Source organism: Schistocerca americana, chromosome 2 (assembly GCF_021461395.2).
Source record: "Schistocerca americana isolate TAMUIC-IGC-003095 chromosome 2, iqSchAmer2.1, whole genome shotgun sequence".
NCBI classification, from domain to species: Eukaryota; Metazoa; Arthropoda; class Insecta; order Orthoptera; family Acrididae; genus Schistocerca; species Schistocerca americana.
In genome coordinates this window covers 101,853,032-101,997,210 of record NC_060120.1, presented here as the reverse complement: position 1 = coordinate 101,997,210, position 144,179 = coordinate 101,853,032, and the positions used below count along the sequence as shown (strand labels likewise).

The 144,179-nt window shown below is 42.8% G+C and overlaps 1 protein-coding gene across 1 annotated transcript; it reads right to left on the bottom strand.

Moving 5' to 3' along the window:
* Window positions 1-52,654: 52,654 nt before the first annotated feature.
* LOC124593810 (transmembrane protease serine 9-like) lies at window positions 52,655-132,673 on the bottom strand. The gene is made up of 4 exons (XM_047132158.1): window positions 132,389-132,673; window positions 108,478-108,701; window positions 68,865-69,030; window positions 52,655-52,831 (listed from the first exon to the last, which is right to left on the bottom strand). The coding sequence occupies exons 1-4, from the start codon at window positions 132,671-132,673 to the stop codon at window positions 52,655-52,657; spliced, it is 852 nt and encodes a 283-aa protein (XP_046988114.1).
* Between the last annotated feature and the right edge of the window lie 11,506 nt (window positions 132,674-144,179).

The following is a 144,179-nucleotide window of genomic DNA, read 5'->3' as shown; positions in this document are numbered from 1 at the left end:
TAATTCCTGGCTGCTGCTCGCTACGACAACCAAGAAGCTAGTAACACGTGCTTCGTATCTGAGGAATACGCGCGACCCTTCATGCAAGTTTTTAACTTTTTATTTTCCAAGATATATTGTTAAATTTTTAATGCTTATTAGTAATTTTAAGTAGCATACATAGTGAAGTTACATGTGTCTTGAATCGACAATGAAATTAAGAAAAATTGCTTGTGTCAGATACGCGTGAGCTCCAGTGCTTGCATCTTGTTATTTATTCAGTTTCGTTTCATATTTATTTCTTAGGTGTTATGAGGGACAAGGAGATGTGTACTTTAACCAATCCTTTGGATGTTGAAGCTGGGATAAATGGAATACTGCGTGATATCGGCGATGAGAATGGTCAGGACAACAGTTTTATGTTGTTGTGATCTTCAGTCCTGAGACTGGTTTGACGCAGCTCTCCATGCTACTCTATCCTGTGCAAGCTCCTTCTTCTCTCAGTACCTACTGCAGCCTACATCCTTCCGAATCTGCTTAGTGTATTCATCTCTTGGTCTCCCTCTACGATTTTTACCCTCCACGCTGCCCTCCAATACTAAATTGGTGATCCCTTGATGCCTCAGAACGTGTCCTACCAACCGATCACTTCTTCTAGTCAAGTTGTGCCACAAACGTCTCTTCTCGCCAATCCTATTCAATACCTCCTGATTAGTTATGTGATGTACCCATCTAATCTTCAGCATTTTTCTGTAGCACCACATTTCGAAATCTTCTATTCTCTTCTTTTCCAAACTATTTATCGTCCACGTTTCACTTCCACACATGGCTACACTCCGTACAAGTGCTTTCAGAAACGCCTTCCTAATACTTAAATCTATATTCGACGTTAACAACTTTCTCTTCTTCAGTAACGCTTTCCTTGCTATTGCCAGTCTGCATTTTATATCCTCTCTACTTTGATCATCATCAGTTATTTTGCTCCCCAAATAGCAAAACTGCTTTACTACTTTAAGTATCTCATTTCCTAATCTAATTCCCTCAGCGTTACCCGACTTAATTCGACAACATTCAATTAACCTCGTTTTGCTTTTGTTGATGTTCATCTTATACCCTCCTTTCAAGACACTGTCCATTCCGTCCGTTCAAATGCTTTTCCAAGTCCTTTGCTGCTTCCGACAGAATTACAATGTCATCAGCGAACCTCAAAGTTTTTATTTCTTCTCCACGAATTTTAATACCTACTCCGAACTTTTTTTTTCTTTCCTTTGCTGTTTGCTCAATATACAGATTGAATAACTTCGGGGAGAGGCTACAACGCTGTCTCACTCCCTTCCCAACCACTGCTTCCCTTTCATGTCCCTCGACTCTTATAACTTTCGTCTGCTTTCTGTACAAATTGTAAACAGTCTTTCGTTCCCTGTATTTTACCCCTACAACCTTTAGAACTTGAAAGAGAGTATTCCAGTCAACATTGTCAAAAGCTTTCTCTAAGTCTACAAATGCTAGAAACGTAGGTTTGCCTTTCCTTAATCTTTCTTCTAAGAATATCGTTAGGCCAGTATTGCCTCACGTGTTCCAATATTTCTACGGAATCCAAACTGATCTTCCCAGAGGTCGGCTTCTACCAGTTTTTCCATTCGTCTGTAAAGAATTCGTGTTAGTATTTTGCAGCTGTGACTTATTAAACTGATAGTTCGGTAATTTTCACATCTGTCAACACCTGGTTTCTTTGGGATTGGAATTATTATATTCTTCTTGAAGTCTGAGGGTATTTCGCCTGTCTCATACATCTTGCTCAGCAGATGGTAGAGTTTTGTCAGGACTGGCTCTCTAGACGACAGTAATGCTGTTGGAGAAGAGCACGCATCGGAAAGAGATGGAGTGCCCGATGCGGGAAACGGGACTGAGTGCTCAGGCCAGCTCAGAAGACGATGAAGATGAGAGCACCCGATCGAAATCTAGAACACCTCCAAGGAAAAATAAAAACATAATCAAGGTTTGGCCGTGACAAAATAAACCGAGGAAGAGGCAAAGGTGAGCGAAATTAAATATTTTTCATTATCTGTCCAGTGTAATCGGGCCAGCGAAAAACGTACTAATTTTCTTGATTCATGGAAATACCTCATCTTTGACACAATGATTCGGCGTGTTGTAGAAAAAGAAGACAAATTTATTCTAACAATACAATATAACTATTATCGTCAAGGGACGCTCAACAGACAGATACAGTGGAAATGAAAGCGTTATTCGGGCTACTTTATCTGGCTGGGGTGTACCACGCGAATCGTCTGATTCTCGACGGCTTATGGAGGGTGGATGACTTTCGAATGTCATGAGTATAAAACGATTTCAATTTTTGGTGCAATCTGTTCATTTTGATGTTAAGGAAACAAGAGGAGAAGGAAGAGAAACAGATCGCCTGGCTGCTATAAGAATTTTGTTTGACGAATTTCTTGGAAATTGCCAAAAATGTTATTCACTTGGTGAAAATGTCTGAAGCGATGAAAAACTCGAGGTTTGCAGAGGGAGATGCGATTTCATACAATATATTCCAAAAAGACCAAGCAATGTGGTAGAAAAATTTACGACTCTTCGCTATATTAAACAAATAATAAGGAAATGTACTCCGGAACCCAACTAGATGCACCATTTGATGCAAGCAATGAACCATCCGACGTTGTAGAAAGGTAGCAGCTCCCATTATCTACAGTTGGAAAAATATCGATTTGTAAAGGAATTGGCGTAAAAAGAAAATTCGGACGTTGGCGCTTTACGTAAAAATAAGCCTCGGAGTCCTTGTAAATTCACAGCGACCAGAAAGCGAGACTCCCGCTTAAGTCTCTTTGGTTTTCGCAAAGAAGCAACACTTGTTTCATACGTGCCAAAAAAGTACAAGAGTGATTTTTTGATATCCAGCCTCCATAACGATGCAAAAATCGATGAAGAAACATTTGATCTCAAAAGACCAAAAATTATAATACGAGGGTTATTCGGAAAGTAAGGAACGACAGGTCCCGAAACGGAACCACAGTGAAAATCAAAACTGTTTTATTTGCAACAGTTAGCTACAACTTCCAGCTACTTATCTCCATAGTCGCCGATCCGACTTAGACGTTTGTCGTAGCGTTGTACCAACTTTCCAATACAATCGTTATAGAAGGCAGCTGTCAGTGCTTCCCACCAATTCTGTACGCTGGCCTACAGCTCGTTGTCTGTGCCAAAATGTTGTCTTCATAGTCATCGGTTCATGTGAGCAGAGATGAAACTCAGAGGGAGACAATTACGAGCTGTATTGTGGGTAATGAAACATTTCCAATTGAAAACGATGCAGGAGCATCTTCATTGCCCCTGCAGAATGCGGCTGAGAATTGTCTTGAAGGAGAAAACGCACGACGGTTATGTAATGTTGGCTGAATAGCTTCAGGCGAAATTTCTCACCAGGGCCTCGTACGTGGCGGGGGGCACTATTGTTCTAGGTATCTTTGTGTGCTCCCTCTGTGCCCAGAACTAATAAGGACGACATAATTCGATCGACGGGCATACTAGAGACACTGCCCAACACACCTGTGTTAAACTTCATCGGATTTTCGCTGTTGTTTTCATTTCGCGACCGATCGTTCCTTACTTTCCGGATAACCCTCGTATTTTACAACCACAGAAACGTTGCTGGAAACGAGAAGCGATTGGCTCTGGTGGTGTCTTTTTCGTTGTTGAACGTTCCTGCAATAAATTCATACATAATCTCTAGAAGAGAAAATATCTCAGAAATCTTTCGAACGAATTGTGCAGCATCATGTAAAAAGGAGAAGTACTAAAGTAGCAGGAGAACTCCGTACGAAAATTTTATATGTGTCGCTCACAGATGACGAGCATCAACAGCTACAAGGAAGAGAAGTAGAAGATTAACGTCAGGAGCCCACGAAGAAAAGATGTACGCCTTGTTTAGTCGGTGAGAAAACGAGAATCATCCGCTTCAGATGTAAAATATGTAGACAGGTTATTTGTTTACAACTTTCAAGAAATGTGTGCAATGGTTGTATTTTAATCTCTAAACAATCACCTGTTTCAAATGTGAGATATACAAATGGTCTTTTTGTTTACATCATTCAAGAAATGTTGCTTTGATTGTATTTCAAATTCTAAATAACTCTAGGGTATTGAAAAACCAACATTTCAAGCTTAATCTTGTATAAATTTGTCATTCGTATGCGGGAAGTATGTATCAGTACGTCGAGAATCTATGGGCAGGAAATATACGTTACGAAACACAATTTTACTTTTAAATAAATTGTTTACTTTGCTCTCGTTTGTATAACCCTTGAATAATACCTAACATTTACTTTTATGATACAATGTAACGTTTAAAAGGACGTAAAGTTTCTTAACAACATGTGGTATCTGCGACATGCGTGCGCGCCCGCATCTCGTGGTCGTGCGGTAGCGTTCTCGCTTCCCACGCCCGGGTTCCCGGGTTCGATTCCCGGCGGGGTCAGGGATTTTCTCTGCCTCGTGATGGCTGGGTGTTGTGTGCTGTCCTTAGGTTAGTTAGGTTTAAGTAGTTCTAAGTTCTAGGGGACTTATGACCACAGCAGTTGAGTCCCATAGTGCTCAGAGCCATTTGAACCATTTTTGACATGCGTGCGACGTACCTTGTCCGACTAGAAGGCGCCCCTATCGGAAGGGTAATAACCTCCACATCATCCACATACTGCATCCTGCGGCTGCACCCTACATTGGGCCAAACAGATCGAAGTCGGAAAGTGTGATATCTAGCCTGTAGGTTAGATGAGGGAGAACAGTCCAATGAAGTTTTGTGAGCTCCTGTCGGGTGCACGGACTTGTGTAAGGCATTGCGTTTTCAAGGAGAAGGAAAAGTTCATTTGCGTTTTTGTGGCGACGAACACACTCAAATCGTTTCTTCGACTTTCTGAGGGTACACTTCAGAGTTGACCGTTGCGCCACGAGGAAGGACGTCAAACAGAACAACCCCTTCAGTGTCGCAGAAGACGGTCGGCATTACCTTACCGGATGAGGCTGCGTCTTTGAACCTTTTGTTCGGATGGGAATTACAATTACGAACAACTTAAATTGGAAGGAACACGTAGAAAATGTTGAGGGGAAGGCTAACCAAAGACTGCGTTTTATTGGCAGGACACTTAGAAAATGTAACAGACCTACTAAGGAGACTGCCTACACTACGCTTGTTCGTCCTCCTTTGGAATACTGCTGCGCGGTGTGGGATCCTTACCAGATAAGACTGACGGAGTACATCGAAAAAGTTCAAAGAAAGGCAGCACGTTTTGTATTAGCGCGAAATATGGGAGAGAGTGTCATAGAAATGATACAGGATTTGGGCTGGACATCATTAAAAGAAAGGTGTTTTTCGTTGCGACGCAATCTTCTGACGAAACTACGATCAGCAACTTTCTCCTCCGAATTCGAAAATATTTTGTTCAGACCGACCTACATAGGGAGGAACGATCACCACGATAAAATAAGGGAAATCAGAGCTGGTACGGAAAGATATAGGTGTTCATTCTTTCCGCGCGCTATACGAGATTGGAATAATAGAGAATTGTGAAGGTGGTTCGATGAACCCTCTGCCAGGCACTTAAATGTGATTTGCAGAGTGTCCATGTAGATGTAGATGAGATGGACTGGCACCTCTTCATGGGATTCCGTTTCGTTTCCAGTTAGAAGTGGGGAACCCATGTTTCATCGCCTGTGACGATGTTCGATAAAAAATTGTCACGATCAACCTCGTAACGCACAAGCAGTCTCGCACAGGCGGTCCTTCGTTGCTCCTTACGGTGTGTTCTGTTAGACGGCGATGAACCCAGCGGTCACACACCTTTGAACACCCCACCTTGCAGACGAGTATGTCTGCACTATCAGCAGAGACTTTCAGTTGAGCAGTGAGGTGTTTGTGATTCGTCGATTACCTCGAATCAAAGTGTCCGCACGCTCCAACAATGCAGGAGTTAAAGCTGTGTGCGGCCAGTTGGCACGCGGGAAGTTGGACACGTTTGCGCGACGTTCTTGCAAAGATGGCAGATGCTCACCGTGCTTATGTTCACTACTGAGTCTCCGTAAACCTTCTGCAAGCGCCTTTGAATATCTGCGATGCTCTGGTTTTCCGCCAAAAGAAACTCAAATAAGAGCGCTCTACTTGAAACACACCTCCGTTGCAGACGCTATTTTGAAGACTGCATATAGCGCCACCACCAATCGGAAGTTTATGAAACTGTAGAAGCTGAAGCATAAATTCTCCACAGTGTCCCATTACAAGTCGCTCGTTTCTTCAACCGAAACTGGCCGAGGAAACAAATATGTGGCATTACTTATTGGATGACACTCGTACAATATCAGCTAGATAAAATCAAAATTCTGTCGAATCATAATTCTCAACGCGAGACCTCTACGTACAAGTCTATTCATAGAACGAGTTTCACAAAAATTTAATTTGTCTAAATATACGTCACAGATGTGATAATAAATGTATATTTTCCATAATTTCGCACTCCTCTAAAGCAGCCCAGCGATTCGAGGAGTTTCTGTATTCGCGCCTGCAGATTTGCTTCCTCTCGGGCTGTTACCGTGATTGTCGTCCCATTTTGAAGACTCGAGTTGTCCCTCGGCATGGTTCTTCACTTGCAAATAAAGTCACAATTCCACATGAAATTTGTGTTACCCTCAAAGATAACTTGTTTAATGGTTTTCTTTCGCAAGTACACTACTGGCCATTAAAATTGCTACACCAAGAAGAAATGCAGATGATAAACGGGCATTGATTGGACAAATATATTATACTAGAACTGACATGTGATTCTATTTTCACGCAATTTGGGTACATAGATCTTGAGAAATCAGTGCCCAGCACAACCACCTCTGGCCGTAATAACGGCCTATATACGCCTGCGCATTGAGTCAAACAGAGCTTGGATGGCGCGTACAGGTGCAGCTGCCCATGCAGCTTCAACACGATACCACAGTTGATCAAGAGTAGTGACTGGCGTATTGTGACGAGCCAGCTGCTCGGCCACCATTGACCAGACGTTTTCAATTGGTGAGAGATCTGGAGAATGTGCTGGCCAGGGCAGCAGTCGAACATTTTCTGTATCCAGAAAAGCCCGTACAGGACCTGCAGCATGCGGTCGTGCATTATCCTGCTGAAATGTACGGTTTCGCAGGGATCGAATGGAGGGTAGAGCCACAGGTCGTAACACACCTGAAATGTAATGTCCACTGTACAAAGTGCCGTCAGTGTGAACAAGAGGTGGCCGAGATGTGTAACCAATGGCACCCCATACCATCACGCCAGGTGATACGCTGGTATGGCGATGACGAATACACGCTTCCAATGTGCGTTCACTGCGATGTCGCCAAACACGGATGCGACCATCATTATGCTGTAAACCGAACCTGGATTCATCCGAAGAAACGATGTTTTGCCATTCGTGCACCCAGGTTCGTCGTTGTGTACACCATCGCAGGCGCTCCTGTCTGTGATGCAGCGTCAAGGGTAACCGCAGACATGGACTCCAAGCTGATTGTCCATGCTGCTGCAAACGTCATCGAACTGTTCGTGCAGATGATTGTTGTCTTGCAAACGTCCCCATCTGTTGACTGAGGGATCGAGACGTGGCTGCAAGATCCGTTACAGCCATGCGGATAAGATGCCTGTCATCTCAACTGCTAGTGATACGAGGCCGTTGGCATCCAGAACGGTGTTCCACATCATCCTCCTCAACCCACCGATTCCATATTCTGCTAACAGTCATTGGATCCCGACCAAGGCGAGCAGCAATGTCGCGATACGATAAACCGCAATCGCGATAGGCTTCAATCCGACCCATCTCAAAGTCCTTACGCGAGGCATCACAACAACGTTTCACCAGGCAACGCCGGTCAACTGCTGTTTGTGTATGTGAAATCGGTTGGAAACTTTCCTCATGTCAGCACGTTGTAGGTGTCGGCACCGGCGCCAACCTTGTGTGAATGCTCTAGAAAGCTAATCATTTGCATTTGACAGCATCTTCTTCCTGTCGGTTAAATTTCGCGTCTGTAGCACGTCATCTTCGTTGTGTAGCAATTTTAATGGCGAGCAGTGTATTATTCATCGGGAAGAAAGTGCTATGTAACACTTAGATGTTAAAAAAAAAAAGGTATCTGGTTCAAGATGTCGATGTAAAGTAGTTGACCGACGACACAAGTTCGCACGTAACATACATTTCGTGGTGTTTCCCATAGGCTGTGCAAGAAGAGTATCGATGTGGACAAAGTATCGGTACTTCAGAAAGTGAAGTTGCCTATCCTCCCCACCGATGAGTGCACGAAGAAGTACCCGTGGGCGAAAAACTGGCTGAAGGAGGAGGAGCACATCTGCACCTTGTCTGGAGAGGGGAAGGACGCCTGCAACGGCGATTCTGGGGGTCCGCTACTGTGCAACGGGGCCATGGTGAGTTCCTCTCATTCCTACGGAATGGACTTCTGTGTACTCGAAATATTTCATACGATGCTGTTATCGATTGGTAAGTTCCAGTAGCCCGATTAAAATTATTTGATAGCTGACACCTCACGCGCTGTACTCGGTCTGCTCCAGTCAGAGTGCTTCACGTCACGCCTGAACCTTTCGCCGTTGCCAACTGCCACAGTAATTAGTTCAATTCCAATCCTTCGTCCGGCTTTCTTTCTTGATGCTTTTGGATCCCGAGTCCTGGGTCTAATCCTTTTGAACATGATAGCGACACCGAAAAAAAGCCACACACTTACACACACACACACACACACACACACACACAACGATGATAATGAAATACACACGCTCCATACACAGCACTAACCAAACACTACTAGATCCTTCCACTCAAGATGCGATTTAGCATCATTTATAAAAAATGGTTCAATGGCTCTGACCACTACGGGACTTAACATATGAGGTCATCAGTCCCCTAGAACTTAGAACTACTTAAACGTAACTAACCCGAGGACATCAAACACATCCATGCCCGAGGCAGGATTCGAAACTGCGACCGTAGCGGTCGCGCGGTTCCAGACTAAAGCGCCTAGAACCGCTCGGCCACAACGGCCAGCGCGTCTTTTTTACAGTTATTATAATCACAAATATCGGCTTGCATCTGAGAAGCTTCGCACGACGTTGAGCCTAATTTTTTAAGACTGTCAATTAATCCTTGCGAATGTTGCGACTGAGATAGCAGAGTGATAAATTCAACATTCCTTTTGCAGCGTAACGGCATAGCCTAGCCGTAAATAAAAAGGAAAAGAAAAAAAATAAGAAAGTTAGTGAACAAACCCGACTTGTAAATAACACAAGGTTCGAATCTCGTCAAATACGGACTTTTTTACTGTTCTTAATTTAATCGAAAGACTTTGATTATTATTTTTATTCAATTGATTGGTATAAATGTAATTTTTTTTATTTCTGTATCTTCGGTTTATCATTTTCATCATCATACTGACATCATTTGCTTTTATTTTTCTTTCTGTCATTCTTTTTTGTTTCGAATCTTCTTGTGTCACCTATAAAATGCAACCAGTGGCCAACCAGGACTGCTCATCGTTGTTAATGCGGCATCCCGTGTAGCCAGTGTGAAGATATATCCAGGTGACCAATGACAGCAAGAAATTACAGTTTATTTTACCGCTAAAACCAAAATTTTCCCAGGAAGATTGCTATGCAAGCAAACTTATTAAGAAATTTTTCTGTTTTGCGTTCGCCCGTATCTGTTAGCGTTAAACGCCATGAACAAACCGATCGCCATTGTAGTTCTGGCCAGCCGGTGTGGCCGAGGGGTTCTAGGCGCTTCAGTCTGGAACCGAACGACCACTACGGTCGCAGGTTCGAATCCTGCCTCGGGCATGGATGTGTGTGATGTCCTTAGGTTACATAGGTTTAAGTAGTTCTAAGTTCTAGGGGACTGATGACCTCAGATGTTAAATCACGTAGTGCTCTGAACCATCTGAACCATTTGTAGTTCTGCTGCAGAGTGCTGGTCGCCGTTTTCTCGTGTACAATGTACATCACGAGGTTGTAGTTGGCGTAGGATATGGGTCTAAAGTCATGGCTACTAAACCAGTAGTCTACCGCAGTTCAGCCATTGGTCGCTTCAAATTAGCTGTCGACAGCTGTCTTCTCCAATACCTCCCTGCGGTTGTATCCAATATTGTTCTGCGATGCACAGTAACAGCATTTCTCAAGTGAAAGTATGAATATAGCAGCAGTGGATAGTAGGAAGATACGAGAATTGTGTTAAATGCTGGTACATAAGATTAGGAAATACTCTAGAATTACACTTATAGCTTTATCTCCCAGTGAATCACGAGACCTTACTGGTCACAAAAAGGAATATACCAAATCAAAAACTGTATGAGGCCCGTATATGTCTCGGAATGTTGAATATGTAACAGAAACCTTACAAAATACCTGAGTGTCTATGTTCAGCGAGACAGCCCGGATTCCAGGTCACGTACTCTATCGGCCTGAAGAACTAAGCACCACCACCGTAGTTGTAATCTCTTCCAGTGCGTCATGATGTGCCTACATTGGTTCATAGTGAAGAACCAGGCATGAAGACATTACTCATTAAGTCTAGGACATGTCGACAGATTTAGATTTCTTCCTCCCTTAAACTATGTCGTCCTTTTCCTTCACATGTTAACACACCTGCAATGCCTAGCTGCTTCATTTAACTAATTTCAGAAAATTCGATTGGCTACAGATTAGCTTTTAATATCACTGATGGAAAGTTCTCTGTGCGATAATTGCCAGTCAAAAACACTGTGCAGTTTTGCATGTTGACTGTTGCCGACACGCTTCCAAAACTGTTAACTGCCAAAGTGCAACGGCTAAAGATCACTATGTACTCGCAAAAGATTCTCACATTAATTAATTTAGCGCGCCGTAACGACAATGATAAAGTTGCCGCTATCTTAGAGATGGTGAAAGGATGCGAACGATAATGAGAGGATGAAAGGTGAAACATACTCTTTCAAAGAATATAAGCAAAAATGTTGACGAAGAAAGATGCTGTCATGATAACAGAGATTTTTTATTTAACTTCTATTTTTCTCTCTTTCACCTCGAATAATCTGACTTACCCTACTTATTTGGTCATTGTACTCAAGATAACTGATTTTATGACACCTGAAAGGCTGCGATGAAGCTTGCCCTATGGGATGGGTCGCAGGCTCTGCCGCCGTTAAACAAACTTTTAAGATCTCAGTCTGTTGCCATTCCGAAACAATGACAATACATAAGAAATGTAACAGACTTCGCGGCCCATGATGCAAAGTCCTAGTAGAGAAGCTGATCAAGCTAGAGCACACTATTTTGTTCTGTTCTCACTGCGTTAGCATTAATGACAGCTGCACATTTAACGACTTTCTCAATTCCTGAAACGCTTTCAATGTTTGTTGTCTGTGATCTCTTCCAACATAGCGACTCTGCAAAAAAATCTATTGTTGTAACATTCTCGTGATTGATAACACTTTTCAAAATTGCCATTTGGTTACGTTTACCCCAGTAGTGTTACTTGCCGAATCACAAAGAGTAATCTCGTGTTTACTGTTTTGGAGTAATTGTTCTTATAGGAAAGTTATTTACTAATCAAAGAGAATGCAAACGGCTGATTTTCAGATTCTGCTGTCACTTACTAATTCCTAATATGTACAAATAATTATAGATAAACTATAGTGTAGCTAAAAGAAATGACGACGGTAGTCATTGTTTGAAAACCGAGTGGACTGCTCATTTCCTCGCAGGCTATTGTTAGGCTTGTAATTTCGATTTTTGGGTAATTGAAAGGAGCACTTTAACACTGAAATATTCAGTTTGTCTTCTAGATTTTATCAACAGTTTTGGAAATGAGAGGGAAAGGGAATAAAAGTTATTATGCTTCGTCTGATGGATGGGTCATCTCAGTCTGATCACATGCGCTTTCTGCGGAAAAGAAGGATATTTAAACTTAGGCGGTCTTAATTATCAGGGAGGCTATATCACTACATCTCAGTCCGTGGTAGAGGAACAAGCAGTAGAGAGGGGCGTCGGGTAATGACACTCCTTACATATAAACAATCTACAGTTTCGTAGGAGTACGCTAGCTGTCTAGCACATCTAAATTCCTGTGGTCATGTAGGGAATTATCAATTGTGATGCCTTCATATTGTTAGTCTCTCTGCATTTTAGTGCTACAAAGCAGTATTCCGAGAGTTTCCATCTCAGAAGTCACAATATGAATGTTTCAAAAATCTGTAATGCCAATCCTTAAACTACCGGTAAGGGTAGCCACATTATGTTACTAACTCGCACTACCTCAGTTTGGCAGATCTCTTCCATATTTGTTCTAGATTCTTAGAAATGAACTACTGATAAAGCTAATAGGGAGTCTTAACAACTACTGTGAAAGCTATTACTGAGACAAAGTCTATGAGAAAGGCTTCAAAGACAAACTTTTTTCTGAGTCGTCCGTCTTCTGACTGATTTGATGCGGCCCGCCACGAATTTCTCTCCCGTGCCAGCCTTTCATCTCAGAATAGCAATTGCAACCTACAATCTCAATTATTTCCTACATGTATTCCAATTACTGTCTTCCTCTACAGTTTTAACCCTCTGCAGTTTTCACCCTTTACAGCTCCCTCTAGTACCGTGGCAGTTATTCCCTGATGTCTTAACAGATATACTCTCATCCTGTCCCTTCTTCTTGTTAGTCCTTTCCGTATATTCTTTCCTCGCCGATTGTGCAGAAAGCCTTCTCATTCCCTAGCATATTAGTCCATCTAATTTTTAACATTGTTCGGTAGCACCGCATCTCAAATGCTCCGGTATTCTTCACTTTCGGTTTTTCCTCAGTCCATGTTTCACTACCACACAATGTTGTGCTCCAAACGTACATTCTCAGAAATGTTTTCCTCATATTAAGACTAATGTTTAATGCCAGTTGACTTCTCTTGGGCAAGAATGCCCTTTTTGTCGGTGATAGTCTGCTTTTTATGTTCTCCTTGATCTGTCCTAGGTAGAAAAATCCCTTAACTCCGCTTACTTCGTCATCACCAGTTAAGACGTTAAATTGCTCGCTGTTCTCATTTCTGCTGCTTCTCATTCCTCTCGTCTTTCTTTCATTTATTCTCAGTCCATATTTCACACTCATTCGACTGTTCATTCCATTCAACTGATACTATCTTTCGTCTTCACTTTCACTGAGGATAGCAATCCCATCAGCGAAACTTGTCACTGATATCCTTTCGTCTTGAATTTTAATCTCCCTCTTGAACTTACTTTTTTTGGGCAATTGTTTCTTCGATGTATAGACTGAACAGTAAAGGTGAAAGACTACATCTCTGGCTTACACCTTTTTAATCCGAGCACTTCGTTCTTGGTCTTCAACTCTTGTTATTCCCTCTTGGCTGGATATCGCAAAGACTGTAACTTTTCTTAAAATCTTAAAACCTCTTAAAATTGTTCACTACGATGGAGCTAAGATTTTTTCTACATTTCGCCAACATTTATAAAAGTACCGTACCAGGAGTTTGAAATAATTCGGTACCACTCCTTCAACCCACAGAAATTCACAAATGGTGACTTTTTAGTCACAAATGGCGACTTTTTAGCCTTCGAAAGTCTACTTAGTTTTCAATCAACACTTATGATTCTATTAACACCTCATCTACCCTCGTAATGCAACACTGGTTACTGATTACAAATGCTGGCAGTATCCCCTCATCTAGTTTGTATTCTCAATTAGTGTGTGAACAAAATAACGCAGTTGTTAGTAGATGCTTTGCAGCACCAATAGAAATACTTCAACGAATACTTAGCTGCAGCGCATGGTCCGATAAAGGTAAATTTCAAAGCGCCAAGACCAAAACAACACTCAGAAATGTTCCGACCGACGTCAGTGAGGAAAACAACAACAGAAAAAAGAAGGAGCAAATAGAAAAAAAAAATGTAGGTGAGTCAAAGAAGCCATTGGTGTAACGGTCTAAACCAATACCAAAATTAATCAGGAAGATAAACAAAATTCGAAGAAACCGTTGGACTCAGTTTCTGTTGATTCCAAGGGAGGAGAATGGTATTATCAATATCCAATCAGTGATGGCTAGATGGAGTCTGAAAAAATTACACACATCTCGCTCTGCTCCGCAAACAAATATTTGTCCTAGTGTGTCAACCTTCCCGCATTTGTGGCCGGCTGCTCTTTGCACTGAGGTGGACTCTGTGCAGTTTGTCGCTCGTAGGGATTTTGTCATTCACAATCAGATACCACCGTGAGCGAATCCGTGAACGTCTAGAGCATATTTCGCCACAGTACTGTCCACCTGTAGTTCCCTTCCTCAGTGATGTTTCCAGGTGAGGTCTTTCTCAGGGTTTTTTATTGTCAATAAACTAAATTCAATACAGTATTTCTGAAAGTGTTGGTATTCTGAAGGAATCGTCGTGAGGTGAATCTGTGGCGCTAGACTCGTTGACTCATTCTGATAAAGAGACTGCGAAGAAGGCATGCGCGCAGACGCTGTATCTCTTTCCCCATTCGCTTTATGCGCAGCCTCGAGAGCCCAAGGCCGTCCCACGAGGGAGGCAGGCCGAGTTCAGTGAACTGTACTTCAAAGACGGCACCACGGAGAATAACCCAGCTGAATACTCGCTGAATATTCGCCGCCAGAGCTTTAGGAAGCGGAAGTACTTGGGCCATGAAGCAAATTTTGCTTGCGAAGAATAGATGAATTGTTTGCACCTTTGGCAGGAGGTTCAGGTGTCAATCTGAGTGCAAATTCAATGTGGCCCTATGCGGTTTAGGAGGTCGGCCCAGTTCTTAGTTATCATGCGGCCAGAAGTGGCCTCTCAATAGATGCCCGGTGGACGGTGCGAGTTCTGTTGCTTTGACGTCACTTCTGGTGTTTCGCCATGACCTACTGAGGGAATAATAGTGGATTTTCTGCTGCTAACCTGAGTTCCAGACGCCTTCATATTCTGTTTTCGGTGTCGGTTAAGCTGTCATGCATATTGAGCGGTCGACTTTCCTGCTTTGCTAACACAAAAATGGTTCTGAGCACTATGGGACTTAACTTCTGAGGTCATCAGTCCCCTAGACTTAGAACTACTTAAACCTAACTAACCTAAGGACATCACACACATTCATGCCCGTGGCAGGATTCAAACCTGCGACCGTAGCGGTCGTGCGGTTCCAGACTGAAGCGCCTAGAACCGCTCGGCCACCCCAGCCGGCCGCAAACGTAATAATTGTGAAACCTGCGTTAAGCTATGCGACAGGCCCGAGGTTGTATACTTTCCAGCCAGTATTCGGGAGTACTATCCCTTCTTTCAGAACGTCAGGCACGCGGCGCCTCGTTACACATGTTATCAACATCTTGAAGAGGGCCTCTCAGAATGTTTCAAGGGCGCTGGTGGAATACTGCTCCGACGCTGTCACTTAATGAAAGGCTGCTTCTTCAGACTCGTCGACCGTGAATTGGAATTCGAGAATGGCTCTGTCCGAATCTTGCAGGTGCCCCTGGATATTGGTGAGTACAGTGTGACAAACCTCATCGCCGATGTTCCGTACGTAATACAGTGAACGGTTATATCGCCACCTGTATATCTACTCACTGGCCGGAGTCGTTCACAACTTCAGTGATTATTTGAGCTTTTCTTCGGTGCGGGGGGTGCAATACATCTTACACAGCAATATCCGTGCTCCGTCTGCTACGCCTTTTTGTCGATATTGAACAAAGCCTCCACAGCGCTGCTATCTCCAGTTGTTAGCAGTTTTAACTTTAAAGTATTTGAGCATAGCGTATGCTACAGCATCTAGGACCTATCTATGGTACAAGTCACCGACGCGTTGATTCTAAAACTCTATGCTCCTTTTTTGCCAGAATAGTTCCCGACTGGCGTACTGTTCCACTATTGACTGAAGCCAGTGCTTTGCGTAGCTAATCCACTACGCCAGAGCGTGAAGTTCATTGCGCCTACGAAAATAATTTACTTCCATTTGTGGCTTATTTAACTTTTAGGATTTGACTCCAGCAGAGGTTCAAATGGCTTTGAGCACTGTGGGACTTAACATCTGTGGTCATTAGTCCCCTAGAACTTAGAACTACTTAAACCTAACTAACCTAAGGACATCACACCCATCCATACCCGAGGCAGGATTCGAACCTGCGACCGTAGCAGTCGCGCGGTTCCGGACTGAACCCCTAGAACCGCGAGACCACCGCGGCCTTGCCGGTTTACTATTAACCTTCCAGAAGCCGAAACCAAGAGAGCCCTGTTGACACTGAAGAATTACAAAACAGGCGAAGGCAGAGCGGGAGAGACGTACAGGATGTCCCAGAATGAACTGTTGGTATTGCTCCTGACACATCCTGTATGTCTGTCCCGCTGTGCAACCTCATGTGACGAGCTATGAGCACGTTTGAGTAGAAGAGATGTGTTTCACTGTAGCGACTGTAAGCAAATGCTCGTAGCTCTTAATGTAGGAATTTTGGAGCCCATGTTTACTCGTTTTTTTTCTTGTTTTGGTAAATACTACCTCCTTCGAAAATATGGGAAGCAAAGAGCTTGCAGTAGAAGGCATTTGGTTCACAGTATCGAAGATGAAGTGCTCGTAGTTCGTAAGGTATGCTTTTTATAGTCCACGTTTACTAGACGTCTTTGCTTCCAATGATCGTTCCTGTCGTATCCCAGGATATTGACAATTCCTCGTGGGACACCCTGTATATGAAGGGCTTATTTCAATAGTGGTACAAGTCCATTACCTCCACTTTTCTGTCTATAATGCATCTGAAACTAATGATCCAAACACACAGTAAAGAAAGGTTCATCTCTAGCAAAAAGCCATATGCTTGAATATTTCTGGTATCTCAACTGCAGATTACTCAGCGCTCATTTAACTTTAGGACTTTGTATCTCTATATAGACAAAAATGGACTTGTACCACTATTGAAATAAGCCCTTCATTTCCCCTCGGGTCTACTCGCTTCAGTAAATGCAATGCGGGGGCCGTGCAGCTGTTCCCAAGTGTCAGCGAGGTTCCAGTCCGTGACACTTATTGGAGTCTGATCCTCAGCATGGAGGACGCAGTGAAAGTCTCCAGCAATGATTAGCTGGTGCCGATGTGACTGGGTAGCTTTTCTTTAAAAGCCAGGGAACCCTCGTGTCGTTTCTTTGAGCCTTATGGGGGATAGAGGTTCATTGTCTTTTCTCCATTGATGGTATAGGAGGTGCCTCGACCGTTAAGGAAACGCTGGACATCACTGAAGAGAATGCCATCACGCACCAGGACTGCGGTACCAGCAGAAACTTCACCACTCACTATAAGAGTGGCAGTGTAACTCGTTACAACAGTATCAGTAGTTATTACTTCCTGAAGAAGAGCAGCATCAGCGACGGTCCCGTACACGAAGTCTGCAAGAGCACGTATTTTACAACCATAAGCAAACCGGTTAATATTGAGTGTGGTGACACTGCACCGGCGGTTTGTAACTGAACTGCAGCGGAAGACTGCGTTCCCGTCTCGACTTCTGTCCACCCGGGGGAAGTTTCGGGCATTGTGGGTCGATATTCTTCTGTGGTTGCAGCGCCAGCAGTGACGTCAGCTGTAAATTTCGAAGTGGATGCAGCACCCTTAGCGGATATGACCGTCTCTTGTAACACAGGCTTTCGTAACTGAGCTTTCCTCTGCTCCTCGGAATGCACGTTTATTTTTTTTTTTTTGTTCATGACGAGTCCCAGATTTTTTAATTTTTATTTATTTATTTTTCATAATTGCAACCGATTATCTGGAAAGCGAAAACGGACCATGCAAGTCACATTTTATTGGACAGTAATAAATTTGTGTATGAACTATTTACTTCTGATAGTTAATTATTTAAGTACTGCAACAAATACTATTACAAAGCTACAATAAAACCCTTAACCACTTACCCACCTGCAAATACAACTGTAAGAACTTCAGAATCTGTCCTGTGTTTGTTTATTTATGAGTATGGTTCAAATGGCTCTGAGCACTATGCGACTTAACTTCTGAGGTCATCAGTCGCCTAGAACTTAGAACTAATTACACCAAACTAACCTAAGGACATCACACACATCCATGCCCGAGGCAGGATTCGAACCTGCGACCGTTGCGGTCGCGCGGTTCCAGACTGTAGCGCCCAGAACCGCTCGGCCACTCCGGCCGGCATTTATGAGTACTTTGTTTCATTTAACCTGCAGATGGTTGTGTCCGCTACTGGATACAGACTCACGGTCAACAGCCATTGTCTACTGGATTCCTTGGGCGACGGGCGCCACGTCAGCAACGTTTCCACCATAACAAGCAATTCCGCCAATCACTCTTACGTCTTAAAGTTCACAGTTCCATGATCACACGCACTAGTGCAATGTAGATTATTGCGAAGCTATTCCATTCGGTGGTCGCCAACCTCATTTGTCTTCTCTCCATCTGCAGACAATGTTGTCAAGCCCGAATGGAAGCATGCTGACGTGTAGCTGAATGATTCGCGAAGTCTTCCTGGGCCTTCGTGGATACTGCGGCTGCAGTGTCGTCCAAGGTGCACCAGGTCGACTCGCTCCTCAGTGCTGATTTTGGATCCAACATCCTTAATGCCTGACGGCCATTACCCGCCGCGCCTTAAGAGAGCCCGGAGTCCCGCAGTGTGTGTTGCAGTGTGCCGGCACGGCCGCAGGCGCAGCTGTTATTCATGTGTCTGTTGATTTTGTGTAGATATGTAACGTACTGGCCTTCGCCAGTCAGATAATTAGTCAATCAACTCTACGAATTCAGAACTCTCATATATAATCCCTCCATGATGTTAGGGAGAAATTCGTATGATCTCCTGACTGTGTCTGAAGTGTCCCATTCATTTTACCACAGTTTTAATATGCGATCTATTATTAACATTTTCGAATTGCCATCAGTCCCAAACATCCATCGTACTTAGATTTGATTGCCTTTCTTTAATCAGTGAAAGACGTCCTTATTTCCGAGTGCAGTGTGCATATTCCTAGAATTACTAACAAACTATCATTCGGTGTAGAACAACAGACGCCCATTAATATTAACTGCATTCCTTGTTGAACTCTTGTTACTTATGGGGTTGGCTTCAGAAGCTGCAACCTAAGAGCCTAAACGCTCGGACCATATACAACAACTAATGCTGATATACACTGAAGAGCCAAAGAAATTGGTGCACATGACTAACATCGTGTAAGGCCTCCGCACAGAAGTGCCACAACACGACGTGGCATGGACTCAAGTAATCTCCGAAGCAGTACTGGAGGGGAATGACACCGTGAATCCTGCAGCGCTGTCCAGAAATTCGTAACTGTACGAAAGGGTGGATATCTCTTCTGAACTTGACCTACACCTGGAGTTATGGTCAGGAGCGTGTTTCCGTATGGTAGCAGGATCATCCTCGTGGTTATACCACGCAACATGACTGCAAATTTCCCTGTCACTCTGGTGATTCGACCTGTTGTGCTGCCATTCGTGAACAGTGTTGGAGGGGGTGTTTTCCAATAGGATAACGCTCGCCCACATACCTCTGTTGTAGCTCAACATGCTCTACAGAAAGTCGACATGTTGCCTTGGCCGGCTCAATCACTAGGTCCGTCTACAGTCGAGCACACATGGGACGTCATCGGACGACAACTGCACTATCATCCACAACCAGCAGCAACCCTCCCTGTATTGGCCGAACAAGTGCCACAGGCATGGAACGCCATGCCATAAACTGACATCTGGCACTTGTACAACACAATGCATGGACGTTTGCGTGCTTGCATTCAACATTCTGGCGATTACACCAGTTATTAATGTAACAGCATTTCGCATTTGCAGTGGTTTATCTCGCGCTTACATTAACCTGAGATCTTGGAATTTTAATCGTCAAATATTTTTCGTAGACAAATTTACTTTCGGAATTTCATTACCCTAGATCAATTATTTTTTGGTGACCCTACATTAATTATTTTTTGGTGATGTTATTTTTTTTCTTCAGTGATCAGAGATCATCCAACTGGGAGCCAGTTACACGTGGTGTCACACAGGGAACCAGCTAGGAGACCTTATGTTTTCTTGTACACATCAGTGACCTTTCATAAGTAAGGTCCGAAGTTTATTTTGTTTACAGATGATACTAACATTGCAACAAATAAAAATAAAATATAGCCTCAGGAGTATTAGTTAGTGAAATTTTCGTGAAATTAGATAAACGGTCTCTACCCGACACTTTTTTTTGGCTACTAAACTGAAAGAACACACGACATGCAGTTTAGAACATCAATAAGTTTCAGCCAGTACATGCCTTCAGTGCGACGTCAAACAGGCAGAACAAGTTGGAAGCGGTAAATTCTAGAAATTACAGCTGGATAACAAATTCAATGGGAATGAACGTATCGCAAAACAGCTGACTAGCCCTCAAAGTCGTATGGGATTATTTTTTTCCGTAACTTGTCAAGCCAAGCTAATGTTTTCCGAGTCAGAAACGTATAATAAGAACTATTTGTTTTGTGAACTCAAGAAGGTCATGCCGAGGCCTGTTAAAAAAATAAAGATACTAACTACTACTACCCAGTATATTAATTCCTGAATGAAATTTGCCATTAAAATATATCTGTCTTTCTAAGCTACACCTCTCTTCATTGGATCAATACTAGAAATAAGAATAAACTTTCACAAAGATGTAAAGTCACTTACCTTAGTCGAGAAAGGTGTCCATTATTCAGGAACACACAACTTCCAACAATTTGCCTGCAGTCATAACAGTTTAAGTATGGTACCATTGAAGTTTGGCGTAACAGAAGACCAAAGGATTCACAGGAGGCGAACTCCTTCTACTCCACTTACGAATTTCATAGCAGCCCCGATTGGTGTGTGTACTGTACTAATAATATCAAATTATGAGAGCATTATGTACAATCAGAATTCTATACAACTTACGTGTAGTAATGCGTTCACTGTGAACGAGTGCTGTAAAATTATTTTTGTATTTCATAATGCATGACTGCATCGTATCGTATGCATACAAATTTTGTAAAACGTTATTTATTACCATTTCAATGGAAATACGTTTAGGAATTTTGACTTATTCCTTAACCATGAGGACCATTTCACTTGGGTTCTGCGGAAAGTACATACATATTTATTATTCTTTGTAAATATTTATTGTGTATGTTTGTCTTTTGCTTTGTTCTACACCCTGAAGGATCTACTCCCTATAAATATACTGGAACGAAAAACGTAAGTTATCAAATGTTGTTTTATTGAAAGTGTAATAGACAAACTTCATAGGACAGAATTTGGCACGAAATGACAATGTCAAAAGCGACCATGAAGATTTTTGATTGCCTCGATCGTAAAAAAAAAATTAGAATGAAATTACCGGTTTCGGCAATGCTTTGTTATAATAACTATCATTTGTATTTAATGTCTTAACGTAGTACCTTGTAATTTTATTCTTTGACTTTTATTGTAGATTCTGAAGATGGCTATTGCTTAGCCGAAATCGTAAATTTCATTCAAAACATTTGGCGATCAAGACAATCAAATAAAAATCACACACTTTGTACGTTTAACGCACTATACGATTTTCGAGTGTTCTTTATTATTAACGATATTTGAGAAGAATCCCAGCAGAAACAGTAGTAGCAAACGATTGTTTTTGCAAGCTTATGTCAGCTTGATTTTTCACATAAACATTCTGTTATTTGCTAATATTCTGATGCTAATGACTATTATGTGTGCTCTGCATGCCAAAAGCAATGTGAAAATACCGGCATGTCCTTCTGTTGTACAGGTGGCCTTGGTGTCGTGGGGACTGGGTTGCGCGAATCTGACAAACCCAACCGTGTACACGCGCATTGACCATCATTTGAAATTGATCTTGGACACAACTACTTCACGGATGACAAACGAAGCGTCACGTCTACAAACTGACACCATGGTCATCATTCTGGCGCGCTTTGCCATGGCTCTCACAAGCATCTGCCATGCGTGATAGATTGTGTGGGACTTCCATAGGTGAACTGTGCAGTGTAAGTCTCAGTACTGTAATACAGTAGGTGAAATTAAAATTGTGATTAAAATTTGACGCTGTCTTTCATTGTATTCGTTGTAGGAGCCAAACAAAACAATTTATGCTAAATACGCCTCATCAGAAAACACAAGGAATGCACTACACACGACACACAACTAGGGTGTTTCACTGTACGGTAGCACATCTCACTCATTGGAACAGTAATCCGCTGACGCAGCGACCATTTGGAATAGTTGACTCAGACAATGCGACGGACAAAAAGAACGGTAGGAAGATCGTAGCAAGTGTGGGATCAGATGTTACGCTGAAAGCACTAACCACAGTAATTCCAGAAAGACGTGCGATTGCTTAGCAAAACAAGTACATTCGATGATATGATTTAGTCTTAATGTGTTACTAGTGTAGACAAAAAAAAAAAAATGTACACGTACAGTGCTTTGTAAGGGGCAATAAAGGTTTCAGCACAGTGTGCTAGTGCGGTCCACAGATAGGTCAGGGCAGTGTATAGCAAGGTGTCTGTACGTGCTTTGCCCAAAAATAGGGCAAATAATTTCGCCAAACAATGCCGTTGCTATGGCACATTTTGGAAATCTAATGTGGATGCAGATCCAATGGTTCACACATTACACTTGTTGTTGCCGTGTTCAGCGATAATAATACACAACAGGCAGTTTGCAAATTCCACTCAGAATATACGAGTAATGTCCAACCTCTTCCTGCCCAAACACAGATTTCTGAAATTATTAGCGTCTGTTAAACTCGTGCATCACATTCCTTAACTGATGGTAATATGCTTTATCTCATACTGCAGCCTTACTTCCATATAAAATCTGGACTCTTACGACACCACGAACCCTTGTTAACACATTGTTTCATGCAAATTGCGTCGAGCCAATGTGGTCTGCTACGATAAATACCTTTGGCCCACTCTTAGTATTCTGATTGACTATACATATGAGAAATATTTTAATCCAAAACTTTTTTAACTAAGTTAACGAAATAAGCGATTTCTCACCGAAATGGTATGTAGTTCGTAATTTTACGATTGTCGCTGTTGTGTAATACTCTGAATAGTAAATGTACTAAACTACAGGAAATCATCATAACACAGAAAGGGGTTCGATTATGATAAAAAACAATGTGACAATTAATATACTCGATTTCAAGTGTCGATTTCACTCATGCAGTTCATTTTGGCATAATTTGCACACTTTTGGAATTACGGTAATTCTTTAAGCAAAAAAATCGAAGTGGCGCAAAATGCAATCAGGCTATCGTAGGAGCGCGAATATTTCAACACTTCACTCCAATACGGTTGTAGTCTTAATAAGTGCTTTGTTAATATGTTACAGCTGAAACTTTTTGCCAATTTATTGGGTCAACTTGAGCCGGCGATACCGCCATTCGGCTTTGAACCGTGACGTAGTACTGTTGTGATGCTTTCAGTCAGTGATTAAATATTATAGTTGGTAGTGCTAGTAACGAGTGATTATAATTTACATAAACTTGCAATTATTTATGAATAGATATTTCTTCGTAAAATAAAATAGTCACCTGGCGTGCTACTTGCTTTGAGTGATTCAGGTACACGAATATACCAATTATAGATCTTTTGCTTTACTTCGGTACCATGCTTCGTAGAGTGCTGCGATTTTTGACTACGTATATTGATATCACCTTTTGGATTTTTGTTTATATTGGCATTTTAAGGTGAGAAATATTGGTCAAGTGAGGTTTCCGATACCTACTCAAGTTGGCTCACGCTGATCTTTGCTCTTATTGTGATTTTGCGATTGTTATTTTAGTTTGGCGCAGGCCCAAAGCCCAAATTCCCACATCTGTTCCGTTAACTTCAATATTTAGTAACAAGAATTTTTACGATTCCGTATGGATGTTTATACGGCTCGCCATTTCGAAATCTTGTTTGTCTTATTATTTGGATCTTGTTATGACGTCGTTAGTCAACGTCAAGAGATGGCATGGAGGCCTCAGGTTTATCCAAATTTTTCTTAATAAATAAGAGTAAGCCATGGGCTTGTGGAGACTGTGTGTAAGGGTTTTGCAGTGATAAATGGCATTCTACGAGGTACTTCTGCTATCGTTCTTGTCATTTAAAGTCGTTAAGATAGTACCTGCAGATTTTATTTAATTGCAATCTTTCATTTATAAATTTATATGTTACGTTCATAATTCGCAATTGCTGAGTGACAGGAACCTTCGACCATTCGAGTCATGTGTGTATTCATATTGTGTACTAGACTCAGCAGTATTGGGCTTATAATGCGGCAACGACGTATCCCAGCCCCTACACAGCGAAACCAGCCAAGATTTTTAATATTTCATCTTTGAGTCAGAGAATACGTAGTTGAGGGCCACCACACCACATCATTATATTTGAAAGCCCGCAAACATCAAATCTCCGACATAGCTGCGGCCGGAAAAAATTGTGCAAGAAAGGGACCAACGATGACTGAAGAGAATGGTTCAACGTGACAGAAGTGCAACTCTTCCGCAAATTGTTGCAGACTTCAGGGCTGGGCAATCAACAAGTGACAATGTGCGAACGATTCAGCGGCACATCATCCATTTGGGCTTTTGGTGCCGAAGGCCCACTCGTATATACCGAGCAAAGTGGCCAGTGGTTAGCACCCTGAACTCTCATTCAGGAGGACGACGATTCAATCCCGCGTCCGGCCATCCTGATTTAGGTTCTCCGTGATTTCCCAAAATCGCTCCAGGCAAATGCAGGGATGGTTCCTTTGAAAGGGCGCTGCCGACCTCCTTCCCCATCCTTCCGTAATCCAATGAGAACGACGTCCTCGCTGTCTGGTCTCCTCCACCCAAAGCAACCAACAACAACCCTCTCGTATACCATTGATGACTGCACGACACAAAGTTTTACTCCTCGCCTGTGCGCATCAACACCAACGTGGGACTGTTGATGACTCGAAACATGTTGCCTGGTCGGATGAGTCCAATTTCAAATTGTATCGAGCGGATGGACGTGTAAGGCTATGGAGACAGCCTCATAAATCCATGGACCCTACATGTCAGCAGGGGACTGTTCAAGGTGGTGGAGGCTCTGTAGTGGTGTGGGGCGTGTGCAGTTGATGTGATAAGGGACCCTGATACGTCTAGATACGACTCTTGACAGTTGACATGTACGTAATCACCCTATCTGATCACCTGTAGCCATTCAAGTTCACTGGGCATTCCGACGGACTTGGCCAATTCCAGAAGGACATCGCGACACCCCATATTTGCAGAATTGCTACAGAGTGGCTCCAGGAACACTCCTCTGAGCTTAAACACTTCCACTGGCCACCGGACTCCCCAGACACGAAGATTATTGAGCATACGTGGAATGCCTTGCAAAGTGCTGTTCAGAAGAGATTTCCAGCCCCTCGTACTCTTACGGATTTATGGACAGCCCTGCAGGATTCACCGTGTCAGTTCTCTCCATCACTATTTCAGACATTAGTTCACTCCATGTCACATCGCGTTGTGGCACTTCTGCGTGCTCACAGGGGCCCTACACCATATTAGGCAGGTGTACCAAGTTTCTTTGGCTCTTTGTGTCACGAAATGAAACATGTGATAGTGGACCCACAACCGATTATATTGAGTCAGGGAGTGAATGGCCGAAAATGCTGATTTATTGTGTTGTGGACACAGACATCGTACAATGCATAACAATGATGTGGATCGGAGTAAATGTTCAAAGTGACTTCCGCTCGCCTCAATCATGCATGGCGACGGCGCATGAATTTCTGCCATACTCTGAAAGTTCCCTGGCATCTGTTATACCAATGGCCGGCAGCCTGGACCCCAGCAAACACATGTTCATCCATTTCTACGAGAGTTTCATACACCAAAGTCTTGTCGTAATCCCAGAGGATATAGTTCAGTTACTCTGCCTGTGGGACAGGACCTCCCCTTCCAATCCAACAAAGATGTACATTTTGTAACATGGAAGTGGTTTGGTGCAAGATAGTGCTGAAACCATGTCCTTTCGAGGACTACAAGGGGTACAGTCTCAAATAAATGTGGCAGCACATCTCACAGGAAGATCAGGTGACAGGGACCAATTGAATGGGGAGGCAGCAAATAAGATTCCGTTAGGTGATCTTGGACACTGTGCGCCCATGCACGTATAGAGAATCGTGTGAGTTAGCGAGCATTTCGCTCTCATTTAAGTATATGGCCGAAAGAGACAGCCTTCAGGAATTGTGAAACGAACCCTGTAGCCCAGGACCATGTGCCACAAAGAGTGCAGATTGGCCACAAGATGGGGAAATTCACAGGCGTCTATTGTGCTGAATGCCGCTAGGCTGAATGAGGTCTAAGAGCTGTGGTGTGCGAGTGAGACTGACGAGAACTTACATCATAGGGAAACCCCGTAGAAGCCGATTGTGGCCAGGGGGACGTAGCAATGTTAAATATGATTGGCCATACAGGGAAACATTTACGAAAACTATTTAATTCTGTAGTAATTCAGGGAATGAAGCCACAACAACTTTAATCTACCACCCTTCATAAATTTTCATGGTGATCCCAATAAAACTTGAATATTGATCATATCTATAATAGTTTAGGATTTACTGTTTAAGTGAAATTAACAAGTTTTGTAACAAAGACCTGAATGATAAAATCTGAACGCTTTGGTCGATCTTAACGATCAACATTTCATGTAGAAGCGCATCATTAGAATGACATATGTAAATATCAACTCTGTAACTTCATTTGTTTAAAATATATAGTAAATTTAAATTATCAGTAATTTCAGTTAAGCACCAGAACATCAATTTCTCCACACAAAACACATTGAACGATGACAACATGACACTTTATTGAATCATTAGGTAACAGAATATTTGTTGTAAAGTTTAGTGCATAATAGTTACTTTTGTTCTCTATTTATCTATCAGAAAGCGCATTGGTGCAAGGCTACTGGCCATGGCATTCAAATCTAAGAAGGAAATTTTACTGGTTTTATGTAAAAGAATTTAACGTTTATTACGTAATGTATATTACTGTTACTTTATTTAGAACGTGAAAGTGGTCAAGCTTTGATTATTTAAATATGTTAAAATGTAAAATAATGTAGAATAAGCTGTTGCCAATCAGACGGACGGCTTCAGGGAAGGGAACTGAACTAGTCAGTTGAGCCACGATGTTCGGCATGCGGGGGCGCTGCCGGAGACGGGCAGAGGGACAGTGTTGGTGGAGACGCGAAAGCGGCCAGTCTGTCTTTTAAGGTAGCTGGGAGGTGAAACAACTTAGAAAATTTCACGTTGTGTCGTATCGCAGAACTTGGTCTCTGAGCGGTGAGCAGCCACGCGCGTGATGTGAACTCTTAACTTTTCGGGAAGATAACGAGGTTGAGTATTGGACTCGTATTTCGCGATGAGATTGTGATTGATCGAACGGTGTCAAATGGATATGCGCTCGAGCGTAACAGTAACTCTAAATACGACCACTTTCGCTATTAGTTTGCTTTCTGAATAAACATTGTTCTAACAAAATCGCAACTGTGTGGCTTACACCATTTATGGAACGTTAATTTAGTTCCCGATATTATTATTACCTGTTGTTATATGTTATATTAACTTTGTATTTTGCAAACTTGCCATCAGCCAGACAATTTAACCAAAGAGTCACAAGTTTCTAATTTAGGGCGTGTAATGCGACATGTGCAGTTCAACCCCTATACGAGTTTGAGCCAAGGCATTTCAACGAAGAGGAACCGCATGTGAGCCCGAACATCTCTGGGATGTTAGCTCGCAATCGTTGCTGGTGGCCACCGATTTGCGTGGCTTGGGTGTTGTCCTCGCTGCAGAAATGGCTGTTTTGGTTGTTGACATCAACATCAGGGGTAAATAGGCCTCTTCCGTGAACAGTACAAACTGTACAAATATCGACACTTCAGCACTGTTGTGGATAACCGATTGACAGAAATGAACGCGGTGCTCTGAATCCGTTGGTCCCAGTGGTTGCACACACGTTCTTTATGATAGGGGTGTAATTCCTGCTCCAGCAGTAAACTGTACGCTCTATCCTTCGAACTGTGCGTTTCAGGGCAAGCTGAGTTATGCTTATTGCTGGATGGTCGACCTCACGATAGTTTCAACACCATTTCCTCGAAGTCTAATGTTCGGACACGTCTTTGGCGGGATCCTTGGCCGGTGCTCTAAGGCATGAAAGGCTCCGTTTCTAGTAAGTTAGAATTCATGGAGAAAAACATCTTACAGTTGGAATAATGAGTGTTGGGAAGGCGTTCGCTGTACATTCGGCCTGTTTTACAAGCGCTACATTCAGTCACACCGTATTTAAATGCTTGTCTGCCAACTCTCGTGACGAGTACCGTTCCATATTTGACTATGCACTGTACAAAACTGTCTGATGCAATGGACAACTGACAACAGGCACAGGTTAATGCGCGCGTGCTATGATCTGCCTTGTGTACAGTATGTCTGTTTGGTGGTCAGTGGTTTACGCTGTTTCCCACCCGTTGCCTATTCCAGTGTCCAAGGGGCACACTGGATATTGGCGGGAGTGTGGGAGAACTGTATGCATTCAGACGGCGGTCGTCTCTTTGAACAGTCATTATGAACTACGTTGTTATGCGGCGTGTGCTGTGTGTGCGTCGATAACACAATAAATATGAATATTCCACCTCTGGTGCTCTATCTCAATATAATCGGTTGTGGACCCACTGTCACCTCCTTCAATTTGTCCCAAAAGGTTTGAGATGCACTGTATATTATTACAAGCAATTTTATTGTCTTCAGAATAGTTTCTTATCTATTCACAGAGTTTCAAATGACATTAGTCGCGAGTGGGTGGTGTAATTTCTTAACTCGCTATATTACGTGAAGAATCATTTGTAAACAGAGTATGGTACGAAGATAAAGACATTAGGCTCTTTATAAAGTATATATCAACTCGTTTCCACAGTGTAGTGTGAATTTCGTACTTCAGTGCCTAGACCGCTTCACCAATACAAGACGAGCAAGACCTAGTTCAGAAAGCGAAATACATTTGACAGTACTCACCGAGCTACCATGTTCCATGTTGCGAAGATGGCTGAGTGAAATCGATGTCGGTATGGTTATCCAAGAGGAACGGTCTCGTGTCATGAGCTGTCACACGATTGTCAAAGAAACAGCAAAAAATATATGCGCCAGGCAGAAAGCGTAACAATCTAATGACGCTCTGCCTCACATTGACGAGATATGAATTAGGCCGGTATTACACCATCAGAGATGTGATCAAATATTCGTCAAATTTATTTGACGAAGATCTTTGACGTGGCGGTAAAAAGTCGTATTACACTGTCATCATATTTTTCGCCAAAGTTCAAGATGGCTGACAACAACAACAACTTGTTATTAACCGCAGCAGTTGCATGTACCACAATTGCACTATGTGAAGATGCGGAAGAGAAGCTGGGGGAAAAAAAGGAATCGTACCTGGGAGAAGCCATGGGTTTTACGACAACACGATAAAAGCATTCAACAAAACTTGTTAAGTGAGGTTATAGTGGAGGACGTCAAGTCGTACATCAATTACTTAAGAGTGAATGAGCATACATTTCTGTATGTGCTCAGTGAAGTGTATTCTCATATCACAGAGCACAATACTCACTTAAGAACTGCTATAACTGCAGAAGACAGTTTCACTGTAACACTCCGATTCCTTGCTACAGGAGAGAGTTAGGTTAAGTTAGGTTAAGTCTCCAATCTTAATGTATTTTTGTATTCAGGGTGCCTCATGTTGTAAAGCTCCTCATCAGCTTCATACATCTCTTAATTTTGTAGTTGTCGGTACACACCAATTATATTTACCAGCAATGTTTATAAAAACACAACAGATGACAGAACGCTGCAGCAATGCTAGCGCTCCACGTGGTAACATGTCACATTACAGTGAACTGAAGACAAGCGACTTATTTGATCAAATCTACAGCGAGGCCCTAGATTTGATCAAATATTTGACGATATTTGACAAAGTTCCTTGTTACACCATCAGATTTCTTTGCCAAAGATATTTGACGAAGATATTGGGCAAAGAAATTTGATAGTGTAATACCGGCCTTACGTGCACTGCCAGCGCCGTGTGGACGCGCTGGTGCAGGCACGATAGAATTGAATGTAAATAATAGATGGCGTTGCTGCAATAACTGTGGCATACCATATTCTGAAGTAAAAAGAACAGAGAGAGCGGTGACAAAGTGGCATTTTGACGTGAATCAGGGCCACGTCTTGAGTGACAGTAGTGCGCTAAAGACGAAGTAAACAGAAAGGCTTTCAGCGAAGTTCTCTCCTCTCTTCTCAATATGGGGAAAATTTAACAGCACTGATTAGAATGTATATATGAATTATAATATTATTATTCTTTTCTTTTTCACACTTTGTCTTTTACGAAAACATGTACTAAAGGTAAACCTCCAAAAAAACCAGTATAAGTCTAATCTTGGTTGCACGATCTTGTGTGTCTCATGCATGGGATATTTGTGAGCGACTGGCCAGATTTTGGGCCACTATTTCACTACCCACCTCTCAGCTGACGAATATGAGTTTGTTGTTGATGCTCGATTGCCTGGGCAGCTCCCTACCTCTGAAAACATATGCAGGAATAAGAGATAAGCATCTAGAGACCAAATCCGACGTCCAGTCCACAGTTTTGCTGTTTTTTTGTGGACCATGGACAGATCTCAGGACGCGAACGAATCCAGCATCAACATCATCTTAGGGCACCCATCCGCTATGCGTGGCCTGAGAATATCAGAATGTAATCGCCAAGTCACGTGAGAAAAAGTTAAAAAAAAGTAAAAGCAATATTATATTCTTTTTATCTGAATGATGCGATGGTATCTTAGTACACAGACCAAAAGTGAGTAGGATTGTTGTATCAAAGCACGACAGTAATCGAATAGTCCTGTTATACGCAGCGTATGCGTAGCATATGCTACAAGTACGATATTGCAGTGCCTGTGTTGTTCTGTGATGTACCGGGTATCGAATCCGGATTTCCCTCTCATCGCGAGCGGTCGTCTTACCAGTTGGCTATCCGTGCACAACCAACAGCCAGACCAAAAACTTCCATACGTTGTCAACCGGTGCGGCACAAATTTTCATTGTCGGCATTCCATTCTACAGCTGATGGTAGTCATTATTCGCAATTGCGAATTCATCTACAATTATGTTGTAATAGGATGAACGTCAGTGAATATCGTCTCATTTATATATTCTGCTATCTATAGTATAATGCACACACTTGCTACATCATTATTAGTTTACTGTGTAAAGCGATAGATTTGAGTATAGGACAAATGATATCAATCAACACAAATATCAAGTATAAATTTGATTAGACTTTAGGTAATAATTCTTCTTACGCTCTCTCAAATACTATGTTAGTTCCAAACAGTGAAGAACTCAAAAAGTTTGTTTACAATTCTTGTCAATGTTGCTATGAATATCTAGAAACTGTAGACTTGTTTCTGTGTTAAAAATATGAAATGAACTATTTAATGACTCCTTCGATAACAATTTGTATGACTCATAATTATTAGGGACAGCCTAGTGTACAATACCAAAATTTTATGAAGTGACCCGACGTAGGATTTGCTCATTAATTAGAGGCAGACAGTTCAAAGTCAATATTGTAAAAATTTTATCACTGATGCTACCTCATTGACTAGCATTTGTTTTCTCTGGTGAAAGAGAGATACCAGCTTCTATATAACGTTTATTACCAATTGCAAGGTGGCAATTAATCCATATTTTATGTAATTTTGCAGTTTTACATTTCTGTGGTTTTATCAAGTTCCGTAGAGCGTCTTTCGTCTGCTTGCATTTTTTCATATTTTCACATGTGACTTATGGAGATATAGCGTCCCCAGTGAAATAATATGAAAAGACTTAAAAAACAGTATTTATAAAGAAGAGACATTTAAAAATTGAATAACATACATTTTTCTCATGTACCCTTAAAATAATAATTTCTCTGTGTAAGTTTCGAGGGCAGAGAAATATAACAAAATGATCTAAAGAGACGACAAGATACGCTCTTTTGTTAGATTTTTAGTCGACTTCACTTCTTCTCTTGTCTTGGTTGCATATAGACGGACAACTTGCGAGTGCTGGCAAATGTAAGCATATTTGTACTAATTAAGCAGATAATGTATTGATTTAATATTATTGTGCACTTTAAATTGTAAGAGGTGATTCCGATTTCATGTCCGCCTTCCTTTGAATTAACCTATATTCGAGTAATTTACAGTGCAACAACCGCAGCGGTCGATGCAGCCAACGACGCCATTACGTGGCGACCTTAACTTATAAAAAATTGGAGGAAGTGGAAAAACTCGCCCGCTATTAACATAATATTAATTTTTCTCCACAGCCGCCCGACGCAGCAGAAAAAACGTAGCTTTAAGATTCTTATTTTCAGTACCACAGTCGAGAGCCAGAGCCAGGACTCCGACTACAATGCAATGGTTAACGGAGGTAAGAAGAAATACTCTCGCGCGTGTGTCGGCCGCAATTTTAATTAATAATTAAAGATTTGTTGCTTTAAAGTGAACTGACTAGCCGAGGAAATTAATATGAAAAGTTTATTCCATTGTTCAACTTATATACTCATGTTTTAAGATTCAGCGAGTCTAATTCCACTGAAGATCAATATTGTTAAAAAAAAGAGAACTTCACAAAAGCATTTAATTGTAAAGCAAAATTAAAATGAAGTATCATTTTGATTAAGGCCCACCACATAAGTCGGCAACAATAAACATTACCAATAAATAATAAATTAAATTACGACGACCGACGGACGCGAGAGAGATCACACAGGGAATCGATGTTGAAGTGTTTTATTTTAATTTTTGTTACATTAACATTCAGCACACTATGCAGTTATAGCCGCCTTTCCTAAAAAGGGATAATGCTGGATTGAGTGAATGTGGATGTAATTGCAAACACATGCAACTGGATGAATTCAGGTGGATTTTTCTTGGTTTATCTATGCGGCAGGGTGCCTGTGTACGGCTTGGGGCGCCGCTTAGGCAGATAACCGGAATATTATTTGTATGTTTTTTTGTAACGACAGGCATTGCGATTGGCTTTTTCAGAACCCCAAACGATTACGCTTTCGTTCAAATCCTAGACGTTGAACAAATGGAAAATAATTGAAAATGAGAAGACAGTCATCGTCTCCCGAGTCTTCTCACTGGAGGAGGTGACTGATACCACTAAAGAATTCGTACTGATGAGTAATCAGATATTTACTCCCTCCAATTTCCTTCGGTGTTTATATCAGAGGCGTCGCTGATTAGGTCACAGGACGGACTGGAGGAGCCGAATAGTACTCCCTCCAATTTCCTTCGGTTTCTGTAATAAGAGGCGTCGCTGATTAGGTCACAGGACGGACTGGAGGAGCCGAATAGTGGACGAGTCACTACGCTAATGTCTATGATTTACCCCTTCCGTGCGCACGTAGTGTAGTGTTCCTAAGTAATGTAATATTATTGTAGTGTTCTTGCTGCGAGTACCAGCGATGATGCGCTAGCGTAACCGAGACGACAACGTTATTTGCTGTGAAAAAAAAAGCATCTAGCCTTTTTCAGTTGTTGTATAATTTTAATTAATTTTGTTTATACTGGTTGCTGGTGAGGAGGAAATTTAGTTATTAGTATTTTATTAATGATCTCATTCATAAGCAGGCATATCACAGTCATCATAGTCGCTCAAGAAAGTTATAGTTAAGCTTTACTTGTTTAATCAGAATCGGACGATGACTCTCCTTGTCCGCCGTCTCGATGGTTCGAAGCGATCATCAATCCTGTGTAAATAAAATGTCTTGGTTTTCTTGCGTTGCGTAGTCAGTCGGGAAACATCAGATCAAGCGGAAAGTTTGCTTTGATAGAGTTTAATTATACGATGAAATAATGGAGCTCTTGGATCTAATAATTACTGGTTCGTTTCCAATTCATCGGTAGTTCCTTTCTGATTACCAGCGAAACGACACCTCCGTGCAAATTTCCAAATGGAGAATACATATGTAATTAAATTCCTTTACAGAACTTTTATGTAAATGCTCAATATATATTCTCTTGATTAGCATACAATATATTTCCAATCTCTTTCTTCCATTAATCTCGATAGCAAAATCACAATTATTCAATGCGGCTATTCGGCACGGAGAAAATCGTAGAAGTCGTGTCAACACACACCAGAGAGAATATTACAAAGAGTAATTAAGCTCATGGAATAGCAGTAGTACTGTACTACTTTACGCATCGATTATGCGAGTATATAGATGGTCAAGTAGGAAACGTAATTCACTCATAGAATCGTGCAGGGATAATTAACAGAATATAAAGAGATATTACAGTTGGAGATAAGAAATGGCTACTGGAGATTTTTTTTAAGGTCAGATCATTTTGCATACAGACGTAATTTGGTGTGCAGAGGAGACACAACTTGTAATCGTAATTATCAAGAATAAAAAATTTCTCTTGTGAAAAAGAAGATAAACATCATCTACGAACTTTTATTCGATGTTGGATCCCTTGACCTTCATAAAACTATTAGTGTATTTAGCAATAGAGTGCATAGTGATTTCTTCGCAAATTAACAATACTGGGCGAATCTGCTGCTATCACGGTCCGAACCATGCGCAATATTTCTCCGTCAGCTTGTGTGCCAGAGACGTTCCCTAAGCGACCAGTTTGTCAGTCAGAAGATATCATGCTGCCACTGTTGTTCAACCTTCTCATTCTGAAAGTCTTTCCAGAAAATCTTACGGCGACTGAGAGTACTTTAGCTGCTACGAGAGACGGAGTCTTCATCGCGAGTTGTAGCACTTTTCTCCGACTTTGCCTGGCGTTCTCTGAGATCCGGAGAAACGGAAACCTCCGACCGTCAATTCATCCTGTACCTAACCCGTTCTCTCCATACAACAGCCATGAGGACAACATAATCATCTATAGTCAAATTTTTTTCACAGATTTTTATCTCAGACAGGTAAAAAATTTTAAAATAAACGCATCTAGGCAAAAAAATCAAAAAGAATCTGAGTGCAGTACCTGTCTTATCTTTGTCAAAGCCAAAGGTCAAGTTAGTTAATTAATTAATAAATATTTTTTACGACGCAGCAGTTCATTTTATTGCGCAATGATTTTGGATGGGGATTAAGTTAGGATTTTTCGAGTTGGGAATTTTCTGTAAGTGTAAAATAGTTTGTCAGAAGATTTTGCGGTTTCTCATCAGTTTTGTTATCGGTTAACTAAATTTAGAAGGGACAGAAAGTGTCCTTTACCCAATAACGATTCACTTAACGCATTGAGAATCTGAATACATCTCAGGTTTTCTTTCAGCTACGGGACACAAACTAGTTATGGCAACTCAATTTTGTCTACAAAATAGTGGTTGGTAATTGTCTTCGGTAATTCTGTGAATCTCTGAGACTGCGTGTCAGCCTAAGTGCTTCCGTTTGTGCCCCTGAGCAGCCTAATCGTCGCTGAACCACAGTGATTAACACAGGAATACAAAAGCATTTTCCACAATCGCACGTCACCATGAGGAAATGCGGGGAGGTGGGGTTGGCGCACTTCATCACCACATTAAGAAAACTAACAAATCTGTTAACTGTTGTTGACTTACATACACAAAAACTTTTTTGCAGAGGTGCTGATGTTTGAATAGGGTCCAGAACCAGAAAATACTTAAGCAAATTTAATTAAGTGGTGTTGACTTTTACTCACCAAATACTATTTAGAGAGATACTAATATACAAGTAACGTCCTGAAACTGAAAATAAAGAGTATAACATCCACTGATGAACGTGACATGTTACTAAAGCTAAAATTTTTGGATTAAGTTTAACTGAAAAATTCAATATATTTACAGAATTTGGTAGAAGATTTCACTGAAAGCAAAAAGTATAATTATGAAAATTTTACAATGTAAAGAAACCGACAAGATTTGCTTAATGCAATTAAAGAGTGCACCCCATTTTGTGAATAAATGTCCTTTATCGGTTCATTTAGTTAAACAGTTGTCGACCATGGATACCAGTACGTCTTCCCTCCTCTTGTAATCATCTGTCTCATGTGCCCCGTAATAGAAAGTCACTAGGAAGCATTTAATGAAGGTCAGTCCCTGATCAGTTGATCTGAAGTCCCGTAGCCAGATCTTTGTGGTGTGGTACGAAGAGTGAGGTCCCAGATTACAGCTGGTACTCCACAACAGCGCGACAAGCTAAAGGAGGTGGCTCCCTGATGCAGCCACTAGCCACGTATGAGTGTCGTCGGCGACGATGCTCTGTCAAGAGGACCCATACGCCGCCGCTGCTGGAAGACTGCATACGTCAGAGCGCAGCGCCGCTCGCTCCAGTTTGTGGTCATCGGTTAAGCGAGCGGAATCAACATAGCACTTTCGGCAGAGCTAGTATTGTTAGCCAGAATTGTGTTCTAAATTTTAAAGTGAAAGATACCTTGTGACGTGACTATACTTCCAATTATTTCAAGTTATAAATGGTATTCTTGTATTCGGCGACAGTAATAAATATATATTGTTATACAAATGGAATGCGTTTAAGTGTACCACATTAAAAAGTTTGTAATGCGCCTAACCATATTCAGCCCGAAAAAAGCGCATCAACTCCACTTATTATCGATTTTTATGAGCTAAAAGAATGGAGAGATTAAGTTCTGTATATAGTTTTCTTAAATATTTGTGCTCAAATGATTCAGATATCTGTCACTTGAGGGCCGAGAAAAGGTGTGTTCTGTCAAGCCAGCGAGTCTGCAACGCCCAGCCAACTGCTGAATCGCGACGTGCGGCAGAGATAAAAACTACGATGCAGCTGGCCACTGCGAACGTTTGCCGGCGACTGCAAAGAATAAATACTTATTGTTAAAGAGAGAATTAGCGTGATATGTTTGTCCGCAGAGAATGGTTCTTGGCTTGTCCTTTTAGAATTTCAGGAGTAGTGAGCCTCGAGAGAGATTATTTCGAGTGTGATGAGATCGGCTCACACGTACGATATATCGACTAGCCTGCAATGTAGTGTATATTAAAGGGAACGGACGTCCTTCGAAATAGTTATTTACTGAGAAACAATCAGAAGTTTATTGAGAATGTGATGGCTTTTCCCCTTGTCCCTAAACGAAAGATCACGAACCATTTCAAAGAGGACACGCTCATTCTCTCTGAAAAAGATAATCGAGTGCTTTGTTTTGAAGTTTAAATATTAGTGGGGCGCGGAAGTCAACGCCTGAAGTGGTTAACGTTTGTCTGATTATTTGAGTTCATATAGCTGAAAAGTGACGGTGACATTCAGATTTTTTGTAAAGTAAGAGATTGGAAAATTGGTAAAAAGCAAAGTTCACAGAAATGAAGAAAAAGAATTGTATTATTCAGTGAACGACTTGTAATGAAAAGAAAGATAATTAATCTTTAGACAGGGAAAGCAAGTTTGCATGTTATGAAAAAGTGAATAATAACAAATGAAAAGTTAGTCCACCTAACTCTGCAAGACTGAGATTAACGATATAGTTTCTTATGATACAAATTTCACGAGTCAAGGATGTTGTTGTAGCAAGGTGCTACTTATAAAGCTTATCGTTGATTGACAAAGAGACAAACAGTATAAAATTATATCTTTGCCTTATGAACGTATTCTTCAATATGGGTTGCTGTTGTTAGTAAAGTAAATACATCATTCCTATCCCCCCTAGACTCTCACATGAAATATTTTTCTGGTGACTGATACTAGCTTTGGTGGTAGTTTATCTTTCGAACCTAGCGAAACCTGACATTCAGATGACTAGACAAGATCTAGTCAGGACTAATAATTGTAATATTATGAGAGTTAGCTACACTCGTCGACATTGCTTTTCACCAACGTATTGCAGTACTATTGGAGCCAGTTCATACAGTATACCTCCCACGATTGAAACATAGTACAAAGTTGGCGTAGGTGGTATCTAAAAGGTGGCGCAGTGCAAGTTATAGTAAAGCGAACTAGTATTTACGTTTGTTGTAGTAACCGCTCTACCTCATTCTGAAGGAAATCGAGACTTGCTAAGATACTCAGAAATTTCAGTTGCGCGTTTTCTTTGTGATAAGGCATTTCGGCACTCAGATAAAGACTGTTGAGCTTTGTTTTGTGTTCAATAGGAAACACGCAGATGCGAAACTCCCCTGTTACAGTACAGAAGATCGTCCCTCAAAGAATTAACTATCATTTTCCGACGCTTTCGACAGCCAAAAAACAGAAGGTTTCATTTCACAATAACCATATAAATTACATTAATTAATATTATTTATTATTTAATTCATAAATTAATTTTTCACAAGGCGCTGCACAGAGCGGAACATAGGAGTGGTGATCGTATTAAGATATTTCGGTAGGAATGATGCTGTTTACGCTGATGTAACAGTTTTATGTCGCCTGACGATGCATGACTCCTTGGATCTGGTACCAAATAACCGTTTTTTCTATCAGGGGCTCTTTGTATAATACTGACTCCACATCAACATTTACGAGCTGTGCGGCACCTGATGCGTAACATATATTGAGTACGTATGTTTGCTTCTCGAAGGCTGATTTAATGGGGTATATCTCGAGGACTAATTCATAATAAAAAAACCAACGGGGAAAAAGTGTTTTCGCTACTGCATAGACAGTTGCTTATAAACACAGGAAGCAACATTGAGAGAAATGTGAAGGTATTACCCGACAATGCGAACTGAAGACATGGGCTCGGTGGAAGCTCCGTCGTAACTGCTCTCGAGATACGGAGAAGGGGGCATGGAAATCGTGCGCAATTCAGTATCCTTGCAAGTGGAACGTTGTTAACACACTACACATATGTAAGCCAAAGCCCTGTAAAGCAGTGCTTTTGTTGGTCTGCAGTCTTAGCACAATATGAATCCACGTTTCGTCTGAAGAATGAACAGTACGCATTAATTCTTGCGCTTAATTTTCACTTTAAAACGAGATGTTTTTTTGCAACATTTATCTGCACGTTACACCTACTTCTCTACATAGTTGCCACTCTGACAAGGGAACCTCCCCATCGCACCCCCCTCAGATGTAGTTATAAGTTGGCACAGTGGATAGGCCTTGAAAAACTGAACACAGATCAATCGAGAAAACAGGAAGAAGTTGTGTGGAAGTATGAAAAAAATAAGCAAAATGTACAAACTGAGTAGTCTATGCACATGATATACCACATCAAGGACTGCTTGAGCGCACGAGCGCCGTGGTCCCGTGGTTAGCGTGAGCAGCTGCAGTACGAAAGGTCCTTGGTTCAAGTCTTCCCTCGACTGAAAATTTTAATTTTTTATATTCAGACATGGTTCAAGTCTTCCCTCAACTGAAAATTTTAATTTTTTATTTTCAGACAATTATTATCTGTCCGTCCGTCCGTCTGATGCGATCACTTTTTTGGGAGTGATTATCACATCCACAAGAAAACCTAAATCGTGCAAGGTAGAAGAATCTTTTTACCCATTCGCCAAGTGTACAAGTTAGGCGGGTCGACAACATATGCCGTCACCAGTGTCATATAGAATATATCAGACGTGTTTTCCTGTGGAGGACTCGGTTGACCTATGACCTTGCGATCAAACTTTTTCGGTTCTCATTGGATAGGCACGTCCTTTCGTCTACTAATCGCACGGTTTAGCGGTGCGGTCGCAAAACACAGGCACTAAACTTATTACAGTGAACAGAGACGTCAATGAACGAACGGACAGATAATAATTGTCTGAAAATAAAAAATTAAAATTTTCACTCGATGGTAGACTTGATCCAACAACCTCTTGCTCTGGAGTTGCTCAAGCTAATCACGGGACCACGGCGCTCATGAGCTCAGAACCTCCAAGATGTATGCATAAAGCATTCAGTTTGTGTATTTTGCTTATTTTTTTCGTACTTCCACACAACTTCTTCCTGTTTTCTCGATTGATCTGCGTTCAGTTTTTCAAGACCTATCTACTGTGCTAACTTATAACTACATCTGAGGGGAGTGCGATGGGGAGGTTCCCTTGGGAGTGACATATTTTGCACATTTCCATGTCTAAGAAAATATGTTTCTGGGGTAACTCAACACTTAGAAAGAAAGTACTGATTGCACAAAAGCGAGCAGTAAGACTAATATTCTGTGTTCACACAGGGACGTCGTGTAGGTCCCTCTTCAAGGAGCTAACCATTTTAACTGCGCCGTCACGTTACGTATGCACGCTTATGGAATTCATCATAAGTAATCACAATCTGAGAAGAACAGAGTTGTTCATACCTACAGCACGAGAGGAAAAAATTACCTTTATCACCCCTTATCAAATCTGACTGTGGTTCAAGAAGAGTTTCAGTACGCATTAAGAAATATTTTTGATCTTTTGCCCAATAACAAATGTCTGACGGGTAGCAAAGCAAGTTTTAAATATGAGTTAGAAGCATTTTTCGTGGACGACGTCTATACTATTTTTGAATTTGTACTTAAGGAATGGTAGCCACTAAGAAGGACTTGTTTTTAAGTGTAGTTACAGGAGTGGGACTGAAATAATAATGAGTTCACTAATGTTAACATCGATCATATGTACATTTCCTATAAACTGACTCGCTTCATTTCGGTAAAACAATAGTTCAGACGATCTATGAAACATTAAACCAGGTAGTTGAATAACTTAGACATTTTTGAAGCGTGGTACGAACTTTCCAGTACCTTCGTCGTAGAAGGCAGCTACATGTTGTAGTCACACTTTGACGAGCTTAAGCAGTAGTTTTAATAAAAAATAAATGTTAATTAGTTTAATTGAAAGTCTGAAGTATTACTTATAAAAGTAAAAGACAATACAATCCTAAGAGAGTAAAAGAGTACATTGGAATTCGTTTACTTGTATTAACCTATAAGTAATGGAGAGAATAGTGTGTCGTTCTCACTTTGTTCAGATTATTCTGTTGGCTCATTTTGGTTCGATCACCTTCCTTGCTCATTGACTGTTCATTTTGATTCACTGTTGCTAGTGTGAGTGATATGTATCTTGAGTTGTGAAAATATATGAGATCAGAAGGATCACCAAACTTTATTCTCTGAAAAAAATACTGTACTTACGTTTGGAAGATGTAATATGAGGAAAAAGTTAATTAAGAAAGAGTTTCAGCTTTATTTGAAATGCAGCTCAAGACACGTTTTGTGAAAAATCAGTTTACTTAACCTTGAATGATCCATTTTGAAACTGCATTGAGGAAAGATAACTGTTAAACCGCTTCGTAGTGCAGCGCATAGGGTAGGACAGTGCCAAATATAACATTCTTCTTGGCTTTCCTGGAAGTGTCCTGCGTAGAATCGCTGAACAATATCATCGGTTGTCACATGCTAAACTCCCTATATCATTAACGCCTGTACGTCCTACTTCAAAGTTCCCGCAGCATTGCCACAATTTGCTGTCACTCTTGGCAGTTCGTGATGTGGTCTGCATGAAATCAGGCGGAATTGCCGCCATCTCCCCCCTCCCCCCTTATCCCCCCTCTCCCCTCAACAACAAGAAATCGAATGACAGAGTGCACTTCGCACTTTGTGGGAGACACTACTGTTGTAGGCTTATGTTAAGTGCTCACTGTGCACCCAGAAGTGAAAAGTACGACACAACACTATCTACAGGCTTACTAGATTCGCTGCTCAACACAGCTGCGCAAAGCTTCATAAGATTTTCATTGTGGTCTTTAATTTGGGTCCGATCTGCCCTTGAAAAAATAACAGCCCTTGTATAATGTAGAATGCCTACTCTGAGACCTTATCATGTCACTCAGACCTATCAATACTTTGACATGTACTAGAAGCAAATTACATAGACAAAATAATTTTCTCATAATATCATCTGCTAACAGTGAAGTCCAGTTCTGTGCGATAAAAACTGTAAAATTTTTAGATAGTTTGCATTTTTTTTGAATTGTTCATAACATTACAGAAATAAATTCCTAATAACTTACTTATCTGTATAGTTAGTTGGATATTTACTGTGAACTTAGTCCTTCTTTTCCTTTAGGACAGATATTTTGATCCAGCTACGTCCAACGTCATATTCATCCTGCTATAATCTTGATGATGTTGAGCACCTGTAACGTCTCTTAGCAAAAGATATATTATGTAATAAAGAGAAAGCATTATGCACCATGTTTTGTTCTTGTATAGAATTATGTACTGTTTTTTTTAGTTAGATAATATCTGTGTCGGCGAGTACTGAAACCGCCACAGACGATGCTTATTAAATATCAAACAAAGATGAGAATATGTGATTACTATAAATAGTACAGAACGAACATTAATTTCTCTATCGTCTTCTTGGAGTTACGTGAATAGGAAGAGCCTGTGACGTTATATTGTACGCTTGCGTAGCATTCTTTTGTCAAGATTGTGAGAGGGACGCCATTAGACATAGCTTGGGAAAGGTGTGTAATGATTTGTTTAAATGTTTTGAATAGAGTTACTTAGTGAAACCTTGCATTATGATTTGTAATAAGCGTGCCTGGTATTTTATCCCATCCATTTAAGAAATTTTCAGTTACTTAAATATTATTCGTGGTGCAGAGCTGCGCTACGAACGAACGAGCCGCTGACGCGGCGAATTCAAACTGCATTAAATGAAATCAATCATGCCGCAAGGAAGCGGGCAGGTAATAGTGAAGTAAAATTATTTCTTTCAGCTTTCGGAATTGCAGAGCAGAGCAGCAGATTTTATGATGTGTTTTACAGGTTGACACAGGCTGCTGATAATATATTATTGACAGTGCAAAAAGATAATTTACGTTCATAACATAAAAGAAATCTTGCTGTGCGTAGTTCTGGTCTGGCCAACCTTATAGTAAAAACGTCTTTTTCTATTACGATAGTCTCATGTTCTCGTGTTAGTCGTGGTACTCATTGGTGTTTTACTGTTAGCAAAAATCCACTGCAAAATTTTGATGTTGAACAATCATTGCGTACTGTAACATCGGTATTGATAACGAAGTAATTTTCATTAACCTTTTCGATAACTACAAAGTAAGGAAGATATGTTGAACTTTATGGTGAGTTACAGTAACGAAAAAATATTCATTTAATAGAAAGCCAGATCCAGATTAATAAGAACATGATATATTTTGTTTTGTTGAAAATTAATGATCCAAAGAAAGTCACAGCACAGCATCACTAAAAGGTATTTCGGGGCTCTTTTCGTAGCAACATATTTTATCTCATATATTAGTTGTTACGCGAGTAATAGTAAAACAAAGCAAATAATAATAGAGCCAACGAAACACCGCAGCGGATACTATCTTTAATATGTTAAGAAAGGAGAAATTCCAATCTATACCGCATTCGGGCAATGAAGCAATTCACTGACGACAAACGATAGTTTATACTAAGGCCTGGATTCAAACCCAGGTCTCCTGCGTAATGGGCGGATGCGTTAACCATCTACGCCATTTGGCATAGTGTTACACACAACTGCTCTGATTACCCACGCGTGCCTACTCCAATCCAAATTCCCCTTTGGCGCACACTGCTAAAGTTGTGACTGCTAGCCCCTTTTTTGTCTGTTTGCTTGTCGCATTATGCGAAGCCCCGCACGAGATAGAGCGAAGAGTGCTCTGTGGCTGGATTGAAGAGTTTTTAGCAAACAGAACACAGCATGTTGTTGTCAATGGAGAGACGTCTACAGACGTTAAAGTAACCTCTGGCGTGCCACAGGGGAGTGTTATGGGACCATTGCTTTTCACAATATATATAAATGACCTAGTAGATAGTGTCGGAAGTCCCATGCGGCTTTTCGCGGATGATGCTGTAGTATACAGAGAAGTTGCAGCATTAGAAAATTGTAGCGAAATGCAGGAAGATCTGCAGCGGATAGGCACTTGGTGCAGGGAGTGGCAACTGACCCTTAACGTAGACAAATATAATGTATTGCCAATACATAGAAAGAAGGATCCTTTATTGTATGATTATATGATAGTGGAACAAACACTGGTAGCAGTAACTTCTGTAAAATATCTGGGAGTATGCGTGCGGAACGATTTGAAGTGGAATGATCATATAAAATTAATTGTTGGTAAGGCGGGTACCAGGTTGAGATTAATTGGGAGAGTCCTTAGAAAATGTAGTCCATCAACAAAGGAGGTGGTTTACAAAACACTCGTTCGACCTATACTTGAGTATTGCACATCAGTGTGGGATCCGTACCAGATGGGGTTGACGGAGGAGATAGAGAAGATCCAAAGAAGAACGGCGCGTTTCGTCACAGGGTTATTTGGTAACCGTGACAGCGTTACGGAGGTGTTTAACAAACTCAAGTGGCAGACTCTGCAAGAGAGGCGCTCTGCATCGCGGTGTAGCTTGCTCGCCAGGTTTCGAGAGGGTGCGTTTCTGGATGAGGTATCGAATATATTGCTTCCCCCTACTTATACCTCCCGAGGAGATCACGAATGTAAAATTAGAGAGATTAGAGCGCGCACTGAGGCGTTCTTCCCGCGAACCATACGCGACTGGAACAGGAAAGGGAGGTAATGACAATGGCACGTAAAGTGCCCTCCGCCACACACCGTTGGGTGGCTTGCGGAGAATAAATGTAGATGTAGATGTACTGAATGATCATATTAGACTGCCCGTGGCACATCTATCTACATAAGTGATGCCTGTTCTTTTAGATACTAAGTTTACTGAATACCACCTCAACTGTATTGTAGCAAATATATTGTGTTACGACCGGTTTCGCTCTTTTAACATCTACAGGTTGCCTGTTGTTAAATAAAACAAGAAATAATCCTAAAGCAGTGGCATTGTGGCTGCAGCAAACTGCCCAAATATGGCCGTTTCATGTGAGAGGTAAACATGTAAACACAGTACTTGGCTCTGTAGAGCGCGATAATCGTTTATGTAATCTCAGTCCTACAAGAAATGACAAAACCTTAAGTACAGAAGCCACACTAAAGAATAAATACGACTACACAATGAACTAAAACAGTTTAAAAGTAGATAGGATTAAAGGTCAACAAAACAGTTACGCACAATACCAAGGCAACAGGTGACAATGTACGACATGTCAAAAAATTTGAAAGTATTTGGCGTCCAGGTAATTTTGGCTCCTTAACTTGTTGATTCAGAGTTTCCTCGCACTATCTGTCACCTTTTTCGTCAGGGATGTCACATTTTCTTCATCATCAGAAAGACGTTAAGAGCGAGCCCACACAGCTGCTGGCGAAAGCACCTTACGCTGTCGCCTCCCATGCCTACAGGGCAAGCAGCAACGAGTGTTCCTCGGCACTGGAACGCAGCTGGACCTCTAGGTATGCTAGGGTGTACGTTTATGCTGCCACATCGCTGCTCGCTGCCTGCCGGCATATCATGACGATCATAAATCACATCAACTCGGTCCAGCCGGTCCATTTACCCTTCTTCACCGTTGTTTGCAACGCTGGTCGCTACAATCTTCGCCAGAGGAGATGATTTCAAACTGGTTTCTGTTCTGCAATACGACCGTCGCCATATATCCTGAAACTTGATTGTGATTGGCTGCATCAAGGTCACCCCAGCAGTGCCGTGTTTTACTGCTGTTCGCTGCGTTTGGTTTCTCGGGGCCTCCACGCAGACAGTTTTATTTGTTGCGAGTTGTGGAGCTAATTCGGTAAGGATAACTATGATTGACGATATTAAACAGACTCTTGTTTCAACCAATTTTACTGTCAGGACAAAAAACGCAGTTCCAGTTAGAACTGGTTCGTCACTTTAATCTTCTAAAGAAATACTGTTCATAAGAGCTATGCACGGTTCTTCACAAGTCGATGCAGGGTCGCTTTAGAGCATATAATTATTTACATCATTTGATTGTACATTTCCGAGAACTACAAAAGCGTATTAGTCAAACTTAGACATTGAAATATCTATAAAAGTAATTTTATTTTTTAGTATCTTTCGTTTTTCATCTAGAACTGGAAAGGGATTAAGAACAATGTTGCAAGCTTTTATTGTACTCCGTCCACAAAATAGTCTCATTTTAGAATAATTTATTCTTCTAGTCCAAAATACGAAATGCACTTTCTACCAGTTGCAGGATGTGGCCATCAAATAATTTTTTGCCTTTTCAATGTAAAGTGTGACCCATTGTAAAAACATAGCACATGGCTGTCCAGTCTAACTGAACGTTGCCGAGGTATAAATTAGTATTTATTTGGATTTCCTAGATGTGGGTCTTTAAAATAAGACGAGGGACCGACAATAGACTGGAATTTACCACTAGTAATCCGTTTTTTTCTATCCTTCAGTGCTTGACACTGCGCTAAATCAAGCTAAATCCAGCAGCGTGGCTGCAGCATAGACGTATTCTTAAGCCCGTCTCACACCGAGTTAAGTTCTCCGCAGGTTTGAAAGATGGCACGCATGGCTCCAGGCAAGCAGGTAGGGGTAATGGCCACCTCGCACGGTGAACCTCTCACATAGTATATGATTCGAGGGGGAAGGTAGCTGACTGGCTACACCCCGTGAATAGCAAGGCACGTGAACCGGCCGAACTGCAGTTTTTCTCAAACGATTGTAAAGACACTATTCAGTAAAGAAATCGATTCTCGCACATCTTATAGCTTCATGGTGAACTGTCTATCATTTCGTTAATCGTCATATTTATTGTGATATTTTAGGATTAAGTAAACTACTGCAAGAATTTCGGGAAGTTTGCAGTGAAAAATAGAGGTTGCTATGGATTTACATTTGGTGCATGTTAACTCATATGTTGCTGTGTATCAAATATAGCGAACGAGAATTAATGTGGTCTTGGAACAATATATGTAACAAGACACACTTCATTTTGATACTGATAATGGGCATTTTCATAAACTATTGACATGTCTTTCCATCAGTTTCTGCTTTAAGATTCAGTCACAATTTCAACTGCATTAGAATATAAGTGACACGAATGTTTACAATAGCTGCTATGTTTTAGCGAGAGAAGCAGATTTAAAAATGGTAACAAGGGAACTCAACGTATTACAGATCGCCACTCGTAAAGTCCCTCTGGAGAAAATTAAAGGTAATAAGAAATCTGGCGAAAATAAATCTAGACATCTGCAGAAATTGTGATGGAATCCTCTACGCCAAAATGTGTTTAATAACGACTGACACTGCCCAAAAAATTTCATTTCTGTATCTCAATGATCTGAGAAGTATGAAAACATTTAAATTTGCAAGATCCACTCAACTGCCTATCAAGGTCTAAATAGATTACCAATGTCTCTGACAAACTGAAAGGTGTCTGAGGTGAAAAGTACAATCTCTCATTCCATGTAGGGACAAAAAATAAAAAAAATGACATGCTGCGTACTGTTGTTTTCATATTTCTTAAATTATTGAGATACAGAAATAAAATCCGTTTCCCAGTTTCAAACCGTATCATTCGCTGTTAAAAATACACTGGGAAATAAGATTTCGCTGAAATTTCAAGAGAAGTTACGATTTCTTTTCCCAGACTTATGATCACCTTTATTCTTCTTAGAGAAACATTATAAGTGGCATGTTGTGAGTAATACGTCACATTCCCTTGTTACCGTGTCAAATCTGCTTCTTTCACCAAAACACAGCATATGTTGTAAATATCCCTGCCACTAATATCCTAATGCAGTTGAGATTGCGACAGAATCATAAAACAGCTACTGATGGGTAAACGTATCAACAGTTTATGAAAATATCCATTATCGGTACGAAAATAAAGTGAAATGTCCTCACATATATTGTTACAAACCCACAGAAATTCTCGTTTCAACAGTTGTTGATGGCGCTAAAATATTAAATCATTTAATTGAAAAAGCTGTAGTCACTTGAATATCGCTATAAATATGGAAGTCTCGCATATCAATTATATGACGAAATACTCTTTTCTTCGCGTACTAACAAATCCTGTATTCTTCGTCATTGTATTATACATATGCAAACCACCACCTCACATGATCAGTGGGTCCTAGGGTGTTACAATATCGTTATTGTTAGCTGATAATTACAGTAATTACGAGTGAGCTACAGTACAGTACTAACATTTGCCAAAATTTTGTTTCTGTGTCTGAAACCTTTTACGAGACACAAGGAATGTCGTAAACATTTTATTCTGGCTGTTTCGCTGGTGCGCGAGTTCGAGACGAAGCGCTTTGTATACGATCCATTTTCTGTAGGCTGTTAATAGATAGCAATAACTTTCAAAGTAGAAAAAAAAAAAATTCAGTATGTTATCTACGAGGGCTATTCGGAAAGTAAGGAACGATCGGTCGCGAAATGAAAACCACAGCAAAAATCCGATAAAGTTTTGCACAGGTGTGTTTGGCAGGGTCTCTAGTATTCCCGTCGATCGAATTACGTGATTCCTTTTAGTTCTGAGCATACAGGGAGCACATAAAGTTATCTAGAACAATAGTGTCTCCCATCAAGTAGGAGGGCCTCGTGAGAAATTTCGCCTGAAGCTATTCAGCCAACATTACATAACTGTCATGCGTTTTCTTCTTCAAGACAATTCTCAGCCGCATTCTGCAGAGGCAATGATGATGCCACTGCATTGTTTGCAATTGGAAATGTTTGATAACCCACTATACAGCCCGTAAATGTTTCCTTCCGAGTTTCATCTCTGCTCACATGAACCGCTGTCTATGAGGACAACATTTTGGCACAGACAACGAGCTGTAGGCTAGCGCAGAGCATTGGCGGAAAGCACGGACGGCTACCTCCTACAACGAGGGTACTGGGAAGTTGATGCAAGGCTACTACAAACATCTAAGTCGGATCGGCGACTATGGAGAAAAGTAGCTGGAAGTGGTAGCTAACTGTTGCAAATAAAACAGTTTTGATTTTCATTGTTGTTTCCATTTCGCGACCTATCGTTCCTTACTTTCCGAATAGCCCTCGTACATTTGATACGCTGCAACATATGAGCTAACATGAACCAAACACAAATTCGTAGCAATGTCTATTTTTCACTGCGAAGTTTCTGATATCCGTGCAGTAGTTTACTTAATACTAAAAGATGACAATAAACATGACGATTAACAAATTGATAGGCAGTTCATCATGAAGCTAATGATTGAAGCTATAAGATGGACGAGTATCAAATATTTTTACGTAATAGTTTCTCTCCAGTCGTTTGAGAAAGTTCGCAGGTCGGACGGCGTGAGCGTGACGGTCTGCTGGGTCTCGAGGGTTAACTGGCGCTTTGTCAAAGTTTCCACCCTGTAGTACGTTTCTAAACCTGTTAACTCGCAGATGGGCGTGTAAGTACTAACGCAAATTGCATCTTCCACTGGAATCTGCTATTATGACGTCTTACTGTTTAACAGTAGTATAGCAAAATTTAATTTAAGATCAATACTCGATATAAATGGTATAACGGCTTGTTTATAGCATTTAGTATCTTCTGCTTAACAGTACTCATTACATGCTGTAAGTGGTGCCTTATGAAACTGATAATCATTTTAGCATGATTTTATTTTATTTTACGCCATTACAGCCGTAACAAATTATAAGTAGGCCCATGGACTTCCCATCATCTACATCTACATCCATACTTCGCAAGCCACCTGACGGTGTGTGGCGGAGGGTACCTTGAGTACCTCTATCGGTTCTCCTTACTATTCCAGTCTCGTATTGTTCGTGGAAAGTAGGATTGTCGGTATGCCTCTCTGTGGGCTCTAATCTCTCTGATTTTATCCTCATGGTCTCTTCGCGAGATATACGTAGGAGGGAGCAATATACTGCTTGACTCCTCGGTGAAGGTATGTTCTCGAAACTTCAACAAAAGCCCGTACCGAGCTACTGAGCGTCTCTCCTGCAGAGTCTTCCACTGGAGTTTATCTATCATCTCCGTAACGCTTTCTCGATTACTAAATGATTCTGTAACGAAGCGCGCTGCTCTCCGTTGGATCTTTCTATCTCTTCTATCAGCCCTATCTGGTACGGATCCCACACTGCTGAGCAGTATTCAAGCAGTGGGCGAACAAGCGTACTGTAACCTACTTCCTCTGTTTTCGGATTGCATTTCCTTAGGATTCTTCCAATGAATCTCAGTCTGGCATCTGCTTTACCGACGATCAACTTTATATGAGCATTCAATTTTAAATCACTCCTAATGCGTAATCCCAGATAATTTATGGAATTAACTGCTCCCAGTTGCTGACCTGCTATATTGTAGCTAAATGATAAGGGATCTTTCTTTCTATGTATTCGCAGCACATTACACTTGTCTACACTGAGATTCAATTGCCATTCCCTGCACCATGCGTTAATTCGCTGCAGATCCTCCTGCATTTCAGTACAATTTTCCATTGTTACAACCTCTCGATATACCACAGCATCATCCGCAAAAAGCCTGAGTGAACTTCTGATGTCATCATTGTAGGACTAATAACAGTAAGACAGCATAATAGCGGATTCCGGTAGATGATCCAGTTTTCGTTTGTACGGACACGCCTCGATACGAGTTAACAGGTGTAGCAACGTAGTTTGTCTGCTGATTTGAGCGAGCTCTGGACTACCTTCGTGACTTACGCGCCGCGGCCTGTCTTTCTCGTGGGCCTCGCCCTGTAGGCTGTGAGTTCAGTCGCCCAATAGGACTCCTGATTAGCCAGCACAGGTAGCATGCAGATTATCCGACTAAGTCTCTCAAGAAAAACAGCACCGGACCTAACAAAAGAAACATGCACAGGCTTCCTGCAGCAGCCGGTCAGCAGACAACAGAACCAGCAAGGGAGCCGTCACATTAGCCTAGAAGTAAGATGGCAGCAGATCTTACTCCGTGTCAGACAGACTGAAGTGTGCCATTGTTAAACCACTGCAGAAAAAAGGGGATACGTCTGATGTTCACAACTACCGCCCAATATCCCCCTTCTGACTGCCTTATCCAAAATTCTTGAAAAAGTAATGTATTGTAGAGTAAATTGACACCTTTGTAAAAATAAAGTTTTAACAAAATGTCAGTTTGGTTTCCAGAAGGGTTTTTCAGCGGAAAATGCTATATATACTTTCACTAATGAAATATTAAATGCTCTGAGTAACCCATTGGGATTTGGTGATCTATCAAAGGCTTTTGATTGTGTAAATCATGGAATACTTCTAGATAAACTCAAGTACTGTGGTATGAATGGGACAGTGCTTAAATGGTTTTAATCATACCTAACTGGAAGAGTGCAGAAAGTTGAAATAAACAGTTCACATAATACCCAAAATACTGGTGATTTCTTGAACTGGGGAACAATCAAGAATGGGGTGCAGCAAGGTTCGGTCTTGGGTCCTCTGCTGTTCCTAATATACATTAATGACTTGCCATTCTATATTGACGAAGATGCAAGGCTGGTACTTTTTGCCGATGATACATGTATAGCTATCACACCAAACAGACAAGAATTAACTGGTGAAATTGTAAACGATGTTTTTCAGAAAATCATTAAATGGCTCTCTGCAAATGGCCTCACATTAAACTTTGACAAAACATAGTATATACAGTCCCACACAGTAAATAGAATGACACCATTAATAAATATAGACTTCGATCAAAAATCGGTAGCTAAGGTAGAATATTCAAAATTTCTAGGTGATGAGGGGTTGAACTGGAAAAAACACACTGAGGATCTGCTGAAACGATTAAGTTCAGCTACTTATGCTATTAGGGTCATTGCAAATTTTGGAGATATACATCTGAGTAAATTAGCTTACCACGCCTATTTTCTTTCTCTGCTTTCGTATGGCAGCATATTCTGGGGTAACTCATCATTGAGTAAAAGAGTATTCATTGCACAAAAGCGTGTAATCAGAATAATTGCTGCAATTCATCCAAGATCATCCTGCACACACTTATTTAAAGAGCTAGAGATCTTCACTGTAGCCTCACGATATATACATATTCACTTATGAAATTTGTTACCAACAATCCGAACGAATTCAAAAGTAATAGCAATGTACATGGCTACAAAACTATGAGAAAGGATGATCTTCACAACTCAAGGTTAAATCTAACTTTGGCTCAGAAGGGAGTAAATTATGCTGCCACAAAAGTCTTTGGTCACTTACCTAATAGCATAAAAAATCTGACAGATAGCCATACAGCATTTAAAAGGAAATTAAAAGAATTTCTGAATGGCAACTCCTTCTACTCATTAGATGAATTTTTGGATATAGTAAGTGGGTAATTTTCCCAAACCCACAAAGAAAATTAAAAATATTAAATGTCATGTAATATTTTGTGTAATGTAATATCTTGTAGAGACACCTTTTATTAACCTGACGCGTTCCACATCATTACGAAGTGTCGTATCCATGATCTATGGAACAAGTACTGATCTAATCTAATATAATCTCTGTGTGACGGCCTCTAGTCAGGTTAGTATCTAGTCACGTTATTTCTCGCAATGGGCAGCTCTACTGTCGAGTAATAAAGAGGCAGCAGCTATATATTTTTTGTCGAAACGCGCAGCGCAGAATCAGTTTAATAGATGTGAAAGTAGAGACTGTACACGTTTCCAAAATCACGATCGTTCAGGCACCAGCGTGACCCTAAAGGACGATGCGCGGCGGTGGTCGTCGGCGTGGTGCCGGCAAGCGCCGTCACCGCCAGGAGAGGGCGGCCGCCGCCAGCGTCCAGGCGCCGCAGAGCGCGGCCGCCGGCAGCACCGGAGGCGCCCCGGAGATGACCTGCAGCAGCCACGCCAGCTGCGTGTCGACGCGCGCGTACACGCCCGGCCTGCGGTCGGCGCACATCATGCACCACGACGCCACGCCCACCTGTCGCAGCGGACGGGCACAACCGTAACGTCTCAAAAAATGGTTCAAATGGCTCTGAGCACTATGGGACTTAACATCTATGGTCATCGGTCCCCTAGAACTTAGGACTACTTAAACCTAACTAGCCTAAGGACATTACACAACACCCAGTCATCACGAGGCAGGGAAAATCCCTGACCCCGCCGGGAATCGAACCCGGGAACCCGGGCGCGGGAAGCGAGAACGCTACCGCGCGACCACGAGCTGCGGACCATAACGTCTCACTACGACTGCATCAGCTGAGGCGCAGTTTACACTTCACTTTGTAGGGCATCCACCATCGAATCTTCTAGATGTGAATTGGAAGCCACGTTTTACAACACACGAGACGGCAACCAGAAGTTACCGAAATTGGAGTATTACTAATGGTTTATACGGAGGTGACAAAAGTAATGAGATACTAATATGCACTTTAAAATAATTGAAAAGCTACGTTCGCTTCAATCGTCTATTAGATGACCGGTTTCAGCGCTCTGAAGGTGCCATCATCCGATCTGAAACGTGGATTAACATTTATAAAACCATATGGACATCATGGCATATGAGGCAGACCATCTGATAAAATCATTGTCACAACCAATAAAAATAATAAAAAACTGCTCTCGTGGTCGTTCTTTCCATAAAATATAAAATTGAAGTCACCAGATAAAACTACCACTGCTCGCCTAACACCGGTCGGAATCAAGCATGATTTATTTATCAACGCCTGTAAGCAGCTAATGCTATAGATTTCATTGTAATTTCATGATTGTGTGTTGTTTCAAGTAAGAGATGTCAAAGAGCACCTGGTGGCGTATACATCAAGGCAAATTAACTCAGCAGAGAATAATTACTCCACGATAGAAAAAGAAATGTTAAGCCTAATCTATGGGATCACCTACTTCTAGTGTTGTCTTTATAGAAAAAAGTCTCGAGTGATACGGATCAGGCAGGATTGCAGTGGTTTCTATGGTTTGCTGGTACCATCTAGTAGGTTGACATGATGTGCGGTAGAAGTGAACGAGTTTGAATTTAAGGTCGTACACAAATCAGGTAAAAAAACGTTGAATGCAGACAGATGAAGTAGAAAAAAACACTATTACAAATCAAAGGTGACGAATAGCAGACGGCACAGTAGGCAGATAGTGAATGTAAGCAGTTTAGTAAACAGTAACAGTTTTGTATACAGGATGGGTTTCTGTGGAGAGAAACTAAGTTGGTACCAAAGGTGGTGGTGCTTGCAAAGTCGAGAAACAGAGTGTTTGCAGTAAAAGGATGATCATGTGTTATCATGTGATGGGAATGTAGTTCCATTAACAGGAGAATAGCAGAGAGATAATGGTGAAGATTAGGAAGTCGAACGTGGACCAATATGTATGGAGTAACAAACAGTGGGCACAAAGAGGTGGTATGTGTCGGACAAGAGCACCACTGCAGAGGTTCTCTGAACCATTACCACCGTTTCAGTCGCTCAGTATTAATGTTTTAGGTCCTTTCAACAAAACAACTGCAGGGTATAAAAATGTACTCACGATTAAGTGTTGCAAGTGCTAGCAAACAGTTTGACACAGAAGTTCATGCCGCCTGAGACGATATTGACAGAACTGGGAACCAACTTTATGACGAATTTGTTCAAGCGTTTGCGTAAGCACTTGCTGTGAAAAAACTGAGGACAAGTCCTTTACACCCTCAAGATAATGGAAGAACAAAATAGTGCACAGAACTAGGGGGCAAATGTTATGATGCTATGGGGACTCACAACGTTCCGATTAGGATGTTTATTTAAGGTATATCGTCTCAGTGTACAACGCAAAGCAGCACAGGAGTGCAGTATTGTCACCTTTTGAGGTTTTATGTGGTCATAAGATACCATCGCCATTCTACATGCTAAAAAACAAGTAAGAGTAAAACAGGAGAACCTGTTAAACACTTCATGAGAGTAATAAGGGAAATATGGAACAGGGTGATCAACACTAATACCAGGGTGCTAGAAATGCAAGAAGAAACAGTGAGTCATACAGCAAGAATGCCGCAGTACAGGGATGGTCAATGGGTAATGTGATCGACTTCTTATACGCCAAAGGGGAAGACGAAAAAACGTTCCCGAAAGTATCAAGGGCATTATCTAATTGTGGAAACTATGTCATCTCTGAACATCACGATTTAGCTGCTGATGTGGACGACAGTTGCACATATGGGACGTATGAAAGCATTTTGAGAGAGTCCGCAAGAAATTGCTCGATTTATGGATTTGTATTATAAGGGAAAAGTGAAGATGGAGTATAGGAGAGCGAGCGAGAATAACGATTTATGGATTTGTAATATAAGGTAAAAGTGAAGATGGAGTATAGGAGAGCGATCGATAATTATTGGACGAACCAGTGAGAATCAGCCCATACGTGTTGAGGCGTAGGAGATAAGAGTAGCTCTACGTTTTGTGTTTGTTACGTACAAGGATAGCATGAGGTATAGGGTATGCGTTATGAGCTGCTGCGGGGCAACATCGGCCTTTGGGGGGGGGGGGCGGAGGGGGGAGGAAGGGGTAGCGGGTCTCCCTGTCCTCAGGTTAAGTACCTCAGAAGACAAAATGACGCAGGAAGCAGCCGGGCTGCTGATCGTCATTGGAGTAGAATTATGGACCGATGGAGCAAAGGATTATATTTCATTGGATGAGGAATTCCGCCTTATGAGAGACAGCTTTGAAATTTGTTTTACCCAGAGAGGTTTTGGCACTTTTCTTTTTCGCTATCTTCCGTGGGTTACTTCATATCCTTTCTGAAAAACTGTTCTTATATATTAAAGTTTACAGAAGACATTTGGTACAAAATATTTACCTTTGTGAATGAAGTGATTGCTGTCTAATAGTATACATATTTTGTTTGTAGTTCACTGATGAGATATGTATTACTGGGCTTATGCACTGTATACCGTTTATTACAGTATGTCTAAATTTCTTGTTTTATAGCTTACTGGGAAAAAGTGGTGGATCTATGCTTTAATTTACATACCTTACATGAAGCTACTGAATGTTTATGTTGATGACTGTGGGTCTGCAGATAGCAATATATATATATATATATTTACAATCGTATTGACCAACTAGGATCACGTTAACAACTTCAGTTCCTCTTCTTCCTTTGTTGTTGTTTCCTATTTTTCCAGTATTCCCTCATTTTCTTCCCATGAAGTCTTCCTTTCTTCTGTCCATGTTGTTCCCGAATTTTTATTTCTTCTGCTTTGAAAGCCTTCCAAATTTAGTATTTTGTTTTTAAAACGGTTTCTTTCTGCTATTTCTGATTCTTTGATGTTGTTTCTTTCAAGATCTTTTCTTACTTCTGTAATCCATGCTATTGTCGATTTCTTCTTCCAGAAATATAGGAGTATTTGTTTTGTTAGTCTATTTCCATCCATTCGGTAGAGATGTCCAAAAAAGGTTAATCTTCGATTGGCCATTACTTTAGATATCTTCTCTATATTTTTGTGGATCTCCTCATTACTTCTTATTTTCCAACCATCTGCAGTTTTCATTGCACCCATTATTTTTCTAGTAATCCTTCTTTCCAGTACGTCTAGTTTGTCCATCTTATAGTTCATCGCTAGGCATTCAGATCCATATAAACATTCTGGTCGTACCATTGTGGTGTAGTGTTTTAGTTTTGTTTTTATAGATATACATTTCTTGTTGTAAATATTTTTGGTCAAACCATATGGTCTTTCCATTTTGTTAATTCTTACATCTATTGCCGATTTTTCTAGTCCATTCTGTTGCATAGTTTCTCCAAGATATTTAAATTTATTTACTCGCTCTATTTTACCTATTTGCGTTCCTATGTATTTTGGTGCATTTTTTATATCTCTCATGAATTTTGTTTTTTCGGCTGAAATTTTGAGACCAGTTCTGTTTGCTAATTTTTCCAGAGTGTTTATTAGAGTAACTGCTGCTGTCAGGTTTTCTGAAAGTATTGCGAAATAATCCGCAAAAGCCAAGCAGTTTACCTTAATTCCATTTCTTTCCCTTCCCAGAGTTGGTAGACTCTGTTGCTAGTGCTAGCCTTAAGAATCTTTAAGACAGTTTCAGTGTTTCTTGGGTTGTAATAGTACACAATGACAGCCCAACAAACGTTGAAACTGACTTAAAGTTTCTTAAAACTAGTAACAGTCTGTACCAAAAATTATCTGCATCAGCACAAGATGATTATAGGAGTATAATTCATTTTTCTTTCCAGTAGCAGGGAAACAGTCATGGTACCAATGTTGCTGCGTCCACAATATCCCATTAAGTAGTAGACGTTGAGGGGTCGCCAGGGTAAATGTGTAACGGTTCAAAGGACAAGAGCAGGTATGCTGAAATTGAAGGAGCAGAAGGAGCAGCAGAAGTGTTACAGAGATGAGGTTACTGTTAATTCAAACAGTGAGAGAAAGTCAGAACTTCTGCGCAGTGAAGCTGTTGGGTCAGAAAAGAGAGAAGACAGTGATAAGGTTTGAGCCAGATGGAAGTGGATTATTGATAACCGGGACATTGTTTGTGTTAGTAGGGCCAACCTTCCGTCCACCTGCAACAACTTTGGGAGCAACCTATCTGAACATTTGATAGCCTCTGTTATGTTGGCCAGAGGAACATATGGAGGCATTACCAGGAGCGAATCCAGCTATGTTGAATCAGACTTTAGCAAATGGTTCAAATGGCTCTGAGCACTATGGGACTTAACATCAGAGGTCATCAGCCCCCTAGAACTTAGAACTACTTAAACCTAACTAACCTAAGGACATCACACACATCCATGCCCGAGGCACGATTCGAACCTGCGACCGTAGCGGTCGTGCGGTTCCAGACTGAAGTGCCTAGAACCGCTCGGCCACTGAGGCCGGCTAGACTTCAGCACCTAGTTAATTCAGTCTGTAGACTAACTCATTAACGAGCAAGATGGACGATTCTCCATGGAGACATTGATGCAGCATACGGATAAACACAGGGAGAAGCAGTACCAAAGAGAAACCACATTGAGCAAAATTACACCAGGTACTGTGGTGACATTTATTACGTAAAACTTAGCCCTTATTTACACTAAAAAGCAGCAAACCACGAGACAAAGTTCGGACCAAGCATTGTTCAAATCTCAGTGGTCTGGATTCCCAGACCCTAGAAGGCAGTAGAGGAAACTGCAACAGCAAGATAAGCTAGAAGAAAGTGACGGGGCTTAGACGACGTACTGTGTAAGAGAAAGTAATGATGAAAATAATTTTGGGTAAAAGTGGACCAGAGCTAACTGGGGCAGTCGCCAGAGAATTTATCATTGTCGTTTGCGTAAAGGTAATCTAGTTTAAGGTGACCAACGGTACTGGGTCTTGTCACAGATGAGGGCAATATAGCACACCTACCACATCTGTTCATAAACACACAGAGTAAGAAGTAGGTTGTAGCAGCACCAGCCACAGGCAAGCGCAAATGTTACGCCTTACAAAATACAATAAAGTCCATTGCAACGTTGCAAGGCGAGCTTACTTGGTGATGTGGGGAAACACCTGACACAGCAGTAACTGAACAGAAGATGGCGGCAGCTTTTCCACAGTGGATGCCTTGGATATGATTAGCGTACTTGCCAGAAGGCACCCAAGTAAGCACTGCCTGAAAAGTATGAATACCTTGCCATTTTGTGTTAAACTCTCTTGTGTTAGTATCGCAGCTGTACAATCACAGAACCCTCTCTTGCCTGGATGCATGCACTCATACTGTTGTGATGGTGTCATAAAGCCATTATATCCTCTCCCAAGGAAAGCCGAACCATAAGTGTTCTGACAGGTCCTTGAAATCCTGTACGCGGGGGGGGGGGGGGGGGGGGGGGACCCAAAAGAACCCGGACTCCGATGGCGCTGCCACTCGTAGACGTAGTGCAGGGTTCTCACGCTAGATGGTGTTAGTAGAGATCTTCATGAAACAGCTGTGCTGACGGCGTCAGTGTAGAGCTGAACGTGCAAGTGTGGTATTGTGTTTCTCTGACTGTTGGCGGGTTACCTCTGCGAAGTCGTTATGGGAACTTTTAAAGAACAAAGAGTGTGTGTGGAATTTTGTTTCCTGCTTAAAAAAACTGCAACGGAGACACGCCAAATGCTTCAGGGAGCTCTCCAGGAGGACGCTATCAGCCGCACACAGGTTTTCGTGCGGTTTGGGCGCTTTAAAGGTGGTGAAATGTGTGTTGAAGACCAAGCTCGTTCTGGATGCCCTTCAACATCGCGAAATGAGGAGGACATTGAAAAGGTCCATCAAAAGATCAAGGAGGATCGTCGCCAAACGATCGACCAAATTTCAGCAGAGACAGGAATCAGTTGGAGCTCGTGCCAGCGGATTTTGAGTGAGGATTTGCACATGAGACGTGTTGCTGCTAAATTTGTTCCGCGCCTTCTCATACAGGGGCAAAAAACCATCCGCATGAATGTGTGTCATGACTTGAAAACAGAGATTGCACGTGATCCAAACTTCTTGAACAAAGTCATTACAGGGGATGGGAGTTGGTGTTACGGATATGACCCAGAAACCCAGGAAGCGTCAAACCAGTGGAGGACTCCCAACTCTCCCAGACCAAAAAAAAGCAAGGCAAGTGAGGTCAAATGTGAAGACGATGATTATTGTCTTTTTTTATGTTCGTGGAATTGTGCATCGGGAATTCGTACCCCCTGGCAAGACTGTTAACCAGCACTTTTACTTTGATGTTTTAAGGCGTCTGCGAGAGGATGTGAGGAGGAAACGCCCGGAACTTTGGCGATCAGGTGACTGGTTTCTGCATCACGACAACGCTCCAGCACACACGCCCTTACGAGTGACCCTCTATTTGGCATCTCAGAGGTGGTCTGTCGTTCCCCACGCTCCATATTCGCCGGACCTAGCTCCGTGCGACTGTTTCCTATTTCCACGAATGAAAAAAACGTTAAAGGGGGAGCGTTATGACGATGTGGAGGCGGTAAAAACAGCTTCGCAAAGGGCACTGGACAATATCAAACTTGAAGAGTTCCAAACATGCTTCCAACAGTGGGAAAAGACACTTGACAAGTGCATCGCATGTAATGGAGAGTATTTTGAAGGTGACTGAAGTAATTTTGTAAAAAGGTTCATCATTAAGTTTTTTATGACAACAGTCCGGTTCCTTTTGGGACCCCCCTCGTATTCATAATTGGACAGAGTTGACGTCCAAGGTGGCTCCATACTTGTTCAACTTTGTCAGAACTGGAGATTCTGTTGTCCACGGAAGTACCTGTACGCAACATCACTTTGTCGTAGAGACACGTGCCACGAACAGACGAGCACTGTCCCGCACCACGATACTGTCAGCTGAGAGGTAATATATGATGATTCAGGATTACTGTCTCACACCAGTGTGCCGTCAATTACCTCAATCACTACCAGTCATAACCTGAAGTCTTACCCTATCGCTCCCCACACCATGACATCAGGACTAACACCACTGCTCCTCTTCAAAACAGTAGAAGAACGGTATTTCTCCAGAGGTCGCCGCTATACTCTCTGATAATGGTCATCCGGGGTAGTGCAGAACCACGATTCATCATCACTGAACACAATGCGACGCCATACATCGTCAGTTTACTATTCTCAATCATGGCACCACTCCAAAAGTAGCCGTCGTGTTAAGGTGTCAACGGCGGACTCTTGCAGGGAATTGTATTACACTAGTCTGTCTGTGGCTGGCCTCCGACCAATGTTGCAGAATGATGCACAATGTTGCAGGGAGAGTATTACTTGCTCTCAGTTAGGCCTTGAGAACAAGTAGGCCTACATTCACGTTTCAATTATCAGACCACTGTCACATCGGAATGCAGCACAGATGTGGATCTTCCACGATTTGACTTGCGGTGTGAATGAACACCCACAATGAAGTCCCTTTTTAACTCGCTCAAGTGACGCTAATGCCGTCTCACACGAGTATCCGGTATCCTTGTATCGCTCACAGTGATCGCTCAACATCTTACGCTCTTCGCGTCCATTATACGTTGAGATGCCAAATTTCATGTGACGACTGTGCAGCGGAGACGGATGCTAGTGATTTTTGAGCGGACAAAGCCCTGTATACTTGGCCTACCACGGAGAGAAGTCGTCGAATAGACAGCGGAGGCTCGCCAGCCTCTTTATATTTATTTATTTATTTAACCTGATCAGATTAGGCCCATCAGGCCCTCTCTCACATCCGACCAGTGTTTCACACATGCAGCATTTCACACATCAGAGTTACATCATAAGAATATTTTAAATAAGAAAATTAGATTACTCTAGTGACAATATGAATAAAGAGTAATGACTAAGACCTAATAAAGTAAATGCGGCAGTATTTTTACAACAGGTGCTATACATACAAATTATGATAAAAGCAATAATAACAGTAAAAAAATCAAATAATAATGATAAACACGAGAAAAATTGGCAATAGTAAGGAAGACTTGTGCAGATGTACATTAATATCTTGGTGTGTGAAGTAGGTGTTTACTAGTATAGCGAGTTTTGGGGAAGGGAGATTTAAGGAGGGGGAAAGAGGCAAGTAATAAAGTGAAGTGCATTCATGTACAGAGGAAGGCATTAGTGTTGCTTAAGTAGATACGTCATTACCTGTTTTTTGAAGCCGGACCTGTTTTTAAGTTCTCTAACATAACGAGAAGGTGACAGCGATGCAGTGGAACAGAGAGGATTTTATTATGATGAGAAAGTGTGTTTCTGTCATGTTGTTCCGACATAAGCGGTAAGGACGGGAGAGATATGAGGGACAGTGTACATTTATAAGGCAGTAGATAAGACAGTGTGTATGGAAATCTCTGCGTTTGTCTGCACGCAGCCAGGACAATTTTGCATATGCTGGTGAAATGTGATCAAAAAGTCGAACGTCACAGATATATCGGACGCAGGCATTCATGACCAGTTCCAGACGTCGCGAATTTTCCTGAGAGAGGCCTTGTAGGATAATATCGCTGTAGTCAATGATTGGGAGTATAAGCGTTTGTACTAATTTCTTTTTCAGATTGAAAGGGAAGAGTCTTTTTATATTTTTGTAGTACACGAAGAGATGCTGATGCTTTTTTGCACACTGCAGTTACGTGCTCTGTCCAATTTAGATTTTCATCTATTATTACTCCCAAACTCTTTGCTGAGGGAGAGAAGTTAATATTTGTTCCATTTAGGATAAGAGATGGTACCGATTCCCGATGTTTTGGGCTAATGGGCTTAGAGTGACCAACAAGTACCGCTTGGGTTTTAAATGGGTTTAGTTTTAGTCCTATGTCTTGTGCCCATTTTGATAGTCCATCGAGGTCACTATTGAAATTTTCAACAGCTTTCTTAAGATTGTTTGGTTTCGCTCTTAGATACAACTGAAGGTCAACAACATACGTATGATATTTGCAATAGGTCAGAACCGATGACACATCATTGACATACAGAGAGAAGGCTAGCAACTGGACTCGTGCGATAATCCCCAGCTGACAGCCTCACACCTGCATCCAGCGTTATGAGGAACGAAGGCCTCGCTGATCCATAAACCTGACACCTCTATGAAAGCCCGAGTAGCACAAACGCCTTGTAAAGTTGAAGCAGGCGTGCTCTGCGGCTCCCCAAGACCTATGACTGACTCATTTAAGGACGTTAAAAACTTTGAAACGTCTCAGTTTTAGTTTCTTAAGGTGTGACAGTCACATTAGCTTCTCATCAAAAGTGAAGCCCAGATAATCCATGTTTTCCTTACGAATGAGAACAGCACACCTCCGTTAAAAACGGAGCAGGAGCTATTTAAATCGAGGCAAACAGTTTTCTTTTGGAAAGATCATTTAAAATCTGTGTTGTTAGATCATTGCTCCACCCGCTTCATCGTCAAATGTAATTGCCGAGTAATCGTTGCAGGGTTGGAGGACGCACAGAAAAACAAGAAGTCGTCCACAGAGAATAAAAAATGACAGTATACAGGGACGGAGGAAAAATTTCAACACCGAAAAGTAATGAATGTAGAATAACGAAATTTCGGGAATACATTAGTCTATGTAACATATTTAAGTGACTAACATTTCCAAAATCACAGGTTAATGTAAGTACGAGATAAGCCATTTGCAAATGTGAAATGTTGGCACATAAATAACGGGTGTAACCACCAGAATGTTTGAGTACAAGCACGCAAAGTGCGTGCACTGTGTTGTACAAGTACTGGATGCCAGTTCCACGCCTGTTGCACTTTCTCGATCAATACAGGGACAGCTAATGTTGTTTGTGATTACGCTGGAGTTCTCGTCCGATGATGCCCCATTTGTATTGGATTGGTGACAGATCTGGAGATCGAGCAGCCTAAGGCAACATGTCGACATTCTGCAGAGCATGTTGGGCTACACCAGCGGTATGTGGGAGAGCTTTATCCTGTTGGAAACACCTCCTGATATGCTTCTCAAGAATGGTAGCAGAACAGGTCGCTTCACCAGACTGACGTATAAATTTGAAGTCAGGTTGTGTGATAGACAAGAGAGTGCTTCTGTTGTGATACAAAGTCATATCCCAGACCATACAGCTCCAGGTGTAGGTCAAATGTGTGTATCACGCAAACAGGTTGGTTGCAGGACCCTAACTGGCCTCCTTCTAACCAACATACGGCCACCAATGTCGCCGAGACAGAACCCGCTTTCGTCAGAAATCACAACAGACCTCCACCCTGTCCTCCAATGAGCTCTCGCTTGACAACTCTGCAGTCGCTAGTGGCGGTGGTGTGAGGTCAATGGAAAACACGATACACGGATTCTGGCTCGGAACTGATTTGAAGTAACCGATTTGTAAAGTTAGTTTTACACTGTGGTGCCAATTGCCACTCAGGTTGCTGCTGCAGATGCATTACGATGCGCCAGAGTGATAAGCCCAACACAATGATCATCCCAATTTTTCTTCTCGGTAACGCCACTTGGCCGTCCGAAACCCGGTCTTTTGCGACTGTACATACTCTCCGTTCAGTGCAATGGCATTACGGCACGTTACTGAGAGGGGCTGTACGCCCGAGTCGTACGATTCTACTGGTCGACGTCGGAGTCAACGCTTTGCTTCATCAAGAACCTCATCATTGTGCACGTACTGTTTCCTGCAGAATTGTTACTTTGTGCCAGGAAGCGTCCAGGCATCTCGGAGTGAGCCAAAGCAATGTTGTTTGAACATGGAGGAGATACAGAGAGACAGGAACTGTTGATGACATGCCTCGCTCAGGTCGCCCAAGGCCGCCCAAGGGCAGTGGATGATCGCTACCTACAGATTATGGTTCGGAGGAACCCTGACAGCAATGGGTTAATCAGACGAGGTCGGAAGGTGCGAGATCCGGGATGTAGGAGGGCAATCCCAAATGTAAGGTACCTTATTTTTTTATAAGTACATAGACCTTTTTATTTCTACAATGGCTTGCATCAGTTTATGGCTTGAACATTTAGCTATTTTTCGACGTAATCACCATTCCTGTCGATGCATTTTTGTAGACGCCGTGGCAGTTTTTGTATGCCCATGTCATACCAGCTCGCCGCCAAGCTGTTCGGAAAGTTATGAACTGGCGTGATTGTTGCTTGGTCTCAGTTGTAAACTGGTCTGCCCAGGTTTCGTCACCCGTGACAATTGCGTCCAGAAAGTTGTCCTGTTCGCCTGCAAGGCGGTCAATAAATGCGCGGGAAGCATCAACTCATTGCCGCACGTGGTCCTCAGTCAGCATGCGTGGCACCCATCTTGTGCACACCTTCCGGTAGTTCAATGTTTCCGTTAAAATTCTGTGAGCGGTGCTTCGGGAAACCTCAGGAACCAACGTGCAGAGATGGTCCAGGGTGATCCGCCGATCTTCACGCATGCTTTGCTCAACTTTCAACACTGTCTCCTCAGAAATTGACGGTCTCCCGCTCCTTTGTTCGTCGTGAATTTCGGTCCGACCGGCTGCCAACTCTCTACACCACTTACGAACATTTCTGACATTTATGCACGACTCACCATACACCCCCGTCAACTAGCGATGGATTCCAATCGGCGCAGTGCTCTTTTCGTTGAAGACGGTCGTAATGTGTAATAGGCAGACTTCTATCTAGATCATCATACAGGAATTCTCAACTCCATCAGGAACCACTGCAAATGCTATGACAGTTAGGCAGGAGGTGAGAAAACTTGGATTTCATGATGGAGCGGCTACTCATAAGCCACACATCACGCCGGTAAATGCCAAACGACGGCTCGCTTGGTGTAAAGAGCGTAAACATTGAACGATTGACCAGTGGAAAGCCGGCCGGAGTTGGCAGAGTGGTTCTAGGAGCTAAAGTCTGCAACCGCGCGACCACTACGGTCGCAGGTTCGAATCCTGCCTCGGGCATGGATGTGTGTGACGTCTTTAGGTTAGTTAGGTTTAAGTAGTTCTAAGTTCTAGGGGACTGTTGACCTCAGAAGTTAAGTCTAATAGTGCTCAGAGCCATTTGAACAATTTGAACAGTGGAAAAACGTTGTGTGGGGTGACGAATCACGGTACACAATGTGGCGATCCGATGGCAGGGTGTGGGTATGGCAGATGCCCGGTGAACGTCATCTGCCAACGTGTGTAGTGCCTGTAGTAAAATTCTGATGCGGTGCTGTTATGGTGTGGTCGTGTTTTTCACGGAGGAGGCTTACACCCCTTGTTGTTTTGCGTGGCACTATCACAGTACAGGCCTACATAGATGTTTTAAGCACCTTCCCGCTTCCCACTGTTGAAAAGCAATTCGGGGATGGCGACTGCATCTTTCAACACGATCGAGCACCTGTTCATAATGCACGGCCTGTGGCGGAGTGGTACACGACAATAACAGCCCTGTAATGGACTGGCCTGCACAGAGTCCTGACCTGAATCCTATAGTACACCTTCGGGATGTTTTGGAACACTGACTTCGTGCCAGGCCTCAGCGACCGAGATCGATACCTCTCCTCCATGCAGCACTCCGTGAAGAATGGGCTAACATTTCCCAAGAAACCTTCCAGTACCTGATTGAACGTATGCCTGCGAGAGTGGAAGCTGCCATCAAGGTTAAGGGTGGGCCAACACCATATTGAATTGCGGCATTACCGATGGTGGGCGGCACGAGCTTGTAAGTCATTTTCAGCCACGTGTCCGGATACTTTCGATCACATAGTGTGTAAATGTTGTTGTCATCCTTTGTTTGCAGTGAAACTGACAAATAAAATAAAATCCTGTTTCATAATTATGTAAATGTCGCAACTTTCCGCTAAAGCTGTTTCTATTAATTATACTGTAGGGTATAAATTGGTTATCGCATGTATTATAGAACGTAATCGTTACATCACAAAATGTTTCCAATTTTTGTCTGTTGGCGTAGGCAGCCATGCATGACACTTTACAACCTTCTGTGTCTCCTTTATATACAATTTGTGTAATCTTCGCCATTATGACTACTGAGTGTGTACTACTTTGATGTTCAGTTGCATCTGTTAATTTCATTGTTGAAGAAAGATTTGACCCAGTTACATTAGTTGTAATTGACTTCATGCAGTGCAGACCGCCATCTGGCGGTAATTCTCAGCACTAGCTTCCCCTATACTCCAAATCCTGTAGTCAGTTACTCTGTGGCGGACAAAAATGGCGTTATACCACGAAGAGGCAAGGTGTGGTATGTACCTGTTTTGTTCGTGCCATTCGTACTCTAAGATGTACATGCAACGCGAACGCCACCCCCATAGCTGAGTGGTGAGCGTGACGGATCGCCTTCCTACGAGCCCGGGTTCGAATGCCGGCTGGGTCTGGGATTTTCTCCGCTCAGGGAGTGGGTTTTGTGCTGTCTTCCTCATCATTTCATTGCCATCCGGCGCGCAGGTCCCCCCCACTGTGGAGTCGAATGTAATAAGACCTGCACCAAGGCGGCCGGACCTGCCCCGTAATGGGCCTTCCGGCCAATGACGCCAAACGCTCATTTCCGTTCCCATACCACGTGATAAAACACCTGGCATGCCATTGTAATGTTTCGACTTTCTTATGGTATATTTTCATTTAATATGTACTTATTAAAAGTAGTCATTGTTATATTTTTACTTTGGATTGAATCCGCCCAAATGAGCAGAATTTCACGAGAGTTTTGCTTTACAGCGTATTCTATAGTCATAATGTGACGGAGTGGTTTAAGTATTGTGTGATGCAACTACCAATGCCCAGTTTTATGGGTATCTAGTTTTTGTCACTGAGTTCTTGTTTATGTCCTACAACGCTTTTATTTGACCGTAAGTCCGCAATCTCCGCATATTTTCTTTTTATAAATCTGAAGATTGTAATACGTACTGCCGAAACTAGTCATCTACTAAGGGTGTTAACATAGCGATCTCGGCAAGTAAATTGGTCTGCACAAAAAAAAGCAACATTGCAAATTTATAGATCGCCTGCTTCACTGAACCACCGTGTCAGGTGACGATAACTTAGTTCTTGATTGATTAAATAATTTATACGTTATAGTAGAAACTTAAGATCATAGGAATTATCCAAAGTGATGAACGAATGTCTCAAAGCGTTGCTAGTTTACATATTTGTGTGTGTTTGTGGTGGAGGGGAAGTGAGTTATGTGGATGGATGGAGAGAGTTGGAAGGGTGCACGACGGCAAGGTCTTCAGCGCCCGCTCAGTAACAGATTGAGACGGGTGTCAAGAAAAGACTCAGAGCAGTAAGATAAAACAGAACGCAAAACACAGGGAACAAGCTTGGAAAAATACGGGCCTACCCGCACCGAAGCGTGGGACGAAGCATGCCGGCAGCAGTAAAACATGGACAACACAGGAAGAAAGTGGTAGAGGGAGCTAAAACAATATAACAGATGGAAGTGGCTGGCTGACCGCAAGGAAAAATGGAGGAACCAGCCACTGTGTAATACACTAAAACCTCCAGCCTAAAAGTTCAGGCCAGAGTCCAGACACATCACAAAACTTCAAAACGCTAGACACACACGTCTCATTATTAGCTAAAAAACAGGTCAGATCCCCATCAACTTGTGCTTCTGCCCTTGCATCACGGTATAAAATGCAGTCTGTTAAAATGTGGCGGACAGAGATGTGCACACCACAAGCATCACGAAACGGGGGATCCTCCCGCCGTAATAGAAAGCTATGTGTGAGAGGACAGTGCCAGATCCGAAGACGCGTGAAGGTCACTTCTTCCCGCCTGAGCAACCGGCAGGAGGAACTCGACGGCCGAGTTGTTGACTTCACCAAACGCAGTTTATTGGCCGTCACCGCCAGCCATTCTTCCTCCCACAACTTCATGCACTTCTCATGGAGTGCAGAAATGACAGATTGCAAGGGAATAGGACACTGGACCACATCCTGCTCTCGCCAGGCTTTCCTGGCAGCCCGATCGGCCTGTTCATTGCCCCACATTCCTACATGACCAGGCAGCCAGCAGAAGCTCATCTCCTTACCCCGCCGTTGGAGCAAGTACAGTTGGTCATATATCAGCTGGACCATCTCCTCAGTTTGGTACAGATTCTGCAGTGATTGTAAGGCACTAAGAGAATAGGAGCAGAGGAGGAATCGATTGCCCCGAACACGATTCGTCCAATCCAGTGCCTTCAGGATCGCGTGGAGCTCCACTGCGAAAAGGGTATATTCATCAGGGAGGCGAATCCGGGTAACATGATCAGGGAACACTACAGAACAGCCAAGGAAATTCTCCTGTTTGGAGCCATCAGTGTAAACGACGGTAAAACAGTGATGGGCATCTAAAATGTTAAAAAACTGAGATTGGAATGTAAAATCTGGTGAACTATCTTTCTTAAAATTAGTCAAATCTAAGATAAGTCTGGAGGAGCCAACGTGGAAGTCTGCTCCAACCGCGACGGAAAACATGAAGACCAGCCTCATCCATCGCAGGGAGGCAATCTTGTGCGCGAATCCTCGTTGCCGGTTATGAAATAGCCGTGTCAGAAGTGAGTTACTGTGTGATATGGAGTCGTGTGTATCACAAAAATACCCACGAGAGAGACGTTTTAGGAGACTCTGACTTACCTGCACATCATGGCATATGAGCGCCGAGCCAGTGTCCCCGCCACACAATATTTTGTCTTGGAACGAGCAGAGATGCACATGGCCGCGCAGCTGACGTTGTAGTGACTGTGAGCAATTGGGCGTGTCCACGAGGCGCAGGTGCAGCTTCACCAGGGTCCTCGCCTTCCTGGCAACAGCCGACACGCCAATCCAGCACCAGCGTATAGTGTCAAATAAATACTACACTACATCTACATCTACATCTACATCTACATCTACATTGATACTCCGCAAGCCACCCAACGGTGTGTGGCGGAGGGCACTTTACGTGCCACTGTCATTACCTCCCTTTCCTGTTCCAGTCGCGTATGGTTCGCGGGAAGAACGACTGTCTGAAAGCCTCCGTGCGCGCTCTAATCTCTCTAATTTTACATTCGTGATCTCCTCGGGAGGTATAAGTAGGGGGAAGCAATATATTCGATACCTCATCCAGAAACGCACCCTCTCGAAACCTGGCGAGCAAGCTACACCGCGATGCAGAGCGCCTCTCTTGAAGAGTCTGCCACCTGAGCCTATCAAACATCTCCGTAACGCTATCACGGTTACCAAATAACCCGGTGACGAAACGCGCCGCTCTTCTTTGGATCTTCTCTATCTCCTCCGTCAACCCGACCTGGTACGGATCCCATACTGATGAGCAATACTCAAGTATAGGTCGAACGAGTGTTTTGTAAGCCACCTCCTTTGTTGATGGACTACATTTTCTAAGCACTCTCCCAATGAATCTCAACCTGGTACCCGCCTTACCAACAATTAATTTTATATGATCATTCCACTTCAAATCGTTCCGTACGCATACTCCCAGATATTTTACAGAAGTAACTGCTACCAGTGTTTGTTCCGCTATCATATAATCATACAATAAAGGATCCTTCTTTCTATGTATTCGCAATACATTACATTTGGCCATTAAAATTGCTACACCAAGAAGAAATGCAGATGATAAACGGGTATTCATTGGACAAATATATTATACTAGAACTGACATGTATTTACATTTTCAATTAATTTGTGTGCATAGATCCTGTGAAATCAGTTCCCAGAACAATCACTCCTGGCCGTAATAACGGCCTAGGCACACCTGGGCATTAAGTCAAACAGAGCTTGGATGGCGTGTACAGGTACAAGTGCCCATGCGGCTTCAACACGATACTACAGTTCATCAAGAGTAGTGACTGGCGTATTGTGACAAGCCAGTTGCTCGGCGATCAATTGACCAGACGTTTTCAGTTGGTGAGCGATCTGGAGAATGTGCTGGCCAGGGCAGCAGTCGAACATTTTCTGTATCCAGAAAGGCCCGTACAGGACCTGCAACATGCGATCGTGCATTATCCTGCTGAAATGTAGGGTAGAGCCACGGGTCGTAACACATCTGAAGTGTAACATCCACTGTTCAAAGTGCCGTCAATGCGAACAAGAGGTGACCGAGACGTGTAACCAATGGCACCCCACGGGTGATACGCCAGTATGGCGATGACGAATAGAGGCTTCCAATGTGCGTTCACCGCGATGTCGCCAAACACGAATGCGACCATCATGATGCTGTAAACAGAACCTGGATTCATCCGAAAAAATAATGTTTTGCCATTCGTACACCCAGGTTCGTCGTTGAGTACACCATAGCAGGTGCTCCTGTCTGTGATGCAGCGTCAAGAGTAACCGAAGCCATGGTCTCCGAGCTAACAGTCCATGCTGCTGCAAACTTCGTCGAACTGTTCGTGCAGATGGTTGTTGTCTTGCAAACGTCTCCATGTTTTGACTCAGGGATCGAGATGTGGCTGCACGATCTGGTGCAGCCACGCGGATAAGATGCCTGTCATCTCGACTGCTAGTAATACGTGGCCGTCGGGATCCAGCACGGCGTTCCGTATTACCCTCCTGAACCGACCGATTCGATATTCTGCCAACAATCACTGGATATCGACCAAGGCGAGCAGCAATGTCGCGATACGATAAACCGCAATCGCGATAGGCTACAATCCGACCTTTATCAAAGTCGGAAATGTGATGGTACGCATTTCTTCTCCTTACACGAGGCATCACAAGAACGTTTCACCAGGCAACGCCGGTATGTATGAGAAATCGATTGGAAACTTTCCTCATGTCAGCACGTTGTAGGTGTCGCCACCAGCGTCACCCTTGTGTGAATGCTCGGAAATGCCAATCATTTGTATAACACAGCATCTTCTTCCTGTGGGTTACATTTCGCGTCTGTAGCACGTCATCTTCGTGGTGTAGCAATTTTAATGGCCAGTAGTGTACTATATGCCTGCGTGGTGTCTTTTGTTTTGGACATGTTCAAGAGTACAGACGCCACCCAGAATCCGCAGCTGTGATATGTTTTATGTGAACTGAAGCTGGAGAAGCGGAGAAAGGAAAGGGAGGAGATCGCTGGTGTTAGCTGCATCGGAACATTACGCGGAATCAGCGACGACGAGTGGTAGTGTGTAGTGGACCGGGTCCCGAACACAGGATCTCATGCTTACTAGGCCCGTGAGTTAACCACTGCGCCATCCTGGATACAGAACTTGCTGACTATCTCCCTCGCCACCTATCCGCAGTCCCTGTCTTTTGCTCCAAGCTCGCTAGACCGAGATTCTCACAGGAGGTCGCACGTGTTTGGGCGTCTGAACTGAATACGGTAGATCCAATGCTTAGCTGGGCAGAATCGTAGATACGTCAGACCTCCTGTTGGAAACTCAGCGTAGCGAGCATGGAGGAAATGGACAGGGACTGCAGGGAGGTGGCGCTCGATGGGAATGTGGGTCAACTGTTACGCGTGCTGGGAAAGTCAGAGCAGGTGCGGCAACACTGTGTTCCGGATGGCGCAGCAGTTAACACACCTGCCTAGTAAGCGGGAGGTCCTGGGTTCGAGTCCCAATCCGGTACACATTTTCACCCCTCGCCGTTTATTCCGCGTAATTCCACGATGCAGCTGACAGCAGTCATCCCCTTCACTTTCCTTTCGTTTCTCCCCCTCTCCACCATCAATTTGCATACAACGAAATAAATACGCAAAGTCACGCCACAGAGGTACAATTGGTGGCTCACAAATTCTTATGCTGCAATTCATAAGACAGGAAAGAACTAGTTGTATACCCTGTCGGAAGCCATCTTTATTAAGAAAATTCTAGTCTGTTGTTGTGGTCTTCAGTCCAGAGACTGGTTTGATGCAGCTCTCCATGCTACTCCATCCTGTGCAAGCTTCTTCATCTCCCAGTACCTACTGCAACCTACATCCTTCTGAATCTGTTTACTGTATTCATCTCTTGGTCTCCCTCTGCGATTTTTACCCTCCACTCTGCCCTCCAATACTAAATTGGTGATCCCTTGATGCCACAGAATATGTCTTACCAAGCAATCCCTTATTCTAGTCAAGTTGTGCCACTAATTTCTCTTCTTCCCATTCTATTCAGTACCTCCTCATTAGTTATGTGATCTACCCATCTAATCTTCAGCATTCTTCTGTAGCACCACATTTCGAAAGCTTCTATTCTCTTCTTGTCCAAACTATTTATCGTCCACATTTCACCTCCATACACGACTACACTCCATACAAATACTATCAGAAACGACTTCGTGACACTTAAACCTATACTTGATGTTAACAAATTTCTCTCCTTCAGAAATTCTTTCCTTGCCATTGCCAGTCTACATATTAGATCCTCTCTACTTCGACCACTATCAGTTATTTTGCTCCCCAAATAGCAAAACTCATTTACTACTTTAAGAGCCTTATTTCCTAATCTAATTCGATCAGCATCGCCTGATTTAATTCGACTACATTCCATTATCCTCGTTTTGCTTTTGTTGATGTTCATCTTATACCCTCCTTTCAAGACACTGTCCATCCCGTTCGGCTGCTCTTCCAGGTCCTTTGCTGTTTCTGACAGAATTACAATGTCATCGGCGAACCTCAAAGTTTTTATTTATTCTCAATGGACTTTAATTCCTACTCCGAATTTTTATTTTGTTTCCTTTACTGCTTGCTCAATATATAGATTCAATAACATCGGGGATGGGCTACAACCCTGTCTTACTCCATTCCCAACCACTGCTTCCCTTTCATTCCCCTCGAATCTTATAACTGCCATATACTTTCTGTACAAATTGTAAATAGCCTTTCGCTCCCTGTGTTGTAACCCTACCGCCTACAGAATTTGAAAGAGAGTATTCCAGTCAACATTGCCAAAAGCTTTCTTTAAGTCCATAAATGCTAGAAACGTAGGCTTGCCTTTCCTTAATCTATTTTCTAAGATAAGCCGTAGGGTCATATTGCCTCACGTGTTCCAACATTTCTACGGAATGCAAACTGATCTTCCCCGAGGTCGGCTTCTACCAGTTTTTCTATTCGTCTGTAAAGAATTCATGTTAGTATTTTGCAGCCGTGGCTTATTAAATTGATAGTTCGGTAATTTGCACATCTGTCAACACCTGCTTTCTTTGGGATTGGAATTATTATATTCTTCTTGAAGTCTGAGGGTATTTCGCCTGTCTCATACAACTTGCTCACCAGATGGTAGAGTTTTGTCAGGGATGGCTCTCTCAAGGCTATAAGCAGTTCTAATGGAATGTTGTCTACTCCGGGGGCCTTGTTTCGACTCAGGTCTTTCAGTGCTCTGTCAAACTCTTTACGCGGTATCATATCTCCCATTTCATCTTCATCTACATCCTCTTCCATTTCCATAATATTGTCCTCAAGTACGTCGCCCTTGTATAGACCCACTATATACTCCTTCCACCTTTCTGCTTTCCCTTCTTTGCTTAGAACTGGGTTTCCGTCTGTGCTCTTGATGCAAGTGGTTCTGTTTTCTCCAAAAGTCTCTTTAATTTTCCTTTAGGCAGTATCTATCTTACCCCTAGTGATATACGCCTGTGCTTCATTTACTGCATTTTTGTACTTTCTCCTTTCATCAATAAAATTCAGTATCTCTCGTGTCACCCGAGGATTTCTATTAGCCTTCTTCTTTTTACCTACTTGATCCTCAGCTGATTTCACTGTTGCATCTCTGGCAGCTACCCATTCTTCTTCTACTGTATTTCTTTCCCCCATTCTTGTGAATCGTTCCCTAATGCTCTCCCTGAAACTCTCTACAACCTCTGGTTCTTTCAATTTATCCAGGTCCCATCTCTTTAAATTCCCAGCTTTTTGCAGTTTCTTCGGCTTTAATCTACAGTTCATAACCAATAGATTGTGGTCAGAGTCCACATCTGCCCCTGGAAATGTCTTACAATTTAAAACTGGGTTCCTACATCTCTGTCTTACCATTATATAATCTATCTTACACCTTCCAGTATCTCCAAGCTTCTTCCATGTATACAACCTTCTTTCATGATTCTTGAAGCGAGTATTCTTACATTATTGAAATATGTACTACACAATAAATTGCGTTACGGCATGGAACTATCATTTCACTGAACAATAATGGTGAGTGAAACAGATTGAGACACAAAGGAATTACAGATATCCGCTGCGAGTGGACATTGCTTTAAATCATTTGGGATAGTTGAAAATTTGGGCTGGCCCAGGATTCGAATCCAGGACTCCTGATTACTAGGCAGCTCCTCTGAACACTGAGCCATTCAGACACGGTGGTCGTCGCAACTGCACCGACTACCCTCGCACGCCTCACATCCAAATTCTCAACTTACTCACACACTACTAATAAGACGCCACGTATATGTGAATATTTCCATCACAAGACTAACCATCTGCAAACTTAGCATGTATAAGAAAGGGATGGATTCATAATTAAGGTTATTTGTTAGATATCTGCAAATAGCTGATTAACCTGGTATTAACGTGTGCTAATAACAGATATTTTCATGCATTCAATGACAATAAATCTACCTGAAAGAGAATCATTGATAACTAAAGAAGAGTTGAGATGAAACGCGCATTACTGATGACCAACGCTGGCTCGCAATAAAATGAAGCTTTATTTAAATTTTTGTATGAACTGAATTGTATTTGGAACATACGTGTGGAAAATTTTTTCTCCGTACGAAATTTTAGGGAGATGTTATCCATTTCCTTAGACAAAAGGAAAAGCTAAAACTAGCAGATTGCTCTCACAATAATAACTAAGATGGGGGCAGAAACTCGGAACCTATATCTCTAAAAGTAGACGCATTTACAGAGCAAGGAAAACACTAACTGAAAAAGTTTATCACCTAGAACAGTTGTCCGAAATCATTAATAAGATAGATGCAGAGTTCCTTTGCCTAAGAAAATCGTTTAACTCTTTTCCACACCTCACTTTACTATCGAAGATTAGGCGTATCAAACTAAATTTGTGACAGAGCTGAGGATTTATTTATCGATAGGAAAGACACAGAACATTATCTCTGATGGAGAAAGTGTAGAGGCGTCGTCAGGGTTACACCAGGGAAGTGCGTTGGTGCCTATGTTATTAATGGCGGACACTGTACAAATCGCCGCCAGTCTTGGCCGTACCCGTACTGTTTGACTCATACTTCACAATTTTTCATACTTAAATTCCCGCAGACGATTTCTGTACACAAGAGGAAATACATATCTTGGATATAACAATAAACTGAGACAGCAATAAGCACACATTTTACACCTTCAGAAAGCCAACAGCCACAGACACAATTATACATGCAACGGTCAACGAGCCACAAAATCAAAATTTAGCGGCCATGCGACGCATGCTACACAGACTAAATAATATCCCACTCGGCAAAGAAAACTATGAAAAACAATTACGAACAACACAACTCATAGCCACAAACAATGGTTGTAACACCCATGTAGTATAACGACACATGCACGAAGTCAGAAAACAACTAAAGAAAAATGATAACAAGCAGAGAATACAAACACCACAAATAATACAGACAGCGCAGCACACACAGTAACGCCCATGGCATGACTGACAGGCACAAATGGTACACTTTAACATAAAACACAAATCAGCACAGAGAATACCACAGAGAATAGCAGCCGGCCGCTGCAGCCGAGCGGTTGTAGGCGCTTCAGTCCGAAACCGCGCTGCTGCTACGGTCGCAGTTTCGAATCCCGCCTCGGGCATGGATGTGTGTGTTGTCCTTAGGTTAATTAGGTTTGAGTTGTTCTACGTCTAGGGGACTGATAACCTCAGATGTTAGGTCCCATAGTGCTTAGAGCCATTTGGGCCATTTTTGAGAATAGCAAATATACTAAAAAAAAACAGGGATCACACATTGCTTACAGAACAAGAACAACTTCAGTTACATTTACAAACAATCCAATTAATAACGAAGGAGAAGGTATACATCAGTTATAAGGTTCAGAATGTTGATCACTGTGTTTGAGAATGTGAAAGCAGGAGTTTCGAAAGTTGATCTGAAGAACATACACTATGTGATCAAAAGTATCCCGACACCTGGTTGAAAATGACTTACAAGTTCGTGGCGCTCTCCATTGGAATGCTGGAATTTAATATAGTGTTGGCCCACCCTAAGTCTTGATGACAGCTTTCACTCTCGCCGGCATATGTTCAATCAGATACTGGAAGGTTTAATGGGGAATCGCAGCTATTCTTCACAGAGTGCTGCACTGAGGAGGGGTATCGATGTCGATCGGTGAGGCCTGGCACGAAGTCGACGTTCCAAAACATTCCAGAGGTGTACTATAGGATTCAGGTCAGGACTCTGTGTAGGTCAGTCCATTACAGTGATGTTATTGTCATATAACCACTCCGCCACAGACCGTGCATTATAAACAGGTGCTCAATCGTGTTGAAAGATGCAATCGCCATCCCAGAATTGCTCTTCAACAGTAGGAAGGAAGAAGGTGCTTAAAATATCAATGTAGGCCTGTGCCGTGATAGTGCCACGCAAAACAACAAGGGGCAAGCCCCCTCCATGAAAAACACGACCACACCGTAACACCAGCACCTCCGAATTTTACTGGTGGCACTATACAAGCTGGCAGATGACGTTCACCGGGCATTCGTCATATCCACACCATGCCATCGGATAGCCACATTTTGTACCGTGATTCGTCACTCCACACAACGTTTGTCCACTGTTCAATCATCCAATGTTTACTTTCCTTACACCAAGCGAATCATCGTTTGGCATTTACTGATGTGTGGCTTACGAGCAGCAGCTCGACCATGAAATCCAACTGTTTTCACCTCCCTGCTAACTGTCAGAATACTTGCAGTAGTTCCTGATGCAGTTTGGAATTCCTGTATGACGGTCTGGATAGACGTCTGCCTATTACACATATTGCGACCCTCTTCAACTGTCGGCGGTCTCTGTCAGTCAACATACGAGGTCAGCCTGTACGCTTTTGTTCTGTACGTGTCCCTTCACGTTTCCACTTCACAATGACGTCGGAAATAGTGGACCTAGGGCTGTTTAGGAGTGTGGAAAACTCGCGTACAGACGTATGGTACAAGTGACACCCGATCACCTGACCACGTTCGAAGTCCGTGAGTTCCGCGCAGCGCCCCATTCTGCTCTCTCACGATGTCTAATGACTACTGAGGTCCCTGATCTGGAGTACCTGGCAGTATGTGGCAGCACAATGCACCTAATATGAAAAACGTATGTTTTTGGGGGTGTCCGGGTCCTTTTGATGACATAGTGTATAATAAGCTGGAAGTATGAAACTGGCCATTCTACCTAAGCTGAACACCTGATGAAACGTGGACATAAACCATTCAACATGAAAACCTCATGAAAACTATTAAAGAGGACAATTACAACTAAAAGCTCTTATTATTGTATAAGAGCTTTCACATACAAAGAGCCCATGCAATGAAAGAGAAAGTACTTAATGACTAAATTAATGTAAGCAGTAACTCATTGATCACGTTAGCCACTAAAACAATAACAACAATCCAAAACACAACCAGACTCAATAAGTAATCAATTCCCCTCCCCCCCCTTCTCTCTCTCTCTCTCTCTCTCTCTCTCTCTCTCTCTCTCCCTCCCTCCCTCTCTCTCTCTCTCTCTCTCTCTCTCTCTCTCTCTCTCGCACACACACACACACACACACACACACACACACACACACACAAACACAAACACACACACACACACAAGGAAGAATAATGCATTTACGCATAACCACACACACGCACACTCACAGAGAACCCCTTGAGTGCAAGGTTGCGAGTTCAGTCTTCATTAAAGCTTACCTGAAACTGTTGTGTCGACAGTTATGACAGGGAAAGTATTGGCTCCTAATGACTCACCATGTTTGTAAGAGGCGGACAAAAAATGAGTGTCCACGAGGTGCAGAAATCAACACTATATGGGATGTATGTGTTTCACTTCACAAAATGGACATCGTCGACATTCAAGAAACGTTGAAAACAAAACATTAACTTGCACTATAAACACCGAATGAAAAATGGCGCGCCATCAAGATCGAAGGCGAACTTCTTGGGAGCTACAAACCGCGCTGGACATTCTGCTAGGTATCCACTATTAAAGAACGCATACACAATTATATGGTATAAAGGGGTCATGAGAAATAATGGAATGTGGTGGCATGCGACCGGATGCGAAATATTTTGTCGTGGAGCTTCTCGTGAATCTGGCTATTCTTTAAAGTGTAGCTGCAGGTAGTGCGATAATATGTCCTAAGTGGTATGAATTGCAATGTCACACACTTTTCAGGAGGAGGTACAGTTTGCTCTAAAAAGATTATCATTTTTATACGCAGACCACTAATCAAGCAAAAGCACGTTATTTTGACCAGGTATTGGCCAATAGCAGTGTTCATTCCATAGTAACAGTTCTCTTACGCCTTGTTTCCCATTCTTGCTTGCTTTGACGTAAATATTCATATGTTGCTCGAAAGATCACGCACACGAGCAAGAATCGTTGGGGGCAGACCACATCAATCTTGTCGCGCACAATAAATAACTTTCTGACCAATTTACCACCCAGATTAACAATTGGCTTAATTATATACGAATGCGTTAAGTAATTGACATTCGGGGTTCGTTACATTACATTAGTCGTTATCAATGGATCCCTTGGAGAGGATTGTCTGGGATGTGGAAAGATACTTGGATATTGTACAATTCTAATGCAGACAGAGTTATGAGCTATAATCATTGTGAAGATATTCATCGGTGGAGTAGAAGCAGTTGGCCAACAGGAAGTTCTTTAATTCACTCTGAAACCGATTTTTATCACTTACAAGACCTTTGATATGCTCTAGTAAGTTATTGAATATATGAGTGCCCATGTATTTGACTCCTTTTTGTACTAATGTTAAGCTTTTATAGTCCTTATACAGATTGTTTTTGGTTCTGGTATTATAATCATGTTTTGAACTATTTTGTGTAAAAAGAGACATGTTGGGAATGACGAAAGACATCAATGAGTATGTGTACTGAGAAGTAGTAGTTAGAATACCAAGTTTCTTAAAGAGGTCTCTGCATGATGATCTAGGACTGACACCAGATATAATTCTAATGACTCGTTTCTGAATTTTGAAAATGTTCTCTTTGTGAGAGGAGCTTCCCCACAAGATGATTCCATAACTCATTAGTGAATGGAAGTAGGCCAAATAAACTAACTTCTTCATTTTTAAATCACCTATTTCTACTACCAGGCGTGATGCAAATGTAGCTGAACTAAGGCGTTTCATTACGTCTAGAGTGTGAGTTTTCCAATTTAGGTTGTGGTCAATTTGTAGCTCTAAAAATTTGACACTGTCTACAGCTTTAATTTCGTTGTTTGAATACATTGTACTTACAGGGTACTAAACTGTATGTACTGGGTCTTGTCAGAATTCAGTGACAATCCATTTGCTGTGAACCACCCATTGAAACTTACAAATATTTCATTAGCTTATTGCTCAGTGAGATCACGGGCACTGTTTTTATAACAATACTTGTATCATCTGCAAATAAGACAAAATTTGTATTTTGTGACACTGCATATGGAAGGTCATTAATATATTATAGGAACAACAAGGGACCTAAAATAGAGCCCTGGGACACCCCTTGTCTGATGGTTTCATATTTTGAATGACTATTGTTATGTGGTAAGCCTGATACAGGCCCCACTGTTTTCTATTAAATACACTCCTGGAAATTGAAATAAGAACACCGTGAATTCATTGTCCCAGGAAGGGGAAACTTTATTGCCACATTCCTGGGGTCAGATACATCACATGATCACACTGACAGAACCACAGGCACATAGACACAGATAACAGAGCATGCACAATGTCGGCACTAGTACAGTGTATATCCACCTTTCGCAGCAATGCAGGCTGCTATTCTCCCATGGAGACGATCGTAGAGATGCTGGATGTAGTCCTGTGGAACGGCTTGCCATGCCATTTAAACCTGGCGCCTCAGTTGGACCAGCGTTCGTGCTGGACGTGCAGACCGCGTGAGACGACGCTTCATCCAGTCCGAAACATGCTCAATGGGGGACAGATCCGGAGATCTTGCTGGCCAGGGTAGTTGACTTACACCTTCTAGAGCACGTTGGGTGGCACGGGATACATGCGGACGTGCATTGTCCTGTTGGAACAGCAAGTTCCCTTGCCGGTCTAGGAATGGTAGAACGATGGGTTCGATGACGGTTTGGATGTACCGTGCACTATTCAGTGTCCCCTCGACGATCACCAGTGGTGTACGGCCAGTGTAGGAGATCGCTCCCCACACCATGATGCCGGGTGTTGGCCCTGTGTGCCTCGGTCGTATGCAGTCCTGATTGTGGCGCTCACCTGCACGGCGCCAAACACGCATACGACCATCATTGGCACCAAGGCAGAAGCGACTCTCATCGCTGAAGACGACACGTCTCCATTCGTCCCTCCATTCACGCCTGTCGCGACACCACTGGAGACGGGCTGCACGATGTTGGGGCGTGAGCGGAAGACGGCCTAACGGTGTGCAGGACCGTAGCCCAGCTTCATGGAGACGGTTGCGAATGGTCCTCGCCGATACCCCAGGAGCAACAGTGCCCCTAATTTGCTGGGAAATGGCGGTGCGGTCCCCTACGGCACTGCGTAGGATCCTACGGTCTTGGCGTGCATCCGTGCGTCGCTGCGGTCCGGTCTCAGGTCGACGGGCACGTGCACCTTCCCGCTGACCACTGGCGACAACATCGATGTACTGTGGAGACCTCACGCCCCACGTGTTGAGCAATTCGGCGGTACGTCCACCCGGCCTCCCGCATGCCCACTATACGCCCTCGCTCAAAGTCCGTCAACTGCACATACGGTTCACGTCCACGCTGTCGCGGCGTGCTACCAGTGTTAAAGACTGCGATGGAGCTCCGTATGCCACGGCAAACTGGCTGACACTGACGGCGGCGGTGCACAAATGCTGCGCAGCTAGCGCCATTCGACGGCCAACACCGCGGTTCCTGGTGTGTCCGCTGTGCCGTGCGTGTGATCATTGCTTGTACAGCCCTCTCGCAGTGTCCGGAGCAAGTATGGTGGGTCTGACACACCGGTGTCAATGTGTTCTTTTTTCCATTTCCAGGAGTGTAGATAGGATGAGAACTATGAGTCTGTTACTCGTGTTACCCCATAATATTTTAACTTTTGTATAAGGATATCATGCTTAACACAATCAAAAGCTTTAGCCAGATCATAGAATATTCCAAGTGGTAATAACGTTTGATTTATCGATTCTAATATATCATCTGTAAAAGTGAATATAGCTTGATCAGTTGACAATCCTTTCCAAAATCTAAACTGTTTGCGAATGGGAATATTTTTCTGTATTAAGTGTTTATAAAGTCTATTGTACATAACCTTTTCAAACACTTTTGAAAATATTGCCAATAATGAAAAGGGACGGAAGTTTTCCACTGAAGATTTGTCTCCTTTTTGTGTAATGGGTTCACAATTGCAGATTTAAGCCTATCCGGAAAAATACCACTGTGGAGGGATTCACTGCATGAGTAACTCTGTTTGTCACACATTTCTGAGGAGCAACATTTAATTATGGTAGTGCTGGTTTCATCATACCCACTGGAACATTTGTTTTTAAGAGAACTAATAATATTATAAATCTCTTTCAGTGTGATATGAATTAGTTGAATTTTGTGAAACTTCTGAAGAAACGCATTTTTTAAATACTTTAAGCTTTCTCCTGAGGAACTATGCAAACCTAAGTTGTCTGCTACTGAAAGAAAAAAGTTGTTGAAAGCGTCTGCAATTTTGGAGGTATCTCTAATCAACCCAAATAAATTTTGAGGTTCTGATTACTTTTTTTAGAATTTTAGAATATAATTTGTAATGTGTTTTAGCTCTGTAGACATCATTTTCCCTAAACATTAAATACAGTCTTCTTTTTGTTTTGCAACATACTTTTATTCCATTTGTAATTCTAGGTTTTGAAATATTTAATCTATTTGCTTTGATTACTTTCTTAGGGCAGCAGTTTTCAGTGTGATCTATGACCATATTAGAGAAAAGTTATATTTTTCATTTATCCTGGGTGAATTGTATAGACCTTTCCAGTCTGTATTCCTCAAACAGTCTTTTATACCTTCAATTCCTGTTTCATTTATTATTCGTATAGTTTCCCACCTCCTGTTATTAGTTGAATCAGACCCCACTATATTAAATGTAAGCAACTGGGTATCATGAACTGAAAGGCCATTAAACATTGGATTTATATTATGATTTGCCAGTGTGGTAGTATCTATGAAAATGTTATCAATAGCAGTGCTGCTGGTATCGATAACCCTGGTTGGGAACTTTACTACGGGAATGAGATTGAAAAAAGTGGCAAGAGACACTAGTATGGATCTTGCGTAACTATCCTCCAGAAAATCAAAATTTCAATTTCTTAGCGTCACCTTCCGGTGACCCTGCGTCCTTTAGAGGGTGACGCTAAGAAATTTTTACCCCAAGGTCCGGTACCGCCTAGACTATATGGATTCCTGAAGGTTCACAAAGAGGGGGTACCATTATGCCCCATTGTCAGCAACATCAGGGCACCTACATATTTGTTGGCCAAATACCTGACGGAAATATTAAGTCCTTATGTGGGTAAATGCCCTCATCACATCCGTAATTCCGTGGATTTTGTTAAACGCCTTGACAGCTTCAGGTTGGATGAGTCAGATATCATGGTGAGTTTTGACGTCGTTTCCTTGTTTACGAGGGTACCCCTGCGAGAGTCACTAGAATTGATTAGTCAGAAGTTTGACGAGAAGACCACTGAACTTTTTAGGCATGTCTTGACTTCCACGTATTTTCTTTTCAATGGAGAATACTACGAACAAACGGAGGGAGTCGCCATGGGTAGCCCACTCTCACTGGTGGTAGCGAATTTGTACATGGAGAACTTCGAGGAGGAAGCCCTGTCGTCATCCATATGGAAACCTACTTGCTTTTTCCGTTACGTGGACGACACGTTCGTCATCTGGCCACATGGTATGGATAAACTCCTTGACTTCCTTACACATCTAAACTCCATACACCCCAACATCAAATTCACTATGGAGACTGAAACGGAGGGTAAATTACCTTTCCTTGACGTCTTGGTCAAGAGAAGGGCTGACGGCATCCTAGGTCATGGGGTGTATCGGAAGACTACGCACACTGATCTGTATTTGCACGCAGACAGCTGCCACCACCGTTCACAGAGGAATGGGGTACTTAAAACTCTAGTACATAGGGCGCGCACTATCTCTGACGCAAAGAGTCTACCCCAGGAATTGGAACATCTGAGAACTGTATTTCGAAAAAATGGGTACTCTGAGTGGCAGATTCAACGTGCTCTCCGCCCAACCACTGCAGCACAACCTGTTGAGATGGATGAAGTCACGAGGGAGGAGGTAGGTACTGCATTTATTCCATACACAGGCGCACTCTCGGGGAAAATCGCCCGCATTCTGAAGAAACACCGGGTCGGAACTGTGTTTTGTCCTCCAAATAAAACTCGTGCACTGGTGGGGAGCGCCAAAGATGACCTCGGTTTGAGGAAGGCCGGCGTGTACCAGATTCCGTATCAATGTGGCAAGTCGTATATTGGTCAGACGATGCGTACCGTCGAGGATCGATGCCGTGAACACCAGAGGCACACTCGACTGATGTATCCGAGCAAGTCGGCGGTCGCTGAACATTGTTTGTCGGAAAATCACGCCATGGAGTATGACCGCACGATTATTCTGGTACAGACGTCGAGATACTGGGACAGCGTTGTGCCCGTTGGACACTATAGACCGGCAGCATACCCGTGGAAATTTTGATTATCAAATACGCCGGGAGAAACTCAAGAATCATATCCTCCAGAAAATTTAAATTAAAATCTCCACTTAGTATGATTTAATTAATTTTAGAAGTTAAGAAATTTAATACTGCATCAAGCTGTTTAATGAATAACTGAAAATTATCAGTTGGAGCCCTGTATATTGTGACTATAATTTTTTTCTTTTCTGAGTTTCTGCTTGTATAGTATGTGTTTCAAAATGCTGATCACTAAAGTGTGTAAGAATGTCAGTGTTTTTATAATTGTGAACCTTTCTAATGTAAGTGGCAACTCCTCCATCCTCCATCTCTTTTCTATAATAATTTGAAGCTAAGGTATACCCTTCCATATCAATCATTTCAATTTCACTACCTAAATGATGATCAGAAATACAAATAATATCAACAGGATTTGTAGACTGTAGCTCATCTAAAAAGATCTGAAATTCATTAATTTTGTTTTTTGAATCTCTTTTTTTTGTTACTTTTTTTGTCTTCACAAGTATTCTCCTTAACATTTTCAGATACATCTTGTTTCAGCAGTGAATGTGTAGCTAACTTCCCCTTCATATTTAGATTGGTCGGAGTTGACAACAAATTCATTACTGAACGATGGAATAAGTTTGTTTGTCTCATCTACAAAGTTTCGGGCGATTCCGCTGTGAGTCGTCAAGTTGACTCTTTGTTTGAAATTTCGTTATCTTACGTCTTCAAATTCTGTAGCACTGCTTGAAGGTATCCAACCATTTACTGTTCACTTGAAATCACTGTAATGTATGCCGCACTCAATTTGATGTGGATAACGTAGTAAGTCACTACCTTGCAGATCCTGTAAATTGAATCGAACATCCTGGAAAAGCGCAAACACCAATTTTTGTAACAAGTGCTCTTTGTCCTCGCTTGAATATCCACAGTTTTTATTATACACTACACAGTAATTTTTTTTATCTGACACTTCATTCTCACTCTATGAAATTCCTTGTGTTCCTTTCTGACGAAATGTCACCTTCAGTAACTGTTGTTGTACACACGATGCTAATTTTTCTTTGTTTATCGTTGCCATTGCTCAATTTTGTATCAACACTGCTCGCACTGTACCAGTGTTGCTAGTTACTCGTCGACTAAGCAGTTCAACTACGCTCCGTAGCCTCTTGCTGAGTTCACGATTCGATGCCTACACTTCCGCCCCCTGTTGAAATTAGCAGCCAACACTGTTGATTCAAAGTGTACATTATGTGGGACGTCGAATGCCGTAATCGTCATTGGCCTTTTGCCATCATACGCACATGGGTTTCGTTGTGAGATTAAAACATTCACATAAAAATATGAACAAATATCAAACCACACATACACAGCACAAACAAGAAGCGAAAGATAAACATACAGTGACAGTTGGTAACACTACTCACTGTAGACAAACCAGTTCAACACACAGTCAAAAGTGCATATTGAGAACGGAGACCAAATGAACACGTTTCCAAGACGATATACATGGAACAGCAACATTGGAAATCAAATGTAACACCAGACAATAACTTCACCTCATCAAACTTGTGCTCCAAAACTTATTTCCGACCTTAAAAACAAGAGAATATCAGGAGAAAACGTAACCTAGTAACATACTAGTACCTACTATATAATTCGTTTACAGGTGCTGGCGCCTGTTAATGTGTGTGTATACAGGATCATTCCATGATGATGTTACAAACTTTCTAGGATGATGTAGAAGGGTAAATGTGACGATGTGAGGTAAGGCTTAACCACCTGAAGCGAACGAGTCGAAAGTTATAAGCGAAAACCGTTCTGATACCTCTGACAGTGGAATACATGTAGCGGTACCGTAGTTACTAAGACTGTAGAGTAGGCAACTTTCAGAAGTGGTCTAGTAAATAGGGGCGCTAAAATGCATACCTTAAGAGCTCTGAGCATGAGTAAGAATCATAACCAAAAATGGAAATCTAGCTCATTGTAAAGAGCTGTTCAAAAAACTGTGAATATTTACTGCTCCGTGTGAATACATTTGCCAGTCAGTTGTACACATAAAAAATAACATTGGTAATCACTGCACAAACAGTTCTGTCCAAGACCATGGAACAAGAGCCAGACTAAACTTACATTTGTCAAGAAAAAATAAAACTCAGAACAGCATTTGCTAACAAGGAATGGAACTGTACAATAAATTACCGAAAGAGATAAAACAAATTGGAAAAATACACTTTTTAAAAAGGCAGACAAAAAGTACCTCTTATGCAATACATTTCATACATTGAAGGACTGCTTGGACAAAACAGAGAAGGGGTTTGGTAGTAAAAATTGCTATCCAAACAAATAGTAATAATGATTATAAAACATCCAACATTCCACATAACACCTTCACACTATGTTTTTCCTTTTCCTGGAAAACTTACCCCCAAGCTATGCGTAGCACAATACTAGCACCTCTTCCTCTTTATGAGCTGAACATCTCACTCGTTATAGAGGGATGCTGATTCGGTCCGGCACACAGTTTTAATCTGCCAGGAAGTTTCATATCAGCGCACACTCCACTGCAGAGTGAAAATCTCATTCTGGGAACTTCTTCCCTGTCCTTCACATTAGTTTTCAAAGAATAGATGTAGGTGTGGATGTAGATAAGCAAGGCGGCGCAGCACCGTGGACTACTGAAGCAGCTGACAATTACTGCCCCTATGAAGAATGTGGAAAAGCTTTATTGGCAAGATACTGATCACAAGGAAATCAGGAGAAGCCACTAGAAGTAATTTTAAATCCCAAATAATACTATACGCAAAATGGTAATTTGAGGCCGTACTTTGAAAAAGGAAGTAAACAACACCAATTATTGGAACGAAGAATTGCTACAAGCAGATATCGTACACATCATCCAACGGACGTTGATGATGCAGATCAGGAAATGGTCCTAAACGATAAGGTAAAAATCTTGTTGGCAGTAGTGCGACATTGTTGAGAGAGGGCCTGAGTACTATTGATAAGAGCACATATCCTGTGCGCACCACAGAAAACTAACAGGTTCAAAATATAGTAGTTGGTGACTTGTAATCACAAACCAATATGCAGTAAGACGATGGCAGGATAATCAAAAGCCGGCCGATGTGGCCGAGTGGTTCTAGGCGCTTCAGTCTGGAACCGCGTGACCGCTACAGTCGCAGGTTCGCATCCTGCCTCGGGCATGGATGTGTGTGATGTCCTTAGGTTGGTTAGGTTTTCAGTAGTTCTAAGGGACTGATGACCTCAAATGTTAAGTCCCATAGTGCTCAGAGCCATTTGAACCATTTGATAACCAAAAAATAATATCCACACAGAAAACAATCAGGAACTATTTTACTACAACAGCAGATGACAGTATGCAAATCCGCTGGGGAAAAGCCTAACAGGATTGACAATAGTTTTAGGCCAAGACACCCAAACAAGTCACCGCTAAACAATGCTCAGACACGACGATGCAAGAGAGCTTATAGAATGAAGGAAATCCATTAGCCAATTCATAACGAAGCAGATGTGGAATTTTATGAGGTCAGAAAAAATGTCTCGCAAGACTGGTTGGTAATCCAATATGAGCGGACACGGAGCTAGTAATAGCACTTACCCAACAGAACAGTAACGAACTACAGGTGGAAACCTTACATTATGGACAAAAATACCTTTGAAAATGGGAAGATTATTAAAACAGTCCCATGCCATGTGCAGCGTATTTCTCTTGCTACACGGAGCACAGGACTGTCACATACAAATAGTACGTTGCACTTAGCCACTCACACAAGCAGTATGGCCAGCGTACACACATTATGATAGCCCTTACGTTGATGACTTGATAATGGACTAAGATACGAAACCGGTTGCTATTTAAATAAAAACACACCACTGTGCAACTCTGACAGTTTCTTAATCTCATTGAAAGTTGGATACCGTTGCGGTGAAGAGGTTTTCGTCTACACTATATCAAGTAACGAAAGTTTAATTATAACTACCCCGTATTTAGGAAACGAGAAGGTGGAGAAGAAGATGAAAATGAATATGAAGAAGAAGAAGAAAAAGAAGAGGAAGAGGAAGGTGAAGAGGAAGAAGAAGAAGAGGAAGAGGAAGAACAACAACAAGAGGATCATTATGATTTGGAAGATGGAGATTAGAATGGAGAAGAAGATGAAGAAGAAGGAGAGGAGGTGGAAGTGGAGGAGGAAGAGGAGGGAGGGAGGAGGACGACATTCAGACTTACAGATGGTCTCCAACAAAAGCTACAGCACATTTCGTCACGAATAAATTTGAGGAGCAATTAGTTTTCTTACTGGCTTCAAGAGCGGTGGGCAACAATTAACAAAGTAACGAAATAGTGTTTACTGGAGAGAAGTGTCGGGAAGCATCGTTCATCGCTTAAAGTGGTGGAAAATAAAGTGAATATCACTATTGATCAAAAAAAAGTTTTGCATCACCCCGGTTCCCAGAGTTCCGGAACCTGTACAGAAAATTGGAATGGAGATCAACATAAACATCATTTTCGCCCTTTTCATTGCTGATAAAAAACACACATTGCATGTTGTACCACCATACAGCGAGACCTTCAGAGGTGGTGGTCCACATTGCTGTACGCACTGGTACCTCTAATATCCAGTAGCACGTCCTTTTGCATTGATGCATGTCTCTATTCGTCGTGGCATACTATCCACAAGTTCATCAAGGCACTGTTCGTCCAGATTGTCGCACTCCTGAACGACGATTCGGCGTGGATCCCTCAGAGTAGTTGGTGAGTCACGCCGACCATAGACAGCCCTTTTCAGTCTATCCCAGGCATGGTGGATACGGTTCATGTCTGGAGAACACGCTGGCCACTCTAGTCGAGCGATGTCGTTATCCTGAAGGAAGTCATCAACAAGATGTGCACGATGAGGGCGCGAATTGTCGTCCATGAAGACGAATGCCTCGCCAATATGCTGCCGATATGGGTATACTATCTGTCGGAGGGTGGCATTCACGTATAGTACAGCCGTAACGGCGCCTTCCATGACCACCAGCGGCGTACGTCGGCCGCATATAATGCCACCCCAAAACAGCAGGGAACCTCCACATTGCTGCACCCGCTGGACAGTGTGTCTAAGGCGTTCAGCCTGACCGTGTTGCCGCCAAACACGCTCCAACGATTGTCTGAATGAAGGCATGTGCGACACTCATCGGTGAAGAGAACGTGATGCCAATCCTGAGCGGTCCCTTCAGCATGATGTTGGACCCATCTGCACCGCGCTGCATGGTGTCGTAGTTGCAAAGATGGACCTCGCCATGGACGTTGAGAGTGAAGCTGTGCATCATGCAGCCTGTTGTGCACAGTTTCGTAACACGACGTCGTGTGGCTGCACGAAAAGCATTATTCGACATGGTGGCGTTGCTATCACAGTTCCTCCGAGCCATAATCCATAGGTAGCGGTCATCCACTGCAGTAGTAGCCCTTGGGCGGCCTGACCGAGTCACGTCATCGACTGTTTCTGTCTCTCTCTATCTCATCTATGTCCGAACAACATCACTTCACTCCGAGACGCCTAGACACTTCCCTTGTTGAGACCCATTCCTGGCACAAAGTGACAATGCAGACGCGATCGAACCGCGGTGTAGACCGTCTAGGCTTTCTTGAACTACGGACAACACGAGCCGTGTACCTCCTTCCTGGTGGAGTGAGTGGAACTGATCGGCTGTCGGACCCCTGCAGTCTAATAGGCGCTGCTCACGCAAGGTTGTTTAGATCTTTGGGCCGGTTTAGTGACATCTCTGAAAAGTCAAAGTGACTGTGTCTGTGATACAATATCCACAGTCAACTTTCATCTTCAGGACTTCTGGGAACCGGGGTGATGCAAAACTTTTTTTGATGTGTGAATAATCACAGCAAGCCGGATAAAAATGTGGACATTCATTATAGAAACAACATGATATCCAGAGAGACAATGACTTCATAAAAATAATTTACCACTTATCATAAAAAGAAAAACATTAAGCTACTAGCATGTTTCGGAATGTAATGTTGCCCACCCTGTCATTTACAATGATTACACAATTGATTACACAGCAGCTGTACTGATTAGCCAGAAGATTATGGCCACCGATCTACTATCGATACAAATCCGTTCAGGCGATACCACTGTCATCTAGAGAGGAATGACTACTAGTCAGTCGCATGCACAGTGCATGTAGTATCAGTGAGAGTACTGTCCTTGTATAGGACATGGGAAGACGCGCGATCTATCTGAGTTTGACGGAGCGCAGATTGTGATAGCCACGAGGCTCGACATGAGCATTTCGGAAACTGCACGACTTGCTTAGGTGGGTGTCTTCAACAAGTGGCGAAACCATGGTGAAAGCACGTCCAAACGTCGTGGGGCTAGGCGGCCACATCTCATTACAGACGTCGGACGTCGTAGGCTGGGCAGAGTGGTAAAACAGATCTCCGCAGCGGACGACCCACGCATGTGCCAATGTTAACACTGCAGCAGCAAATACATCTGAAATGGGCACATGACCATCGCCACTGAACGTTGGCGCAGTGACAGAGCGTTGCATGGTCTGATGAATCCAGGTACCTTGTTCATCATGCCGATGGGACGGTGCGAATCAGTCGTCTTCCAGGGGAAGAGCTTCTTGACACTTGCACTGCAGGGCGAATATAAGCTGGCGGCGGCTCCATTACGCTCCAGGGAACATTTACGCGGACGTCCATGGATTCAGTGGAGCTGGCGCAAGGCACGATGACGGCCAAGGAGGATCATACACTGGTTGCAGGCCGCGCAGATCCCTTCATAACTATCATATTTCCAGACGGCGATGGCATTTTTCACCAAGATAATGGGTCCCGGCGGGGTTCGAGTCCTCCCTCGGGCATGCGTGTCTGTATTTGTCCTTAGGATAATTTAGGTTAAGTAGTGTGTACGTTTAGGGACCGATGACCTTAGCAGTTAAGTCACATAAGATTTCACACACATTTGAACTTTGAATAGATAATGCGCCATGTATCAGAGCCAGGGATGTGATGGAGTGGTTCGAGGAACACAATGGCGACTTCCAATTGATGTAATGCCCCCCCCCCCAACTCGTCAGATCTGAATTCGATCAAACACATCTGGAGGGTGATTGGACGTGGCGTCTGACCTCATCGCCCCTTCCCGGAATTTACGAGAATTTGATGACTTGTGCGTGCAGATGTGGTGATATTTCCCTCCAGCGACCTACCAAGGCGTCATTGCTTCTGTGCCGCAGCGCGTTGCCGCTGTTTTCCGTGCGAAAGGTCGACATATCGGCGATTAGGTAGATGGTCATAAAGTTTTGGCTGTTCAGTGAAGATGGACCCTACGATTTCCACCACATAGTAGCTGAATGACACAAGGCATTGTTCTTATTTTCTTTATGTTTCAGATCATAGTACACCGCAGAAACGACAGTAAAAGAAAGTGGAGTGTAATGTTCGATACATACCTGCTAAGCAATGCCTGACATGGTATGAAGACTGATAGCACTGAACGCTGGACGACTGGAAATGAGTGTTTTAGAGTGGTGCACGCTACCTGCCATAAGTGAAGTACAGAGGTGATGGTGTTATGGAATGGTAATGTTTGTCATGGTCAGGGCTTGGTCCCGTTATTTTACGTACAAAGATACTAAATGCAGGAGGATATGACGACGTTTTGTGGTATTGTGTATTACGTACAGTAAAGCAGCAGTTTGTAGAAATTAAATGTTTTTATCAATTTGATAATGCATCCTGTCACAAAGAAGGACCTATGAAACAATAGTGTGCGGACAATAATATTCCTGAAGTAGATTGGCCTGCCTCGAGTGTCGACCTGAACGCGATGGAAGACTTTCTGGAATGAGTTAGAATGCTGACTTCATGCCGGACCTGAGAGTTCGACATCCATAGTTTTGGCTATTGATTAAAGAACTGATTGTCATTTTCACAGAGACATTGAAAAGTCTGATCGAAAGTCTTCCCAGCAGAAATCAAGGTATCACAAAGGCAAGGGGTGGCCACATCTCGAACTTACATTTTTACAGAATCACTTTTCTTTGCTAGGACAGTTGACGCAACATAAACCAATCTAAAGCGGTATTATTGAAGAGAGGAGCATAGATTTTTACCAGAAAGTTTGCCATGTGTAGCAGAATGAATCTGGAGACATTCTATCAGTCGAGAAACGTCTGTAGAAATGTTCATTGTGAAACAGTCCATGTTGTTGTTGTTGTGGTTTTCAGTCCAGAGACTGGTTTGATGCAGCTCTCCATGCTACTGTATCCTGTGCAAGCTTCTTCACCTCCCAGTACCTACTGCAACCTACATTCTTCTGAATCTGTTTAGTGTATTCATCTCTTGGTCTCCTTCTACGATTTTTACCCTCCACGCTGCCCTCCGATACTAAACTGGTGATCCCTTGATGCCTCAGAATATGTCTTAACAACCGATCCCTTCTTCTAGTCAAGTTGTGCCACAAATTTCTTTTCTCCCGAATTTTATTCAATACCTCCTCATTTGACTTCCATCGAATAGCATGCGGGGGGTTATGGGCTTCTACCGAAGAATTAAAAATATCATAATTGGCACTAGTCGAAGTGCTAGGGGTGAAATAAAAAAACACACACGGTCCCGATGACAGTCTACAAGATAGTAGATGTGTGGTGGGCCTACTGTGGTTTTTGGGACATAAGGTACAGTAAGAGTTAACGGGAATTTCCCTCTTAATAATACAAATAAATGATTATGTCTTCTTTACAACGCAGAAGGTCTCCTATGTTTCTCTAGAGGCTTACAGCTGGGGAAGAACCTGAACGTGATAAACTTTAGCAAGTGTCAACAGGTTTCTTCTTGTCTCTCGGAAAAATAACAAGTCTCCCAGTTTGGTTAGGTTTATCTGTTTTCTCACGATTGATGGCAAACTGACGTTATCTAGAATGTGACTGCACAATTCCTGCTGATTCAGCAAGGAGATTTGTGCGTGATATCAGTATATATTTCTTGCACAGTTTATGTGGTTAAATGATTGTTAATGCTCCTGCAGCCGATTTCCTAAATGAACCCAGTCACAGGGTCTGTCAGTTGACGGCTTGTTCGAAGGAAATGCAAAAACTTTACAACAGAAACAGAAAACTATGTCTTTATATTTCGAATACACAAGCCATTAACGATACTTTCTTTTTACATTTGGTAAAGTTCTTATGTAAAAAGGAGTTGAAAATTTTCTTCCATTTACATTCAAGGGATACTCAAAATTTACAGTTTTAGTGGGGCCTTTCTGCACAACTTCATTTGACATGGGGGATGTTAAGGTATTCGGCCAAGTTCCTGTGTCCGAATTTGTTATTACTTCAGAATTTGCTATTACTATGCCTACGTGAATGTGGAATAACTGGAATTCCGCACTCCAATGCTTCATGTTCACTTGTATCTAAAGCACCATATGAGGAGAGTCTACTGTTAATGCCATCGTCCTTACAGCACACTTTAGTCTATCTGAAGTTGTTGGTCGAAGAAATTTTTCGATAGTGCCTTTTTGGCAGTTAAAATACTGTTCATGCTGTAGCTTTTTCTTGATCTTTTGAGCACACAGATTGCACTCATAACACGTGAAACGGCGTGAACTGGAAAAGTATCGTGCGTTCAAACTGCGACAATGAACAAATCGTTTCTGGGGGAAACACCTGCTGACGTAAGATTGTAATGCTTGATGTTAGCCACAATAATGAACAGAAAGGGTGCGGAGACACGCTCAGAAATAATGAACCGCATATCTCGTAATTTATGCTTGAGCAATAGTCATGTGTTGACGATAAATAGTCAGGGTCATAACCCATGGTTCCCTCGACTTCGATGCAGGCATAATTATCTGAGGCGTACTTCGGTGGCCACAGCTGCGTCACCGTACGTATATAGTTGCATTATATTGCATTAAAAGTAGTTTCAGAAACATCTTACTTTTTTTCAATTTATCTGTAATAACAAAATTACGGGTGACAGTTTCCAAATTATGTTCTAACGTATTCTGTAGGGCGCCTGGAATGGCGGGGCCCTGTCCAGTTGCACCATTTGCACATACCTAAGGCTGGCCATGGATTAACGAATAGAGAACACAGAAGAAGAAGATATTCTGTAACAACGTGAGACTAGTTAAGCACTAGAATTGTGCCACTCGAGATCTGCCTCTATTCTGAAAGAGTGGAATGGAGTGAAGCAAGGACGCACTGCTCTGCAGTTAGGTGGAGAGCCACAGTCCTTATGTACTCTCTGTTTGGAGGTAGGGCTCGTCAAAAGGCAAACTCAGTGTTCGGACCTCAACAGCTGTTCGGTGTTCAAATTTCTAAGAGTAACTGATTATGTGTTGGAATTTAGAAAGTTTTCAGTAGGCTGTACGTTGTCACGATTAGAGCCAAACATTTGTCGCTTGCATTGGTGGTACCGCAGACTTCGATGGGCGACCGACGGATGACGGAGACAGACTGTGGTAGCATCATATTTGCCCCCGCTGCTGGTGTGGAAGACGAGGAAGAGAACCGCAGCCGCACTGCGTCTACTGTTACGTAACCAACAAGCGGGCCACAGGAAGAACAGTGCAGGTCAAAGCAATGAGTTCAGATTCGAAGAAAGAGGAAGGGATTCATATCGGGGAAAGCTGGGATAAATTAACAGAAATGTGAATAAACTGGGGAAATGAGTTTATGCAAATGATGCTAATCGTGAATCCATCTCTTCTAAACCTTTCAGAGCTAATTTGTTACTCATTTGCTGAATTATTAAATTAGTGAGAACATGAGCCGAGGTGACAGAAGACACGTAATTACACTTGGTTACTTCCTTAAGCCAAACACAGTCTCTCCTTCACAAGTTGTGAATCAGTGTCATTTTGCGTTTGTTTGTCTTGGTTATTAAGTTTGTATACTGAAAAGCCAAAGAAACTGGTGCACCTATCCAATATCGTGTATGGCCCACGCGAGCACACAGAAGTGGCGAAACACGACGTGGATGGACTCAGCTTATGTCTTAAGTAGTGCTGGAGGGAACTGGTACCATGAATCTGATGGGCTGTCCATAAATCCGTAAGAGTACAAGGGGGTTGAGATCTCTTCTGAACAGCACATTGCAAGGCATTCCTGATATGTCCAATACTGTTCATGTCTGGGGGATTTGGCAACCAGCGGAAGTGTTTAAGCTCATAAGAGTGTTCCGGAGCCACTCTGTAGCAATTCTGGACGTGTGGGGTGTCGCATTGTCCTGCTGGAATTGCCCACGTCCGTCGGAATACATAATGGACATGAACGGATGCAGCTGAGCAGACAGGATTCTTACGCGCGTGTCACCTGTAAGAGTCGTATCTAGACGTATCAGGGGTCCCATATCACTCCAGCTGCACACCCATGACACCACTACAGAGCCTCCACCAGTTTGAACAGTCCCCTGTTCACATGCAGGGTCCATGGATTCATGAGGTTGTCTCCATAGCCGTACACGTCCATCCGCTTGATGCAATTTGAAACGAGACTCTTCCGACCAGGCGACATGTTTCCAGTCATCAACAGTCCAATGTCGGTGCTGACGGGCCCAGGCGAGGCGTAAAGCTTTGTGTCGTGTGTCAAGGGACACGAGTGGGTCTTCGGATTCCAGAACTGATATCGATGATGTGTCGTTGAATCGTTCGCACGCTGACACTTACCGACGGCCCAGCACTGAAATCTACTTCACTTTGTGGAAAGGTTGCACTTCGGTCACGTTGAACGGTTCTCTTCAGTCATCGTTGGTCCAGTTCTTGGAGGATCTTTTACGACCGCAATGATGTCGGAGATTTGATGTTCTACTGGATTTCAAATATTCACGGTATACGCGGGAAATGGTCTTATTGGAAAATCCCCACTTCATCGCTCCCTTGGAGTTGCTGTGTCTCATCTAATGGTTCAAATGTCTCTGAGCACTATGGGACTTAACATCTGTCATCAGTCCCCTAGACTTAGATCTACGTACACTTGACTAACCTAAGGACATCACACACATCCATGCCCGAGGCAGGATGCGAATCTGCGACCGTAGCAGCAGCAGATGAACATCGACAAAAGGTGAAGGAAGGTAATGGAATAATGTCAGGAAGTGGGACACTGAGAGAAGGAGAATGGTCTGCTAATTGGGAAACGAAATAACTGACCATGCCCGAGGTTAATCGGATATAAAATGCACAGCAGCGCAAGCAAGAAAATCGTTTTCTAAAAAAAGCAAAGTTGTTAACACTGACTACGAATTTAAGTGCTAGGTATTTATCTAGATTCCACCCTTGTAAGAAAGCGAAACGCTGATCAGGAACAGCTGACATAAGAAGAGAACAGAAATTTTGAAAATGAAGAACGATGTCGAAAATTGGATTGGTAGATCGAGGTACTCTAACGAAACAGTGAGAATTTCGGAAAGCAGGGAAGAGTGTGAGGAAATGATTGGCGAAGGAGACCCAGGCTTGATTTCAGAAAACAGGTTCAAACGGTTGTAGGTGGCAGTAGTTATGCAAAGAAGAATAAGACAGACTAGCGTGGAGAGGTAGGTCAAATTAGTCTTCGGACTGAAGTTCACAATGAAGAAAACTTGTTTGCAACATCTTTAGCAAGAGACACTTTCACATGAGGTTCTTAACGTTTTCTCCTGTTGACCCACAGGAAGATCAGCATTTTCTTACAAGGCATTACTATGTTTACCGCAACTGACATCTATATTTACGTCTACATCAACATCTACGTCAGCATTCTGGAAACCACCTGACGGTGTGTGGTGGAGGGTACTTCTGGTTCCACTGTTTGATACCCCCTTCCCCCGTTCTATTCGCGAGTGGCGTGGAGAATGACTGTCGGTAAAGTTCTACATTAGGTCTAGTTTCTCAAATTTGGTTGTTGTAGTCATTTCGCGTGCTGTGTGTGGGAGGAAATAAAACGTTGTATGAGTCATCGTGGAACCCTGAACGTACTCTCTCGGAATTTCAGTTGTCAACCCCTGCATGAGGCACGACGCCTCTCCTGCGGCGTGTGCCGCCGGAGCTTGTTGAACATCTCTGTAACGCCGACCCTGCGATGACACACATTGCCCGTACTTTGTATCTTCTCTGCTTCTTCCATTAGTCCTTCTAGGAACAATTCTCAAGAATCGATCGAACAAGCGCCTTATAAGGCACTCCGTTACTGGATGAATTTCATTTCCTTAAGATCCTTCCTCTGAATCTCAGCCTGGCATCTGCTTTCCCTACGATTTGTTTTATGTAGTCATTCCACTTAATGTCGCGGCGGATGCTTGCCATTAAACATTTTACTACAGCTACTGTTTCCTGCAATTTCTCGTCAATTGTGTAGTTGTACAGTAGTGGATTTCTTCTTCTACGTATACGCAACCGGTCACAAAAACTGACAACGGCCAAGAGAGAGAGAGGTGTGCAAACCACATGCTTCTCCGTATTCACATCCCGTGACACCTGTTGGCTGAGGATGACAGTGCGGTCGGTCGGTACCGTTGGGCTTTCCGAGGCCTGTTCTCACGTGGAGAGGGAGAGAGAGAGAGAGAGAGAGACAGAGAGAGAGAGGATGTATAAGCAATGCGGCAATATGTTACATTTATTATCGCTCAGGGTCAGCAATCAGTCCATGCACCATTAATCAATCTTCTATAGATCCTTTCGCAAATCGACCTCTTATTTATCTGTAGGCTGAGACTTCCTTCCCCCTTTATGTTTAGTAGACCAAGTTTCAAGCACTATATGCTTAATAGCACCAACTGCTGTACCTGTAGGTTTAATGTCTATATTTACTATAAATGTCCGTTGTGCATCAAATAAGGGAACATTGGCAATGTTGAAATTTTGCAAGTCCGTGAGGTCTGTCACGACATTTGTTCAGTAGAGGAGCACGGAAAACACATACGTTGTCTGGACAGAAAATTTTTTTCAGAACCTTATTTCCATGGCTATATAATCTTACGTACAGATAACCCCTGTCAGAGAAGTCATAATCGAAGCCAGATTCCTCTCGTACCAAAGACCAGTATCCCGAGATCTGATATGTGTATGATCCGACCATCGTCAGAAAACAGCAATGTTCCACAATGGTGCCAACCGTTAGAATCCGCTGAAACTCTGGACGACCCCATGACCTTTAAAGAGGCGGCTTAACATAGAAAACGCCTTCCTTGACAAGGGTTGCTCATAGGCAGAATAAGAAATCTCGGAGGAACGAAAGGAATACCTAATTTCTATGCCCCAGTTGGAAGAGCTTGCCCACTGCTTTTTTTAGCAGCTGGCAGAACACCTATTTGTTTGTCGGAAGTCTGCTTAGAATAATGGTCTCCGAGGTAATAAAACTGAAGAACGCTGCCGTATCGCCTCATCTCTCTAGTTCGGACATCATCACTGGCTGCAGTTAAATGGACTGCCCGGAAGGCATCAACGGTTGCCCTCTAGAATCTCATTAGAGTTCTGCTTCTCATTGCCTTGGACAGAGACGCTAAATGACGCCCGCGACAAGGCGCCACCAACTTAACACGGCGCGAGTAACTGTTTCGGACGGAGTGTTGCAGCTGCTTGCTGGGTCCTACAGGCCACTTTTGACATCGTTATATCGTAAGAAGACATTTCAAAATCCATCCGCCCCATTGTAGCCTTGACTGAACACTCATGAGTGTAATGACGCTCTGGTTTATCACCAAAACTTTAGGTTCTAGGCAGCCGGCCGGCGTGGCCGAGCTGTTCTAGGCGCTTCAGTCTGGAACCGCGTGACCGCTACGATCGCAGGTTCGAATCCTGCCTCGGGCATGGATGTGTGTGATGTGCTTAGGTCTGTTAGGTTTAAGTAGTTCTAAGTTCTAGGGGACTGATGACCTCAGATGTTAAGTCCCATAGTGCTCAGAGCCATTTGAACCATTTAAGTTCTACGTAAACGAAAAACTGACCACCTCTCTCAAGACACTACACTGTTAGTAATTTACTAACGATGTTTGTTTCTCTTTAAATGCGAGTGTTCTACCCCTAGTTGTCTGCAGTGACTTTTTTGCTGCAATCACATTTTGTGAAGGTCGATGTTGGCAATGTTGAAGATTCTGGTGCTAATGTAATAACCTTTTCTTTTCCTTGTTATAAGATCTGACCACCTCCTTTGTCTCTTAGTTACTCATTATGGACCCTCTTCAGGTAGGGACGAATTCTTTGTATCATATTCAAAATTATTCATGCAAATAATTACGTAAAGATCGTAACTTACAGTAGTTTAAAATTCTGTACAGAGTGCTTAAAAGTGTGAATGGTTTGGTTTTTTTACAGTATATTCAGTAGTATTTATCCAAATACTACTTGAAAGGTTTAACTAGCATTTTGTTAAAACATTTTACAACATAGCAAACAGTTTCTGAACTTTCGTTTATGCCGCATATTCAAAAGTATTGTACAAAAATTAAGTAAAGAGTGTAACTGCCGTTGTTTCAAAACATTTACAGTATGCTGAAAAGTATTCAAATGCTCTGATTTTCTTCAACATATGGAAAATAATTTAACCAAATTTTCACAAAGCCGCAATCGTGTACGTTGAAAATTCTAGTTCTGTACCGTAGGTGGTTTAAGGTACAATGGACCCTCAAATTAATTATTTTATACATCTCATTTATTGTACAATCAATGTCACGTCTCCCATGAAAGGCATGAAGACGTCATCAAGACTGAACTTGCTGAATGAGCATTCTGATTACTTCGACAAGTCTCGTCTTTCTGACATCCAGTGCATTAAACTCTCTTCTCGCCGTAATACGATACGCATGACACATTGCAAAATACGCATGGGCACTATTACTTCACTAATTTACAGCTCGAAGTCCGCTTGTCGATAACAGTAAACAGTGTTATTCTCCTGTAAAATACTCGCCTCTCAGCACTCATTCTACACCCATAAATTTGCTCATAATTTGGATGTGCAGCATACTGTGGAATAGAACTGGCAAAGGTGGTTACAAAATTCTCACTTTATGATGTTTTCAGCCCTATAGTAGTTCAATAGTTTTTGATGTAACAGCATTAAATACAGACCACATTAAAGGTTCTCATGTTTTAACCCAAAACGCTTTAGAGAAAGGTCTCTTTTACTTTCCATGTTTATATCTGATGTATGAAATCAAAGTTAGACATGTTTTTGAGAAAGTGGGGTGCTGTAGAAACATCCGTCTGACAACACTAAATTGCAAAAAGAAATTCAAAACCTAGATTTCAGCGCAGAACATTTAGATCAAGTCACTGACTCTAGACATCTCGATTAATTTCTATCTATCCACCATGGTTGGCATTATGCACGACAGCCCCTAGATATAATTATTTTTGACTTGTAATGTTATGTCTAAAACGCCTGAAAATACATCAGCAACACAAGAAACACAATACAAGATATTCAATGTTTGCAAAAGTGTCATAATGTTATTTTGCACACCTCTTCACCACACTTTGAAATCAATAACTGATAAACTGGTGAACAGCTGGATGGGTAAACAGGTACACAGATGAATGTGTGAATGGTTCCATGAGTTAATGGCAATCGGTGAACAGTGAACTATAAATGGTAAACGGTGAATGGAAAATGAAGAGCAGTTAGCAGTAAACCACACACATTACCCATGACCTATTATCCAGTAAACATTTACGGTTTAGCCGGTCGGAATGGCCGAGTGGTTCTAGGCGCTACAGTCTGGAGCCGCGTGACCGCTACGGTCGCAGGTTCGAGTCCTGCCTCGGGCGTGGATGTGTGTGATGTCCTTAGGTCAGTTAGGTTTAAGTAGTTCTAAGTTCTAGGTGACTGATGACCTCAGAAGTTAAGTCGCATAGTGCTCAGAGCCATTTGAACCATCTGGAAACCGAAAAAGTTTGGCCATTTGTTTGTGGTGACAAGCAATTGGAACATAAAGAAGCAGTAGAATTTATTATTCGTTTTGAAGTTTTACGGAGTAGTTGTTGAAGTAAAACATATCTTCAGAAACCACATATTTCTGATTTTTTAAACACATTGCATAAGTCAATGTTGAGGTTTTACTGTTTATGCAGAGAACGTCTTATACACGTTCTCATATACGAGGAATACAAATATCATAAATTGAATTATATGCTTGTGGTGACAACTAAAACTCATCCAGGTCATAAATGTTTTCATGCAATTTTAAACACTTAATTGGCCATGATCCAGCAATCGTACGCTATTTTATTACAGAATATATATACAGCCTCTTCGGTTTCACAAAACTTTGTCAGTTGACCACGGTTTCGACTGCACTAGGGCAATCTTCATCAGAATGAAAAGTTACATGGAATACCTAAAAATATAATGGCATAGATTGAAATAATATGCACTTAACAGGATTACTTCCATAAATTCCGTACAAACAGGATGTACTTAAATGTGATCACAACATGGTTTAATACGTCTGAGCAAAAGTGCTCTTGTCAAACAGAAATGTCATAGGAATAAAAACTAGAACGTAAAAATATAACGTGACTGTCAACCAGATAGAATACTCCATGGAATAAAATGACAAACGTAAGGTCGTTTAGGACCAAGAGTGGCATAACACAGCCGCTACTGTCAGACTAAACGGCGAACACGCCGAGGCAGCCACGAAACAGATTCGCGCCATCTAGCAGGAAGTAATCGAAATACAGACAACTTAAGAGCACATGAGGCATTATAAGGACAATTTTAAACCTTACTATTAACCAATAGGAATCAGTGTATGAAAGTTACAACATAACCTAAAGGTCTTTTTTACAAAAGCAGATACAGATAGGTAATATACAGAGAAAACGTAAGATTAGAAGGGAAAATGATGTTTACGAGAGTATCGCCATACAGACAACCTTAATTAGCAGCTCTGTACCTTCAAAAAAGTTTTTGTTGCGTAATTGCAACTGTTCGTTAAGAATGAGGCCGTCCATCAGAGATATGTGTTTAAAAATTTCTATCTTTCCTAAGATGTTAAGCCTAAAGTCTTGTTGTCTGAGTGCAAAATCCAAATGTGTTTTACATCTTTAGGATTATGTCCTGTGATTAATAAATGATCATTGAAAGTTGAATTACGAACATTCGTGCCTTTTTTTCCCTAGAAGGTGTTCCTTAATTTTATCGAAATAGCTCGACCTGTTAGCCCTATGGAATAGGTGGGTCAGTTGTCGCAAATAATTTTATAAACACCAGAATTTTGCAAAATGGAAAGCGTAGGTTTCAAGTTATGTATTATGTTATTTTTTAAAGTATTATTATTGGGGAAGGGTACTCTACATTTATACTTATTTTGAAGCAGGCGCTGTGTTTTGTAAGAACAATAACAACTAGACGGCCTTGTAGTGGTAAACCCATTAGCAGGAATGTCCGAAAGAACAGACACCATCTTCATACAGATAAGGCTTACAGGCCAATGATCTTCGTCAGTGCAGATACACACACATTGCTTAAACTCTTACAGGAATCGGTAGATTGACTGCCGCGAGTAATGAGTTTAGTGGGTAGGGACACTATAAATGTAGTGTATGGACAGTAATCTGGAAATATGGGTCTCACGGGGAGCGTACCAGAGATAAGTTCCTGCAGTCGCACTATCCTCTGTGTCCTCGATGGATTGCTGGCACGGTAGCTCAGCGTGTTCGGTCAGAGCGTTAGATGCCCTCTGTAATAAAAAAAAAAGAGTTAATCGCTCAACGATGAACTTGAACAAGCGTCATGGGGCATCTGCCCCTTACAAATAGAACTAACGGAAACGAACAAAGTGAGATCACAAAAAGGATCAGTCGGATAGAGCGTCTGCCTTGTAAGCAGGTTCGAGTCCCGGTCGGGGTACACATTTACAACTGTCCCCGTTCATATTTATCAACTCCTGTAAGCAGCTGATTGTCTGGATTTCTTTGTAATTTCATTGTTTACTCTAGTCGACAAGCTCAGCCTGCCAGTGTGGCCGAGCAGTTCCAGGCGCTTCAGTCTGGAGCCGCGCGGCCGCTACGGTTGCAGGTTCGAATCCTGCCTCGGGCATGGATGCGTGTGATGTCCTTAGGTTAGTTAGGTTTAAGTAGTTCTAATTTCTAGGGGACTCATGACCTCAGATGTTAAGTCCCATAGTGCTCAGAGCCATTCGAACCATTTGATTCTACAAGCGCACTTCACGCTGTAAATTAGTAGTCCACATGCGTGTTCTGCATTGCGGCATCCATATAATATTACACCAAGCCAAGAGACGAATTAATTGGATGTCAACAACACAAGGCATGACAGAAAAAGCAAAACGCTCATCCAGCGAGTTCAGTCTTCCTCGAATCTTCCTGCCTGCCTTGTGACGCTTTACCATCATTATAAAACAATTAGATTTGAAAAATAAACCATCCGCACGTACGCAGGTGCTATTTTATGTACGTTTGGGTAATGCTTTTGAATACGGCACAAAATTTCATAGCTTTCAGATATTGCTGAGCACCTATAAAGTACTTTAAAATTGTGCAAGTTCCATACCTTAAGCCATTTTTTGGTTAAACGTGAGGAAAGAAATAATGTTCAGAGCGTTCAGATACTTTTGGGCATCCTGTAAATACGAGTGTCAATTACGTTTTAATGACTACTATTTTTTCTCCGTAAACAAAGTATTTTGAAGCGAAAAATTTGAATTCAGCGCTATTCCGCAAAGCTTCAGCTCCTGTCCTCTGCAAAAGTAACTTTTTGTATCAAAAGATGCGAGTCCCTTGCAAAATGGCCGACACTGATGTTCGTATTTGACAGTGTTTTTTGATAACATTCTTGAATGCAGAATTTGAAACGTCCATTCGCATTCATGAGAGACTGAAAAATGTGTGTGGTAATGCAATAGTGGAGACCAGCAATTTCAGACAGTGGGTTCGTTGCTGTGACGAATCGGGCGAAGATAATCAAAGACACAGTCATTGGAATGGCATCACAGGAACTCATCGTAGCAGAGAACGTCCTAACTATGCTTTCGGCAGGGAGAGTTATGGCTACAGTATTGTGTGATGCAGAGGGTGTAATTATGATCTTTTTTTCTTTTTTTGCGGCATAGATGCACAGTAAATTCTGTTCAGTACCTCAGTAGCCTCAAACAGCATAAAACATGTCCTCAGCGAGTTCTCCCAACAAGAGTTACTGCGGATGTTCTTCTTCTGTATGACAATGCAACACCAGATACCAGTCGGCACACCACTGAAGACATTGTTCAGACTGGTTGGGAAGACTTGCCTCATTCCCCATACAGCCCTAATTAGGCACCATCAGACTTCCATCTGTTGTGTCCGCTAAGAGAAGCTCATCGCGGGACGTGGCTTTCAGATCGAATTTGCTGAGTCCGTGAAAATATCCATCTGTCAATGGCTTCGGAAGTAGGACCCTGTGTTTTACCACACTGGAATAGAAGCTGAGTCAAAACTATGGAAATGGAGATTATATGGCAAAGTCGTAAGTTAATCGTCAGTGTTGTGGTTTGGAATCTATATACTTGCATTTCAGATTCTTGCTACACACTTTGTAGAATATTTTGATTCAATAAGCTGAAAAAATCCAAAGAGTTCACATGCATATAAGCTACTTTTAAATATTGCAAGTTACACACTTGACGTCACTTTTTGGATAAATATGGCGCAAAAATAATACTTAGAGCATTCGGAAGCTTTAGATCAGCCCATAAAATACTTTCAAATACCGAAAATTCACACATTACGTTATTTCTGGACACACACACACACACACACACACACACACATATATATATATATATATATATATATATATATATATATATATACGAGGGGCGTTCAGAAAGTAAGCTCCGATCGGTCGCGAAATGGAAACGACTATGAAAATCCGATAAAGCTTTGCACAGATGTGTTGGGTAGTGTCTCTAGTATAACCCCAGTTAGCATCACGTCGCTCTTCTCATTTCTGAGCTCGCAGTGAGTGCGTAAAGATGTCTAGAAAATAGTGTCTGCCGCCAAGTACGAGGGCCTGGTGAGAAATTTCGCCTGAAGCTATGCAGCTAACATTACATAACTGTCGTGCTGTTTCTTCTTCAAGACAATTCTCAGCCGCATTCTGCAGGGGCAATGAAGATGCTCCTGCATCGTTTTCAAATGGAAATGTGAGATTACCCACAATACAGTCCGCAATTGTCTCCCCCTGAGTTTCATCTCTGGTCACACGAACCGCTGTCTTTGAAGACAACATTTTGACACAGACAACGAGGTGTAGGCCAGCATGCAGCGTGGAGAATTGGCGGAAAGCACTGGCGGCTGCCTTCTATGATGAGGCTATTGAAAAGTTGGTACAACGCTATGACAAAAGTCTAAGTCAGAACGGCGACTACGTAGAGAAGTAGCTGAAAGGTGTAGCTAATTGTTACAAGTAAAACATTTCTGATGTTCACTGTGGTTTCAATTTGGCAATCAATCGGAGCTTACTTTCTGAACAGGCCTCAAATCCAAAGAATTCACATGCATATAAGCTACTTTTAAATATTGCAAGTTACACACTTGACGTGACTTTTTGGATAAATATGGCGCAAAAATAATACTTAGAGCATTCGGAAGCTTTAGATCAGCCCATAAAATACTTTCAAATACCGAAAATTCACACATTACGTTATTTCTGGACACACACACACACACACACACACACACACACACACACACACACAAATATATATATATATATATATATATATATATATATATATATATATATATATATATATATATATATGTGTGTGTGTGTGTGTGTGTGTGTGTGTGTGTGCGCGTATGTGTGCGCACATGCACGCTCACGTGTAGGTGCGGGTGTGTAGGTTAGTTTTATAAAATATCTTTGAATTTCACTTGAAGGTTATTGAAGCACATACAGCTTTGATCAAGACAACATTTTTAGTCGTCGTTTCAATACTACCTGCCCATGCCTCTCTGCTTGGTTTCTGAATAGCTTTTAGTGACGGGTTGCAGAAATGGACAATCTTCTTGATTTATGCACATGACAAATTCATTTCCATCTAAAACTAGCTGACAAGCACGGCATTGCCAGAGTGTTCATTTTGCCAATTTTCTATTAAAAACAAAAACAAAAACTGAGTTGTGTTTGCAGAGTAATAAAGAAAAAAATTTCATTACCACATATTCGTGAAAACACCTCTGAAATTATATAACAATCATACAAAGAATGAAGCACGCTATACAAATGTTTAAATACAGTATCCAAATTAATAAACATAGTATGTAAAATATAAGTTGTCTGTAATGTTTATTTAACATATAACTAGATTATAAACAATATTTCTAGTCACAATTCCAGTTTCTGTAGGCTGGACACAGCTGCTTCACGTGTCTACAACACTTTTTGTAAACTTCTCTACGGCAACGCCTCTAGCTCTGCAGAAGGCATTCCTTTCGCGTACAACCGCTTGAACTTAGCACTTGAAAGTTGTCAAAGTGCTGCCAGGTGTCACGGATTTCCTTAAGTTGACTCGGCTGTAGGAGTGTCTTAGTAGTAAAGAAAAAGGGTATCAAAATTACGTGCTTGATGCGGCATTTTTTCACGCATCTTAGTATTTATGAAATCAAATCTCTTGAATTATGTGTAGCACAATGATATATTTGTATAGGTACATGCAGCGACATCTGTTGAAACTCTCTGCGTTACGTGTTACGAATAGAGCTAGCAGCAACCCCCACTGATTGTTGCCTGACTGTAAGGGATATGTGTGGCAAGTTTGATTGACATTGGTCCAGTAGTTTAGCAGGAGATGTGGAACATACACACATACATACACATAGACATCCACTTTCATAATATGTTAAGAACAACATATCCATTTTTTTCTTGGTTTTATAACGTAATGCCGATCCCTGCTCCATTGTATAAGCCATTCCCATCACTCGACGAGGGTTTTATGTTTCCACCCTGAAAAAGGTACTAAGGCCAAGCCTGGAAGTCTAGGGTCGCCTTCCACTACATGCTTGCTTCAGTATCCTAGTTAACTGTTATTCATATTGTTGTTGTTATCGTCAGTCCAGAGACGGGTTTGATACACCTCTCTCTGCTACTCTATACATCTGTCTTCCTCATCTCCGAGTAACTACTTCAACATCCTTCTGAATCTGCTTAGTGTCTACCTCTACGATTTTTACTCCCCTCGATTCTCTCCAGTACTAAATTGATGATCCCTTGGTGCCTCAGAACGTGTCCTACCAACCTATCCCTTCTTTTAGTCAGGTTTTGCCACAATTTCCTCTTCTCCCCAATTCCATTCATTACCTCCTCATTAGTTACGTGATCTACCCATCTAATTTTCAACATTCTTGTGTAGCACCACATTTCGAAACCTTCTATTCTCTTCGTGTCGAAACTATTTATCGTCCATGTTTAACTTCCATACATGGCTACGCTCCACACAAATACTTTCAGAAATGACTTCCTGACACTTAAATCCATACTCGATGTTAACAAATTTCTCTTCTTCAGAAGCGCTTTCCCTGCCATAGCCAGTATACATTTTATATCCTCTCTACTTCGACCATCATAAGTTATTTTGCTCCCCAAATAGCAAAACCTCATCTACTACTTTAAGTGTCTCATCTCCTAATCAAATTCCATCAACATCACCTGACTTCATTAAGAACTGATAAAAGACTGAAATATGAGAGAATGAGAATTTAAACAGATTGTAGCCCCTGAGAATGCCATACATACTTGTATCGTGTAATAAATGTATGACACTTATTGTGGAACCCAGCTGTAGTATTACAATTAATTTAACACACTTGCATCCCCTAACTTGATAGGAAACATTCGAAACTCCATTATTCTTTTTATTTATTTTACTATTTTCGTTTATCTACCCATATCTGTAGAAGGTTGCTACACGACCCTTTCTGAGAAAACGACGGTCAAAGTTTTCGGAGTAGTTTATATGACTATTGGGTCACGATAAGCTCAGTTGAACTGTTGCCATAGTCGCTAGCGTCTCGGGATTTCACTGCAGAGATGGGTAGATAAACGAAAAGAGTAAAATAAATGAAAACAATCATGGGGTTTCGAATACGGATCACTGAAGTGAAATCATGCGACGCTAGCGACTATGGCAACAGTTCAATTATCAGTCCGAAAACATTGGCAGCCGTTTTCTCAGAAAGGGTCGAGTATCTGTGGATAAGCTGGCTCCTCTTCCACTGAGCGAAGTTTCTCAGAAATCGGGTTCTAGGACATAAGGCGTAGGACGGACACTGAGAGAGACATGGAATTTGATCGATGCTAAACTACCGAGAGATCAACAAGAAACTTCAAAATAGCTATTGCATGAGATTTGACAGAGGAGTTTGAACTGACTTGGGTGATTTTCCCTTTATCTTTCCCCAGCCAGCCACGGTGCAGTTGAGACTGTACAAGATCTCCCCGGGGATGATGTCATCGGGCAGCGGCACGTAGGAGACCCGACGGCTCAACACCAGCTTCGACTGCAGCCGGATCAGCCCCAGGTCGTAGTCGAGGGTCATCTCGATTTTGAACATGGGGTGTACCACGAACAGATCGGGCCACCCCCGCTGCCCCACCTGCACATAAAGTGGTGGGCAGTCGCACGTCTTACTTCTGCTCTCTCGAATCACATTACAGTGTATTACTTGTAAACTATTTCACTTACGTGGAATTGTGAAACAGGTATAAGGACTGCAGCGAATTTAATGCAAAAGTGGTCATAAGTGCTTCGTTCATTTTACACTGAGGGATGGACATGAGACAGCGATATTCACATATACAGATTATGGTAGTATCGCGTGCCCAAGGTATAAGGCGGGCAATACATTGACGGAGGTGTCGCTTGTACTCAGGTGACTAATGTGAAAAAGTTTCCGTCGTGATCATGGCCTCACGATGAGAATTAACAGACACTGAATAGGGAATAGCAGTTGGAGCTAGACGCATGTGACATTCCACTTCGGAAATCATTCTCTCTCTCTCTCTCTCTCTCTCTCTCTCTCTCTCACACACACACACACACACACACACACACACACACACACTGGTCGTACTGGACTCGAGAGTCCGTTACCGCAGCAACGTATTTTCGCCATCTGTCCCTGTCTTGGGCTATTTCCTTCCATTCCCCTTCAATACCTAGGCTCCTCAAATCGGCCTTCACATTGTCCTCCCAACTACTCCTCGGTCTCCCCACAGGACGTTTTCCCTCTAGGTGCCCTACCAGTACTCTGCGCGCTACCCTGCCCTCATCCATTCGAGCTACGTGACCCGCCCATCGCAGCCTACGTGATTTAATAATACTTATTATGTCAGGGCTTGAATAGAGTTCTTAAACCTCTTCGTTATGCAGTTTTCGCCACTCTCCGCTAATGTCATCCTTTCTGCTCCGACAATTTTCCTCAAAATTTTGTTTTCAAATACTCGAAACGGCTTTTCCTTTTGCACAGGGACAGTCCAAGCTCACACCCATACAGCATAACTGGTAGAATACTAGTTTTGTATATTCTAATCTTTAAATTCCTAGATAATATCAGTGATGAAAGTAATCTATTCTGTGAGAAGTAGCACGCCTTTCCCACCCGTAATATCTTCTTCAGTTCGGATTCAGTCTCATTTCTCGAAGTGATGTCCACGCCTAGATACTTAAGTGTGTTCACTTTTTCAAACTGCATGTCTCCAACTCTTAACATTTCCCGATCTACTGCTGTTGGCATTCTAGTAGTAACCAGGTACTTAGTTTTGTCTTCACTTACCCTTAGACCTACATCTTCACTAGCCTTGATTAACGCATTTGCATTTGCTGTTACAGATTCTTTATTATCGCTAATGATGTTTAGATCATCTGCATACCCTAATATCTTAATATTTCCATTTAACTCCACACCCTCTGAATTATCTGCTGCCATTCGTACAATATACTCTAGAACTAAATTAAAAGGTAGTGGAGACACGGCATCTCCCTGCTTAACTCCGTTCTTTATTACAAATTCTTCTGTCTCCAATTTCCCCACGAGTACTCTACCTTTTGTGTTTTTCAAACTCGCTTCTATAAGTCTAACATACTTCTTTGGTATTCCAAGTTCCAAAAGAATTCTTCGGAAATCACTAGGGAATTCAATATTTGGAAATCTACAGCGTCAAGAGTTCGCCGAGAATACCAAATTTCTCTGATTAGCTCTCAGGGCGGAGAAGGCAGTGGCGGACTGCCTTCGTTCAACGACCGAGAGCCGTGGCGTTTGAGTAGAATTGTCAGTGCTAACAGAAAATCAACACTGCGTAAAATAACCACAGAAATCAGTGTGGGTCGTATGACAAACGTATCCGTTAGGACAGTAGGGCGAAGGTTGTTTTTAATGAGCTATGACTGCAGACGACCGACACGAGTGCCTTTCCTAACAACACGCCATCGCCTGCATCGCCTCTGCTGGGCTCCTGACCATACTGACTGGTCCCTAGAAAACTGGAAAACAAGTGGCCTGATCAGATGAGTCCCGATTTCAGCTGACAACAGTCGATGGTAGGGTTCCAGTGTAGCACAGAGCAAACGAAACGAGTTGTCAAGCGGCCACTGTGCAAGTCAGTGGTTGCTCTGCAAGGGTGTTGGCTGTGATTACATGGAATGGGCTGGTCCTCTGGTCCAATTGAACCGATCATTGACGGGAAATGTTTATGTTTCAATGAATTCGAAAGTAAAGTTCTATGTACTGACTTGGCAGAAAATCCTAAGAAATTTTGGTCTTATGTCAAAACAGTAGGTGGATCAAAACAAAATGTCCAGACACTCTGTGACCAAAATGGTACTGAAACAGATATCTTTTTCCAAAGCTGTTTCACAGAGGAAGACTGCACTGTAGTTCCTTCCCTAACCTGTCGTACAGATGACAAAATGGTACATATCGAAATAGACGGCAGAGGGATAGAGAAACAATTATAATCGCTCAAAAGAGAAAAGGCCGCTGGACCTGATGGGATACCAGTTCGATTTTACACAGAGTACGCGAAGGAACTTGCCCCCCTTCTTGCAGCAGTGTACCGTAGGTCTCTAGAAGAGGGTAGCGTTCCAAAGGATTGTAAAAGGGCACAGGTCATCCCCGTTTTCAAGAAGGGACGTCGAACAGATGTGCAGAACTATAGACCTATATCTCTAATGTCGATCAGTTGTAGAATTTGGAACACGTATTATGTTCGAGTATAATGACTTTTCTGGAGACTAGAAATCTACTCTGCAGGAATCAGCATGGGTTTCGAAAGAGACGGTCGTGTGAAACCCAGCTCGCGCTATTCGTCCACGAGGCTCAGGGGGCCATAGACACGGGTTCACAGGTAGATCCCGTGTTTCTTGACTTCCACAAGGCGTTCGATACAGTTCCCCACAGTCGTTAAATGAAGAAACTAAGAGCATATGGACTATCAGACCAATTGTGTGATTGGATTGAAGAGTTCCTAGATAACAGAACGCAGCATGTCATTCTCAATTGAGAGAAGTCTTCCGAAGTAAGAGTGATTTCAGGTGTACCGCAGGTGAGTGTCATAGGACCGTTGCTATTCACAATATACATAAATGACCTTGTGGATGACATCGGAATTTCACTGAGGCTTTTTGCAGATGATGCTGTGGTGTATCGAGAGGTTGTAACAATGGAAAATTGTACTGAAATGCAGGAGGATCTGCAGCGAATTGACGCATGGTGCAGGGAATGGCAATTGAATCTCAATGTAGACAAGTGTAATGTGCTGCGAATACATAGAACGATATATCCCTTATCATTTAGCTACAAAATAGCAGGTCAGCAAGTGGAAGCAGTTAATTCCATAAATTATCTGGGAGTACGCATTAGGAGTGATTTAAAATGGAATGATCATATAAAGTTGATCGTCGGTAAAGCAGATGCCAGACTGAGATTCATTGGAAGAATCCTAAGGAAATGCAATACGAAAACAAAGGAAGTAGGTTACAGTACGCTTGTTCGCCCACTTCTTGAATACTGCTGAGCAGTGTGGGATCCGTACCAGATAGGGTTGATAGAAGGGATAGAGAAGATCCAACGGAGAGCAGCTCGCTTCGTTACAGGATCATTTAGTAATCGCGAAAGCGGTACAGAGATGATAGATAAACTCCAGTGGAAGACTGCAAGAGAGACGCTCAGTAGCTCGGAACGGGCTTTTGTTAAAGTTTCGAGAACATACCTTCACCGAAGAGTCAAGCAGTGTATTGCTCCCTCCTACGTATATCTCGCGAAGAGACCATGAGGATAAAATCAGAGAGATTAGAGCCCACACAGAAGCATACCGACGATCCTTCTTTCCACGAACAATACGAGACTGCAACAGAAGGGAGAACCGATAGAGGTACTTAGGGTCCCCTCCGCCACGCACCATCAGGTGGCTTGCGGAGTATGGATGTAGATGAAGATGTTTCACTACTTGGAGACTATGTTCATCAATTCATCGACTTTATGTTTCCAAACAATGACGACATGTTTATGGATGACAATCTATCCGTGAGCCACAATTGTTAGCGATTGGTCTGGAGAATACTTTGGACAGTTTGGGGGAAAGATTTGGCCAACCACCGAATATCTATTGAACACAATCTATAGGTCAGCTCGTGCACAAAATCCTACATCGGGAACACTTTCGTAATTATGGACAGCTATAGAAGAACCAGGCTCAGTATTTCTGCAGGGAACTTCAGAGGGCCGGCCGCTGTAACCAAGCGGTTCTAGGCGCTTCAGTCCGGAATTGCGCTGCTGCTACGGTCACGGGCTCGAATCCTGCCTTGCGCATGGACGTGTGTGTTAGGTTTAAGTATTTCTAAGTCTAGGGGACTGATGATCTCAGATGTTAAGTCTCATAGTGCATAGAGCCATTTGAACAATTTTTGAACTTCCAAGGACTTGTTGCGTCCCTTGCGCGTCGAGCTTCTGTAGTACGCCAGGCAAAAGGAGGTCCTACACGATATGAAGTACCCCATGACTTTTGTCACCTCTGTGTATTTATGACAGTGGTTCAGATTCTCTGCACAGCCTGAGTACCGATCTGCTCAGTCGATACAAGTGCAGAGGAGCTGGGAGCTCCTGTATCAGACGTGTCACGGAGCCCTTCAGGGGAACAGTAGGCAAGGCGGCAGGGAGTACCATTGTGCACTCGGTGCGTTTGTAGGAAAGGTCTCGTCCTCTATATAGAGGACGCTTTTTGGCCAGCTGTCGAATGGGTGAGTGCAACCGGCTTCAATTCTTGTCTCACATCGTTAGGAATGACGCCTATAGCTAGAGTTTTCAGGGCCTTTTCTGCTCTTAAATACACTACTGTCCATTAAAATTGCTACACCAAGAAGAAATGCAGATGATAAAATGGTATTCATTGGACAGATATATTATACTAGAACTGACATGTGATTACATTTTCACTCAATTTGGGTGCACAGATCCTGAGAAAAACAGTACCTAAAACAACCACCTCTGGCCGTAATAACAGCCTTGATACGCCTGGGAATTGAGTCAAACTCAGCTTGGAAGGATTGTACAGGTACAGCTGCCCATGCAGCTTCAACACGATACCACAGTTCATCAAGAGTAGTGACTGGCGTATGAGGCGAGCCAGTTGCTGGGCCGCCATTGACCAGACGTTTTCAATTGGTGAGAGATCTGGAGAATGTGCTGGCTAGGGCAGCAGTCGAACATTTTCGGTATCCAGAAAGACCCGTACAGGACCTGCAACATGCGGTCGTGCATTATCCCATTATCCTGCTGAAATGTAGGGTTTCATAGGGATCGAATGAAGGGTAGAGCCAAGGGTCGTAACACATCTGAAATGTAACGCCCACTGCTCAAAGTGCCGTCAATGCGAACAAGAGGTGACCGAGACGTGTAACCACTGGCACCCCATACCGTCACGCCGGGTCATACGCCACTATCGCGATGACGAATACACGCTTCCAATGTCCGTCCATCGCGATGTCGCCAAACACGGATGCGATCATCATGATGCTGTAAACAGAACCTGGATTCATCCGAAAAAAATGATGTTTTGCTTTTCGTGCATCCCGGTTCGTCGTTGAGTACACCATCGCAGGCGCTCCTGTCTGTGGTGCAGCGTCATGGGTAACCGCAGCCATGGCCTCCGAGCTGATAGTCCATGCTGCTGCAAACGTCTTCGAACTGTTCGTGCAGATGGTTGTTATCTTGCGAATGTCCACATCTGTTGACTGAGGGATGGAGACGTGCCTGCACGATCCGTTACAGCCATGCGGATAAGATGCCTGTCATCTCGACTGCTAGTGATACGAGGCCGTTGGAATCCAGCACGGCGTTCCGTATTACCCTCCTGAACCCACCGATTCCATATTCTGCTAACAGTCATTGGATCTCACCAACGCGAATAGCAATGTGGCGATACGATAAACCGCAATCGCGATAGGCTACAATCCGACCTTTATCAAGGTCGGATACGTGATGGTACGCATTTCTCCTCCTTATACGAGGCATCACAACAACGTTTCACCAGGCGACGCCGGTCAACTGCTGTTTGTGTATGAGAAATCGGTTGGAAACTCTCCTCATGTCAGCACGCTGTAGGTGTCGCCGCCGGCGCCAACCTTGTGTGAATGCTCTGAAAAGCTAATCATTTGCATATCACAGCATCTTCTTCCTGTCGTTTAAATTTCGCGTCTGTAGCACGTCATCTTCGTGGTGTAGCAATTCTAATGGTTAGTAGTGTATGTGCTTTATTCAGTAATAGGTCGCATTTCGCCTCGTTAATGAATTGGGTTGGTGCATACTATCGTAGGGTTAATCCATATGTTTGATAATAAACGCAACAGATACTCATAACAGAGACTATAGCCATCAATAATGTATTCTCCTTTAGTTTTACAACAGTCTGCCAACGGTGGTGTGACTTTTCGATAACACGATTGTAGAAATCAAGTGGTTTTGAGGTGCAGAACTGGTCGAGTCATGTTCGGAGCGCGTTTTCATGCGGAAAGGAAGTTCCTTGAAGGTTATTCGATGGGGAGCGGAAAATATGTAAATCTGAGGGCACAACATCCGCTGACAAAGTGATTGTGAGGTGAAAAATGGTTCAAATGGCTCTGAGCACTATGGGACTCAACTGCTGAGGTCATTAGACCCCTAGAACTTAGAACTAGTTAAACCTAACTAACCTAAGGACATCACAAACATCCATGCCCGAGGCAGGATTCGAACCTGCGACCGTAGCGGTCTTGCGGTTCCAGACTGCAGCGCCTTTAACCGCACGGCCACTTCGGCCGGCAATTGTGAGGTGAATTCCAAACCTAACTCCCGTACAGCGCTATTACAAATGATTGAAGCGATTTCATAAATTCACTGTAGCTCCATTCATTGACATATGGTCACGACACACTACAGATACGTAGAAAAACTCATAAAGTTTTGTTCGGCTGAAGCCGCACTTCAGGTTTCTGCCGCCAGAGCGCTAGAGAGCGCAGTGAGGCAAAATGGCGACAGGAGCCGAGAAAGCGTATGTGTGCTTGAAATGCACTCACATCAGTCAGTCATAACAGTTCAACGACACTTCAGGACGAAGTTCAACAAAGATGCACCAACTGATAACTCCATTCGGCGATGGTATGCGCAGTTTAAAGCTTCTGGATGCCTCTGTAAGAGGAAATCAACGGGTCGGCCTGCAGTGAGCGAAGAAACGGTTGAACCCGTGCGGGCAAGTTTCACGCGTAGCCCGCGGAAGTCGACAAATAAAGCAAGCAGGGAGCTAAACGTACCACAGCCGACGGTTTGGAAAATCTTACGGAAAAGGCTAAAGCAGAAGCCTTACCGTTTACAATTGCTACAAGCCCTGACACCCGATGACAAAGTCAAACGCTTTGAATTTTCGGCGCGGTTGCAACAGCTCATGGAAGAGGATGTGTTCAGTTCGAAACTTGTTTTCAGTGATGAAGCAACATTTTTTCTTAATGGTGAAGTGAACAGACACAATGTCTGCTGGAAAATTGGCTCATGCCACAACTGGAGACCGACAGCGCCGACATCATCTTTAAACAGGATGGTGCTGCACGGCACTTCCATCATGATGTTCGGCATTTCTTAAACAGGAGATTGGAAAACCGATGGATCGGTCATGGTGGAGATCATGATCAGCAATTCATGTCATGGCCTCCGCGCTCTCCCGACTTAACCCCATGCGATTTCTTTCTGTGGGGTTATGTGAAAGATTCAGTGTTTAAACCTCCTCTACCAAGAAACGTGCCAGAACTGCGAGCTCGCATCAACGATGCTTTCGAACTCATTGATGGGGACATGCTCCGCCGAGTGTGGGAGGAACTTGATTATCGGCTTGATGTCTGCCGAATCACTAAAGGGACACATGTCGAACATTTGTGAATGCCTAAAAAAACTTTTTGAGTTTTTGTATGTGTGTGCAAGGCATTGTGAAAATATCTCAAATAATAAAGTTATTGTAGAGCTGTGAAATCGCTTCAATCATTTGTAATAACCCTGTATAGTGTTTTCTGTCGATCTAGCTGAATGAGGGCGGTCATTATTGTCCGGTAGCATCACTCCACATAGTCTTCGTAGTAGTTCTTGGACTGCGTCTGCAAGACGTCTAACTTGTTGACAATAAATGTCAGTAATGGTGGTTACACCTCGGGGGAGCAACTTACAGTGGCTGCTTTGTTTGGACTCATCCGTTCCCTTTGTAAGAGGTCCATTACTAAGAAATTTATTGCTAGTGCAGTCGAGCAGGTGTAACTTCGATGGATTTCTCACGCGCTACCTGCGATATGTATGCTACAATAGAATCGCAGACAAGAGAGAAGTGTTGGCAGCAGTAGTGGTAGAAGCTGGCACTCGGGCGGTTGCGGAAGCGGGTGGTGGAGAGCGATGGCGGTGACTGAGCGAAGGTAAAACCAAAATTCACTATTTATAGCTGCGCGTATATGTAATTTGTAACAACCGATTTTGTACTATTGTTATATCAAGTCCCATGTAAATGTTTTTAAAAAGCCTTTTAATAATAATCTTTCTGCCTGAGTGGCCGTGCGGTTCTAGGCGCTGCAGTCCGGAACCGGGTGACCGCTACGGTCGCGGGCTCGAATCCTGCCTCGGGCATGGGTGTGTGTGATATCCTTAGGTTAGTTAGGTTTAAGTAGTTCTAAGTTCTAGGGGACCGATGACCACAGCAGTTAAGTCCCATAGTGCTCAGAGCCATTTGAACCAATAATCTTTCTTATAAAAATAACTTTAGACAATCATTCATCTGAATTTAAAGATTTTACTAATTTATACTATCCATGGTGATCCCTATTATCGTAAAGAAAAATCAGTTGTTTCTTTTTATACATGACAAATCTAGCGGCCAGCATTGCACTGAGCTGTGCCAGAAAAAAATTCTTTTAGGAGCGGATATATGCGCGTTATCTGGCGACTTCACTGAGGTAAGAATTTTCAATTTATTCAGTATGGGTTTTCAGGGCCATGACGCAGCACTAATGAAAATGTGACTCATATATAACCTTTCAGTAATTAAGTGACTGTGAATTTAAACTGGTAAATTTTGGACGTCAGCAGTGCTGCGTCATGGCCCTGAAAAATCATTCTGAATAAATCGAAAATTCTTGCCTCAATGAAGTCGCCGGATAACGCGTATATATCTGCTCCCATAAGAAATTTTTCTGGCACAGCCCAGCGCAATGCTGGCCGCTAGATTTGTCATGAATAAAAAGAAACAACTGATTTTTCTTTACGATAATCGGGATCACCATGGATAGGAGAAATTAGTAAAATCTTTAAATTCAGATGAATGATTGTCAAAAGTTATTTTTATAAGGAAAATTATTATTAAAAGATTTTTTTAAAAAAACATTTACATGGGACTTGATATTCAATAGTACAAAGTCAGATCTTACAAACTATATATGCGCGCAGCTATAAACAGTGATATTTGGCTTCACCTTTTACTACATCGCTCAGGCATCGCCATCGCTGTCCACGATCGGCCTCCGCAATCAGCCGACAGCCAGCTTCTACCACTACTGCTGCCAACACTGCTCTCTGGACTGCGCTTATACAGGGTGTTACAAAAAGGTACGGCCAAACTTTCAGGAAACATTCCTCACACACAAAGAAAGAAAATATGTTATGTGGACATGTGTCCGGAAACGCTTACTTCCCATGTTTGAGCTCATTTCATTACTTCTCTTCAAATCACATTACTCATGGAATGGAAACACACAGCAACAGAACGTACCAGCGTGACTTCAAACACTTTGTTACAGGAAATGTTCAAAATGTCCTCCGTTAGCGAGGATACATGCATCCACCCTTCGTCGCATGGAATCCCTGATGCGCTGATGCAGCCCTGGAGACTGGCGTGTTGTATCACATCCGTCCACAATACGAGCACGAAGAGTCTCTGCATTTCGTACCGGGGTTGCGTAGACAAGAGTTTTCAAATGCCCCCGTATATGAAAGTCAAAAGGGTTGAGGTTGGGAGAGCGTGGAGGCCATGGAATTGGTCCGCCTCTACCAATCCATCGGTCAGCGAATCTGTTGTTGAGAAGCGTACGAACACTTCGACTGAAATGTGCAGGAGCTCCGTCGTGCATGAACCACATGTGTCGTACTTGTAAAGGCACATGTTCTAGCAGCACAGGTAGAGTATCCCGTATGAAATCATGATAACGTAGGTGGAGCGTAGGTGGAAGAACATGGGGCCCAATCAAGACATCACCAACAATGCCTGCCAAAACGTTCACAGAAAATCTGTGTTCATTACGTGATTGCACAATTGCGTGCGGATTCTCGTCAGCCCACGCATGTTGATTGTGAAAATTTACAATTTGATCACGTTGGAATGAAGCCTCATCCGTAAAGAGAACATTTGCACTGAAATGAGGATTGACACATTGTTAGATGAACCATTCGCAGAAGTGTACCCGTGGGGGCCAATCAGCTGCTGATAGCGCCTGCACACGCTGTACATGGTACGGAAACAACTGGTTCTCCCGTAGCACTCTCCATACAGTGACGTGGTCAACGTTACCTTGTACAGCAGCAACTTCTCTGACGCTTACATTAGGGTTATCGTCAACTGCACGAAGAATTGCCTCGTCCATTGCAGGTGTCCTCGTCGTTCTAGGTCTTCCCCAGCCGCGAGTCATAGGCTGGAATGTTCCGTGCTCCCTAAGACGCCGATCAATTGCTTCGAACGTCTTCCTGTCGGGACACCTTCGTTCTGGAAATCTGTCTCGATACAAACGTACCTCGCCACGGCTATTGCCCCGTGTTAATCCATACATCAAATGGGCATCTGCCAACTCCGCATTTGTAAACATTGCACTGACTGCTAAACCACGTTCGTGATGAACACTGACCTGTTGATGCTACGTACTGATGTGCTTGATGTTAGTACTGTAGAGTAATGACCCGCATGTAAACACAAGCACCGAAGTCAACATTACCTTCCTTCAATTGGGCCAACTGGCGGTGAATCGAGGAAGTTCAGTACATACTGACGATACTAAAATGAGCTCAAACATGGAAATTAAGCGTTTCCGGACACATTTTCACATAACATCTTTTCTTTATTTGTGTGTGAGGAATGTTTCCTGAAAGTTTGGCCGTACCTTTTTGTAACACCCTGTATTGCAGCGCACATATCGCAGGCAGCGGGTGAGCAGTCCATCAAGGTTACATCTGCTCGAGTGCGCTAGCAATAAATTTCTTAGTGATGGACCTCTTACACCTTCTTTTCCTTATGAGATCATAAACACATCATTTCTCGTTACCAATAACTATACGGGATAGGAATGGTTGGTTCTGCTCATGAGTCAGTTGATGACGAGTAAGCAGAGACACACACACACACTGACCAACCAGAAAGTTATGACCATCGAATTACTATCGGTATAAACCAGATGATAGTAGCGGCACCTGGCGAGGAGTAACTGCTACTCAGACACACTAACTGTGCACGTAGTATCATTGTAGAATGGGGAAGGCGAGCGATGTATCTGAGTTTGACCGAAGGCAGACTGTAATGACCGGGACGCTCTGCATTAGCATTTCGGAAATTGCACGACTTATACCTCATTACAGACTGGGACGTCGTAGGCTTGGAAGATTGATAAAACAGGCCAGGTGGCGAACTGTGACGGAACTAACACGAGACTCTAACGCTGGACACAGCACAATGGTGTTTGAAGACACAGTCCACCAACACTCCTATGGGCCTCCGCAGGCAACGACCCGTGCATGTTCCACTGTTAACATCACGACATCGGCAAGTGGGCTTGTGACCATTAGCACTGGACGTCGACACAGTGGCACAGCGTGCATGGTCCGATGAATCCCGATTCCATCTTCGTCATGCCTATTTGATGGGGCGAATCCGTTGTCTTCCAGGGGAATGGCACCTTTACGCCTGTACTGTGGGACGGGGACAAACTGTTTGTGGCTCTGTTATGCTCTGGGGAACATTCACGAGGGCATCCATAGGTCTAATGAAGCTCTTTCAAGGCACCTTAACGGAGAAGGAGAGTCCTACACTAGTTGCAGACCACGTACTCCCGTTCATGGGGATGATGTTTCCCGTCGGCAGTGGGATTTTTCAACAAGATAATGCGCTATGTCACAAGGCTAGGAGCGTGATGGAATGGTTCGAGGAACACAGTTGCGAGCTCCAATAGATGGTAACAGAGGTCATTGCTTCCGTCCAGCGACCTACCAGGGTTCCATTGCCTTCACGCCACGATGCGTTGCCGCTGTCATCCGAGCAAAACATGGACATAACGGCGGTTAAGTTTTGTTTAGAGAATGCAGCACCAATGCCCCTGGTTTTTTTAACCTTCTCAAATGTTGCGCGATGGTGGAATGATATGTTCATCACATTTGCCTGTTCTCGAGTACACTGACGTGAATCATGGTGAGTCAATGTGCTTAACCAGTCTTCATCGAACCCCGGAAGTCATCCTGAACATTTAGTCACCGATGTCAACACTATCCTCCTTAAAACTAGAAAATCATCTTCTTGGAGTGCTCTGTCCAGTGCCATTATACCTACACACGGCGCAAATGCCTCTGGCTGCCATTCCTCTACTTATAAAAAACGGAAGAATATGTCAGGGATGCTTCGAATTCTCTACCTGGTACTCCATTTTATAGCACCAGCAGTTCCACTCACTATATCAAAATGACAATAAACACAACAGATACACGTAACAGAGACTACAGTAACCAAAAATATATTCTCCTTCAGTTTTACGACAGTCTGCCAGCGGCTGGGTGATTTTTCGATAACTCGACTGTAGAGATCACGTGTATTTGAGGTGCAGAACATGTTGAGCCATGTTCTGAGCGCGAAAGTTCCTTGAAGGTTATGCGATGGAGAGTGGAAAAGTTGAAAATATGAGGGCACAACATCAGGTGAACAAGGTAATTGTGGAATGAATTCCAAACCCAATTTGTGGTTGACATAGCAACAGTGAAACATAAATAAAAAATTACTGTCGATAGATGAACCAATAACAACCGAAATACCAACATGCAAAACAAAAACCCCACGAACATACTCAACAACTAACTTCCTTTTTGCTACACATATCAAATAACCAAGAAGAGATGTGTGTAATAGGAGAAGGCTGCTCTCGTAATTCAGTATTTTCCTTAACAAGGACTAACGTCAGTGATGTTCGGTCTGTGTCCTTTGTCCGGAAGTGCTGCCAACACTTTCTGCCATGTTTCCATTCCTTCTTTCTCACAGCGTTCACCCGAGAGGTTCCCGAGTTGTACTGACAAGAAATCTAAAGGCAAATGACACAAGTAAACTTACTGGAGTAAAAGTATACAGCGCAACCACATTTGTGTATGCAAAAGAAAATATCGCTCAAATGCGTTCACTTACTTGAAGCGAATTAGATTCCTTTACACTTGGTACTACCACCGGAATGATTAATACACCTGTAAATGACGCAAACTGGCAAAAGCATTTCCATCAGAAGCTAACGGCTAGGGCAAATAACATTGCGAACATGGTCTTCAAGTTTGTGATGATATGACAGCTGTCACTTCTCCGTGATTAAAATAATTAGAATCGTGAATTCATGATATGATAGGATTGCGTTAATTCTTATTAATAAATACTAAATTTAACAGGTCTACTGCGGGAAAGTGAGGACTTTGGGCGGAGAAAAACAAGATATAACGCAGCAACAGCAAATTCACGTAATAAAATATACAAAACGCAGAAACGTCAGTAACAGTAAATAGCGGAAAATGGACACAATAATCGTAAATGATATCGCAGTTCATCCATGAAGAAAATTCAAGAAATGTAACGAGATGTGGAATCGTCAACCAGATTTCACCCATATAGGCTAATTCTAGTTGCCAATTCCAAGGTTTTTTACTTCTTGCGTTTTTGCAGTAGGTGTGTACAGCCTTTTCTCGTAGGACTTCCATTTCTGGTACCGCTCTAATTCTCGATTCCGCGTTCCGTTATTTCTCGTGATTTTTATTACGTGTGGACTACTGTTTCTTTAAGGATTTAATTTTTAAACATCGCTCTTTGTACTGCTGCCAAAAACAAATCTTGGAATCAACAGCTAGTATTCACCTATATAGGTCAGTTCTAATTGCCAATTCCAAGGTTTGCAGTTTTTGCATTTTTGCAGGAGGTACGTACTATGTATGATTTCTTTTATAATTTTCCTTGTTATTGCATCTCCCTGTGTTGTTTTAGAAAAATGGTTCAAATGGCTCTGAGCACTATGGGACCTAACTACTGAGGTCATCAGTCCCCTAGAACTTAGAACTACTTAAACCTAACCAACCTAAGGACGTCACACACATCCATGCCCGAGGCAGGATTCGAACCTGCGACCGCAGCGGTCTCGCGGTTCCAGACTGTAGCGCCTAGAACCGCTCGGCCACTCCGGCCGGCTGTGTTGTTTTAGATTCCTGTCTAATGCACCCTCAGAAATCGCGACACATTTGCAATAAGCAACATGATTTAATCATTTGCCAAGACAACCACAGCAGCATCTGGGAGTATAGCAAGACGAGGTCATATTTCGATTAATGATAATAGTTTACACGAGTTGCTAAGACAACCAGCGATAACATTTAGTAACAGCCCGATTACATCATTCAAGATGGAAACCACTATGCAGACCATTGCGGTCAAAACAAACAAAAAACGTGCGAAATAATTCAGTCAGCTAATAAAATGAACTAAGAGAAATGTACGATAACACACTGTGCTTTCTGACAATATATTTATTGACTACCCGTTTCGATCACATACCGTCTTCACAGTGGAAAAAATAACTATTTTGACAACTTCACATGTCATACACAATAGATATTTTTACACTATGAAGATGGTCTATGATCGAAACGATAGTGAGTAAATGTATTGTAAGACACCACAGCTTGTTATCACTCATTTCTACACGCATATCGATGCTGTAGATAGCCGCCTGAAAAAATTTTAACTAAATGAAATTAACAGGTCAACAGTGGCAATGAGGGGGTTTTGCACAAGGACAAGCTAAAATGGTTAATTCTAAAAATGGTTAATTAAGGTGAAGTCATTCCAAAGCATCCAAAAAATTGAAAAATCACGCACACTGATTCCTCTAGAATAAATGGAACCAAAATCTACAGAGAACACAAAACTGGAATCGAATAATTTGCTTGACCTATATAGATCACACGAAGAGAGCGATAGCAGAGCAGAGTTTACACACCTTGGACGCTGACGTTCCACCAGACGAAACGAACGGGGCTTGTCAACAGATCAATATTGCACGTTTCGGCGGCGGCCAAGATTGATAAATGTGACTTCATCACTAAACATAATACATCTGGAGTATGCTGTCTTACGACCATGTACGGAAGTTAACGAGATTCTCATAATAGTTTCCACGCACCTCTTGATGCAGATGTGACAGGGATGGGACCTATGTCGATGGAGAATGGTTTGGCTACTTGCCTACTTTATGCAACTTCCTCGTATGAACGAGCGGAAGCTAACGTGGGGATCAACTGCAACAGCAGCAAGAATATTAATTTCCTCCTCTTCTGTCGTCACTCTTCCTACATCTACATCTACATTTATACTCCGCAAGCCACCCAACGGTGTGTGGCGCAGGGCACTTTACGTGCCACTGTCATTACCTCCCTATCCTGTTCCAGTCGCGTATGGTTCGCGGGAAGAACGACTGCCGGAAAGCCTCCGTACGCGCTCGAATCCTCGGGAGCTATAAGTAGGGGCAAGCAATACATTCGATACCTCATCCAGAAATGCACCCTCTCGAAACCTAAACAGCAAGCTACACCGCGATGCAGAGCGCCACTATTGCAGAGTTTGCCACCTGAGTTTGCTAAACATATCCGTAACGCTATCACGGTTACCAAATAACCCTGTGACGAAACGCGCCGCTCTTCTTTGGATCTTCGCTATCTCCTCTGTCAACCCGATCTGATACGGATCCCACACTGATGAGCAATACTCAAGTGTAGGGCGAACGAGTGTTCTGTAAGCCATCTCCTTTGTTGATGGACTACATTTTCTAAGGACTCTGCCAATGAATCTCAACCTGGCACTCGCCTTACCAACAATTAATTTTATATGATCATTCCACTTCAAATCGTTCCGTACGCATACTCCCAGATACACTACTGGGCATTAAAATTGCTACAACACGAAAATGACGTGCTACAGACGCGAAATTTAACTGACACGGAGAATATGCTGTGATATGCAAATGATTAGCTTTTCAGAGCATTCACACAGGGTTGGCGCCGGTGGCGATACCTACAACGTGCTGACAGTTTCCAACTGATTTCTCATACACAAACGGCAGTTGACCGCTGTTGCCTGGCGAAACGTTGTTGTGATGCCTCGTGTAAGGAGGAGAAACGCGTACCATCACGTTTCCGACTTTGATAACGGTCGGATTGTGGCTTATCACGATTGCGGTTTATCGTATCGCGACATTGCTGCTTGTGTTGGTCGAGATCCAATGACTGTTAGCAGAATATGGAATCGGTGGATTCAGGAGGGTAATACGGAATGCCGTGTTGGATCCTAACGGCCTCGTATCACTAGCAGTCGAGATGAGAGGCACCTTATCCGCATGGCTGTAACGGATCGTGCAGCCACGTCTCGATCCCTTAGTCAACAGATGGGGACGTTTGCAAGACAACAACCATCTGCACGAACAGTTCGACGACGTTTGCAGCAGCATGGACTATCAGCTCGGAGGCAATGGCTGTGGTTATCCTTGACGCTGCATCACAGTCAGGAGTGCCTGCGATGGTGTACTCAACGACGAATCAGGGTGTACGAATGGCAAATCGTCATTTTTTCGGTTGAATCCAGGTTCTGTTTACACCATCATCATGGTCGCACTTGTGTTTGGCGACATCGCGGTGAACGCACATTGGAAGCGTGTATTCGTCATCGACATACTGGCGTATCACCCGGCATGATGGTATGAGGTGCTACTGGTTGCACGTCCCGGTCACCTCTTGTTCACATTGACGGCACTTTGAACAGTGGACGTTACATTTCAGATGTGTTAAGACCTGTGGCTCTACCCTTCATTCGATCCCTGCGAAACCCTATATTTCAGCAGGATAATGCACGACCGCATGTTGCAGGTCCTGTACGGGCCTTTCTGGATACAGAAAATGTTCGCCTGCTGCCCTGGCCAGCACATTCTCCAGATCTCTAACCAATTGAAAACGTCTGGTCAATGGCGGCCCAGCAACTGGCTCGTCACAATATGCCAGTCACTACTCTTGATGAACTGTGGTATCGTCTTGAAGCTGCATGGTTAGCTGTACCTGTACACGCCATCCAAGCTCTGTCTGACTCAATGCCCAGGCTACCAAGGCCGTTATTACGGCCAGTGGTGATTGTTCTGGGTACTGATTTCTCAAGAGCTGTGCACCCAAATTGCGTGAAAATGTAATCACATGTCCGTTCTAGTATAATGTATTTGTCCAATGAATACCCGATTATCATCTGCATTTCTTCCTGGTGAATGCAATTTTAATGGCCAGTAGTGTATTTTACAGAAGTAAGTGCTACTAGTGTTTGTTCCGCTATCATATAATCATACAATAAAGTATCCTTCTTTCTATGTATTCGCAATACATTATATTTGTCTATGTTAAGGGACAGTTGCCACTTCCCGCACCAAGTGGATATCCGCTGCAGATCTTCCTGCATTTCACTGCAATTTTCTAAAGATGTAACTTCTATGTATACTACAGCATCATCCGCGAAAAGCCGCATGGAACTTCCGACACTATCTACTAGATCACTTATATATGTATATTGTGAAAAGCAATGGGCCCATTACACTCCCCTGTGGCACACCAGAGGTTCCTTTAACGTCTGTAGACGTCTCTCCTTTGAGAACAACTTGCTGTGTTCTGTTTGCTGCAAATTGTTCAATCCAGCCAAACAGCTGGTCTAATATTCCGTAGTCTCTTACTTTGTTTATCAGGTGAAAGTGCGGAACTGTATCGAACGCCTTCAGGAAGTCAAGGAAAATGGCATCTACCTGGGAGCCTGTATCTAATATTTTCTGGGTCTCGTGAACAAATAAAGCGAGTTGGGTCTCACACGATCGCTGTTTCCGGAATCCATGTTGATTCCTACAGAATAGATTCTGGGTTTCCAGATATGACATGATACGCGAGCAAAAAACGTTCTAAAATTCTACAACAGATCGATGTCAGAGATATAGGCCTATAGTTTTGCGCATTTGCTCGACGACCATTCTTGAAAACTGGAAGTACTTGTGCTCTTTTCCAATCATTTGGAACCTTCCGTTCCTCTAGAGACTTGCGGTACACGGCTGTTAGAAGGGAGGCAAATTCTTTCACGTATTGTATGTAGAATCGAATTGGTATCCCGTCAGGTCCAGTGAATTTTCCTTTGTTGAGTGATTTCAGTTGCTTTTCTATTCCTTGGACACTTATCTGATTTCAGCCAGCTTTTCGTTGGTGCGAGGATTTAGAGAAGGAACTGCAGTGCGGTCTTCCTCTGTGAAACAGTTTTGGAAAAAGGTGTTTAGTATTTCAGCTTTACGCGTGTCATCCTCTGTTTCAATGCCATTATTATCCCAGAGTGTCTGGATATGCTGTTTCGATCCAATTACTGATTTAACGTAAGACCAGAACTTCCTAGGATTTTCTGTCAAGTCGGCACATACAATTTTACTTTCGAATTCACGGAACGCTTCACGCATAGCCCTCCTTACGCTAACTTTGACATCGTTTAGCTTCTGTTTGTCTGAGAGGTTTTGGCTGCGTTTAAATTTGCAGTGAAGCTCTCTTTGCTTTCGCAGTAGTTTCCTAACTTTGTTGTTGAACCACGGTGGATTTTTCCCGTCCCTCATAGTTTTACTCGGCACGTACCTGTGTAAAACGCATTTTACGGTTGCCTTGAACTTCCGTTATGTTGTCTAGGCACTACACTGCCACTTCAATGTAACTGGTTCAAGAGGCTGATAAATAATTGCCGTGATGATAGAGTTCATTGGGATATCTCGCAGCATACACCGTACAAGCACGAACTGCATTCTTCCTACACCCTCCATACACCATGAGAATGTCGGCTTTTTCTGCACTGATAAATCGCATAGCCCACTCACGAGCTACTGCTTCGACTGTCACACTCTGACTGAGCAGCAAATCGCAATGCACTCAAGGAACACACAGGCACGCTGTAAATAAACATAACAGCATAGTTCCTGGCAACTACGCAGGTTGAGTAGCAGAAACAAGTGTTGGTGTGGAAACCTTTTAAAATACGATATCTCGTAAACGACTCGCGCTAGAATCCTGCAAAAAACACCACTGACTTTCTAATTTACCCCACTTTTAGATAGCTGATGTAAGGCCTTGTTCCATTTAAAAGAGTGTAAGTTTGCGCAAAAATACACTTTCTAAGTATTATTAAATGCTGTTTATTGGCTAACGATACGAGCCGCTGACTGCGTATCCATTCTGTGAAAACTGCACATCAATAGCACTTTCCATCGATCCGCAATATTTGCTGTGCAAGTTTTAGGTGATTCACCCTGTGTATCTGACACGAAAACAGCGATACCAAACATATCCCTCAAAACAACGACTTAATCAAAAAATAGCACACACAAACTCCTGCAAAGTAAACGGAAAGAAAATATATACAAAATGAGCTGGAACCGCACTAAAGACAAAACTCAATAGATCAAAAAGCGAGCGGAAATAAATAACGAAGGAATATCAAAGATTCGACCCCCTTCGACTAAACCATTACTACAAACAAAATCACAAAAAGGTACATGCTCCACGAGAGTGAGTCACCGGTAACAGCAACACGACCCCTATAAGAACAAACGATATTATAGACGTAGCACCTCAAAGACGTCACATTAAAAAAAAGCCAGATATTTGTAAAACACAAAATTAAAAACATCACTCACGACCATTTGAGCTATGCATTTGGGCTCCTACCTAAATCCACCCTCAACAAACTTGCCACTTAACAAAAACAATAATTGTAAGCTGCAACATGATAATAATCCCGCCGGCAACAATTCAACTTGTGCTCGTAAGTCACTGCCTAACTTTACCATCCGAAATCGTGTTAAATACGGAAAGAAAGAGTCGTATATTTGTGAGAAGAAAATATAATCGCTATTAGTTTCTCAATCGACAACTGAAGCCGGCCGCTGTGGCCGAGTGGTTCTAGGCGCTTCAGTCCGGAACCGCACTGCTGCTACGGTCTCAGGTTCGAATCCTGCCTCGAGCATGGAAGTGTGTGATGTCATTCGGTTAGTTAGGTTTAAGTAGTTCTAAGTCTAGGGGACTGATGATCTCAGATGTTAAGTCCCATAGTGCTTAGAGCCATTTGAACCATTTGACAACTGAAGCTGTTCTCTCAGTTCCATCGAAACCACACTCTAAACATAATTACGTATATGGAATTTAGAGCATAGTTTTCAAACATCATGGATTACACCATTAACTAAAACATCCAGAGATAACTTTTAATAACAGGACGATTACATCCTTCGCAGCGTGAACTCATGATGTCACACAGGGCGTCACGGATCAAAGCAGACTGCTGGAATCGCAGCTAACGCTAGACTCCAGCGTTAAATAAGAGGTCGCTTTCATCCCCTCTTTCGTGAACATCATTGGTCAGAGCTGTCGGGTGGAATCGGACACCAGAAGTTACCCCCACCTGTTGTCACCTTGGAATACGTAGAAGGACAGAACACTAGATTACCGTGGATGTTGAAGTAAATTTCCCGTTTCATGTTGACGTAAATGAATGGGGTGAAGACAACGCTCGAGAAACACCACAAACACATCACGGAACAACCTGTGGCCATGAACTACAACCTCAACACAGCACGTTGATCGCCTCATTAGACCACCTTATATCATTTGAACTGACGTAAGAACGCGACTCTTCGAACGACACTATACTTATCCATTCTGGCATCGCCTACTTTCTGTTTTGTTTGGCCACTGAAGCCATACAGTTTTTATGTCCCTGTGAGCAACAGACTTTTGTTAAGAAGCGGACTCCAAATTTCCACTGTATGCGATGATCTTTGCAATGTTCGCTCGCAAACTGCTTGACGTGGTCCTGAACTGACAGTTGCAATTCCTGTGCGGTTTGAAATCGATTTTCACTGATAGTGCTTTAAACTCGTCTCCTTACGCTCTCGGTTAATATTGTATATTAGCATCGTATACGACCATTGTGCTTACACCGATGTCTGCGAGTGGTACACCATACGTAGGTGACACGTTGGATAGTTCGCCCTGTTCTTGTTGTTGCTGTTATAGTACTCAGTCCGAAGATTGGTTTGATGCAACTCTCTGTGCTACTCTATCCTATGTAAACCTGTTAATCTTTGAATAGCTACTGCAACTTACGCCTTTCTGAATCCGCTTACTTTATTCATCTCTTGGACGCCCTCTATAATTTTTACCCCCAAACTTCCCTCCAGCAGTACACTGGTGATCCCTTGATGTCGAGCCGGCCGTTGTGGCCGAGCGGTTCTAGGCGCTTCAGTCTGGAACCGAGCGACCGCTACGGTCGCATGTTCGAATCCTGCCTCGGGCATGGATGTGTGTGATGCCCTTAGGTTAGTTAGGTTTAAGTAGTTCTAAGTTCTAGGGTTCTGATGACCACATATGTCAAGTCCCATAGTGCTCAGAGCCATTTGAACCATTTTTGAGACGGAAGAGTTTACTTTCAATAAGATGGTGCTCCAGCCCACTACCAAAATCGTGTTAGGACGTATCTCGACAAAAATCTACCAGGAAGACGGATAGGCCGTAGAGGTGCTGTGGAGTGTCCACCACGTTCCGCAGACCTAACTCCTCTGCACTTTTACCTTTGGAGAACACTAAAGGACGTCATTTATCGACGAAAGCCACGCACATTGGATTGATGTGCAAATATCCAACTGAACAAGTTGCAGTCAGTAGTTCGTGCTGCAGTTCGGCGGCATCGTTTGCGTGTAGATCTTAATGGTGACCATTTCGAACACCTACAGTAATATCTTTAAGTTGGACTTTAAACTATGCTTTCACCAAAAATGAGACAACTCCGTCAATTAGTTTGCAAGTTATGGACTTTTTAAACTGTGGATACAATTTTTGGATCCCTCTGTATTTCATTGACTAAAGTCTCGGTAATTTCCAAAAATGACTGCCTATCGAAGTTGGAGGGCTCCAACCGATACATATAGAAGATGCGATGGTAAATCGATTATGGAAGTCTCGTTACGCGCGTTACGAGTATGTTTGAAGGTGTCACTACAGAACGACAAAGGAAAAGCGTTAGAGAAGCACTTGCAAATTGAAAGGAGACGACTTACCTTAGTCGTGGTCGGTGTTATCGTCTTGTGACAGTCCGCGTGATGTATAAGCTGCAGGGACAATTCCTTTTTTCCCGTACCCAGGGTAAACTCTGCCAATATCGCGCAGTAATATCGGCAGTGTGTCGCACGCATCGACTTTTCCCTGCAAACGCCAGTTGTGAAAGTGTAGGTACTGGAACAAATACAGTTCTTCCCTCTGTCCTGGACGCCCTTCTCCTTTTTTATAGTAGACTTGACAGACTTCCATAGCTGTTCTATATTCTGGGTATGGACACAGGCGTCACCTGAAGACAGAAACTCCACAGAGTGGTTCACGAATTCGTGCTCGAACCCTTGAGCTTTGAGAGTCTGGTATGAGTGAAACCCGTCTGTGATGACTTTTGTTCGAGGCAGTATGAAGTGTTTTATGAGACCATTAAAGTCACCTTGTCTCGGGACAATACCCTCACAGTGAAACATTTGCGTGACTCTCTTTCTGTCCCACCAAAAACCCAAATATGATCTACTTCACTTTAAGAAGGTCGTCCTAACTGATTCTTTCGTCTAGCAATATGAGACTCGTCTCCTCCTACTGTTTTATTCAGTCCACCAATTGGCACACTGTCATTTGTCACTATCACGTAGCACACTTGTTGGCAAAACCCGAAGTAGTCACACACGGTATTTGCCGATAACTCAGTTTCTGATGCTGTGGCTTGCAACGTTTAATCTCGAATCCGGCACGACACAAGAATTACGCTCGTCTGAATCGATAATTTGGAGGACTCGAACCATGTATTTCTCCTGACGCTGGTTCGCTTTACGCAAAGTCCGCAATGAATTTGCAACGGAATTTCAGTGTCCACACTCCTCTTACGAAGTTTCACAGACTTCGCAGCACCACAGTCAACACAGTCCCTCCTTTCCTCGTCCGGCAGAAGTCCATATTTCCGGCAAAAGGTCAAACATTTTTCTATGCTAGATAGGCATGGAATTAGAGTTTTGCATGTGAGGCATTCCGCAGAAGAATCGTGAGAAACAGCAGACATTACACTCGCTATCAAGAGAAACCGTGTCGATTTCCCAATGGAATCACAAACAATTACGGCGGGAATGTAACGTACACGAACTGAAGAAACAACGCAAAACTGATAAAAATGACGGTCACAAATAATGTATCATAACGCGCGCCACGAGACTTCCATAATCGATTTACTACCGCATCTTCGATATATATCGATTGGAGCCGCCCAACTTCGATTGGCAATCATTCTTGGAAATTACCAAACGCTACATGCTTACACACGAACCTAATGTTTCCGGCGAGCTTACGAGGCAAACGACGGGAAAGTAAACTGTCTGAGGAGTACGAACCTTTAAAGCGATTTGGTTAGTGAAGTTGGAAGAGCCCATCAGTACGAAGTAGTCGGCGGCGGGCAGAGGCTCTCCTTCCCTGACGACGATGCACTGGGCGGCCGTCAGCAGCCAGCGGGTCGTGATCAGCGTCGCCGTGCACACGTGTCCCTCCGCGATCTTCTGCAGCGACGCCACGTACGGCTGGTCTTCGATCTCGACGAACCTCTGGCATCCACCAACCTCGCCGGGCTCTCCCTCCACCAGAGGCAGTGCGAGCGAAAGCAGCACCAACAGCCATCCCATCGTCGCTGCGTCACGACGGCTGCGCCGCGATTTCCGTGGTAACGCGTTTAACCGGTCAATAATGTAACACACGTGTGGGCAAAGGTCGTGCGTGTACGTAGTGTTTATTTTCGGTTTACAGGCGGACAACATAGATCTCAGTGTTTAACATTTTTTGCAGGCTCTCTAAGAGGTTCGTCCCTGAGCTCAGGCTGACGATTGCGAGTAAAGTAAGCTTCGTTTGGTTTATTTATTTATAATTGGATTATACAGTGTCTTGAAAGGAAGATATAAGATGAACATCAACAAAATCAAAACGAGGATAATGGAATGTAGTCAAATTAAGTCGGGTGATGCTGAGGGAATTAGATTAGGAAATGAGACACTTAAAGTAGTATAGAAGTTTCGCTATTTGGGGAGCAAAATAACTGATGATGGTCGAAAGTAGACAGGATATAAAATGTAGACTGGCAATGGCAAAGAGAGCGTTTCTGAAGAAGAGAAATTTGTTAACATCGGTCTATACAGGGGCGATGTTCTTCTGGACAATATTATAGAAATGGAAGAGCATGTAGATGAAGATGAAATGGGAGATACGATACTGCGTGAAGAGTTTGACAGAGCACTGAAAGACCTAAATCGAAAATTACCGAACTATCAGTTTAATAAATCACAGGTGCAATATACTAACGCGAATTCTCTACAGACGAATGGAAAAACTGGTAGAATCCGACCTCGGGGAAGATCAGTTTGGATTCCGAAGAAATGCTGGAACACGTGAGGCAATACTGACCCTACGACTTATCTCAGAAGAAAGATTAAGGAAAGGCAAACCTATGTCTCTAGCATTTGTAGACTTCGAGAAAGCTTTTGACAATGTTGACTGGAATACTCTCTTTCAAATTCTGAAGGTGGCAGGGGTAAAATACAGGGTGCGGAAGGCTATTTAAAATTTCTACAGAAATCAGATGGCAGTTATAAGAGTCATTTGACATGAAAGGGAAGCAGTGGTTGGGAAGGGAGTGAGACAGGGTTGTAGCCTCTCCCCGATGCTATTCAATCTGTATATTGAGCAAGCAGTAAAGGAAACAAAAGTAAAGTTCGGAGTAGGTATTAAAACCCATGGAGATAAAATAAAAACTTTGAGGTTCGCAGATGATATTGTAATTCTGTCAGAGACAGCAAAGAACTTGGAAGAGCAGTTGAACGGAATGGACAGTGTCTTGAAATGAGGGTATAAGATGAACATCAACAAAAGCAAAACGAGGATAATGGAATGTAGTCGTATTAAGTCGGGTGATGCTGAGGGAATTAGATTAGGAAATGAGACACTTAAATGTAGTATAAGAGTTTTACTATTTGGGGAGCAAAATAACTGATGATGGTCGAAGTAGAGAGGATATAAAATGTAGACTGGCAATGGCAAGGAAAGCGTTTCTGAAGAAGAGAAATTTGTTAACATCGAGTATAGATTTAAGAGTCAGGAAGTCTTTTCTGAAAGTATTTGTATGGAGCGTAGCCATGTATGGAAGTGAAACGTGGACGATAAATAGTTGGGACAAGAAGAGAATAGAAGCTTTTGAAATGTTGTGCTACAGAAGAATGCTGAAGATTAGATGGGTAGATAACATAACTAATGAGGAGGTACTGAATAGAATTGGAGAGAAGAGGAGTTTGTGACACAACTTGACAAGAAGTAGGTACCGCTTGGTAGGGAATGTTCTGAGGCATCAAGGGATCACAAATTTAGCATTAGAGGGCAGCGTGGATGGTAAAAATTGTAGAGGTAGACCAAGAGATGAGTACACTAAACAGATTCAGAAGGATGTAGGTTGCAGTAAGTACTGGGAGATGAAGAAGCTTGCACAGGATGGAGTAGCATGGAGAGCTGCATCAAACCAGTCTCAGGACTGAAGACAACAACAACAACAACAACAATTGGATTATGTATGTCTGCTATTTAGAACCGGTTCAGGAGGCATTTGTTATACAAACAGTCAGTTTTGGCCACCCATGTAAAGGCAATTTGCTACTGTGACGTCACTTTTTGTTCAGCATGTCGAATTACATTTCTTGATAGTGTTACTGTTATATATTCGTTGGTTTCGAGAGAACTTGCATTTTTAAGCCCTGGTGTGCATGACGAACAAAATACTGTACCTTATCTTTCAGAAGGAACTACAGTAATTTATGGACTTATCAGTCCACTTCTCTTTATTACAATTATTTCTCAGTATCCATTGTTTATCAGTACCCGATTCGTGTTCTTTCCAACAAGTAGATAAAGTTCTTGTGAATTAAACTTTTTGATATACTACTGATTCGTACATACACAGAGATGACTAAAGTCATGCGTTATCTCCAAATAGCCGGCCGCTTTGGCCGAGCGGTTCTAGGCGCGTTAATCCGGAACCGCGCTGCTGCTACGGTCGCAGGTTCGAATCCTGCCTCCGCCATGGAGGTGTGTGATATCCTTAGGTTATTTAGGTTTATGTAGTTCTCATTCTAGGGGACTGATGACCTCAGATGTTAAGTCCCATAGTGCTTGGAGCCATTTGAATTATTTGGACCATTTGAATCATCTCCAAATACCGTGTCGGGCTTCCATTTGTCCGACGAAGTGCAACAACATTACGTGGCATGCTCTCAACACCGTTGGAAGTCCCATGCAGAAATTTTGAACCATACCGTCTCTACAGCCGCCATGATTGTGAACGTTTTGTCGGTGCAGGATTTTTTGCACGAACTGACCGCCAGATTACGTCCCACAAATGTTCGATGGCTCATATCGCGTGAGCTGGGTGGCTCGCGTTGTCCAGAATGTTCTTCAAATAAATCGCAAACATCTGTGGCCCGGTCAGGTAGCACATTGTTATCCACAAAAATTCTACCATTGTTTGACAACATGAAGTCCATGAATGGTAGTAAATCGTCTCCAAGTAGCGGAAAGTAATCATTTCCAGCCAATGATCGCTTCAGTTGGACCAGAGGAGTCGGACCATTCCAAATCAACACAGCCAACATCATTGCGGAGGCTTCACCACTTATCACAGTGTCTTGTTGACATCTTGTGTCTATGGCTTCGTTGGGTCTGGGCCACACTCGAACCTTGCCATAAACTCTCGCCAACTTAAATGGGGTCTCGTCTAACCAGACCACCTTGTGTACTCTATACTATCATCTATATATGTTCTCATCGCTCTCTTATGACCTGGGCCACCTCAGTGTACACTGGTACTGCAGAACTTAAGGATGAATGTAAGGTTCTCACGAAGTGTCGCAACCAGGTAACATAGCTGAATGAAAGTTGGACCATCAGAAATTCATCAGAAACAAGGGCATCGTCAGGAGTGCCCCAGGGAAGTGTGATAATACCGCTGTTGTTCCCTATATACTTGAACTATTTGGGGGACAGGGTGGGCAACAATTTGCAGTTTCTTGCCGCTGATGCCATGGTGTACGGTGAAGTGTCGAATTTGAGTGACTGTAGCGAGATACAAGACGACTTAGACAAGATTTCCTGTTTGGGTGATGAATGGCAGCTAACTCTAAATGTGGAAAAATGTAAGTTAATGCGGATGAGTACGAAGATCAAACCTGTAATGTCCGGGCACAGTATTACTAGTGTCCCGCTTGACACAGTTGAGTAGCTTAAATATCTGGGCGTAATGTTGCAAAGCGAAATGAGATGGAACCAGCATGTGAGAACTGTGACAGGGAAGGTGAATCATCGATTTCGGTTTCTTCGCAGAATTCTAGGAAAGGGTGGTTCACCAGTAAACTGGTCGCCATATAGGACGCTGGTTCGCCCAATTCTTGAGTACTGCTCGAGTGTTTGGTGTCCGTGCCACGTCGGATCGAAGGAAGACATGGAAGCTATTCCGAGGCGGGATGCTAGATGTTTCACCAGTAGGTTCTATCAACACATAAGCGCTACGGAGATGCTACATTAACTCAAACGGGAATCCATGGAGGGAAGGCGACGTCCTTTTCGAGAAAAATTATCGTGAAAATTTAAAGAACCGGCAACTGAAGCTAACTGCCGAACGATTTTCCTGCTGCCAGCATACATTGCGCGTAAGGACCACAAAGATGTTGTTGTTGTGGTCTCCAGTCCTGAGACTGGTTTGATGCTACTCTCCATGCTCCTCTATCCTGTGCAAGCTTCTTCATCCCCCAGTACTTACTGGAACCTACGTCCGTCTGAATCTGCTTAGTGTATTCATCTCTTTGTCTCCCTCTAGGATTTTTACCCTCCATGCTGCCCTCCAACGCTAAATTTGTGATCCCTTGATGCCTCAGAACATGTCTTCTTGTCAAGTTGTGCCACAAACTCCTTTTCTCCCCAGTTCTATTCAGTACCTCCTCATTAGTTACGTGATCTACCCATCTAATCTTCAGCATTCTTCTGTAGCACTACATTTCAAAATCTTCTCTTCTCTTCTTGTCCAAACTATTTATCGTCCACGTTTCACTTCCATACATGGCAACACTCCATACAAATACTTTCAGAAAAGACTTCCTGACACTTAAATCTATACTCGATGTTAACAAATTTCTCTTCTTCAGAAACGCTTTCCTTGCCATTGCCAGTCTACATTTTATATCTTCTCTACTTCGACCATCATCAGTTATTTTGCTCCCCAAATAGCATAAATACTTTACTACTTTAAGTGTCTCATTTCCTAATCTAATTCCCTCAGCATCACCCGACTTAATTCGACTACATTCCATTATCCTCGTTTTGCTTTTGTTGATTTTCATCTTATATCCTCCTTCCAAGACACTCTCCATTCCGTTCAACTGCTCTTCCAAGCCCTTTCTTGTCTCTGACAGAATTACAGTGTCATCTGCGAACCTCAAAGTTTTTATTTCTTCTCCGTGGATTTTTATACCTACTCCGAATTTTTCTTTTGATTCCTTTACTGCTTGCTCAATATACAGATTGAATAACATCGGGGAGAGGCTACAACCCTGTCTCACTCCGTTCCCAACCACTGCTTCCCTTTCATGCCCCTACACTCTTATAACTGCAGTCTGGTTTCTGTACAAATTGTAAATAGCCTTTCGCTCCCTGTATTTTACCCCTGCCACCGTTAGAAATTGAAAGAGAGTATTCCAGTCAACATTGTCAAAAGCTTTCTCTAAGTCTACAAATGCTAGAAACGTAGGTTTGCCTTTCATTAATCTTCATTTTAAGATAAGTTGCAGGGTCAGTATTGCCTCACGTGTTCCAACATTGCTACGGAATCCAAACTGATCTTCCCCGAGGTCGGCTTCTACCAGTTGTTACATTCGTCTGTAAAGAATTCGTGTTAGTATTTTGCAGCTGTGAGTTATTAAACTGATAGTTCGGTAATTTTCACATCTGTCAACACCTGCTTTCTTTGGGATTGGAATTGTTATATTCTTCTTGAAGTCTGAGGGTATTTTGCCTGTCTCATACATCTTGCTCACCAGATGGTAGAGTTTTGTCAGGACTGGCTCTCCCAAGGTCATCAGTAGTTCTGATGGAATGTTGTCTACTCCCGGAACCTTGTTTCGACTCAGGTCTTTCAGTGCTCTGTCAAACTCTTCACGCAGTATCGTATCTCCCATTTCATCTTCATCTACATCCTCTTCCATTTCAATAATATTGTCCTCAAGTATATCGCCCTTGTACAAACCCTCTATATACTCCTTCCACCTTTCTGCTTTCCCTTCTTTGCTTAGAACTGGGTTTCCATCTGAGCTCTTGATATTCATACAAGTGGTTCTCTTTTCTCCAAAGGTCTCTTTAATTTTCCTGTAGGCGGTATCCATCTTACCCCTATTGAGATAAGCCTCTACATCCTTACATTTGTCCTCTAGCCATCCCTGCTTAGCCAATTTCACTTCCTGTCGATCTCATTTTTGAGACGTTTGTATTCCTTTTTGCCAGCTTCATTTAATGAATTTTTATATTTTCTCCTTTCATCAATTAAATTCAATATTTCTTCTGTTACCCAAGGATTTCTACTAGCCCTCGTCTTTTTACCTACTTGATCCTCTGCTCCCTTCACTACTTCATCCCTCAGAGCTACCCATTCGTCTTCTATTGTATTTCTTCCCCCCATTCCTGTCAATTGTTCCCTTATGCTCTCCCTGAAACTCTGTACAACCTCTGGTTTAGTCAGTTTATCCAGGTCCCATCTCCTTAAAGTCCCACCATTTTGCAGTTACTTCAGTTTTAACCACAAAGACAAGATACCAGAAATTAGGGCTCATGCGAAGGCATATGGGCGGTCTTTTTTCCCTCCCTCTATTTGCGAGTAGAACAGGAAAGGAAATGGCTTGTAGTGGTACAGGGTACCCTCCGCGCGGCACCGTACCGTGGTTTGCGGTGTATCTATGTAGAAGTAGATGAAGACCGCATGTAGAATGAACAGCTGTATTATAGTTCAGGTGGTATCTGAAAGTAAGAAGCAGTGAGACGAACAGAAATTATACTTTAGTTCTAAGACAGTAATTAAATTGTAGTCATTGCGATTCACTTTGGTCCTGTCGAGAACCAGTAGGGTGTGTCATTACTACAGACGGAAATGCACGCTCCGCATTTTACTTCTATCGTGCCCACAAGTTGGTTGGGAGTTCTTGTGATAGGGTTTTCTATTTCTCCAGCAGCGTAGCTGACAAGTGCTGGAGAGTCGCTGCACGGAGTGGCCGCGCAGTTTCAGGCGTCATGTCACGGACTGAGCGGCCCCTCCCGCTGGAGGTTCGAGTCCTCCCTCGGTCATAGATGTGTTTGTTGTTCTTAGCCTAAGTTAGTTTAAGTTAGTTTAAGAAGTGTTTAAGTCTAGGGACCGACGAGTTCAGGTGTTTGGTCCCTTAGGAATTCACACACATTTGAACATTTTTTGCTGGATAGTCGTTGGTGCGTGTGGAGGTGCTGCAGTAGTCTCCCCTACTCTTTCAAGACGTGTTCGATGGGGTGTGATTCGGGTAACGGGCACTCCGATCCATTCCTCGAATATCCTTTCGTTCCGAGAGCTCCTTCGCCTGCGCTTTTCGACCTCGCATTTTCATCCATAAAAATGAAGTCGGGACTGGTGAACACCTAAAAGGTCGCACAAGGGGAAGAAGTACAGAGTCGCTTCCGCCTCATAGAGTCGCTCCGAAACGACGATGTTCGATAATGATCGACGTCCCATCGTATGACGAGAATTAGCTACATGTGATGCACCCACGAAGCAGTCGAACATGATCGTTTTCCTGGTCTAGGTTTCATGATGTGAAGATGTATTTTACTGCGTGGGCCTACTGCTCTCCAAATCTTTGAAACGATGCACTCACCAGTCAGGGCTGTTGTGACAATGTACTCCGTTCCCATGAGCTTATTTTCAGGCATGAATCCGGCCCTAGCTCCATTTTTATCTTGATAATGTGCAAACGCGTCGAACACAGCAAGTGGAGATGGTCTTAGAAAGACAGCACGTTTGTCCAGTGGAGTGGCCTGTCCATTCAACAGACTTAAAACCGGTCGTGCAGGTGTGTGGAGAATTGGGTAGAAGCACTGCAGCATGTCCGTATGTACCAACGAACATGGAGCAGATGTTAACTGCACTGGTGGAGGAATGAAACGCCGTACCACAAACAACTCCTTACGGACCTTGTGGGCAACACCGGAGCACGTTGCAGAGCTTGCATTCCCGTCAGTGGTGATTACACACCTTTTTAAGAACCACCTCCCCCCGTTTTCTGTGTCGAGGGACCAACAAGAAACATGCTATCTTATAGTTATAGTCTTCGAATAAAAGTGTCGAATGCTGTGGCAATTGCCCACTCAACGGAAACATAAACATCAACGAAAGGAATAAGTGAGACGTAACACTGCAAAAATAGAAGGACAGGAAAGAAACAGGGACCGACGGAATGAACGATGAATTGTTTAAATACGTACGTCTTTCACCGAAGGAACGCATGCTACATCCCATTAACCTATGTTGGACTGAGGTGAAGGTACCTGAGGACCGGAAAATTGTCAAAATTGTTTCCATATTCAAGAAAGGCAACAGGTGCGATCCGGATTGCTACAGAGGAATTAGACATGATTCAAGAGAAATAAAGATTTTAGTCGCGAGGCATACTGGCACTCACTGTTATGTTTCTACCTTGCGTGACAGCTCTGCCCCGACTACACTAGGCGCAACACCGACCCTGTCGGACCGACACTAGAGGGATCTTCTCGGTCTACGTGTACCCCATCTCGCTGCAAAACGTATCACGTATTGCTTGCACATCCGTCGCCGTTCCACCAAGTGTGGCGCTATTCGGGTAATTCCTTCAAGGTGTTGGACTTTTCAGAAACGGCAGTGTATATGTTAATACGAGGTGCATTCAAGTTCTAAGGCCTCCGACTTTTTTTTCTAATTAACTACCCACCCGAAATTGATGAAACTGGCGTTACTTCTCGACGTAATCGCCCTGGAGACGTACACATTTTTCACAACTCTGACCCCAATGATTCCATGGCAGCGGCGAAGGTTTCTTTAGGAGTCTGTTTTGACCACTGGAAAATCGCTGAGGCAACAGCAGCACGGCTGGTGAATATGCGGCCACGGAGAGTGTCTTTCATTGTTGGCAAAAGCCAAAAGTCACTAGGAGCCGGGTCAGGTGAGTAGGGAGCATGAGGAATCACTTCAAAGTTGTTATCACGAAGAAACTGTTGCGTAACGTTAGCTCGATGTGCGGGTGCGTTGTCTTGGTGAAACAGCACACTCGCAGCCCTTCTCGGACGTTTTTGTTCAAAAATGCTTCAAATGGCTCTGAGCACTATGGGACTCAACTGCTGAGGTCATTAGTCCCCTAGAACTTAGAACTAGTTAAACCTAACTAACCTAAGGACATCACACACATCCAGGCCCGAGGTAGGATTCGAACCTGCGACCGTAGCGGTCTCGCGGTTCCAGACTGCAGCGCCAGAACCGCACGGCCACTTCGGCCGGCAGACGTTTTTGTTGCAGTGCAGGAAGGAATTTGTTCTTCAAAACATTTTCGTAGGATGCACCTGTTACCGTAGTGCCCTTTGGAATGCAATGGGTAAGGATTACGCCCTCGCTGTCCCAGAACACGGACACCATCATTTTTTCAGCACTGGCGGTTACCCGAAATTTTTTTGGTGGTGGTGAATCTGTGTGCTTCCATTGAGCTGACTGGCGCTTTGTTTCTGGATTGAAAAATGACATCCATGTCTCATCCATTGTCATAACCGACGAAAAGAAAGTCCCATTCATGCTGTCGTTGCACGTCAACATTGCTTGGCAACATGCCACACGGGCAGCCATGTGATCGTCTGTCAGCATTCGTGGCACCCACCTGAATGACACTTTTCGCATTTTCAGGTCGTCATGCAGGATTGTGTTCACAGAACCCACAGAAATGCCAACTCTGGAGGCGATCTGTTCAACAGTCATTCGGCGATCCCCCAAAACAATTCTCTCCACTTTCTCGATCATGTCGTCAGACCAACTTGTACGAGCTCAAGGTTGTTTCGGTTTGTTGTCACACGATGTTCTGCCTTCATTGAACTGTTGCACCCACGAACGGACTTTCGACACATCCATAACTGCATCACCACATGTCTCCTTCAACTGTCGATGAATTTCAATTGCTTTCACACCACGCAAATTCAGAAAACGAATGATTGTACGCTGTTCAAGTAAGGAAAACGTCGCCATTTTAAGTATTTAAAACAGTTCTCATTCTCGCCGCTGGCGGTAAAATTCCATCTGCCGTACGGTGCTGCCATCTCTGGGACGTATTGACAATGAACGCGGCCTCATTTTAAAACAATGCGCATGTTTCTATCTCTTTCCAGTCCGGAGAAAAAAAAATCGGAGGCCTTAGAACTTGAATGCACCTCGTATTGAAGATCCAAAGGTATCCGTTCGAAGGACAGTTGAAGATACGCGTTTGGAGAAACACCGTGTTCTGGTGCGTGACGAAATCTGCAACTGACTGTTGCACATACTCGTCTGACAGGAGTCATCGAGCCTTCCAGACCTTTCTAAGGGATTAAAGGCGTGATAGTATCATGACGAGAGATCAGGGTTATAAGGATCGTGTTAGAGTATCTCCACTTGAGTTGTAACTTCTGCGTTACTACATTTGCGATATGGGGAGGTGCGTGTTGAATAGCTACCAGCACGGAATGTGGCACACCATTCTACAATGCCGGTTTCCGACAAATATACTGCCACATACCCTTTCTTCATTCTTCGGTGGATGTCTACCGGTGTTTTCTGTGGAGGTTTTTTACGATAGTCAAATAATTCTCTTTAGCGCAATTAGTAACTGTTATTTTTTGATGAATTTTCCGATTTACTATCAATAACTAAACATAATAGTGACTGTGTGTCACAGTCTTCACTTAAGGTACGGGGGGCTTTCAAATTGTAGGTTATATATTACCATGACAGGCCATGTAAGCACTACTGAATGCCGGATTACACTTCAAAGCGAAACGGATGACTGACAATACTTTTCCACGTGCTCACCAAGTCCCTGTAAACAATGGTCGGATCGTTTAATGAGTCGTTCAGTATCTCGGCGATGGAAGTCTGCTGTTTGGTAGCGGAGCACTCGAGAACCACTATGTGAAAATCCTCATCTTAGGATAATATCTTTTGAAAACAAGTTCTTTCAGCTTGTCAAATAGAAGGAAATTACATGCAGCAAGATCGTGACTTCCAGATCGGATAACCCACGTATTTGCGACCATGGTCAAACTCTAACCACCATTTCACTAAAGCTGTACGTGACATTAAACATGCTCCACATGCCACCAGAATTTCACCGTGAATCTATTTCAGTTTAGACTTTTACCCACAGGAATGCTGTTCCACCAATTTCAGCTTTGAACCACATTTCCAGCTGCTGCGCTACTTCCATCTACACTGTTATGCATTTGTTGCCCTTATCACAACACAAAAATTTGTGTGCGAAACGCAGAAAATGCACTCGCTTCCGACAGTGCGCCACACTGTTGCGCAATGGTCTTACCTTGGGTCAATGTGTGTGTATATACATATATATATATATATATATATATATATATATATATACACACATTAGCTGAGAAACTCGGCGTTGCCATTGTATTTATTTATTCGAATCTTCTATTTGTCCATCTCTTCTTACCTACTTCTCTGTTCAATCCCTCCTTCCCACTCTCTCAATATCCTCTTCTCAATATCAGTCTCTCAGTATCCTCTTCTTCCCTCTCTCTGTCAATATCCTTCTTCCCCTCTTCTATACACATTATTCTCCCTTCCCTCAGTACCTGCCCCGTTGGCTCATTATTCACCTCGCTCTGCTCCTCTCTCTATCCATGCCTGCCCTGTCGCTGTACATCACCTCTAGCCCTCCCTCTCTCTGTCTGCTTCCACCTCTCCCTCTCTCCATCCACCTCCTCTGCCACCCATTTTCTGTCTATCTTTTCCTGGTCCTCAATCTGTCCATCTCCTCCACCTCCATCTCTGTCAATCTGCTCCTTCCCTCTTCATTCATC

Bases quoted from the DNA above. Each gene is read 5' to 3' on its own strand.
- LOC124593810 (XM_047132158.1), bottom strand. From the start codon at position 132,673: ATGGGATGGCTGTTGGTGCTGCTTTCGCTCGCACTGCCTCTGGTGGAG. The intron at 69,031-108,477 runs GTCAGTTCAAAC...GGCTGTTGCCAG, and splicing joins ATAAAGGGAAAATCACCCAA to GAAGGCGAGGACCCTGGTGA. The intron at 52,832-68,864 runs GTAAGTCAGAGT...CCGCTGCGACAG, and splicing joins TCATATGCCATGATGTGCAG to GTGGGCGTGGCGTCGTGGTG.